Genomic DNA, 144,179 nt, shown 5'->3' on the forward strand with positions numbered 1-144,179 from the left:
AAATACTATGACGTGATAGCATCCTCATAAAAGGATTCACAGCTCGTTGCTCTTTCACACGGGAGGTGAATTCTACACCCTCCTCCCCAACCGCTGCCATGGGGGGGGGGGGTCATGCATGCAACAGATGATATCAGTTCCAGTAAAATGAACTGACAAAATCTTGAGCAAGGCCAACTACTCTGCTACACCTCTGCTGATTCAAACTGGGAGGGACGTGTCAGGGAGTGCACACAGTTAGCTTGACTCCGTGATGGTGCCAACCCTTAGAGATTAAGACTTTCCCTCACCACATGTCGTCCTGATGCATCCTGCAAGTCTTGCCAAGTCGCATCGTTTTTAAATGGGAGCATGACACCGAGGCTACTGGGGTCAGAGGTTACCTGCAGAGTTGACTGGTCAGAGGAGGGCAGTAGGCAGCTGGTCAGAGGAGGGCAGTAGGCAGCTGGCTGGAGTCTCCGAAAGATGCATGCAGTCTAAAGCCGCGGTCTGAAGATAAGCAGAAGAACATGAAACTGCCACAATTCACAGACGAGTTTGCTGTGCTGCGTCTCCTGCTGTATACCTACCTACACTCAGAAATCACCGCATAGTTTGGATAATGATTAACTCTGCAACCATAAGGGACAGTACAGAAGTGTGAATCGTTCTCAATAAACCCAGATTACGTTTTCGAGCGAATCCATAGCCTACCTGGGAGTGAATACACAACATCTAATCATTTGGCCTGTGTGACACTGAGTGCAATAGGCCTATATAGTATAACCTAGTTAACATCCTCCATTCATGTTGTTACATTGTTTCTGTGTGTGTGTGTGTGTGTGCGCGCGCGCGTGTGCTATGGCGCAATAGCTAACCTTCACATAGCTAACCTGTACATAGTAGTTTGTTTAGCTGTCGCTATGACCCCTGCCAAGTTTTAATATCAGCCCTATTATTTATTCATCCTCCCTTACTCCCAGCCATTTTGTTGTCGTTGTGTATCATTGTGCATTGTCTAACGTTTGCCCGTGTGAGCCAAACCAAACCGAGGCAAATCTCTTTTATATGCAAAACATATTTGTTGGCTAAATAAAATCTTGCCACACGGACTGGCTGGTGGAAATGTGGCCGGCGGTGAGAGGGTTAAAATGGGAGGCTGACGTCTCCAGCAGCGGCACACGGTGCAGGAGCGGCTTGCAACATCAGTAACAGCCCCGGTGCAGCGGCCCCAGCGTGCGCCACACCACGCAGCGTGCACCACAACACCGCTGCTGGAGACGCGGCAGGTCTCTGCCCAGGCAGCCGACACGATACGACGAGGGTGTGTGTTGTGTTTCGGTGGGGGTGGGGGTGGGGGGGGTGTTGCGTTTTATGACAGCTCGTCGTTGCAAGAGAAGGAATTTCTGACTCGTGCTCCTCCGCGCTGCTCTCTACCCCCCGAAGTGGGCGTTGCAGGCGGAACAGCACAGAAGGTGACATGCCCTTCATCGCCAGACGCAGACGAGTAGAAATAATGTGAACGGTGCGCCGATTTTCTCATAGGCAGCGGAGGCTTTACTCGGGTTTTTTTCCCCCCTCTTGTGATTGTTTTTTTTTCTCCTTTTTTTTCCAATGACGGCAGCTGTAGTGCGATAGTGCTGCTGCTGCCGCCGCCGCATGACCGATCGCCGAGCGGAGCCGACGGGAACATGCAGAGCGGCGGGTGAATGGTGAATGGGCGCAGGTGGATGGCCGACCTGTCGCCGCTAGCTAGCGGCCGCTTCCCTCTCCTTCAGCGCTTTGCCGCGGCCGGGAGGACAAGGAAAGAGTGAGGCCGAATAAGAGCCCGAAGGGAGGAGAGAAGAAGAAAAAAAACCCCCAAAAACAACAACAATCAAATAAACGACGGGAAAGCGAGCCATGCTTCCCGGGGTCGGCGTGTTTGGCACCAGCCTGACAGCGAGGGTGATCGTGCCGCTGCTGAAGAAGGAGGGCTTCGCGGTGAAGGCGCTGTGGGGCCGCACGCAGGAGGAGGCGGAGGAGCTGGCCAAAGAGATGAACGTCCCCTTCTACACCAACCGCATCGACGACGTGCTGCTGCACCAGGACGTGGACTTGGTGTGCATCAACCTGCCGCCGCCTCTGACGCGGCAGATCGCCGTGAAAACGCTGGGTGAGTTTTGCCGCCGCCGGGGCGGGACGCGGCGCCGCGTTGTTTGCCGTGTCGCGTTCTCGTTCCGCAAGGCCCGGCGACCCCGAACAGCGGCCAACTTTACCCACCTGCGGTGTGGGCAGATGTACACAGTCACGGCGTATGTGGCTTAGAATCAGGTATTGTCATCAAGGTGGGCAGGCTCTCCTCTCTTTCTCGTCCATAACATGTTTTATTTATAAAACTCAAATTTGGGAAAGGCCCATAGAGGCCATGGACAGGCTGCTGTGGGGGGAAGTTTGATAGCCAGGCCTGGCAGGAAGTTGTTTTGCAGCTGCGAACCGTCAAATGGAAGGGGGGGGGGGGTCCTTATCCTCTGGTGCCAGCCATTGCTGCTGATGTGCCCTCGAGCAAGACACAGAAGCCCCAACTGTCCCAGGGGTATGGCACTGTGGCCAGCTCTGTACTGTGAACCCTGGAGAAAAAGAAAAGTGTGTGTGTGTGTGTGTGTGTGTGTGTGTGTGTGTGAGACATATATGAATTCCAGTCACCTTGTGCCAATACAGTAGTTTAAATCATCCGGATTAAGTCCCGTGACAGCAGGTTTATGGATGTGAGAGAGTTCATTATTCATTGTGCCCACCCAGACTCCTCAGCCAGTCTGGGGACTGAACTGGTGGCCCTCAGTTATAGTATGTAGTCCGATAGAAACACTAAAAAATGTCCTCCCATTAGCGTTGTACCATTTATTACGTTTAGTGCATAAAGCCTTGCAAGTATATAGCAAGCTGTCATGCAGCCTTTTTATTTTCCCATGACATATCTTCCTCTTGCACTGGTAATGGTCTTGTCGGGACCCCTATTGTACTCTTTGTTGATTGCCCTTATCTAAAACTCAACACAAGAGGATTTCGCATCATGACAGGATCCACTTGCATGGTCCAGTTAGTGTTATTATTAATAACATCATGTGCATAGGAAAACACTAGGTAAGTGTTTTGCTAAAGCAGTGATATCTATACTGGAGAACTCCACAAGCCTGTCTAATGCCTGACCTATGTATTGTAATGCCTGACCTATGTATGACACGGGTCATCTAATGGAGTCAGGAAGGACTTTATGAGCCCAACACATCTAAGCTGAGTATAGGTCCGCTTCTGTGGAAGCAGCCAATTGAAAGAAATGTCTCCGTCAAGTCTCCGTTTGACCCCTGTCTGTGAAACTGACAAAGGTGGAAGCTGATGAGAATATGTCCCAGTGCAAGAAAAGAGCGACAGCGAGGTTGTTCCACTTTAAATCTAGAGCGATGGCTTTTTTTGGAGATGACAAGTGGAACCGACCTGTGGCGCTGCTTTTAATACAGTAGTGAAACAAGTAACCACGTGCAGCCCCCGTGCCTTACTCCAAAAACCTGATTTGCCAGATAGTTTGGCAGCAAATCTCTGCTGGCCAGTTACAGTAAAAGGCAGCAGACCAAAGACGCTTAGGAGGGGTGACTTCACCTTTTCACTAAAGAGACCCTATCAACATCGTTCAGGAGCAAGGAAGCACCCTGCACCACACACATCACGCTCCTACGTTGTTTTGCCTCCATCTGCTCACTAAAAACAACATCCTAGGAACATGAAGAGTTCAGGCCAGGGTTGTCCCATCCCATGCCTGAATGATATACTGTCTGCAAAAGAGTGAATTTGGATATTTAGGGCGTATCTCGATGATTAATAATCAGGTTTGTTATGACTGTTGACTGGAAATGCTTCTAACCCTGCCAAGTCTCTTGAGTCACCTGTCGTAGTTCAGCTGTTCATAGTTCAATAGCACAGAAAGTTGAATCAGTTCATCTGGACACAACGTTTATTGAGTGATACGTCTCATCACTCATCTAAGTGACCTCTTCAGTCTCAACTGACTGCAGGCATCCCCACCCTTATAAACAATACAGTGGCATAATGACCAAAACCAATGATCGGTTTCATATGCAAATTATTGTGACCTTTAACTAGAGTTTCAATGGCAGTCAGATACCAACAATTGTGTGTGTGTGTGAGCGCGCGCACGCATGCTTGAGAGACGTGTGTGTGTGTGTGTGTGTGTGTGTGTGTGTGTGTGTGTGTGTGTGTGTGTGTGTGTGTGTGTGTGTGTGTGTGTGTGTGTTCTTGAGAGACGGGGGGCTTGGGGTGGGGTGGGGGGTTTGACAAGTTTCAGTGGTAAAGAACAGGTTGTGCGACTAGCTTCCGCCAATTTGATTTTCGAGGTGTATTTTGCAGATTAATAATTTGTGTCTCGTTAGGCCGCTTTCACCAGTACATATGAACACAAGTTTCATTCACCCAGAAAAAAGAAATCCAGCTGCCACACCTGCATTGGAACAGGACAGTTGTCGTGTTACGTTTAGGCTCACCTTACACTGTTATCTATGATCTCTAGAAATGTTCCCAGTGCTCTTTTTTGCATGGAGCCAATACCTAACCAAGAAATGCAAAGTAATTTCACAATGCACGAGACGTGAGTATTTTTAAAATGTCAAAAGGTCACAATAACTGTTTCTATAAATTACAATAACACAACTATTTCTTCAATTGCATCATCACAGTGTTACTTCTTTTCCCCCAAAAAATCCAGTAAACTCTAAACTTTACAAAACTGTCTGTCAAGGGCTATTCTTCCGCTGGAGTACTTTGTAACGCCAAAAATCGTTTTGTAAAGGCCCAAATTTGCCGATGGGTCATATTCGTTGTGGCTCAGGTCTTACTCATGTGTTAATGGGTGTGCTACTGAGGAACTCACATTGACGTGGATGAAAAAGCACCCCATGACAACCCAAAAAAAGTAAACTTCTAACTTCTGCTTTAGCGTCTCAGTGTAATGATAAGGTGACCAAGCGCTCCATTCAGGTAACACTGTGGCATTGTTTGCTTCGGTAAATACTGTGGAGTGCCCAGCATTAACAAATACAAGAGGCAGGCTTGAGTACTACTGTAGCCATTGTTTGTTTATGACATGACTGCACAGATATCAGTACACACAGACAAACACACAAAGAGAGACACACATGCACACACACACATGCCATGTCACCCTATACTTGTGAGGACCCCTCATTGACTACATTCATTGCCTAGCCCTTAACCCTAAGCTTAACCCTTATCCTAACCTAATCCTAATTCTAACCTTAACCTTAAACAATGTTACAATGTTGCAATTTCATTTCGCAGATGCTTTTATCCAAAGTGACAAGAGTTAATACAACACAAGCAAGGATCTAGTCAGGAGGCAACAATGTAAGTAAGTTCCAAAAAACTAGGTTCAAGTCCGATAGGACATGGGCGTCAACAGGCAGTGCACAAAGGCAATGCATAGGGTGCATAGAATGATTTTTAAAAATGTTTTATTAATACCATCAGGTGTGGAGGTGTTCGAGAAAGAGCTGGGTCTTTAGCTTCTTCTTAAAGATGTAGAGGGACTCAGCGGATCGAATGGAGTTTGGTAACTCATTCCACCACCGGGGAACTACAGAAGAGAAGAGTCTGGCTAGTGAATTAGGGCCCCGTTGTGGCGGAAGTACAGACACCTTTCATTGGCAGAGTGTAGTGAGCGGGACTGAGTGTAGACCTGAATGAGGGAGTTCAGGTAGGCGGGAGCCATTTTGGTTGCTGTTTTGTAAGCGAGCATTAAAGTTTTGAATTTGGTGCAGGCAGCAACTGGGAGCCAGTGGAAGGATATGAACAGCAGAGTGGCATGTGCTGTTTTGGGTTGACTGAAGACCAGACGCGCCGCCATGTTCTGGATCATTTGCAGAGGTTTGAAAGTGCATGCAGGGAGACCTGCCAGTAAGGAGTTGCAGTAGTCAATGCGTGATATTACAAGAGCCTGTACCAGGAGTTGTGCTGCATGCTCAGACAGGTAGGGTCTAATTTTCCTGATGTTGTACAGGGCAAATTGGCACAACTGAGCAATCAAGGCCACATGAACCTTAAAGGTGATTTGGTCATCAATCATGACACCTAGGTTTTGGGTAGACTTTGTGGACATGAGTTGAATTGATCTGAGCTGGATATTGATCTGTTGTTGTAAGGATGGACTGGCTGGGATGAAAAGGATCTCAGTCTTAGATAGGTTAAGCTGAAGGTGGCATTCTTTCATGCATGCCGAGATATCGGCAAGGCATGACGTTATCAATGCCAAGACTGTGAGGTCATATGGTGGTAATGATTGGAAGAGCTGGGTATCATAAGCATAGCAATGATGTGAGAAACCATGGGAGTGGATGATTACACCAAGTGAGGTGGTGGATATTGAGAAGAGAAGGGAACCGAGCACTGACCCTTGAGGTACCCCCGTGGATAAGCCATGCGGTTTGGACACTTCTCCCCTCAAAGATACTCTAAAAGATCTCCCTGAGAGGTAGGACATGAACCAGCGGAGGGCAGATTTTTCTTTTTTTAATTTGATTTTGATATACTTTAATGATCCCCCGTAGGGAAATTACGCTCTGCATTTAACCATCCTAGCTGTGTAGCTAGGAGCAGTGGGCAGCCGCCGTGCAACACCCAGGGACCAACTCCACTTTGTCTTGCCATGCCTCGGTCAAGGGCACAGACGGGAGTATTAAACCTAACATGCATGTCTTTTTGATGGTGGGGGAAACCGGAGCACCCGGAGAAAACCCACCGCAGACATGGGGAGAACATGCAAACTTCACACAGAGGACAACCTGGGATGACCCCCAAGGTTGTACAACCCCGAGGTTTGAACCCAGGACCTTCTTGCTGTGAGGTGGCAGTGCTAACCACTGCGCCATTGTGCTGCCAATCCTGACATACCAAGCTCAGTGAGTGTAGAGAGGAAGAGTTGGTAGTTAACAGTGTCAAAGGCAGCTGACAGATCTAGCAGCAATAAAGCTGATGACTGACCAGCAGCTCTAGCCAAACACAGTGATTCTATTACTGACAGGAGTACAATCTCGGTAGAGTGACCCTGCTTAAAGCCAGACTGATTCGGATCATATATTGTTCTCAGAAAGGAATTCAATCTGTATGATCTTAAACTCAAGTCCTAACCCTAAAATAGACCCTTTTCCTCCTGGGAACCCATAAAATGTCCCCATAAGATAGGTGGTTTCAGGTTTATGTATCCTGATGGGGACATTTGGTCCCCATTGGAATAGAAAAGCCTGGTACCCACACACATATAAACTCATTCAGCCAAAGACATACAGACACACCGTCACAGCTTGTGTTTTTCATTGAAACCTCTAAATCTCTTTCCCTCCCTCTTCCCATTGGTTAGGAAACAAACCTCAATTAATGGACCCTCCTACCTCTTCCTGTCCATACTGAGGCATTTTGTCAATGATTCTGACAGCTCTTAAGTCCATATTTAGCTATGACTGAGGATTGCACAAGTTGACTGGGTATGAGACAGAATTGCTAATCATTTTACAGTGGAATAAACCTGCCACATGTCAGTGGCCATTCTGTCTCTCTTTCCTCTCTGCTCGTTTCCTCAAGGCCTCATTGTTTCAGAGCCGCCTATCCCTTCCTATGCACGCCTCTGCCCTTACCATCACTGGTGACAACTAATTGTTAGCCTTTGTTTTAACATGCTTGGGGGGTTCAGTGTATCGGGACAGATCACCAGAATCCAAATACTTCTTTTGATTCGCTGGGAGGAGAAAAAGAAATTGCATGTGACATTTGACCCCGGTTAAAGGGAGAAAGACACTTGTTTAAGGCCTTCTGCCTAACACGTTACCTGTTTGAGGAGCTGTCACATGGTCACCTAAATAACTAGGAAGGCGGGCTGTAGAGGAGTGCAACACTGACATTCCTCTTTATCAAGTCATGGAGCGATAGTTATCTGGTGATAGCCAGCCTCTTTTTTAACGCATGGGTCAAGTTGATAAGTCCTATCTCGGTCTCTCTCACCATGCAGGCTTAGGAATGTGGACTTAGGCAGGAGAGACTTTCCCCAATACTTCATCTGGCCGTACATTTGGTTTAGATTTTTTTTTTTTATATATCTTTTTCACGAGGTTAGTCCAATGCGCACGATTTCACAATTTGTTGGTATATGCTGTTGTTATATATTTATTTTTGATCAATTATTGGATTTAATCCTGTTCATTTGTTGTGTAAAAATGTTGCATTGCGGCCATCTCAGCCAAGCTGTTTTCCACATGTACCGGACCGGCAAATTAGCAGAACGTGTGGTTTGCTGATCATAGCGTAATCCAGTTGAGATTACGTGTTATTTGGTCTGTTTTAGTCAGGGGTTCATAAGTAATTTCATACCAAGCATCAACTAATGGACATGTGTTTGACTGTAAACAGGCAGAATTTTATATATATTTGGATTTGCGCAGAATACTTTTTTTGCATTGGAGAGATGTGAAGATGATCATGTGTTATTCAAACGACAGTTGATGCTGGATGACACTGATCTTGAGTATTGTGGCCAAGCTAACAGGAAGCTGCGGGAAAATTATTGACAAACGTCAGAGACAGTTTGCATGTTCGGCTTTTGCCCGAGTAGTTGGATTGTCAACTTGATCACATTGCAGCAAACAAGTCGTTCCTGCTCAGCGAGACAGCCACATCTCAGCTGTTTTTTTTCTTCTCTCTATCTAATTACTGTGGCATTCCAGAGGTCACACAGCCATGTTTTTTTTTCTACCTTCGGTCCGGGCAAGACCCGCCCACAAGCACCTGTGATTGGTCAAAGGTAAAGTCATTTAGGCATCTCATCTGAAGAGTTTAAGGTAAGGAGAAGGGTGAATGAAGACAACGATCTCACTGATAGACCAATCCCAACTGCGTGTCTTGTTCGGACCTGGGGCTGAAACACACACATGCATGCACACGCACACATACGCATACGCACACATACGCACACACACGGAGGCTTTCTCGGGGAATTTGGTGCACATGGAACTAAACTGCAAAAGAAGATTGTTGGATCAACTGCTCCTGCTCACACAGACACACTCACACACTTTCAAAGACAGACTCGCATGAGCCCCATGCATTTCTTGGCCCACAGCTTGTGAAAGTGTTTTTTTTCCCTTTCTTTTCTTAAACTGGAGAAGATTTGGGCTCCTTTGGTCCTTTTTGCAAGGTTCATTGGCATACATTAGCATTTCAGATGCATTCAAGGCCTGGAGACTTTACACTGTCTGGGTTGTGTCAGCCCTGCCTATGATATATGTAGGTGAAATAGAAATAAAGTGAGTTTGTCTTTAGAAATGAGGTGTTGCTATAGGATTAATTATCATGTTACAATGAGCAAAAGCAGTGGCTCTTTAATAGTTTCAGAGAGAGAGCCAGATAAGAAGACTATCTGGGTTTAAGCCACATGCAAACACATAACTAGTCATGCGTCATTCCCATGTCATATGGGAACTCATCGTAATGAGGCTTGTGAACCATTTTGGCGCCAAAATCATGTTTTACAAAAGCTAAGATTTGAAGGATTATGTCCTCTCTGTTTTTTGTTTTTTTTGTTCATTCCAATACCCAAATGGCCCCCTAACTCGGCCTTAAGAGTTGTTTGACAATGAGCTGAAAATGTGGCATGTATAGATTTGCTGCGTAGTAATTACCATACCCTAAATATAGTACCAGAACATATCAAATCATCAAAATATGGCCACCAAAGCTAAACGGATGGGAGTCACGTTTCATCTGGTTCTTACGCTAATCCAAGTAACTGTGTGAATACTGCATGCTAAAATAAGAAGCTGGCTGTGGAAAGATACCTTTCTCTCAGTTGTTGACAGTATTGTTGTGTGGCGTTTGAGACAGCAGGTTGGGTTTATGTGGGGCAGTTGCTGATGGGGAACATGAGAGCTCAGCTAAAATGTAATGTGAGCATGTGGTTCAGATGCACTTTCCCTCTTTTTTGCAGTGTGTATTTTGATTTTGTTTGTGGCAGAAGAGAAGACGTTACGAGAGGGAAGACATTCAAGCTCACCTTTGTTGGAATTAACACACACACACACATATACTCACACACACACACACATACTCACACCACCCATTTACTCAAGGACCCACAGTGTTTTTGCACTGATGAGTGAAAAAGTGCAAAGGGAGTGCAGTTGCAGTGTGTGTTGCAAGCAAAGAAATATTTAGACTCATAATAGTCACGTCTGCATTGACGTTTTTCAAAATGAGAGAGTTACCATCCTTTTTTATTTTTTTTTTTGTCCAGTGAAATGAAACAAGAAGTTCTGTTATTACTAAAACTGAAACAACGCATACAGGAATTGAAAGGCTTATGGTAAAGTACAATGTCAATTTTAACCAACATCACATGCAATAGTTTAAAGGGACAGTTCACCCCAAAGTCAAAAACACATTTTTTCCCTCTTACCTGCAGTGCTATTTATCCATCTAGATGGTTTTGGTGTGAGTTGCCAAGTTTTGGAGATATCGGCCATCGAGACGTATGCTTTCTCGAATACAATGGAACTGGATGGCACCCAGCTTGTGTTGCTCAAAGCACAAGAAAAAAATTGAAAAACTCAACAGCAATGTCTCTTTCCAGAAATCATGACCCGGTTGCTCAAAATAATCCACAGACCTTGTTGTGAGCAGTTTTATGTAGGAACTGTTTCCTCAGACCGAACTACACCTACATGAAACTGCTCACATGGTCTGTGGATTATCTTGAGTAACCGGGTCATGATTTCTGGAAAGACACATTGTTGTTGAGTTTTTGACCCACCTCAGTACGTAAACATTACAAAAACAAAACATAAATCCTTCTGCAGTGCATTACAAGTGTGCTGTACTCTACAAAAATAAGCTTTTTATATTGCAGCTCTAAGACGGGGCACTTCTTGAATGAGGCAAACATCACAAGGGGATCAGGGATCAGCGGAGGATAGAACCATGCTGATCCGCTCGGTGAGATGTGCAGTCCCGCACATCTAAGGGCATCACAGACTTTTTATTGCTCAATCTCGCATGGCTGAAAGCCACTCGTCCCTCTAAGAAGTTGGACGCCGGCCACACAGGGCCACATAACTAGGCATGCCGGAGTCTCGTTCGTTATCAGAATTAACCAGACAAATCGCTCCACCAACCAAGAATGGCCATGCACCACCACCCACAGAATCAAGAAAGAGCTATCAACCTGTCAATCCTTTCTGTGTCCGGGCTGGGTGGGATTTCCTGTGTTGAGTCAAATTAAGCTGTAGGCTACACTCCTGGCAGTGCCCTTCCACCAATTCCTTTAAATTTCAGCTTTGCAACCATACTCCCCCCGGAACCCTGAGACTTTGGTTTCCCAGACGCTGCCCGGCGGGTCATGGGAATAACGCCACCAGATCGCCGGCCGGCATCGTTTATGGTCGCAGCTATGATGGTATCTGATCAGAAAATCAACAATCAACGTTAGTAGGCTATAATTTTGTGTGATTATGTTCTGTCACTGCATTGATGCAGAATCGTCCACGTCTGCATTGCGATGCTTACAATCAAGAAATTTCCATTTCTCTAACTCAGAGAGGGATCAGTAAAACAAAGATGTACTTCATTTGATTCAAATACCTATTTTTCACTTCTCTACAGTCTAGCTAAAACTAATCCGATCTCTTAGTGGTATTTCATCTCTTGGAGCTCATGCATTGAGGTTTTGCAAGCTGCGGCTGTTGCTGTAAAGGCCATTTGGTAATCAACAAGTCAGTCTCTCTCTCTCTCTCTCTCTCTCTCTCTCTCTCTTTCGCCCCCCTCCCCTCCAGTGAGAACCTATCAGGTAACAGGGCAGTGTACACTGAGCCACCCAGCCAGACGCTTCCTCATGCATGTCGACTGGACTCGACTAGGCCATCTAAGAATAGCATCTAATGGTTGTCATCATACAGAGATAAGAGTTCAAAGCAAAGTAGTTCACTTTTGCCAGCAATTAGGATTTATAACATGAAATTTGACTGGGTATTAACAGGAATATATTGGCGCCGAATATTAAATACAGGCAAATTTCTCCATTGGAGATGGGGGGGGGGGGTGCACAAAATAACCCCAACGACATTTCCAATGCAAGTGAACTAAGGGAACAGAAATACCATGATATTTCCCCCACTACATTTTTGCTTGTCTTAGTCAGTTTTCAAGTGCTTGCACAGTGATCATCCAGGCCCATGCCTCAAGAGGTTAATCTCATTTATCTATATTGCTTCAGGAACGATGGCACACAACAGGATGTCACCCAGATTAGTTTGGTAATGTATTTTGTACACAGTGTCAGGGCAGTTCTGAAGTGAAGCAAAATAAGGATCAAATCCCAACTAAACTGTTGCACCTAAACAGTATGAGGCTTGTAAAAAATTACCCATTTACTTTTTCTTTCAGTTTAGCTGGAATATGAAGGCTAACATTAATGGTAAACAAGTATATGAAAACTGGCAGAACCATTCCTGTTAAATGACTCGCCCAACATCCACTGCTATTCATACTGATCTGCAAAGGTCAGTCATTATAAATTAATATGTCCTCTGGGTAGTGGCTCACGGCTGAGATGAGGTCTTATTTTTATATTCACAACCTGCTCAGCACTGCCCCTGTATGCATGACTAAAGAGAATACTTGAACATTTCCACGATGATTAATTTCCCGCTGTCTGTGAAGACCAACAGTGAGCAGGATGCGGTTGTTTGGATGATTCATTATTCTGGTGGATATGTTTATGTCAAGCATCTTCATTCAGTTTTCTCAAGATCCTGAGGTTGTGAGCGTTAGCACCGCAGTATTCTGCATAGTAATGGGATATTGATGAGTACAGGTGGGTGTTGAATGTATGTGGGTGCTAAACTGTCAGACACCTGCTTCGGAGGGCAACCCATTGCGCAGTGCTATTTATAACCTCACTGTAAAGGGCAAGCTGGCGTTGTCATGATTGTGTGTTTCCGACACTGACAACCTTATGCAACTAAACTTCCGTCTGGTGACGAAACACTTTTCAGCCCCTCTCGGGTTTTTTAACTTAAAGGGCAAATCGATCCAAATTTGCAGATCGCTTGATGCTGTGCCAAGCGACCTGCTGGAGGTGAAAAGTGGGATCACGACCAGCAAATGTCTGAGACGTGAGTGTTTCAGAGACTCATCTCAGTATTTACATTAAAGCTCTCCTGTCTGTGGGTTCTGTAGTTCAGAAATTAGTTTTTCCTTCCAGTAACTCGCAGGTCAGTCAAAATTTTAAATGAGTGTTCAAAATGCTTTTATAAATGTAAAATCTTTTTGCCAAACCCCTGAACTGTATTTTATCTAGTAGTGATTTGTAAGATGTCACTCTAGACTAAAAGGCTTTACTTAACTACTCGTTAAAGAAATCAGGGCGAGGCATCTGGGTAGCTTAGCGGTCTATTCCATTGCCTACCAACATGGGGATCGCGGGTTGAATCTCCGTGTTACCTTCGGCTTGGTTGGGCATCCCTACAGACACAATTGGCCATGTCTGTGGGTGGGAAGCCGGATGTGAGTATGTGTCCTGGTCGCTGCACTAGCGCCTCCTCTGGTTGGTTGGGCCGCTGTTCGAGGGGGAAGGGGAACTGGGGGGAATAGCGTGATCCTTCCATGTGCTACGTCCTGGCGAAACTCCTCACTGTCAGGTGAAAAGAAGCGAGTGACTCCTAATGTATTGGAGAAGGCATGTGATAGTCCTCAGCCCTCCCCGGATTGGCAGAGGGAGTGGAGCAGTGACCGGGATGGCTCGGAAGAGTGGGGTAATTAGCCGGATACAATTGGGGAGGAAAAAGGGGGGAAAATACAAAAAAAGGAAGGAAAAAAGAAAAGAAAATCAGGGCATTGCCTGAGTGGATGTGCTCAATAAAACTTTTGGGGCCAAGACTTTTTCCGACAATTTGGATTACAACTTTAAATGCCAGCAGTGTTTATCCAGTCGTATTCCCAGTGCTGGGTTTCACAAGACAGTTTCATTCAGTTTGATTGACCTTCTCTTCCCTCCCCTTCATTATGGCCTTGGGTTTGAGCTCTCCTTCTAGGCTTTTAGTCGACACAAGTCAGCCTTGGGTGAGCCCTTCCAAGACAGTCCCAAAGACAGAGAAGAATGGTGCCTTTCCCAGGCCCTCCCTCAAATGTCGGCGCTTGTTTTTTACGGCGAGTTTCCCACTCTCTGTCATGTGATTTTCTCTTGGATGTCCATTAACATGCTAATGACAGCCCGAGTGAGTGCATGTGCGTGCAAAAAGAAAAAAAGACTCTGTCTGCTTTTCTAAGGTTCTGTGAAATTGCCTTTGTCTGTCAGATGAATGGCTGGGCGGTAAGGTTCCCTCATTTTACCTTCACATTGCACTGAAAAGTGAGCGTTTCCCTCCTCAAGAGGGGAGAGAAGACCCCCCCCCCCAATTTCCTGCCGTCGCTCCTCGTGGAAACATGAACTATTTGGTGCTATTGAACTTGGATGGGGTCAGGGGCGGGCTTTGGATGAGGACCCGCATTGTGTTTTTGAATCAGGGGACAATGGCAAGGGCAGGCTTTCAAATTTTTTTTAGCAATTTAAAGAGAAACAATCCCAATTTTCAGCATTATTTATCTCTGTGTTTTGTGGGGATAACTCTCCATTAGCAGCCATAATGCTGAGCAGTCTTCTGTGTGTGCCTGAAAGGTCACCGAAATTGCGCGGAAAAGTGTTTGCCAGCAAAAGCACCAGCACACAATCCGTGAGAATGAAAACTAAATTCAGGTCAGTATTGTGGCTGCTAATGGAGCGTTACCCCTACAACATATATACAGAGATAGTGTTGATTGTTTCCCATCAAAACTGCTGTTTACAGTATCACAGCTTTCATGAAGCACAGTATGACTTGTAGATATCAGCAGGGGTTGCTGAAAGGGGCTGATGATAACAAAGTAAATGACTCATGCCCAAACCCTGCACTGCCAAGACTTAAAAACCCAGAAGCCAGGCAAGCTGACTTGTGTTTGTTGGCTGATATATTGAGTACTCGATGACAACGCCAGAGGAATACAGTGGCATACTGTATAATGTTTATACTCTTGCCTTTACTCTGATGTGGACTGGCCAAATGTGGAGTTTGATAACGTGTACTTACCTTGTGCCATTAACAAAGTATACTTACCTTGTGCCATGTATTTCCTCAGGTCATGTAGCATAGGTAGTTGCTATGGCTACTAATACCTTTTTATTCATGTTATGACATGTAGATTTATCAACTGTCGTACCAATCTCAGAACCCAGAGGCTTTCGCTCTGGGAACAAGGGGCAGTATTTCGCAGCTTCTGATGTAGTTTCTGGTTGCTCGCTTCTGTTTCCTATGATGACTTCCTCTTCCGTGCACCCGTCATTGTTTGCAGTTGGATTAGCAACTTGAGACGTGAGAATGGAGTTGGGAGTTGAGAGACGACGTCTACGACCGGATTGTTTCACAAGGAGTCGACACCGAGTCGAACATTTCTCCACACAATACACAAACATCATTCCTTATTGTAGGTGTTTTATGTTCAGACGACATTTCGGCCAATGCGTTCCGCCTCTTTCGCTCCCCACATGGACTGTCACCAACATGCAACCAAAGCACGTTCCTGTAGAGATCGCCTCCTGCTCAAACATGGTTGGTCAATACTACTCGGACTAAAATAGAAACCAGAATGCTTCTGATACCAAAATCTTGTCCCATGCCTACAGATCTCATATATATATATATATGTTAATAGAGATTACTGTCATACTATCAACTTTGCCATCACAAACTAGAGAAATGTAGAGACAGTTGTCCAAACACACCCACCTTCACTTCGTGAAGGTGCGTGTGCATGCGTGTGTGCATGTGTGTGGGCGGGTATTCTGCTGAGGTGTGTGCATAAGTGAGGTAACTGTGGCATGCCAAAACACAATAACCTACAAGATCAGTTAGATTGTTGGGAAATCGGTGGTGCAATATTGTCTTTACACAGAGAGGATGTTAAGTATATTCATATTCACTTGACTGAGGCCTTTGGTTGTGTTGATGTGAGTATTCTCATGGGACATAAAACAATCTTTTACACCCCCATGATACAGTACCGTAAAGACTGGTCATTTAATCTAGGGAGTTTTTATTCTATTTCTGTGAATTTTTGCTATTTCTATTGTTGTTCATAAGCCTACAACCTGTACCAACGTGATGGTCCAGCGAGGCAGGGGCTCACCAGTGGCTGTTGGCGGTGTCACAGGCTCGATCCGTCTTGTCTCTTTTTGTCCTCAGCTGATTTTTATACTGTGCATTCCCAAGGTGAATGGATTCTATGTGCCTGGCCCGCCTGTGTTTCCTAATTGGCCACACGGGACCAGAGGCAGGTGCACGTGTGAGACCGCGGACACGATGTTACAGTCAATAACACTTCTGATCAAGTGACAGCTGGCTCCAGGCTCCCTCTGGAACAGGCATCTTTTCATTGTGTGTGTGTGTGTGTGTGTGTGTGTGTGTGTGTGTGTGTGTGTGTGTGTGTGTGTGTGTGTGTGTGTGTTTGTGTGTGTGTTCTGGTCTTGTTTTTGTCCTGTACTAGGTGACATACAGTAGAGAGAGAGAGAGAGAGAGAGAGAGAGAGAGAGAGAGAGAGAGAGAGAGAGAGAGAGAGAGAGGTGATGAAGAAAAGGGAGAGAGGAAAAATTTAAATAGGTATTGATAAGATTTTAGCCCATTGATATGAAGATGAAACGGTATGCGTCCTATTCCACTCAGCCGCCAGGGCATGCTTTTTTAGTATTTTATTATGAAAAGTAAGTCTATTGAGTAAAAGCATGTTTGACAGGGTGGCATCGTGACTTTTTGTCATCGTCGTGGTGGCGAGTGCATAAAAGACAAAACATAATGTGGTAATCACCCCTGAAATTGAATAAGTCAATTTCAATATTTGAATGATGTAATAACCCTTAAATGGTGCAGCACAGTATGCTGCCTTGCAGAGAAAAGGCTGACTAAAAGAAGTGCAGCTTAATAGGAAGTGATATCTTGGTATACCGCAGTGTAGTGCTGCTCACTTCCTGCTGTGTTGTCTTTAAGGTGGAAAAAGCATGTGAATGTTTGTGTGAGTGAGAAAATGCATCTGTACTATCTAGTCTTCTCCTACGTGGTGTGAATTGATTAGCAAGCATAGGAAATAGGCCACAACATTTTTTCAAAATGTGCATGTGCATGGAAAATCCTCTGAAAGTTCTGCTGCTGTAGAGCTGCTGGTGCTGCATAGCAGGAAAAGAGATGTAGCCTTGTAGGTTTGCTGGAGCCCGGTGGCACCGCGGTCTTTTGGTTGTCTCCATGCTGCAGTCAGATATGTAGCCATACCCCCCATAAAATCATAATAACAAATTGTTCAGTATGCTAAAGATCATTTGCCATTGGATAATCAGTCACTTGACAGCATTCATGTAGCAGCTAAGACGTATTTCACCTCGTGGCTCTCAAGTCAAACCTTTGCCTGGGAACAACGTTGTGCTGGATGTGTCATAAGTTGTTATAAATGAGCGGATGAAGAATTTTTCTGCTGCTATTTGTTGTAAGGGCAGCACTGGACACCCGATCATAGTCATGATTGATGGCAGATTTTGTGACTTTGTCATATATTTATTTAGGCAGGCAGACAGCAAGCCACTGCATAAACTCAAGATGGATTCAAGGGTACTATGGAAATACATTTACAGGAGGGTGTCCGGGTAGCGTAGTGGTCTATTCCGTTGCCTACCAACACGGGGATCGCCTTTCGAATCCCTGTGTTGCCTCCGGCTTGGTTGGCCGTCCCTACAGACAGTCAAAATTTTAAATGAGTGTTCAAAATGCTTTTATAAATATAGAATATTTTTGCCAAACCTCTGAACTGTATTTTATCTAGTAGTGATTTGTAAGATGTCACTCTAGACTAAAAGGCTTTACTTAACTGCTCGTTAAAGAAAATCAGGGCGAGGCATCTGGGTAGCTTAGCAGTCTCTTTCGTTGCCTACCAACACGGGGATCGACGGTTTGAATCTCCGTGTTACCTCCGGCTTGGTTGGGCATCCCTACAGACACAATTGGCCATGTCTGTGGGTGGGAACCCGGATGTGGGTATGTGTCCTGGTTGCTGCACTAGCGCCTCCTCTGGTAGATCGGGGTGCCTGTTTGGGGGGGAGGGGGAACTGGGGGGAATAGCATGATTCGTGATTCTCCCATACGCTATGTCCCCCTGGTCAAACTCCACACTGTCAGGTGAAAAGAAGCGGCTGGCGACTCCACATGTATCGGAGGAGGCATGTGGTAGATCGCAACCCTCCCCGGATCGGCAGAGGGGGTAGAGCAGCGACCGGGGTGGCTCAGGAGAGTGGGGTAATTGGCCAGATACAATTTGGGAGAAAAGGGGGGGATACATTTACATTTTTCATTTTTATCTGAAGCAATTTACTAGAATCGGCAATTTGCAAATATATTTGTGTCAGTATTCAGGCATCTTCAAGCACTGAATAGTAATGATAGCCAAGAGTATGTTAGGTCAAATGTCATCGTCATAGCTTTCTCTGAGCTGTTATGACATGACAGGTAAGATTTTGACTTGACACTGCTATTAAAAAAAAACCGCAAAGATAAAGTTTGTTATGTTAAGTAGGGCTAAGTAGGGCTAAAGACCTGTCCTACCAGCGTCTAAACACCCAGATCTGAATCGCCGTTTCTCTGATTCTTACTGTCACTCGGAGGTCTGTCTCTGATAGACGGTACACAGCAATCCAGAAGGTGAGAAAGCCACAATGCTCCATTCATGCTGCATCTGTCTATTCCAGTGCAGAATGACGAGGCCAACCCGCCACTGTCATTTGACATAGATTAAGGGACAGTGCCGCCTCTGTTGATGTCTGTGCACACACACACACACACACACACACACACACACACACACACACACACACACACACACACCTGTTTTGGACACAGACACATTTTCTGTGTATCTGGAAGCTCCATTATGCGGATGTTCATAAAAACATTTTGCATTGGTTAAACAATTACAGTGTGCTGTAATTGTAATGTTAGTTAAATTTATGGGGGACTTTGCTCGTCTTACCTCTTATAGATGATATTTCTGTGTAAACATGCTCCTTTCTATTTTTCTGTGCGGTTGTGCATTAAAGGTGAAACACAATCTGTCCTACTTTGTATGCATATGTTTCAATGGTGGATGCATGAAGTCTTTGGACAACAACTTGTGGTTTAGCTTGCAGAGGCCTCACCCCCCCTCACTTGCTCTCTGCTTCCTCCGTTTCTTAAAACCTGCCGTTTGTTCTCCACATATCTCTCTAGCTCACTCATCCTTCATACCTTTGTAACGAAGTGAGCATTGCAGCTTGTTTCCATGCAAAGCTTAGTCACTGAGCAGGGCCGTGCCTACGCATAAATACTCAGCCACTGGGCCAGCCAGACACTTAGTCAGCCTGCCAGCCAGAGTCAGCCGGCCAGCCAGAGTCAGCAGGTCAGCAAGCTATGCTCCCGGCCAGTCAGCCAACCAGCACAAAAGTCGAGAAGACAATCACGTATGCCATTAGGAAAAAGGAAGAAAAAAATGCAATTTTTATAAAAGAGGGGGGAAAAGACTGCAACAAGCCAGTCAGGCGTGTGGACAAGCCATCCAAAGCAAGCGCTAAAGTCAGCTAGGCGCTCAAGTGAGACATTTCCCTGTCCTGAATTACATGCCAAAGAATTATTATTCACTCAATTTACAAATTACGGCAACATAGTAAAAAGTAAGATTTACAGGCAGTATACGTAGGCCAAATCAAAGCTTGATCTTAATGACAAGGCTCGAGTGTCCACTGTTACACAAGACCTGTAAGAAATTAAATAGTTCAGTGGGGAATTTTGGAAATATGCAAACAGGGGGTTTGCATACAGTAGTTAGAAAGGTCATCTGTTCTGCTCTTACTGGCCTGTATGCAAAGGCAAACAGAGCAAAAAATATGTCCATTACAATCAGTGGTGGTACTCCCAGAAAATGAATTGTTTAGAAATGGCAAGCTGTCTCAGGATGCTTCGGTGTATTTATCATGTACTCACAATGTTGTTGAGTTGAATTTAGGGCTTGGCAATGGTTCAATATTGTCATTTATCATCTTTCAGTTGAATTGTATCAGGGTGAAATTCGGATATTGTCATACCGAGATACGCAATTTTATCATCTGAATTAATAGCAACAAGACTCTTATTACCTATAATTTCTCAAAAACTGACATCTCAAATATTTGAGGGAGTATTATTTGAAAACTAGTTTGGGTTGAATTCTTAAACATGATATTTTTATATCTGTAAGCAGATATTGTGATATTTATCAATATCATGTAAAATTCCCTGTTTATCATGATAATAATATTTTCCGTGTTGCCCAGCACTATTTAAATGTACCTGACACTGTTTCTTTGCAAGCATTCTCCTTTACCTCTTCTGTTATTTTCCTTGTATATTCTGGAATAGGTGAGTAGATGCCACCGCCTTTTTCTCTGTTCGCCTTTCTGCTGCTTTATCATCGCAGGTGTGATTTACACATTCTGTCCCACTTACACATCAGAGGTGCCATTCATAAATGAATCATTGATATTGTTCTTATCTGCACCAGTGAGATATACGTTCCTTTCAAGCAACGAGGACACAACCAGCCTAAACCAAATGTCTTGCAACTAAATGGTTGCAACAGCGTGCCATCGTGTTTAAATCTATTATCAGGTGTTGTCAACTCCACGCCTCTTAATCCGTCCGAAATTTCTGTCTCCATATTCGCAGTTCGCATCTTTCCATCCCCAGAAGTGTGCAACCTGGGTGTCATTCTGGACGCCACCCTCTCATTCTAGTCAAACATCAAATCCATCACCAAATCTGCTTTCTTTCACAATAAAAACATCTCCAGACTCCAGCCGTCACTCTCAGACTCCGTGGCAGAGACCCTCTTCTGTGCCTTCGTCAGTTCCCGTCCGCGTTGTTGCAATGGGTCCCTGTCCAGGGTACCCAGCAAAGCCTTGTACAGGCTTCAGTATGAGCTGAACTCAGATGCCAGGGTTCTCAACCGCACCAAGCCCTAGCAGCACATCACCCCCACCCTCGTCCACCTTCACTGGCTCCCGGTCAAGTCCCGCATTTCCTGCAAAATCCTCCTCCTCACCTACAAATCCCTGCATGCCCTTGCCCCCCCAGTACCTATCAGACCTCCTCCAACTCTATATTCCAGGACACGGGCTTGCTTTCCATCCCCCACACCAGCCTGCAGAGTTCTGGGGGACAGAGCCTTCAGTGTGGCAGCCCCCCCACCCTGTGGAGTGCTCTCCCTGCAGAGATCGGCAACGCTGCTTCTTTGGATACTTTTAAATCTTTTGCACCCCCTCACTTCTGTCATCCCTGGCAATCTATTTTTATTTTTTGTTCTTACATTATTTGTTCTGTCTGCTCCACTGTGTAAAGCATCCATGTGTAAAACATATCTCCATGTCCCTTGAAAGGCACTCTATAAATTTATGTTGTTGCTGTTGTTGTTGTCGTCGTCATTAGTTGTAGTCACTCTTTCTTCACCAGAGCTCCCTACTCTTTTTTTCATCTGTCATTCGTTCCCATCTCATCATCCCGCCACTGCTTTCAGCCATCTATCCTCCTCTCCTCCCTTGACCCTGCATAAGCAGTTAACAGAGACGGGGGTCGTCGCCATGTCGACGGTCCAGCCTCAACCAAGCATCCGTGTCTCCCCCCCCCCACCCCCACATAATAGCGTAGCCACGTTAGCACACAGCTGTTCGTGCAAGGCCCCTATGCCCCGTGGTGTGTGCGATTCAACGGAGATGTCTCCATCCATTAGTTTATGCCTGATGTCACTCGGCTGCCAGTATGCCTCCAGACATTAATGATTATTAATGGGCGCTCACCCTCTTCATTGCAATGGAAGCTCATTTTTCTCTCTCTCTCTCTCTCTCTCTCTCTCGCTCTCTCGCTCTCTCGATTAACGCATATATAGATATGTCAACATCACTAACTGACGTTTGTTTCTTCCTTCTCATGGCTGAAAGGCATGCCTGGCATTAGATTTGTTCTCGGGTGCCGTAAACACTTTTCCCGCCTTGTCCCTGTAATCTGCTGTCAAACTGCAGTCGATAATATAAGGAGTCTCAGTCCTGATAAGGTCAGACGTAGCCTTGAAGTTTCGTTTACTTGAGATTGTACCGAAGTGACCTGTCAATTCCCCCCTCTTGCCACGTCCTCTTCTCTGCGTCTCATAGTTTATAATTAGATAATGAATCAGCTGAATGACGGTCATGTGCTTGCATAATAACCTGTTTGTGTGTGCGTATATTTGCGTGCCTGTTTGTGTGCAAGAAAGAACAAACAAGAGGTCCTTATATCTGGATGAGATGATTTAAAAAGTCGGGTGACTGTGTCTGTGTTGGACAGAAAAAACAAAATGCCCGAACACGCATGCACATGTGCACGTTTATGTCTCAGTAATAGGCAGGTCTTAAAGTGGTCCGTAACTAGTTTTGAGTGACTGGTAACGTTTGTCTCTGGATCTCACGGTCACACAGCATCAGCATTCAGAGCACCGCCCGGCCATTTCATCCATTCAGCCCTCGGCAGCTTCTCTTGAATGATGCCCTTCATGGCCCCGACAAAAGCCGTGAGTGACTTCTCCCCATGTTTTTCAAAGCACGACTTGTCTTGAATGATGGGCTCCTTTCCATAACCGTTACCTCTAATTGAGATGGACTGCGGCCCAGAAGAGCAGTCTTTTTCTCCTGGGGTTTTTTTTTTCTTCCCCTTTTTGGGAGTTTTTAAAAATAATCTTGACCTCAGCGGTGCAGAAAGTAAGTGAGATTCATAGGTAGACTTTGTGGTGTTTACAAGTTGCTGGTAGATGTGAGCCCAGGGTGTCCATCAGCGTGTGGAAAAAGACAATATATCGTTCTCAGATGAACCATAATAATTACCCCTGATATGTTCTGTATTTCAAAATACGTTTCTAATGAGCTGACTCTATCCATCCATCCATTATCCAAACCGCTTATCCTGCTCTCAGGGTCGCGGGGATGCTGGAGCCTATCCCAGCAGTCATTGGGCGGCAGACGGGGAGACACCCTGGACAGGCCGCCAGGCCATCACAGCCCCCCCCCCCACACACACACACACATTCACACCTAGGGACAATTTAGTATGGCTGATTCACCTGACCTACATGTCTTTGGACTGTGGGAGGAAACCGAGCACCCGGAGGAAACCCACGCAGACACAGGGAGAACATGCAAACTCCACACAAAGGACGACCTGGGATTACCCCTAAGGTTGGACTACCCTGGAATTCGAACCTAGAACCTTCTTTCTGTGAGGTGACCACAGTAACCACTGCGCCACCGTGCCACCGTATTAACTTCAGAGGTATAGCTGTAAATAGTCTGAGATTGAAAAGATGATTATCACAATTCGGCATCAGTTATATTTCTTTCTTGGATTTAGACTATCAAAACTAGTTGCATTGCAGAATGTGATGCTCGGCAGAACTGTAATGTTCCTGCACCACTTCATATCCATACATGCTAGAATTTGACCAATGCATCGTCAAGGCATGAATACTGTGTAATGACCGCCCTCAGCCACACTTATTTTTCATTACAAGTGTCTGTGATGTTCGACTCAGCCAAAACGTGTCAGTAATGTTGTGGCCAATTAAACACACAATGCCGGGCCCATAAAAACAATTCAGCCCCCCATCAGCGTAGCTGTGTTTGTGACATTTATTCCACTACACTAATTAAATGGGGGTGTTCATGGGCATAAGCATGGATAATTTATACCAACAATTGCCTCCCCTACACATTCATCGGTGCTGAAAGTGGGTTGACGTACCACTTAAATCACTTCAGTTTGCCAGACAAAGGTACAAACACAAGGAACACGAAGGTCTTAATGCATTTTGTAACTGACCCATAACCTTGCTAAGTTTAGTACCCTGTGAAATGCAAATGGAAGAGCACATCATACATCACCTCTTGGTAAGGATGCGGTCTATTGTGTCTGTTGCAGCCGTCCTTTTATCGCTCCTAGTTGTACGTGTTTAATACAGGGGCTGTAAGGGGAAGTGTGCTGATTAGGGCTCTGTGTGTGTGAGGGATTAGGAAGGAAGATGGGTTTGCAGCTTACTCAGCGGTTAACGAGACCCTTGAGGACTGAGTTGCCATGCAGCTGGAGGACCGACACCTTCTGTGGGGATCGGTGGCCTGGACATAAAAGGTGGAGTGGTGAAACGGACAAGAACCGCTTTGAAAGCTTAAAAGGCTACGTATAAGATGTGCAGCACCACGTGTCGTTCTTTTACAAGTGTGCTGTCGTGTCACCCTTTGCTTCAGCGCTTACAGATCTTGCCATAGTGTCATAAGGTGTGTAAGGTGTCAGTGCCAAGTCAAAATATGACCCATCAAGTGTGAACTCAGTGATCAGACTTTGTTGAAAAAATCGCGAACAGAAATGAAAAGTACCTGATGGAATGATGGTTTCCCTACTGGTTCTGTTTGCAGTATAGCCATACTTCTGCACTGGATGCTGTCGGGACTTATTGCCCATTGCTTTTGCTGTGTGGTCATGCTGACATAGTTGCCTGCTTGGCGCTGATGCTGCTGATAAACCGCACCCATTATAAAGGCCTTTCCTTGCTGTTTAACAGCCGTTTTCATGTGTTAGGGGAAGCATAAACTGGCTAACCAATGCTGAAGCCCCAGCCATTCGATTAGTTTGTCTCTGCAGAGGCACTTATTCATATTTAGGAATGTGAAACTCCTGCAAAGAGCTAAGGCCATCTTAGTGGGACTCCCCTTGTCGTTCATGTTTACCTCATTCAAATCTCAGTGTTGGAGAATGGATATGATCCTCGAACATAGACACAGGCAATGAAATTTTTTAAAAAAAATGCCGCTGATTTACGCAAGCATTTCTGTCAGCACTTTCTCTCATTTTGCTGCCGGCTCTTTTCTGTTATTAATTGCACGGAGGTCTGAACCATCCACCACTTCTCAGGACTTCTCAAGCCTTTATTTAATCTCAATGGCAGCGCTTTAATTCATCTATTGATGAATTAATGCATTGATGTTGAATAATAGTCTACTCATATTCTGACCACAAGTTATTCCACACGTTGGTCTGCAGAGCACTGAACGTGTGCTCCTCAGCAGACCACATCTAGGGCCCTGTGTATCAATCTTTACTATGGGCAAATTTGTGCATACACACCCATGGGATTTTTTAGCCCTGAAGTTTGTCTCAGAGACCAGTGTAGAACCCGGGTAACCCCTGAATTTAGACACCGATTGGCTAACACTGATGTCTTTGCAGGCCTGGGTGATTGCTCGTTGCAAGAGATAGACAACAGATGGTAGGAGGTAGGAATTACAAATAACCATCATGCTTTGCTGCTGACGGTCAGACAATCTTGAGGGCTAAAAAATTCCATGGGTGTGTGCGTACAAATTTGCCCGTAGTACCGATTGATACGTGAGGCCCCTGGCTACTGTGAAAGAGACAGGCCAGAGTATTACCTTTTAAAAATCCATTTCACTCATAAGAGGAGAGTGTAAATGCAGGGGTCTTAATGTTTTGCACACCAGTGTGTATCTCTAAAAGAAGAAAAGCATAGTCAACATGCACTTGCCGTGTTGATTGAGGAAAATAGCAGGTTTTTGGAATAAACCAGGTTGCTCCAGGCTCTTTCTGGTAGTGAATAGCTTGCCAATAATGTAACCTTTCCCTCTCCCTGCCATGGAGATAAGTTCATTGTTGCTTTTGTCTCAGCTTGAGGAAATGCAAACACTGCTCTGTCATTAGCAATGGGTCTGTCCTCAGCTGCTATCAAGGTTGCATTTGCATGCAAATTTCAGACCGAGGCGGCATGCCAATTGTGCAGTAACAGCAAATTAGTCAACGGGAGGCTCATTGTCTTTGATTCACATCCGGTAAAAAAAAAGCCTCCCTCGCAAGGTTTAGCTCCCTTGTCGCTGTCCCTCCCTCCCTTCTCTTCCTCGCTTTGTAATTGCTTTAAGCTAAATTTAATTTGTGATAATCGGCAGAAAGATGAGCCTGTTGCTCTGGGTGTCTGCTTCTTTCTGCTGTGTTGGCCCACCAAACCATTTGATGTGCCGACACCCACTGTCCTTTTTCCTTGCCTTTCGCCAGTATTTGATATTCTCTAATACAGCAAAGATTTCAGGCGTTATAAACTTGATTTGGTATTAATTCCCCCCGCCGATCGATGCAGATTCAGTTCGCCTTCAGGTGAATCGGAAATCTGCAAAATTGAAACAGAAACTGCCTGCAAGAATACTTTTTTTTTCTTTTTGAATAGGTTGAAAACCGCTGCTTCGTTCATTCAGTGTTTGAAGTTTTGAGTCAGGCTTGCTAGAAGAGAATATGAAGCGTGAACACACATAATTATACTGTATCTACGTCATATCTGTTCGGCCTGTAAAAGCATATCATTTCTTCATATGCAGAGGTGTAGTTTGGGATTAAGCACATCCTGTGATTCCTTTTATCACGTTTTAAGCAATGTGTTCCTAGCAGCACCTGTTTTAATGAGGGACACAGAAAAGTGTGTTCAAACCCGGCACCAATGTCCCAAGGTGCACTTTAATAAATCAACAACAACAGTACATTGTGGTGTGAAGGGTGCCTCCCAGTTTAAATTGCTGTTTGTGTCCTCCTCTTGACCCATGGCTCGGGGAGGAAAGCACACGTGACAGTGTTGTAGATGGCTATCCCTACAACTGGTTTTCCCTGGTTTGTCTATTTTGGGCATCCTCGAGCCGAAGGCCTGGTGTGTTGTCTTCTCTGTCACAATGTATCATTTCCAGTCCATCCTTAATCTGCCTGGTTTACTCACCCCAGCCGTTGCCAGCTGTTTGGAAAAGGAATTTCACTCAACTTTTTTCCTTTTTTTCTTTTTTTTTCTTTTTCCCGCTTTTTCTCCCCAAGTGTATCTGGCCAATTACCCCACTCTTCCAAGCTGTCCCAATCGCTGCTCCACCCCTTCTGCCAATCCGGGGAGAGCTGCAGACTACCACATGCCTCCTCCAAAACATGTGGAGTCACGAGCCGCTTCTTTTCACCTGACAGTGAGGAGTTTCACCAGGGGGACGTAATGCGTGGGAGGATCACGCTATTCCCCCCCAGTTCCCCCCTGAAAAGGCACCCTGACTGACCAGAGGAGGCGCTAATGCAGCGACCAGGACACATACCCACATCCGGCTTCCCACCAACAGACACGGCCAATTGTGTTTGTAGGGACACCCGACCAAGCCGGAGGTAACACAGGGATTCGAACCAGCGATCCCCGTGTTGGTAGGCAATGGAATAGCCTGCCACACTACCCGGACACCCCCATGATTTTCACTCATTTGTAGTTCTGAAACACTATTATTCCCAATGCCTTAAATGGTTCAGTATGCATTAATCAGTCCTTGTGTATATAGCTGAAGATTGTTGTGTTGTTATTCTATGTTAAGTACACTGAGAGCCACGAAACCGGAGTCAGATTCCATATGTGTGTGCAAACTCACATAGCCAACAAATCTGATTCTGATTCTGATTAGTCATCATTTGTTTTTTTGCCCATAGAAATCAAATGGGTGAATGTTCGTCAGTCGTCACCCTGTTAATTGTGCAGACACTCAAACTATACAATGAAGACTGATGGCTCTAGATGTTATTCCCTCTTCGCTAGCAATGCAGTTTCACCAGAAAGTTTGTATGTCGTTTCCCCATAACGTTTAAAAATTACATGCTTCAAGGAACGGAGTCAAATGTACGTTTATGCACTCTTGAGGCTGTTCTTGTGCATCGCTGGCTTCCCTTTTAGGGACAAGGTGAAACAGGGTGAACTAGGGTTGGCCAGTGTCCATTTTTCAGTGATGAATTGAAGAAAGAAAAAAACACGTTAGCAGGGACTGGGGGGAGCCATCTTTGCTACACCACCATGCAGATTCACAAATGTGGTTATGGCAGTCTTCCATTGTTTACAGTTGTCTGTATATGTCTTTCTAATAAAACAATCTAATCTAATCTTGTCTACATACAATTGTCTATGTAATTGCTGACATTTTATATTTCTTATCTTTTTTGGGGGGGTGGGGGATTTTTCCACCCTTTTTCTACCCAATTATATCTGTCCAATTACCCCACTCTTTTGAGCCGTCCCAGTCACTGCTCCACCCCCTCTGCCGATCCGGGGAGGGCTGCAGACTACCACATGCCTCCTCCAATACATGTGGAGTCCCCAGCCGCTTCTTTTCCCTTGACAGTGAGGAGTTTCGCCAGGGGGATGTAGCACATGGGAGGATCACGCTATTCCCCCCAGTTCCCCCTCCCCCTGAACAGGCGCCCCGACTGACCAGAGGAGGCGCTAGTGCAGCAACCAGGACACATACCCACATCTGGCTTCCCACCCACAGACACGGCAAGTTGTGTCTGTAGGGATGCCCAACCAAGTCGGAGGTAACATGGGGATTCGAACCGGCGATCCCTGTGTTGGTAGGCAACAGAACAGACCACTCTTATCTCTTTTATGTCTTATTTATTCTTTGTATGCACCGTTGGAGGTTGACGCAATGGCAATTTCGTTGTGCTTGCACAATGACAAAGTTCTTGAATCTGTGGTAAGCTGGCAGCACGCCAAGGCAAATGTTCTCTTGTTCACAGTTTCCTTTGTACGCAGTTCTTTTTCTGAGAGCATTGTAGGCTGTGAAGGTCCAGCTGTAGAAAATAGGGTGCTTTGAGGTCGACGACAGGTTCCTCCATACAACGGCTTGTAGATGGTTAAATTTTAGATGGGATTGCCCATTCAAAGTGTCTCCATCTCTGGCGGCGACTGTCTTGAGGCAAATCTCGCAGATCACTTCATCCGAATTTGCTGGCTCTCCCTGGTCATTCGGCCGGAAACCAAAATGCTGCCAAATTGCAGCAGTAACATTTTCTTTGGTCCTAACTGGCAAGGCGGCGGCCCCACACTTGCTGTCTTTTGCTCTACTGAGGTGAAAAGTTCCAATATACCTGCATGTCACACCCCAAAATGTGATTCTCTTCTTAGCAGGTGTGCAAAAAAACTTAGCCTTTAGTTTCTTAGATAGAAGTGGCACAGACATTTTGTCGGCACTGAAGTGGATACCGTCATTATTTTCAAATACCCCTGGATGCTGTGTTACTGTTGTACTGCCCAGCCCTAGGGTGAACTTGAAAAGTCAACAGAAAAGGGTGACTGCTGCTGAAACACATCATCATTTAGCGTCATTAAAATACAGAACTGAAAACGATGAGTAATGCCATCCTGTCACAAACAGACATGTGAACCAGACCTTCATTTCATCCCAGCCGAGTCCATAACCTCCTGTCCTTCCTTCCCCATTATTAACCTTCATATCTACAATCACATCTATTAATCTTCATATTTACAAGTCTCGTGGGTATAGGAGTGTGCTTTTGAGTGTGTTTGCACAAAATCAGTGATTTAACGCAATGTACACACAACACACACTTTTTGTGTTGTGTGTACATTGCCCTTATACGTTTTAATTTCCATGCCACACATGCATATCTAAATAGATACACACACAAACGTTCTTTCAGCCATCATTTGCTCCTTTTAAGGCTGGTTGCTGAGTCTGGTGCCATGGAGATTGGTGTCCATTGAATCATTATTTAGCCATGCAGCAATGTGTTGCCATGCAGAGTGGTGTAGCCAGGATTCATGCAGCAGCGATCTGAGAATAGCAGTCGGTGAGAGGGAGAGCTTTCCAGTTGGCCCTTTGGCAAAATGATTCAGCTTGGTCTTTCTACCTTTGTCTGTCTGTCTGTCTATTTTTGTCTGTCTGCCTCTATCTGTTTGTCTCATAGTCTATCTGTCCCTTCCTCTTAAGAGGTATAAGCAGCAGTTGTTGCTGCTAATCTTCCAGGATGTGAGGTTAAATGCTAACTGAGGATGAACATTCACTAAACTATGATCGGATTGTTCACTCTAGTCTGTCTTAACAGGCCTTTGGTCCCTAAAATGGTGTGGTATGATTTTGTTCATTAAGGTAAGATTATTTTTTGTGACAGGACGTCAGTGCTCCTCTTGTCAAAGACACCTGTGGGCATGCAGAGTGCTTTTCCAACATCCCGGAGGACTGAGGAAGCATTTTCCCTCCTTTTCAGGAATTAGGAGCAAGGTATAAGGACTGCTTTGCCAAACGTCAGTCTGTTCTTCTTCAAGATGAAATTGCCCGTGCCCATGTTTTTCTCTTGCCCCACCCGTTGAGCCAGCTAGCGCTGGATTCTTTGAAGTCTCTAGGTTGGGTCGGTTTGCATTATTGATGCTGGGGGACCGAGCTGCAGTGCTGGAGGCTTTTTCTGCTCCATTACAAGGCTCCCACTGGACCACAGCACTAGCTTTGAGCTGAGCCCCGCTTCACCCGAGCTATCACAGAGCTACTGTAGCTGTTCACTAACACCCGCCCCCAGTGCAAATGCTTACCGGCGCCGCTATCAAAGACCTGTGGATAACATGGGCTGCATTACAACTGCTGCTCCCCCGTAATAGTCACTCACCAGCAGTTGACCCCATTAATAGATAAATGTACACACCAAGACCTGCCCTAACCTTATTCCTAAACACATTTTCCAATGCAAAGAGGACAGTTATGGTATGATTTATTCAACCATGTAAGTCTTCCAACCTTGATCTTTTTCATGATGCCTGACGGGAATACGACTGCAAGAGAAACCTAGACCTTGGAAAACAAACCAGTTTTTGCCACATTTTGAGTTGGTGTAACACTGTCCCGCTTCAGTGCAACTACGATTATATGGCCCAGTCAGTTTTCACTGTAAACCTGCAGCAGCTGCACATTAAACAATTTGCTGTTCTTCAACTGCTCATGGAGCTGATATGAAGGCATATGTAGGTTTCATTGATCAGGATTGTGCACTTAGATTTAACTCCTAAAATCACTCTGCCAGGAAGCCTTGGTACATAATGTCCAGCCATAAGGCAGACTGCTGTATGTTATGCTGATGGGTACTGTCACGTGTCATGCGGTGTAGTTCGCCTGTGGAATCACCGTTCTCGGTGGGGGAGGGTGGGTAGCAAGTATCTCTGGGGACATTTTTTTTCCCCTTTTGGTGTTTGTCACTCATAGCACTCTGCACAGGCTGTGATGTCATTTACATATTCTCTCTCTCTCTCTCTCTCTCTCTCTCTCTCTCTCTCTCTCTCTCTCTCTCTCTCTCTCTCTCTCTCTCTCTAATGTGATCATGTGGGATGTTGCCCCTTTCCTGCACACTTTCTCTCTGTCTCTCTGGGATGTTTATCACTGCAGTGCCTCTGCATCTCTCTCTCTTTCACTCTTTCTCTCACTGAAGTTTCCCCGTTAGAGAGCCATTGTCACAGCAACAGCAACAGTACCAGCATACCAGAGCAGCCTCCTCCATTAATGCTCTGTCGTGTCAATCAACTCTGTTATTGGTCAACATACCTAGTGTCACTTCACTCTTCGACTATTGGCTACTGTCCTTTCTTTTCTTTTCTTTTTTCTCCCCAATTGTGTCTGTCCAATTACCCCACTCTGCCAACCCGTCCCGGTCTCTGCTCCACCCCCCTCTGCTGATCCGGGGAGGGCTGCAGACTACCACATGCTTCCTGTGCTACATGTGGAGTCGCCAGACGCTTCTTTTCACCTGACAGTGAGGAGTTTCACCAGGGGGACGTAGCGTGTGGGAGGATCACTTCATTCCCCCCAGTTTCCCCTCCCCCTTGAACAGGCGCCCTGACTGACCAGAGGAGGCACTAGTGCGGCAACCAGTACACATACCCACATCCGGCTTCCCACCCCCAGACATGGCCAATTGTGTCTGTAGGGACGCCTGACCAAGCCGGAGGTAACACGGGATTCGAACTGGTGATCCCTGTGTTGGTAGGTAACGGAATAGACCTCCACGCTACCCAGATGCCCCAAGCTGCTGTACTTTCAAATGTTATCTATGGCACACGTGCACACACACACACACACACACACTGGAGCTTTCTCAGAAGGCACCATTGTTGTCGTTGTAGATCTCGGCAGCTGTTGTTGGCTTTGTAAAGGTCACAGTGAGAGCCTGTCAGAGCGGCATCAGCACATCTCGCTCTGGCAGGGGAAAGACGCTGCATGAAAGTCTTATAGGTTTGATGGTTTCGGCTGGATTTATCGTTTATTTTGGCTTTGCAAGTCAGATTAGTCACATGAGCTGATCCACAAAGCAGATGGTCTAGTCTCAGCTTCGGAGGCTGATCCAAGAGGGCTACATAAGCATGATGTGAGGCTGCAAAACTGTAAGAGGTTATGAAAGTGATTAGCTTTGATGATGAAGCCTCATCCTCTTGTTATATCGGAAAGAAAAAAAATACAGAGCTGTGCTGAAGGCTTTTTGTCAGAGAAGGTGACTGCTTCTGGGAGTCTGGGGTCATGGTTGCTCATTCTTAATTGCCAGGACATGCTGTCATCCACGGTGTAACAAGATCATTTCACTGTGAATGAAGTTCACATGATATACAAATATTGCTCGCATGTGTTTTAGTGCGTAACATTGATTACAAGTTGGCAGGAAGGCAAGCCCTCCAAACTGGTCATTACTGGCTCGTCTCTTGAACTAGGTAGACTCTAAGTCAGAAATCTTTCAAGACAAAGTGATTTCCATGGCAAGAGCCAACACAATCTAGCACATTGTACACACTATGACTATTTCAGAAGTTGTTGTTTGGCAGTTTCTTTGAGTTCAGTCGCTCTCAGAAAGAGGTAGGCCATGCACCGTCATCAACTCTGGCTTCCTCCTGCAGTCCAGAGACATGCATCCATTATCCAAACCACTTATCCTGCTCTCAGGGTCATGGGGATGCTGGAGCCTATCCCAGCAGTCATTGGGTGGCAGGCGGGGAGACACCCTGGACAGGTCGCCAGTCCATCACAAGGCCCATACACACACACACACACACACACACACACACACACACACACACACACATTCACACCTAGGGACAATTTAGTACGACTGATTCACCTGACCTATATGTCTTTGGACTGTGAGACGAAACCGGAGCACCCGGAGGAAACCCACACAGACATGGGGAGAGCATGCAAACCCCACAGGATGACCAGAGGACGACTCCCAAGGTTGGTCTACCACGGGGCTCAAACCCAGGACCTCCTTGCTGTGAGGCGACCGCGCTAACCACTGCACCACCGTGCCGCCCCGAGACATGCATGTTTAAGTGAAATTAAACACTCTAAATTGCCCGTAGGTGTGAATGGTGTGTGAGTAACTGTGTGAGGGCTTTGTGGTAGACGAGCAACTTGTCCAGGGTGTCTTCCTTTCCTTTACCCAATGCATTCTGGGACAGACTCCAATTCCCCATGACCCTGAATTGGATTGAGTGAGTGTAGACAGTTGATGGATGGATACTTGTGATATGTTGTATACATGGGCAAAACAGTAACATAATGACTGTATGAGAGTGTGTTTCGTTGTCAAGCAATTTAGTACCTCGGGGCTACCTGGCAAGCTGTAGTACTCAGTTCTACAGCCAAGTCATTAAATCAGTCCAGAGTATTTAGCATTTACCCAGAAGGCTTGCACCCGAGGCTATGCAGATCTCCACTAGGCGTCTGGGTCTGCATGTGTCCGGCACGGCTGAGAGTAAGGAGAGGGGGGTGTGCTAATGTGGCTCGGCTTTTGTACTTGAGGATTTTTTTGCGGGGTGGTGAGCGGGGGCTCCCATTGCACTCCCTCAGAATTGGGTCAGGGGGATTAATTTCCCAGACTGGCTGGCCAATTGGAGTTAATGGCTGATTAGTATGGGAAGTTTCAGCTCAAAAAAAGTGAACCCACCCAACACACATACACACACACACACACACAAACACACACACAAGCCGAAACTGGAGGCAAGGTGATACGTCGGTTTTTACATGCTGGGGGTGTCTTTTGAGGATGCCTGTAAATGTGAGCCAGGACTGGGAAGTCGTTTTGACGCTTTTTTCACTCTCCCTCGAGCCTGGGACAACACTTAAAAAAATGTTTTAAAAAATAAACATTGCTTCTTTTTTTTTGCATTATGCATAGCAGTATTAAAGGAGTTAGTGATTTTCACCACATATACAGCATGCAGCTTTTAACTTTCCAAGCTAAATTGAATTATTTGTCATATGCGCTTGAATTTTTTCCCTTCAAGAGTAATCATAAAAAGTAGAGAGATTGCTCGATTTAGTTTTCTATCAAACAATAAGAAGATTTTTAGCCTCACATGACTGATGGGCCCGATTTACTTTACATTGCATACTTTGTATTGTGGCTATTGCACGTGTACGTTGTGAAGACAATTGTGAAACTACATATTGTTCAGCCCTACTCACTGTCAACACTGGCCATTGCTTTGTGTAGAGATTTTCTGTCTTGTTTTTACCTTTAGTCTCATGCAGCTACTAGTATTTAAACTATCTAATTATAAGCACTACAAATCATTTCACCAGTGTCATAGTGATATCCATCTCCATGTCACGTCTGTTAAAATATATAGCATCATCCTCTTAACGTAGGCCTGCCACAACTGGTCGCTTGACTTTATTTATTTTACTGCCGCCATAAACAAGTCAAAAGCAGATATTGGCGTTCTTGTTCAGGCGGGAGCATTTCTCTCATGGACATGTTGATTGCAAAGTGTTTGAGAAAGTCTGTCACCCCTGTCTGGACACCCAGAGTGTATGAAAGCCTGTGCAATTCTTCCCCGGTCCTTCACGTTGCGGTTCAGTCTTGACCCCTCATCCGCAGCTGTGGAGGCAATGGCAGAAAAAGCTGGGAGTGTAAACTGGGGTTGGAATGACCTTGAGCAAAATGGTGTCACAAGGTTTTGGTTGACCTGTCTCATGACTTAATACAGGGGCTGTCCAGAATGCTCTCTGGCGTCCTTCGGTTGTGTTGAAATCGAACAAAATCTCCCTCTCTCTGTGTGTGTCTCACACACACACACTCACTCTCTCACACTCACTCTCTCACACACTCTCTCTCTCACACACACACTCTCTCTCACACTCACTCACACACTCTCACACTCACTCTGTCTCACACACACTCACTCTCACACACTCACACTCTCTTTCTCTCACACTCACTCTCACTCACTCTCTTTCTCTCGCACACACTCACTCTCACACACTCTCACACTCACTCTGTCTCTCACACACTCTCACATACTCTCACTCACTCTCTCACACACTCTCTCACTCACACACACTCACTCACTCTCTCTCTCTCACACACACACACACACACACTCACTCTCTCTCACACTCACACACTCTCTCACACACACTCTCTCTCTCACACTCACACACTCACTCTTACACTCGCTCACACTCTCTCTCTCACACTCTCTCTCTCACACATTCGTACACTCACTCTCCCATACTCACACTCTCACACTCACACTGTCTCACACTCACACTGTCTCACTCTCACACTCCCTCTCTCACACACTCTCATTCTCTCTCTCGCACTCACACTCTCTCTCTCCCTCTCTCTCTCATTCTGTTTCCTTCCCCATCTAATAATAATGAAATGGCATTTAAAAAAGGAACGTCTTTCCCTTGGGCTCTTGCTCCATCTGCAGTGCATCTGACAGATAGTGAGGTTCCTTACACTATCTTGGCTCTCAGATGTGTTGGAATAAAGAAGTACACTTAATTAGGTCTTTTGCATCTGCTTCTTCTTCCCCTCCGTTTTCCTCTCTCCCTTACCGTCTACGCTTTTGTCTTTTCTCTCCGCCCTCTGGTGTACCACTGAATCCTGTCTGCAGCTTTCAAAGCGGTGCGATATATATCACCATAGAAGAAGACAATCGAAGCACTGCAACTGCTTACCTACCATCATCTAAGCCTTCCTGAAAGCAACACGCCGCATTTACTTTTTGCTTTTGTTTTTTGGTTTATGTTTCCGCATTTAGCAGTTGAGGTGGCGTCTCCGCCGTTGAAACCACACAAAGAATCGCACAAGTATAAATACCACAAATGGTATTGTACATCTCGGTGCGCCAGCAAACATGATTGAACCGGGTCCAACGTGCTGTCAGTATTAACCTGCCAAATCTCCTATTACAAGAATTCCCTTTGTTTTAAAATGGTCCCATGACTCTCAGGAGAAATTTTAGAATTTTCTGTGGTGGCTATTTTAGGAGTCGCCAGATTTGTGAGTACTGCATTGTCTCTGCGGGGATGTTTTCATGCTCAGGAGGATATTGTGTCTGAGAGTGTTGCTTAAACAATCCAATCTAATCTACCTAATTCTGACCTAAATGTTTCTCCCTCCCTCTATTGCTGCTCACACACAATCCCTCCCTCAGTCCATTCAACTCAATGGGTTTCACTTAACCCGATTCAGTTTAACGCTGCTGTTAAAGAGGAGTAATGTCACTGCAGTAAAATTATCGATCAAACAATGCAAAATGACACAGGGGTCAATATAAAATAACTCTCTCTCTCTATATCTCTTGCTTTCGCTCTCTCTATTTAGGTATTGGTAAGAATGTCATCTGTGACCGGACCGCCACACCTCTGGATGCCTTCCGAATGATGTCAGCTGCACAGTACTACCCTAAGTTGCTGAGCATCATGGGTAATGTGCTGCGTTTCCTGCCAGCCTTTGTTCGTATGAAGGAACTAGTGGAAGAGGGATACATTGGGGAGCTGCTGGTCTGTGAGGCCCAGGTATGAGTCGAAACAAGGATGTAGTCATAATACTATTGATTGTATTATTATTGGATTTGGAAACTATTGCCACAACCAATAATAATAATAGTGATTATAAATTGTATTTATGTAATTCCGTTCCAGAGCTCAAGGTCTCTTTCATTAAAAAAATGATCAAATAGAGAGTATCGGACAACAGGATGGCATAAAGCAATAAAAATAGGCATTTAAAGCACAGATTAGGGTGTCCGGGTGGCGTGGTAGTCTATTCCATTGCCTACCAACATGGGGATTACTGGTTTGAATCCCCGTGTTACCTCCAACTTGGTCGGCTGTCCCCACAGACACAATTGGCCATGTTTGGGGGTGGGAAGCCAGATGTGGGTATGTGTCCTGGTCGCTGCACTAGCGCCTCCTTTGGTCAGTCAGGGTGCCTGTTCAGGTGGGAGGAGGAATTGGGGGGAATAGCATGATCCTCCCACGTGCTGCATCCCCCTGGCGAAACTCCTCACTGTCAGGTGAAAAGAAGCGGCTCGTGACTCCATATGTATGAGAGCAGGCATGTGGTAGTCTGCAGCCCTCCCTGGATCGGCAGAGGGGGTGGAGCAACGATCCGGCGTGGAAGAGTAGGGTAATTGGCTGGATACAATTGGGGCGAAAAGGGGGGGAGGGAATGACACAGATGACAGAACACCTTGAATAAGAGAGGTCAATATCTGGGCTTTTATTTTTGGTTTAATAGCAGTGAGTATGGTAGCTGTCCTCGGGGGGGGGGGGGGGCTCATTTTTGAGTTTGGGGGTCACCTACAAAGTCCAAAAGTCTCACCAAAAATGTGTCGGTCTGTCCTTGGGATGGTGATAATAGGACCTGCCTCAGAGGAACGGGTAAATAGGGCAGAGAGAACGTGGGAAAAAGATCAGCTCTACTTTAAAGCCAGGTGTTGTAGAGCCTTGAAGATCAATAACAAGATCTTGATTGATTCCAGATTCGATGGGGTGGGGATGGGGGGGTGCAGGAGAGGTTTTTAAGAATTGGGATGATGTGCTGCCAGGACTTGGTGTGCGTTAGGACTCAGGCAGCTGAGTTTTTAACACATTTTAGCTTGGTGATGAAGGAAGATGAGAGCATAGAGTCCATCACAGTAGTCTAACCTGAGGGTGATGAAAGCCATATGAGTCACGTAGCGTCACGGCGAGAAAGTGGTGGTGTCATTTGGGCAATGTTTCATGTGAAAAATGCTTTCACTTATTTCTTATTCGTTATTCACAGTGATTCCCTGTTTTTGCTTTCCTCCACTATCTTTGGCTTCTATAGGCTGTTCTTTATCACGGCTCTCTGAAAAGAAATTACTTTGTTGTGAGCTTTTTGTCACAAGATTCAAGAATGTGGGAATGTGTTATAAATCTCAAGTTCTGTTTAGTTGATTTTCTTACGCAGTTAGGGACATTTTCTTGTGGCTAAAAAGAGCACACAAAGTACATACTCAGAGGATATGGCAGACTTGAGCAACTAGAATAGAGATTTGTGCTATTTAGATTTATGCTAAATCTCAAAACTTTGCATTGAGTGTTTTTCATTAATTCTCGTATCAGTAAAAAGTGGTACTTGTTGCATAATTTCATCCCTGTGAAGTGATGATAAAAATGATGTTGATGATAAATTAGGCACCAAAGGCACTAAATGATGATAAAATCAGGTCAGTCAACCTTCTTCTGCTCTGGCCCACAGGTCCACAGTGGAAGTCTACTGGGGAAGAAATACAACTGGAGCTGCGACGACCTGATGGGGGGCGGTGGCCTGCATTCGGTGGGCAGTTACATCATCGACCTGTTGACGTTTCTGACGGGCCAGCGGGCGGCGAAGGTCCACGGCTTCCTCAAGACCTTTGTCAAACAGACGGACCACATTCGGGGCATCCGCCAGATCACCAGCGATGACTTCTGCACCTTCCAGATGGTGCTGGAGGGAGGCGCGTGCTGCACAGTCACGCTCAACTTCAACGTTCCTGGAGAGTTTCGGCAGGAGGTGATCGTCGTCGGGACGGTGGGGAGGCTCACGGTCAGCGGTACTGACCTGTATGGGCAGAAGAACAGCGGGGGCGGGGGAACTGGTGGCGGTCCAGAGTTGCTCCTCAAAGACACCACGCCCCTCGAGAAGGCCTCCTTACCGGAGAAGGCCTTCAGCGACATCCCGTCTCCATATCTCACCGGAACGATCCGCATGATCCAAGCAGTACGGCAGGCATTTCAGGACCAGGACGACCGGCGGACATGGGACGGGAGACCGCTGACGATGGCCGCCACCTTCGAGGACTGCCTTTACGCGCTTTGTGTGGTGGACACCATAAAGAAATCTAACCAGTGCGGCGAGTGGCAGAACATTGTGGTGATGACAGAGGAACCGGAGATCAGCCCGGCCTACCTGATCAGTGAGGCCATGCGACGGAGCAGAATGTCCCTCTACTGTTAGTGTCCTCGTTGACCTCAACTGCCAGCCTCTTGCCTAGATGGCCGAACCCCTGTTCTACCACATAGACTGGGGCTGGAGAAGAAAAGGCCTCGGTATTGCTGCAAAAATTTTTTTTACAGTTAATCGCTTCAGTGCTTAAATGCAATACCGATTCCTTTCAACACCTCCATATCTGTATTGTTACAGAGAGGATATACCAATACGAAACACAGAGCTACGTTTTTTTCCCAATAATCAGCCCTGGCAATGAGAGGGCTTGTGGAATTTCCACAGCACACTGCCTGAGTAATGGAGGAATAGCAATGTGGTTTATATGTGAATCTTTATTTATGAGAAAGCCTTTGCCCTCTGACAGAGGACTGGTAAGTGTCCCGCCAAGGAAAATGCATTTGTATCAAACTGTCTCATACTCTATAGGAACTGGAGATGGGACTATTGTCCTATGAATATCCGAGCAGTTGTGTCTCCAGGAAGACTACGTTCACTCCTGGTAGAGACGGGTCAGGAATGAAACCGCTTCATTGGCCATTTGCTGGTCGGCTGGCTGAAGAATAGAAGGGATGGAGAGAATTCCTTTTTTCCAGTTTCTATTAATCAAAAGGTTTAAGAGAACCACAATGAATTTTTCTCTTCCAGAATTTGCTTCCAGTTCGTTCATTTTAAAAACGGAAACTATTGATTTGACAAGATGGTTTCTTTCTTTGCCACCCAAGAGGGTGTGTCCATGTCAAGATGCTTGCTGGACCGTAAAAGTAATGAAGCCCTCTTTTACTCACCGCTTTTCTTCTTCATGACTGGGTCTGGATGACACACCTTACACTGTGCGTCCGACTGAGGACAGCCACGAAAGAATGACTGTCTTCAAATAAAACCACGTTCCATTGTATTGTCGCTGTATCAGGACTATTTGCTAGTTTTACACGGTGAATGTTTCAAATCAGTGTGCTTGGTTGCTTTAGTCTCTGTCTGCTTTGTCTGCTTCTGTATGTGTGAAACTAGAGAGAGGGAAAAAAAATCAATAGTTTGGCTGGTGGGGCTTGCAGGGTGATGTTCCCTCCGGTTTAAGTATGCAATGTATCCAAGCCAGAGTTCCCAGTCAGTTAAGGGTGCATGTCGTGGTATGTGTATATGCAATTAGACTAGGCAGTGCACTAATATATAAGCCCTAGTATGCCACGGGGAATGCATGCATGGATGATACAATCATAATTTCATGTTATTCTTGCTCATTTCATACAGTGAGAAAGTCACTGTACTCTGTGTGGTCCATGACTGCATCCTGGTATTGAGTGTTAAGTCTAGGATATTAACGCAATCGTCCACTATGCTGTGCCTAACGGCTTAACCGTGTGGGATTTGTATCCACAGTATTTCAATTTGAATGGTTATCCATATGGCAAGATAATATCCCTTAGCAGGAAAGAGTTGACATGCATTTTAAAGCTTCTTACACATAACATTAAAGCTATATGGATGAATATCCATGTTATATGCAGATTGCGTATGCATAACATAACATCTGATACGCAAGGCCACTGTGCAGAGTAAAACATAAGACTTGAAACCAATGGCACACAAATGCAGTCAATAAATTGTGCTGCAGCGTGGGGTGGATTGTTGCACAGATGCAAAATGTCAAGCTTTCAGAAAACCAATGAAATTTGACTGTTAGAGTAAAAACGAGTAAAGCTAATTACTGAGGGGGAGACTGTTTTATATCCGAAGAGAAACAAAGGTTGAACTTCAGTAACGGATCGAGTGTGGATTTGCAAAGGGCATGAGGGCCAAGACAGTCAGCATAATCATCACCGCTCAGTAAGTAAATGTAAACCAAGGAGAACCAAATTGTGACTTTACTGATTCAAATAGTCATTTACAGTGAAATGCATAAACAAACATTTTGATTTATTTGTGAATGTTATTATGTGTTAAAGAATAGCAAGGTATTGATGTGTATTGATTAAAACGGCCTCAATCGGTGTTTGCAATTTTTTTTTTTTTTTTTACCAAATCAGGACAATTCATACGTTGTCGGATTATTTGCCAATCACAGTTTTCCGGGGCTCACTCGTAATTTCCCACCAGTCGTCATATTGTCTGATGTGACGACTGCACCCATCTGCCACCTGCAATACCGCAGCAAATTCTGATTGACTCAGGTCAATATCCCTCATTGAAAGTGAAGGAAGAATACTGTAGCACATCGACCTACAAGCCAAAAAATTGATTTTTTTTAAAGTCTTGTTTTTACAACCACTCAAATTAATTTCTCTTCCCTCTTGTTGTTTCAAGGTCTTAAAAGCTGTGCCGATATACAACATGTGTAAACTACTGATATTGTGTATATATGAAAGTACTATAAAACTTGATATGGGTTTGACTAAAATAATAAACGAGTACTGTATGTATTCTATTTGTAGAAACGGAGGAACTGGAACATGTTTTGTGAAAAAACACACTGTTGAGTATTAAGGTTATTTATTTGATTTTTTTTGTCATTGTTTTATGTACTGATCTGTACTGTATTTGGGGGAAAGATTAACAATAGACTGAGGCCTTGGAGCATTCAGCTCCTTACTGTATTCATCCCCAATCTGTGAAATCTTGAAACATAAGTGGCCCCCTTTTAAACAGAAAATTCTGCAAGCTTTACCTGTCCTGCATTCAGTCAACATGGATGCATTGTAGATAGCTTTTAAAAAATGATGGTAGGGCGTCCGGGTAGCATGGCGGTCAATTCCGTTGCCTACCAACACAGGGATTATCGGTTCGAATCCCCATGTTGCCTCCAACTTAGTCGGGTGTCCCTGCAGACACAATTGGCTATGTCTGTGGGTGGGAAGCTGGATGTGGGTGTGTGTCCTGGTCGCTGCACTAGCGCCTCCTCTGGTCGGTCGGGGCACCTGTTCAGGGGGGAGGGGGAACTGGAGAGGGAATAGCGTGATCCTCCCACGTGCTACGTCCCCCTAGCGAAACTCCTTACTGTCAGATGAAAAGAAGCGGCTGGCGACTCCACATGTATCAGAGGAGACGTGGTAGTCTGCAGCCCTCCCCGGATCGACAGAGGGGGTGGAGCAGTGACCAGTATGGCTCAGAATAGTGGGGTAATTGGCTGGGTACAATTGGGGAGAAAAAAAGGGGGAGGGGTGATGGCAGACACGTTCTAAACTGCTGTTGTCTGTGTAATCTCGGTCTCAGTCTGACATAACTTCATTGTCTTGCAGACTACGGCGTTACAATAACTACTGGACATGAATTCTGAGCTCATACAGTGCATCCAAGAGTGACCGCTTTACCGCCCATTACTTATGTTGTTATAAGTTCTCACATATCAAACTACGCTCTGCACACAGGTCAGGAGATTTTGTCATAGTGTCCAATTGCAAGACGTGCTGCGGTGCGGGCAGCTACATCTTCGCATAACAATGCACTGTACTTTTGTTATGAAGTTGCAAAAATATGATCCTTGCAAACTCTAAAAGCTCTGTCATGTTTCTTTCACTCGACACAGATAAGAAAACACTCATAAAGATTACATAGGTAATGACTATTACACCAGTAATAGTTCACAAGCGCCTTATCCGAACTGCATATAGACTTTCCTCTTGACCTGATAAGAGTTGTTAATATATCAATGTCTGAATGGAAACCTAGAACAAAACAAAAAAAAAACAACCTGAACTGGAATTTTCCCCTTCAGGACTGACTTTGTCTTTTAATGCAGTGTTTCAGTTTACATTTTTATCGGTTCTGTCTTGATAAGCTACCGAACATAGTGTCTGCGAAGACGCGCCAGTTGGGAGGCCGAACGTTTTCGTCTGCCATGACAGTAGAAAGTAGAGACTCGTTATAATAACGCCTGTGATTAACCTGGCTACGGGCTTGCTGAGGCGCTGGAGGTAACAGTGAAATCCATTAGCGGAGACATTTTCATATTCCCACAATCATGCAATTTTTACTTGAATGCCTGGTCTAAGCTACCTTTATGAGAGCATCCAAAAAATGTGGTAAGGTGGTGGTGTGTGTGTGGGGGGGGGGTATCCCAGGGGTATTGCGGAGTGGAAAGAGGGAAAAGAAAAGCATCCAAAGAGCCATAACAGAATATATATGTGTCATCCTTTCTACAATCATCGCCCCTTTTTCCTCTGTCAGGCCGAGGCTCTGTACTAGAGTACGCCTGTCTTCAATCTTTCTAAGTCAAATTTCAAATTTGGCAACAAAAAATAAATCTCTTTTGGCTCATTGGTGAATGTGAGGCTGGTTAGTGTGCAAGGTGGGAGACCAGAGCTCAAACATGTTCAGCATGGTGGACTAGACCATATTTAACGGAAATAAATTGTCTTGCTTTAACTACGTCCAAGCTGGAAGTGGTGGTTTTCTTCAAAGTTTTGATGAGTGAAAATCCGCAAAACCCACTCTCCTACCCAGTCCACATATAGAAAATACCGACACTAAATGCTGGGTAGTTAAGCAAACCATTCCAACGCATATTTTTAATTTATAGAACTGAAAGCGAATCGACGCGAACCCTGATATTAAATTTGCGATGGTGTTTTAAATATAACCCAACTGTGATGCTGCCAAAGAGATAATATCTGCGGCCCAGTTCTCCTCTTAAACCTTTACTGGCTTGGTCCAGCAGCTTAGCATGCCACCTTGAGGATCTGAAAGGGGATACCATTCTGCTGCACAAAGTACAATACAATCTGAAAGTGAATCTTTGCTCTTTTCAAGGGTTTTCCCAAGAAGTAGTTGGCACCAGGATCCAATTCCTCCTGCTGTTTGTTAGAAACTCGGCCCTGTGCAGGTGCAGCTGTACAAGTCCCACGATTTCATGTTTGTTGCAGGGCTGCTGCTTCTGTCTCCTATCGTCCCCAGGAGGAAGTCAGTGGAATATTCCACAGTATAGTAGTATTGTATAGTACAGTATACGGTATAGTAGTAGTGGTGGTGGTAGTAGTAGCGTGAGAACTTCAGTGATGGTATCTGCTGGAAAACACCCTACATTATTTGCTGGTCGTTTACATATATGCAGCTGAGATTTAAATGGAGCCCACCGTTGTCCAACTGGGACCCATGAAAACCATCCACCTCTATGGAGACACGATTAATCCCTGCTCCACCCCAAATTTACTTCCAGCCTAAAGTTAATCCTCGTGCTTTATTAAATATTTTGCTTGCACCTACAGCTGCTATATCATTGCCTTGGTATATATACTAATCATTGACCCACAACAGCTTGAATAGCAATAACATCGCTTCATAACATCATTTCTCAGCGTGGGACCTAAAGTGGGTCGCGGCTCCGCGTCTGCAGAGTTCACAAACACGAGTGTCAGTGTGTGTAAAATGTGTATTTTGATGAGCAACATGAGCTTAATCAGTCCTGCTCCTGTTGTTCTGTATATTTTAAGTGCTAGTTGTTGCATGGCTGTCTATGGATGTATTTAACCCCGGCCCCCATAGGATCTCTATAGAGACGAAGTAACTCAGGGGACACGTCCTCGGCCAGCTGCCCCTGCTTTGTGCTGTGTCTCAGAAAGGTCATGTCAGGTTGCCATCTTAAATAAGCAATATCCCAGATTGAAAGCCCTTGCATTTGCCCAGGTGTGTCACCAAATGTTTAAATGCAGGAGCATGCATAGAAATAATCACCACGATCATGATGGTGAATAAGTGAATCTAGTGTGTCCTTTGCAAAACAGCGAAATGAGGGTTGATATAGTGTGTTGCTGATGATGGTCATACAGGGACTTGCCAGATGATGTGCAAATATGAGGCAATACGACCCCTTCGTCGCATATTGACGATTGCGAAGCAATTTCAATATTAAGGGTTTTGTAAGGATGACAAGCTGAATTGATAAGGAATGAGTCACTGTGCAGAGATTAATGCTCGTCTCTCCTTGGCTATGAGAAACACGGTTGACCTCAAAAGAGTCGGTTATGTCACTGAATCAAATGACAAAATATTTGGCTTGGCCGATCCCACTGAATGATGAACTAATAGATTTATAAGTCAGGAAAATGTCATGAAATTCAAAAATTGTAGATTCCACAGTATGATCTCCTGTTTTTCTTTTCTATGTTCTTTTTGCTGTTAACTTTAAATATGACATTTCTGGCTGTTTTGTGTGTGTGTGTGTGTTTGTCAAAAATTTGTACAAGTCACACAACACGGATATTGTCCTAATACCCAGTCTGCGCTGAAATGAACTTTTGTTGCGTTACCATTGAACTGCAGCTACGCAAAAGAAAACTGGGGGGGGGGGGTGAAACTGACAGCAAGAGTGTACTTAACATAAATGAAACACAATAGGTGTACATACATCTCCCAAATACCAATGCTGTTCTTAGAGACTGTTTGTGATATAGAAATATGTCTGGATATGATATCACTCGTTTTTGTTTTTGTTTTTTTGTTTTTTTGGGCCACTGCTTATGCTTGCTGCCCTATTGCCTGTTCAGGGTGCAGCCAGCTCTCTGTTAAAAAAAAAACCTGCAGAAAAACAAAGACAGGGGAGGTGCTTTGGTGTAAAATTTGTTCTGCACTTTTAAACTCCTCTGTTTGCAAAAAAAAAAAAGGAAAAAAAGACGATATGAATTGCTTCTTCTTGCTCTGCCAGCATTCACAGACTGTTGAGGAAAGGTCCTCTGTTGGCAGGGAAGAGGAGAGAGAGAGAGAGAGAGAGAGAGAGAGAGAGAGAGAGAGAGAGAGAGAGAGAGAGAGAGAGAGAGAGGAGGGTTGTAGTAATGGTGGTGGTGTTACTGGTGGGTGGGGGGTGGTTGTTCATTCTAAGAAGGTGGTTCTTCTGCCCTCAAAGACTGTTACCTAGCAACCAAAATCCACATTGCCAAAACTAGGTCTTCTCTTGGACATTTTCCCCCCATTTTCACATACACGCACACAAACACACCCCTTGCTTTTTCTATACATATAACCCCCTCATCTAACACACACACACACACACACACACACACACACACACACACACATTTGCACATTCTCTTTGCATATCTCTGTCTTGTTTAAGCCTTCGGCTGGTGGGAGAACAGAAAGATCTCCCAGCGGGGCTTTTTACAAGCACTGTTGAGTAAGGTAGACTCTTTGATCTGCTTTTCACTGAGGTGCTGTTTCACACGGTGGTTCACTCTTTCCCTTCCCTTCCCTTCCCCCCCTCACCCCCTTTTTTGTCTCGGTTCCCATCTCACTCTATCTGTTCTTTTTTGTCTCTATTGTGAGCCAGGCTGAAGCCTGGAAGACAAGCTCACTGGTGCTTCTGCTTACTTTCCCTACAGCATTTCACCTTTTACCCTATTAGTTTCTCTTCTCTTCTCCTCCCCCCTCCTCTCTTCTCTCGTTTTGTCTTCTCTTCTACTCGTCTCTTCTCCTCTCCTCTCTTCTCTTGTCTTCTCATCTCATCTCTTCTCTTCTCTTCTCTTCTCTTCTCTTCTCTTCTCTTCTCTTCTCTTCTCTTCTCTTCTCTTCTCTTCTCTTCTCTTCTCAGGCCACCAGTGGTGTGCAATCTAATGTGGAGGTGTTGCATGCTACTGCTCATTTTGGACCTTGGAAGGTTTTTAGTTTAGCTTATCGCGCTGCAGTTTTGCATAACACATTGACTGACATCAGGACAGGAATGACCATGGCAACCGATGAATATAGCTTTGAATACAAGCTCACACACACACACACACACACACACACACACACACACACACACACACACACACACACAGAATACTTTACCGAAATCGTGTGTAAATGCTGGCATTTCTTGTATTTTGCTGTATTGCTCACTGAGTTGTTTTTATGCTGAAGGAAAAATGTGCATCTTGATGCCGTGTTGACGTGTAACTATATACAATATTTATTGTCATGTGTGTATAATGTGGATGCATGGACCTCTGTACATACTGCAACTTGATCTCCCAAATGCATATTTATCGGTCTCATTTTAGAGAATGTACTTCCTCTAGGAATAATTTATACATCTATATTTTCTATCTTATCAGTAAGGACAATATTTGGTTTTAGGAAGTGGGTTTTTGTTATGAATCTGTCCAGAGTTTTCTCATAGCTGTAAGTCGTGACGGTGCGTCTGGTTATTGGGGGCCCCCTCTTTCTTGGTCGACGATGTGAATCTTGTCTCTGTGTTTTATCGTGTCACCTCCCTACGCCTGTGCTCTGCATAGCTTGTGTGTGCGCCTTTACAAGTGCGTGTGTGTGTGCGCACTTGCATGTGTCTGCACGCTTGTGTGTGTGAGTGTGTGTGTGTGTGTGTGTGTGTGTGTGTATGTGTGTGTGTCTGCAACATGGTTTACAGCTTCAGCACTTCCCAATGCTGTGGTTTCTATGAAATAAAAAAATGTGTACACAAACTGACATTTTTTTTATTGTCTATCATCGTCCAGTAGAATTTTGCACTTTGTCTCCTTCACATGTGTCCTTTCAAATAATATTAGTGTATTTTATATATGGGACTATATTTTAAGCCTTGTTACGGCTCACCGATTCTTGAGAATTTGGATAAAACGGGTTTTAATTTTGAAAAGGACAAAATTTAAGCATTAAAGAATCTAAACTTATACGCTTATTGAATAAGGTCTCAGCAGTCAAGCAATATTTCGGTGCAACCTCCTGATTTTGTAATTTTTTTCATAAAATGTGTTTTTTCCTGTCATTAGTTTTTGTCAACACTGTCAGACAATAAAAAGCTAATTATTCCTATTTATTTAGTCTTATGTAGATTTGGAGCTTTTAAATCAGTGTGTCTACACCATAGGTATATGCTGTAAATTTTGAATATTCACTTTTGCTCATTTTTTATACATTTTCACGTGTACTCCTCTAAAAAAAAACATTACATCATGCAACTTTTATCATTAGCATTAAATATACAAAATAACAATTTTGGACAAAAGTTTTTTTTTATTTTAAATAGACAAATACTGATTTAATAAATCAACTGCATTTGAGGAACATATTGTAAGCATATTAATTCAAAACAAAGTTCCCTCTGACGGTGGGGACCTAATCACAACAAACAATCCCAGCCTTTGCACCATGCAAGTCACACGTTTCCTTGCTTAACACCTTTAACAATTTGGTACAACAAATAATTTGTCATGTACATTTTATCCTTCTGTAAATATTACAACTGAACAGCAAAATAAATACAGTGCAGCTGCAGAGCAAAAACGTCAGAAAACACCAGGGACTAAAAAAAAAAATCCATCCATTTCTGGGCTTTAACATCTTTGAAAACGTTCATAGTTTGCTAATGCCGGGATCAGGCTACGGTGATTTCAGCCCGATTTTGACACGATTTTGTCGTCGCCGACAAATTTCCACCGTCGGGCCCGATTATAAACGTCGGGGGCGACGAGTGGGCGTCTTTCCCCGGTGTGGTGTGACGTAAGTGAATAACAGCGATGCGGCGTCTGGGACACCCACGACACCCCGAGGGCAGTCTAGCGTGTCAGAATTGTTTGTATTCTCCTGCCCAGTCTGACGTCACCTACGACGTCTTCCTTGACACTGACCAATAGGATGACAGAGTGCTCTCTGGCGCATGCACGTAAGCGTGGCGAAAGAAAGCGGTGCTGCTGTTGCTGCTGTCAGGTGGAACGATGAAGCCGAGGAAAAGTGCGTTGAGCGGTGGCCACGATACCCCTGCCTTTTTGACGTTTCTTCGGGGGACGACCATGACAGAGTCAAAAAAGATCGGCTAAATGTTGAATGTGGAGGCACTTCAGCAACCCGGTGAGTAGCTGGTTAAGCTATGCTAGGTTATCATTCCCCAGTAGAACTAGCCGCAAGGCGTGCACAATTGTTTTTTTCTTTTTCCTTTCGGAACACAAGACCACCAGCATCACACAGTATTTCTGTAGCTAGGTGTCCGGGTGGCGTGGTCGTCTACGCCGAACCAGGGATTGCGAGTTCGAATCCCAGTGTTACTTCCGCCTAGGTCGGGCGTCCCTACTGACACAATTGGCCGTGTCTGCAGTTCGGAAGGCGGATGTGAGTATGTGTCCCGGTCGCTGCACTAGCGCCTCCTCTGGTCGGTCAAGGCGCCTGTTGGGGGGAGGGGGAACTGAGGGGAATAGCGTGATCCTCCCACGCGCTACGTCCCCCTGGCGAAACTCCTCACTGTCAGGTGAAAAGAAGCCGGCTGGTGACTCCACCTGTATCGGAGGAGGCATGTAGTCGTCTGCAGCCCTCCCCGGATCGGCAGAGGGGATGGAGCAACGACAAGGACGGCTCGGGAGAATGGGGTAATTTCCCAAGTACAATTGGGGAGAAAAGGAGGCCCCCCCCCCAAAAAAAGAATTTCTGTAGCCATGATTGACAATTTCTTGACCCTCCTCCCTGACGACCTATGAACTCGCGCGAGATCGTAGAAGGCAGCACAGAAAAGTTTACATGCACAATTATAGTGCTTTCATTGTAGTTCTGTATCATGAATGTATCATCTATCATCAGTTCTGTATCAGTATTTCCTGGACTGGTTCTGAAACAAGCACACATGTTTTGTTGTTTAGTTTACTCTTTGTTTTGTCTTCATACAGTTTGATGAGCTCTGCCAGTGTGCCATTGTGCTTTACAAGTCTTTTATTATAGTGAATTCCATCTGCTGCTTGGTCCTGAACTCTTGCTGTGGGGTGGGACAGGTGTGCTTGTGGAGACAGTGCAGGAGAACAATACAAGTTCTACAATATCCTGCAATTTGCTAGACTTGGCAATACTATGCGTTTGCACTTTGGACCTCAGACGTCAGCTTTACATTTTCAGGGTATTGTCATTGGCATGTCTTTCGAGCTGATGGTTTTGGTTCTGTGACATAAAATGGACGTAACGCATAGAGAGATAAATAACTGAGTTTTACTGTTGGTTCCTTTTTGATGAACTCCCTGTGGAGGTTGAATGTTGTGTCAAAATCATTCTCTTTACTTTATTTTCTTCCGTGTTATCGTGTCCTGTTTGTCAGTCGTCATTCGTGCAGCATTATGGTGGAAATCCTGAACCATCTGGGTTATTGTTTGAATGTAAGTGGGTTTTTCTGTCAGTAGTCCTTCCCCTTCGCAGTGTGTCGTATGTCAGCTTGAGCTGCTTTGTCTGGTGTATTAGGTGATACTTCTTTACAATCATACCTGATAGAGTCAAGTTCTTTGACTTTTGAGCAAACGTGTGCGGAGACTAATTTGTTTGCGTTTCGATTACATTCTTGAATGAGAGTTGTGGGAGAGTAGGGTTTTCTTGATGGAAGGGTTTTTGAGTTTGCTTCCCTGTGGCATCTGCTGTCTTTTTTCTTGGTGATTCTTGTGTTTTTTTACTTCTAGTTTGCTCTTGTCACCAACGCGTTATTATCTCTTGTTTATTTTTCAAGCTTTTCATCTCTGTCGAGTATCTTGCTCTTGTTTTCTTCTTTTACATTTCTCCTGTGAGCTGTCTCTTGTATAGTCTGATCCACTGGATCTGGGGGAGTTTCTGGGCCCTTTCTCTTTCGCTCCCTTGACTCATGCTGTCTATGTTTCCACAACTTTCTCTTACTCCTCTTTTCCCTTTCATTCAAATCACTGATAGTTTTTAGCTTCCCATCCTCTACTCTCTTCTTTCATCTTTGCCTTTCCTTGCTCAGGTATTCCTCCTTTAACTCTGGCTCACTATATATTTTCTCTCTACTTTTTTGGTATTCCCTGTTTCTTCTCCTTCGAAAGCTACTGCCTAGGCATAACTTCCTAAATTACGTAAAAGGGAAGTTGGAATTACTATGAAATTGTGCAAACTTATATCAATTTAATTATATTTAAAGCTCTGATGAAGGCCTGTAGCAATAGGCCGAAACATTAGCATGTTTTGATGGCCAAAATAAATTGGTGGAAATGAGGCATTGTCCCTGTCCTTTTTGAAATTGGTGAGTGCTACCCTACATCCTTGGATGTGGTTCTTTGAAGTATATGTTTTTTTGGGTTTAGCCCCACAGTAAGCGTTTGTTTTTGGGAAGGCGCGTCCAACTCCTCCATTCCTACATTAATTATATTTAATTTGGTGAAATTTTATAAAATGATTATGAAATTGTGTAACTAAATTCATTTATGTTTTAGTCATTGAGGATACACATAGTAAGGAAATATTGTAGAAATACTGTGGAGGATATAAAGGAGAAATGATGTATATAATAAATAAAGAGGTTAATGAAACATTACAAGCCATATTACTATTTATTGTGATCGTAAATTATATTCAAGCCTCCACTGAGGATAATTTTGATGTTTTTATCAACACCGTCAAACTATGTGTCACCACTGTCGGACAGAAAACCTGATGGTGTTGATGTCTGATGGTGGTGACAAAAAGAAACCCACATTTTTTCACATGACATGCATGACTTGTATACAGGAGCCATCTTGTTGTCCCTCTGTTGCTAGGCTGCCTCTGGCCTTGACTTAAAATGCATAAATTTATGTCATGATTTAAAATAACTTCCTATAAAAAAGAGACAATGTTGACACATCATGGTTGTGACAATAGCAACATCAATAAATATGTAAAACTTATTAATAAAAAAAACAACAAACTTACAGGAGCTTTGTGGAAACATTTTATCTTAAGAATCAATAGGATTATTTTTATATATAATGTATGATTACTTTTTATTAACCAAAAATCAAATACTTGGGGTGCCCTGGTGGCTCACCTCATAGGGTGTGTACCACATAAGGCTGAGTCCTTACCACAGCGGCCTGGGTTTGAATCCGGCCCGGGCCCTTTGCTACATGTCATCCCCCATCTCTCCCCTGCCTTTCCTGTCTCTCTCACTCGGCTATCACTATCAAATAAATCAAAGCAGAAAATGCCAAAATTATAATCTTTAAAAAAATAATCAAATGCTGGATTATAATGGTAACTAGGCAATCGGTTATTTATTAGATGTGTAAGAACCGTGGAAATAATGGTGTAAACGTAGCAGAATGAGAATTGTTCTATACAGTTAATACCACTAGATGGCAGTCTGTGTAATAGGCCAGTGGTTCTCAACCTTTTTTGGGTCCTGGACCCCCTGCGTATTTTTGATCTACCCTGAGGACCCCTCCACCTGATCTTGGGGGAGGGGGGTTGCAATTTGATAGAAACAGTAGAAACTGCATTTTAAATTGCATTATAGCATTTATTCACTCTTTGGGGCAAAAATAAGAGCTTTCAGTTGTAACTTAGATATAGTTAACAAAACAGAATTCTTATGCAGTAACTTTCAGATATATGTAACAAAACAGAATATGTATGCAGTAACTTTCAGATATATGTAACAACAGAATTTTTATGCAGTAACTTTTAACAATGCAAACGGGAGCGAGATCTCTTATTAAAATACAATAAATTACACTTTGTGAAACAGATGTAATTAGAGAAAAAAGTCCTGTTACCCTTTATAGTTTAGGTAGATAAAGGTCTCAGTCACATTTGAGTAAAATAATCCTATTTCTATAAATGTCATAGGATCTTTTTTTTAAAGATATTTTATTTTCACGGACCCCTTGCAATTACACCACGGACCACTAGGGGTCCGCGGACCCCCGGTTGAGAAACACTGTAATAGGCCACATTAGGCCACATTGCCTAAAAGGATTGAGACGCCATTAAATTCTGGAAACCAAAAAAATCTCTTGATAAAAAATTAATGGTGTATATTTGGATGTGATTTAGAGTCATAGGTGTGGTCTAAGGTTAAGCTCCACAATAGGAGGGGGGGTTAACTTACAGTATAAAATAGTGTGCTTTGGACAGGTTGCTTCAGTTGCTTCCGGGACCAGCTCAGTTTGTTGGTGTACTTTTTGTGTGCTAATACAATAAACCTACTTACATCAGACTTGAAGGCATTGAGTAATTGCATTGGACATTGAGTGATTGACTTTGAACAGTGTGCCAAGAAGAAAGTCTCCCACACTGAAATGGCGAGCCAGCCAGGAGAGGCGCGAGGAGCCTGTCACCTGGACAGTACCATTGCAGGTCAGACCAACGGTGCCCACCAAAAAAGGTAAGCAGAACCTTTTTTATAAATCTGCATTAATACTGATTGTGTTTTGAGCACAGTGTGACCCTGCCCAGACCAAGATGGAACATAGCCCCCTCTCTAAAGAACCTAAAATTGCTTAAAAAGAAAAGTTGCTAAAGTTGCTAAATAGTCTGATGTGATATCGTGTGCATGAGGGGAAGAGAGAGTCAAGGCCAGAACAAATTCATGTGTAGGCGGGTGTCCAAAGTAACGAGGAGTCTAAAAGAGAGGTGAAGAAGAGAGTGCAGGTAGGGTGGAATGGGTGGAGAAGAGTGTCAGGAGTGATTTGCGATAGGAAGGTACCAGCAAGAGTTAAAGGGAAGGTTTAAAAGATGGTTGTGAGACCAGCTATGTTATATGGTTTGGAGACAGTGGCACTGACAAAAAGACAAGAGGTGGAGCTGGAGGTGGCAGAGTTGAAGATGCTAAGATGTTCATTGGGAGTGACGAAAAAGGACAGGATTAGGAGCGAGTATATTAGAGGGACCGCTCAGGTTTGACGGTTTGGAGACAAAGCAAGAGAGGCAAGATTGAGATGGCTTGGACATGTGTGGAGGAGAGATGCTGGGTATATTGGGAGAAGGATGCTGAATATGGAGCTGCTAGGGAAGAGGAAAAGAGGAACTGATAAAAATACACAACTGATAAATCCCAGGCTAGTACTGACCATAGTCCCTAGAACAGTTAAGTGGGAGACAGGTAATTGGGGTGATATCACTAGGTGGAAGAGACCTGACGGCGCAGAAGACTTGACCCTAGACTTTCGTTCGAACAGAAATGATAAAACTGGTATCACTGTAGAAAATATAATAGTCTTGATCAGTACAAAGGAGTCAGATGACGAGCCAGAGATTCCTTCGTCACTAGCGAGCAGTGCAAGACAGTGGTACATGGGGGCATAGATGAGAAAAATGAAAAGGGAGGTGACAGATAAAGAAAAAATTACTCCAATGGGGTTCACATTAAAGCACCACCCAGAACATAAAAACAAATTGAAAAGTGCATGAAAAAAATGGAATGAGAGAATCACAAGACGACAACAATGGCCAAAACAGGACACCTTTGATCTTGCCTGCTGCGAAGATGTGGAAGCCAACATCAAATATTACAAAGCAAGAGATGTAAGCAACAAGTGTAAAGGTAAAAGGGCAAAGGAAAGAGAGGTGCTAGGATGGTTTAGGCGAGAGGGAGATGAGTACAGACAAACAATCAGAACAACAAGAAGCATAGTGAATGAAAAACAGGTGAAGGAAGAAAAGCAGCCAGTACAGGAGTGGTTAGGACCTATGCAGGACCCACCAACATATCCAAGGCATAGAAACCCACCTAAGCCAGGCCTGTATCCAGTTATGGGCTGGGAGCTATAGTGGCGCTTGTAAGTTTGTGAGCCGTTTAGAATTGTCTATGTTTCTGCATAAATATGACCTAAAACATCATCAGATTTTCACACAAGTCGTCAAAGTAGATAAAGAGAACCCAATTAAACAAATGAGACAAAAATATTATACTTGGTCATTTATTTATTGAGGCAAATGATCCAATATTACATATCTGAGTGGCAAAAGTACGTATGTGAACCTTTGCTTTCAGTGTCTGGTGTGACACCCCCCCCCCCCCCGTGCAGCAATAACTGCAACTACACAATTCTGGTAACTGCTGATCAGTCGTGTACATCGACTTGGAGGAATTTTAGCCCATTCCTCCGTACAGAACAGCTTCAACTCTGGGATGTTGGTGGGTTTCCTCACATGAACTGCTCACTTCAGGTCCTTCCACAACATTTCGATTGGATTAAGGTTAGGACTTTGACTTGGCCATTCCAAAACATTAACTTTATTCTTCTTTAACCATTCTTTGGTAGAATGACTTGTGTGCTTAGGGTCATTGTCTTGCTACATGACCCACGTTCTCTTGAGATTCAGTTCACGGACAGATGTCCTGACATTTTCCTTAAAAATTTGCTGGTATAATTCAGAATTCATTGTTCCATCAATGATGGCAAGCTGTCCTGGCCCAGATGCAGCAAAATGGGCACAAACCATGATACCACCACCACCATGTTTCACAGATGGGATAAGGTTCTTATGCTGGAATACAGTGTTTTCCTTTCTCCAAACATAACGCTTCCGATTTAAACCAAAAAGTTCTATTTTGGTCTCATCCGTCCACAAAACGTTTTTCCAGTAGCCTTCAGGGTTGTCCACGTTATCTTTAGCCAACTGCAGATGGGCAGCAATGTTCTTTTTTGAGAGCAGTGGCTTTCTCCTAGCAACCCTGCCATGCACACCATTGTTGTTTGGTGTTCTCCTGATGGTGGACTCATGAACATTAACATTGGCCAATGTGAGAGAGGCCTTTAGTTGCTTAGAAGTTACCCTGCGTTCCTTTGTGACCTGACTGACTATTACACGCCTTGCTCTTGGAGTGATCTTTGATGGTTGACCACTCCTGGGGAGGGTAACAATGGTCTTGAATTTCCTCCTTTTGTACACAATCTGTCTGACTGTGGATTGGTGGAGTCCAAACTCTTTAGAGATAGTTTTGTAACCTTTTCCAGCCTGATGAGCATCAACATCCCTTTTTCTGAGGTCCTCAGAAAGTGAAAGGAAAGTGAAAGGACAGTAGAAATAAAGGGGCAGGTGGAAATTGAACCAGTAAAGGGAACCATCAAGATGACTGTGAAGGCAGAGGACATATAATGAGGACTCATAAGGAGAGCAAAGGCAGAGTAAGGAGAATGGTCAAGTGATATATCCTATGCAGAGCTGGTGGAAGATGTGGTTATATGATACTGAAGTCAGGGAAAGCCATGAAGAATTGTCAGGATCACACAAAAGAAAAGATAGAGAAACCTGTGAAAACTGCTAAAAGAATACGCGAGAGCAAACAGAGACCACACCTATGATGAAGTGTTAAAAGAGTTAATAGGAACAGTAAAACAGAGCAGATTCCCAACCAGGTGCGTGCAATATGATACCTCCACTCCCAAGGACAGAGAGTACAGAAATAGTGAAAGTGAGGAAGAAGATCCACCTGGCACAGAACGGCCGATACAAGGGAAAGTATACAGCGAGAGTGAGTTGAAAGCCCAAGGCAGGAAAAAAAGAAGAGGACAAAAGGTTTAGGAGTATGGTAGAGCTGCCACAAGAGGAGAACACAGATGGAGAGGAAAGGGAAATAAGGAAGCTAGGGGAATGGAGACAACAGTGTAGATCAGAGGCTAGGTTGTCACGGGAAGCCACACCAAGGAGGACAGATGATGATTTGTTATTCAGGACAATAGGCCTGACACAGGAAAAAGTAGAGAGAAGCTTGCAAAACATGACCACTTAAGGAATTTGGTGGAGCAGTTGGGAGAACGAGAACAGCAGTGTAATAGTGGAGACATGTTGCTAAGGAGTGGTACGAGACTTGTGGCAGGTGGCTCCTGAAGACCGTACGATGAGTATGATGAAAATGAGGGATGTTAATCAATGTTCCCCCTGATTTCAAAAGGAGGTTGGACCCAGTATGTGCCATGGTCATTCCTGGGCATGGTAGGGTTGGCAGCAAGACTGCCAGACCTCACAGAAGGGGCAGGAAAGTGGATCACAGCCTTGGAAGAAAGCACGGGAGGAATGAGGCTGGCAATAGGGGACATCAAAGCTCTGCTGATGCATGTGGCAGGAAAATCCACAACTGAAGAGACATTTACTGCAGTGGGAATGTCAGGGGTGGTACAGGGGCATAGACTCGAGGTGTGATTTGACAGATACAGAAACAAGGTGTGGGCAGCACTTCAGCCACTGTATCCAGAAAAAAATTGATCCCTCAAAGTTGGAAGAAGTACTGAAAGAGGAGGACTGTGTGCAAAAATTTCTGCACACATTCCAATGCAGATGGAAGGAGACGGGTAGCACGTGGAATGCGAATGCGACCACACAGAACCTGATTAAATTAATGGTCAAGAAAAGCATGCCATGACCAGTGCAGAAACACATTGATGGAGTTGTGGGGCTAATGAAGATGGAGTGGCCAGTATTTCCTGAGCACATAGTGCATCATGTTGAGCGATACAGAAAAGAGAAGAGAGAGGCAGATGAACAAAGTAAATAACTGGCAAATAAGCTCAACCAGTCGTTGCTAGGGCAGTGTTTCCCAACCCAGTCCTATCCTGCAGATTTTCTTTGCAACCCTGAATAGGTACCTGTTTGTAGGTATTCAACCAATCAGCAATGAATTATGTCAGATGTTGCACACCTTGCATAATTAAGTGCTGTGAGATTATTGGTTGAGTAAGTACAAGCAGGGCTACCTATATAGGGTTACAATGAAAATCTGCAGGATAGGTATTCCTTGAGGACTGGGTTGGGAAACGCTGTGCTAGGGGACCTGTCTAAACAAAATAAAGACAAAGTAAAGGTACAGGCTCCAGTTGTAGTAACTGAACCGCAGGCGCCAGCTACAGCACAAGTGCCTCAGGCACCAATTCCAGCTAGTACAGTTGTAATGGCTCCATCAAATGCAGGGCCCCCACCAGTACCACCCATACATGTGTATGTCAACCAAGCAGGAGGTGGTTACTGACCACATCTGGGACGAGGGCAACCCATGAGAAGAGGTGGCATGGCTCGTGGAGGATGGAGGGCTCCACTGAGACAGCCACCCGGATACCCCAACCAAGGATCACAGCCATCTGGTGATCAGCCCAATGGGACAGTGTGTTGGGGATACAACTAAATTGGCCATTGCAGGAGTGCCTGTCCTACCAATCCATGGATAGGACCAGCTGTGGATTGGCAACACTAGGGGTGCCCAGAGAAGCCAGAGAGGGAAGCGATGTCCCCATTGCGCTCAACACAATCATAAGATGAACCCACCATACTAATCATCATTAATCAACAAGAGCATCAATTTATGGTGGACACGGGCAACCTATTCATGCTTTGGGAAGAAAGGCTCTGACCTCCCCCTCTCCAGTTCATCTGTTAAGACTGTCGACTCCTCTGAGAAACTAGAGATAATACCACCAACACAGCTTGTTCCAGTGCTAACTGTGGAGGGGGAGGGGCCCCATAGTTGCATCATTGCTTTATTCAGCTCAAACCCCAGTCCTGTTAGGCAGAGACATACTGTGTCCACTGAAAGTCAACATTATGTGCACACAGGATGGTCTCTACGTGGACTTCCCTGAAGATCCACCAGACAGCATGACACCTGTGCTGTCCCCACAAGAAGACACTAAATTATTGCAAACCATGGCATAGTGGTTGCATTTGACTCCTCAAGAATCACTGCTTAAACAGCAATGGAAGAGATGGGTACCATGGGTGTGTGCTCAGCTAGGTAAAGTCACAGAACCTCAGCTACCCTTGCACTGCACCCTAATGTTTGATGAACATCAAACGCACATGGACTATGAAACAGGCGGGGATGAATTGGTCAACAGGCAGCAGTATCATGTCATAAGCCAAGACATTTACATAGGCCCACAAGTAGTGGTATCTGCAGGGACTCTGCCACTTCTGATGCAACATTGGTTCCAAGTTCAGAATTCCACTCCTCACCTGACATTGTTGATAGCAGAGGGCCATGAATTACATGAGCTAGGACCAGTGGTTAGGGCAGCCTTGCAGGTTCAAGAATGGACATCAACAGCAAGCAAACATATCCATCTCTCTCCCGATAAACAGCTCATTAGGATATCGATTAAAGCATATGATCAGGGACTGGCAGAGAAGGTTCTACTAGAGGAAAGAACTCCAAAACAGATGCCTCTTACATCAGAGCAGGAAACTACTCCAGCAGGTACCAGAATTTGTGTGGTAAAAACATAAAACTGATGTAGGATGTGTTAAGTCAGCACAGCCAGTGCGTATTGCACTAAAACAGGGAATCAATGTATTGTATCAAAGGCAATATCCCCTCCCACAGCAGACAATAGAAGGTATTAGGCTCACGATTGAAGGCCTATTGCAAGCTGGTGTGTTGGTAAGACCCAGAAGCCCATGCAACACACCAATTTTTCCAATCAAAAAGCCACACTCTAATGATTATCAGTTGGCACACAATTTGAGAGCTATTAAACACCATTGTTGATGCAGAGATACCTATTGTCCCAGACCCACACACAATGCTTTCCAATATTCTAACAGACACATGATGGTACACAGTAATTGATTTATGCTCAGCCTTTTTCAGTGTTCCCATGCACCTTTACTCACAGTACCTCTTTGCATTTACATACCAAGGGGAACAATACACATACTAGAATGCCACAAGGTTATTGTGAGAGTCCTTCAGTGTTTAACAGGGTGTTAGCACAGGATTTGCAGCATTTAAAAATACCCAGCATGTTGATCCTTTATGTGGATGATTTGTTGATTTGCAGCCCCATAAAAGAACAGTGCGGGGCAGACTCTGTTGTGTTATTAACAGCTCTAGCAACAGGAGGACACAAGGTCAGTAAAGACAAATTGCAGTTCTGCCAACAAGAGGTTGAATAACTTGGCAAACAATTGAGTTGTAATAAAAGACTAATTGCACCCTCACAAGTTGAGTCTATCATTAAGGATCCTAAACCACAAATGGTGGGACAGATGCTTTCCTTCCTTGGGATGGCAGGGTATAGCAAGCCATGGATTTGTGACTATGCACTCAAAATGTCACCCTTGCATGCACTAATTAGGGCAGCGGGTCAAACAAATAATGCGGCGCAATTACAATGGACTTAGGAGGCAGAGGGGGCTTTCGACACGCTAAAAGGTGAAATGCAAGCTGCCCCAGTATGAGGTAACCCAGACTATGGCAAACCGTTTCATTTGTATGTGGCAGAGCAATCATGTTTTGCTAGTGCAGTTTTGATGCAAGACACTCCCACAGGGAAACAGCCATTGGCCTATTACAGCATTAAATTGGACACAGTGGAGCAAGGACTGCCACCCTGTTACCAGGGATTGGCAGCAGCTGCATTTGCATATCAAAAAGCCTCCACTTTGACAATGGGACATCCAATAACATTGTACATGTCCCATCAATTACATGCGTTGCTAGGAAGTCCGCGATTTGTTCTGAACCAAGCCAGAAAAACTGGCTATGAAGTAATCTTGTCAGCACCAGAAATTAACATCCAGCGCTGCACTATTATTAACCGGGCAACCAGAATGGTATTGCCTGTGGACGGCACCCCGCATGACTATATCCAAAACACCACTGCTTTTCTGAAAGCACGGATGATCTGCACAATCAGCCAATACCAGCAGAAATCACACTGTTTTTTGGTGGTTCATGTTACAGAGATGAGAAAAGAAGTCATGCAGGATATGCCATTGATTGTTTAAACAACGATGGCATTTCCTTTTCTACAGCACAGACAATAATGTTTGATCAGCCATGTTCTGCTCAATTAGCAGAAATTAAAGCCTTAACAGCTGCGTGTTAATTGGCAGCAGGCAGACGTGTCAACATTTACACAGACTCAGCATATACATATGATGTATGTCATGTGTATGGTACAATTTGGAAACAGGATTTCAAAGAGCAGATGGTACATCTATTACATACGGGGAAGCAATCTCACATTTGCTAGGTGCATTTATGCATTATTAATTATTATTATAGATGCATTTATACATTAATGGCAGTGGCCATTATCAAATGTCCCGCACATCAAAAAACAAACACCCTTGTGGCAAAGGGCAACAATTTGGCAGATGAGTGAGCATGCGAAGTAGCTGCAGGTGCTGGGCTCATGGCATACACAGCAAGGTCATGTAATGCCTAACTAGCAACCACCACTGGTAGCAGAACACATGGGCACTAGGACAGCGGGTATACCCTCACTCAGAAACCACTATGCGAATTGGACTGCATGTTAGCCAGAGGTACCAACATATCATTAACAATTAAGAATGTATGCACCAATGTCCCCAGTGGGTGTGGCCCTGCACCAAAGGTGTCTCCACCGATTTGGCCCTCAGCAAGCTTCGAGCACTTCTATCACAACCACGGAAAGAAATCAGTGGGAAATTTCACTGGCAATTGCTCTCACTTGTTGATAATTCAGCAATATGGCACAGTAATGGCAAAAGGTTTCAGCATGACACACTATTACGTCCCACATTACATTATGAACCAGACTGAGCCAATCCCAGATATGTACTAGCTTTGTGGGGAAAATAAACTCCGAGTTAAACTGCCACTTGCGTGGAATGGCCTCTGTGTGCATGTTACGTTGTCTCAGAATATTAATATATTACCAGTATCCAACATTGCTCCACTAAAAGGTAACGATCTTCTGCACAAACGTGATTACCAGGAAGACCCAAAGGTCTGGATAGATGGCATAGGCGTCCATTGGGGTGTACCAGATGAACACAAGGCCCAAAATCAGATAGCGGCAGGCTTTGTGTCCCTCTTCTTATTTGTAACCCCGAATAGAAATGTAGATTGGATAAATTATCTATATTATAGCCAACAACAATTTATTAACTACACTAAAGATGCATTGAAAGCCTTAGTGGAGCAAACTCATGTCACATCACAAATGGCATGGCAGTATAGGATGGCTTTAGACATGCTACTTGCAGAGAGAGGAGGGGTTTGCATTATGTTTGGTGAAGCTTGTTGTACAATTATCCCTAATTACACTGCTCCCAATGGCTCACTTACAAAGGCTATGGCCAAGCTTGAAACATGAGCAGCTGAATTAAAAGAGAATGCTGGTCATGGCATGTGGGATGTTGATTGGTTCGATGATATGTTTCGCAAGTGGGGAGCAATGTTTGCTAAAATGGGAGGGGGGTTCTTGTTAGTGGTACTAATGTTTGCCTCATACCTCTGTGATCCCATTGATTTTATCTATGGTCAGATGAATGACAACTGCTGTGACTGGACAAAATGCACACTGGGCAGGGATTCGTGTACTACCTGACATTGCACCAGCTGCACTCTTGTTTGATGTTTTTGAGAGATGGGAGAAAGACCCATGTGTAGCATTTTCACGTGAACAAGTAGAAAAACTATGGGCTATATTTGCTCAAACATGGGTCATTGAGGAAAATAAGAGTTGTTTGTACTCCTGCTGAGCCCATTATTCCTAATGTTATTAAATTACATACCATGTTTGTGAATGTTCTCATTCATCCAGGTCATGGTTATCCAAAGGAGTTAGAGGCGAAACGTCTTCACGGATATATACCAAGTCCAGTTGCACTTGATTCAACTCCTTTGGATAAATGACATACCAAATACCTACTGAAAAAGAGTTGGCATTCCAATCTTCGCTATATCTTGACCCTATGTGGATGACTATAGAGCCTGATGGTTTAAAAATTTGTAATGTTGTATCTGTTGCTTGCAAAGAACTTGATGTTATCAACCTCCAGGTAGCTGGCGACATCATGTGGCAAAATACACTGTCCAAATTGCAGCAGAAGGTGGAGAACCTACCACGCTGGACAGAGGAAGCCGAGTCACTGGCGTTGTATGTGCTTGTAACCTCTCCACAGTGACGGTCCTCAACGATGCATAAAGCATCTCGGTTGAAGTACAGAAGATCGTCACACCTCTTATGCATAGGTATTATAGTCTCATTGTACTAACATTGTGTACTGTGACTGGTCCCATAGAAAATGTATGCATTGATGTAACTTTGATTTAAATGTGATTTTAAATGTGATTTCAGCTTGTTTAGTCATTTATCATATAAAAACAGCGTTTAGCATTTTTTATGGAACAGAAGCATAAGTATTTTGACCTCATTATGCGTTTGTATTCATACTGTATCAATCTAAGAGTACAATGGTGAAACAGAATGAAAGTGTGTCCAGTTATAGACTTTAATGTGGCCGCCCTACGGATGGAAGGTTGGTAATAGTGGGCCGTGAGGGAATTTTCCTAGTAAAACAATACCCCAGTCTCGGAAATACTTGTCTCTGTGTGAGACTTAGTGGTACTAGGTTTTTCACCCCTACCTACAACTGAGTATATTAAAGGGATTCTGGTATTATAACAATTGGTCATTTTATGTGTAATTTGTTTTCATTATATACTTTTATTATAGGTAACTTTATAATAACTACACAAATGAAGCATTAGTTAAGTGTTAGTAACTACTAAATTCATCATTTGTAAAGCATTTGTAAAGGAAGAGATGCACCAATGGTTAGTGTGTTAATAGATGTTTATAAATACTTATTAATACTGAAATTATGATTAATTCATGCACAAATCTACATCTAAATAGTTTGTTAATCATGTACTTACACTTTCTAAAGGATCTTATGATCCTTTAGACTTTTGTGAGTCTCAAGGTACTGCTGGCATTTCAATCGCATTTGTAAATGCTTTGTAAGGCATAGATAGTCCTCACTTTAGATACGGTCATACAAAATACTTAACTAACAACTAGTAACTACCTGAAGGAATCATGAATTGCAGTATTAGTAAGTATTTATAAACATCTATTAACACACTCACTAACCATTGGTGCATGTCTTGCTTTACAAGTGCTTTACAGATGCTTTACAAATGATGAATTCAGTAGTTACTAATGCTTCATTTGTGTAGTTATTATAAAGTGTTACCTTATATACTGTTTCACTTTTCTGTGATTTCCTTACATGGATTATTGAGCATGCGTAAAGGCATGTGATGCGTTTAGATGACATAGGAATTCCCTGCTCAGCCCCACAAGAAAACAAATAATTGAATTCAGACACACTTCAATTTAACTATGAAAAACAAATTACTATGGTTTTGACAGGGCCAGCAGAGAAGGCCCTGATGGCCCTGACAACCCACCGCTGCCACAAAATCAGAAATCAGAATCAGAGATCAGAAACGTCGTTTCCCCCAGCCCACAGCAGTGCAATACAAAGACGGGAGGAACACATATCCAAAAACTACAAGAACACATATATCAAAACTAACACATATATCTGAACCAAACAACAAAAATCACTGTCCAGGAGAATGAACACCAGCCAGGATGACTGTCGGATCTACTGGTCTGCATGGACTAACAGTTAGCTTAGCTTGCCCCGCTTCCGCATCCTACCAGACCACCCTCGGTGTTTCCTCTTTGGGCGCAGCTCTGGTCAGGGCTGTGGTCCTGACAGGATGCAGCAGACCAAGCTCCTTCAGCCAATCCAACGCTAGCTGACCCAGCCAGACACCTTCAACACACCTCCCCATACTCCACACGGTGACACTAAAAACACAGTCAAGGCTAGGCGAGGCTGCTGCCAGATCACCCTCGGTGTTATCGGAACTGCTGGTCTGCATGGGCTAGCAGTTAGCTTAGCCTGCCCCGCTTCCGCGTCCTGTCAGACCGCCCTCGGTGTTACCTCTTCGGGCACAGCTCTGGGCTGGGCCGTGGTCCTTCGGCCCAAAGGGCACGGCAGAACAAGCTCTCCCAGCCAATCCAGTGCCAGCTCTCCCAGCCATCAAACGAAGAAAAACTTAGACGCAGATGTGGACAAAGACACTGCATGGACGGTACTGGGTGAGGCCGCTGCAAATGTGAATTCACGCCGCCATCTTCCCACACCAGTAGTGGGTGAGGCTGCTGCAAACGTGAATTTGCCCTGCCATCTTCCCACACCGGAAGCTGACGGCCTGTCCGGCGTGTCTCCCCACCTACCGCCCAATGACTGCTGGGATAGGCTCCAGCATCCCCACGACCCTGATAGCAGGATAAGCGGTTTGGATAATGGATGGATTGATATATATAGTAGCGAACTCAGGGGGCAACTGAGAACTGCCGCAGCCGGGACGCGAACCCGGGTCACCCGCACCACAGGCGACTATGTTAACCAGTCGACTAAAGGGTCCGACCTCTTAGCCAATCGGCTAGTGAGTCTAGTCATGTGATCGTTACACAACCCCCCTTCTTCAGGAAGCGCGTCCCCGTGCTTCAGCATACCAGATCCCTCACGCCTCTGGGCGCACGCTCTTCCGATGGCCTCACGGTCTCACTGTCCCACTTCATGACACCAATGTAGCGAATTCAGGGGGCAGCCGGGAATCAGCCGCAGCCAGGACGCCAACCCGGGTCTCCCGCACCACAGGAGACTACATTAACCAGTTGACTAATGGGTCGGACCCTTTAGTTGACTGGTTAGTGCAGTTGTCTGTGGTGCGTGCGACCCGGGTTCACTTCCCAGCTGCTTCCTGACCGTAAGGCTATCGGAAGCGCGTGCACCCAGAGGCGTGAGGGAGTTGATATACTGAAGCGCGGGGACGCGCTACCCGAAGGAGGGGGGTAGTGTAACGACCACGGATGACGAGACTCGCTAGTCCTTGGCCAACAGGTCAGAACCTTTAGTTGACTGGTTAATGCAGTCACCTGTGGTGCGGGAGACCCGGGTTCGGGTCCCGGGTGCGACGGTTCCCTACCTGCCCCCTGAATTCACTACTAATGTGTATGTATGTGTGTGTATATATATATATATATATATATATATATATATATATATATATATATGTTCCGCTTCCAGTGTGGGATTGTATATTATTATAAAATAAGAGTAAATATTATTGAAAATTCACTGCTTAATTAGTTTTAATGAGGTTTTTCACCCTGCTCTTTCATATGGCATATATATTATACAGTTGAAATTATTTTTTCCCCACATTATTTATGAAATTGAAATCTCTTGTCTGAGGACAACTTATTTTGTGGGTACTGGGCTATCCTATAATTTATCAAATTAAAAAAACATGAAAAAATGTTACATATGTACAAAACACCCTCAGAAGATCAACCCTGATTATTCTAAATAAGAAATGTTACTCATTTTCAACAACACTTACACTCACTGGCCACTTTATTAGGTACACCTTGCTAGTACCGGGTTGGACCCCCTTTTGCCTTCAGAACTGCCTTAATCCTTCGTGGCATAGATTCAACAAGGTACTGGAAACATTCCTCAGAGAGTTTGGTCCATATTGACTTGATAGCATCACGCAGTTGCTGCAGATTTGTCGGCTGCACATCCATGATGCGAATCTCCCGGTCCACCACATCCCAAAGGTGCTCTATTGGATTGAGGTCTGGTGACTGTGGAGGCCATTTGAGTACAGTGTACTCATTGTCATGTTCAAGAAACCAGTCTGAGATGATTCGAGCTTTATGACATGGCGCGTTATCCTGCTGGAAGTAGCCATCAGAAGGTGGGAACACTGTGGTCATAAAGGGATGGACATGGTCAGCAACAATACTCAGGTAGGCTGTGGCGTTGACACGATGCTCAATTGGTACTAAGGGGCCCAAAGTGTGCCAAGAAAATATCCCCCACACCATTACACCACCACCACCAGCCTGAACCGTTGATACAAGGCAGGATGGATCCATGCTTTCATGTTGTTGACGCCAAATTCTGACCCTACCATCCGAATGTCGCAGCAGAAATCGAGACTCATCAGACCAGGCAACGTTTTTCCAATCTTCTATTGTCCAATTTTGGTGAGCCTGTAGGAATTGTAGCCTCAGTTTCCTGTTCTTAGCTGACAGGAGTGGCACCCGGTGTGGTCTTCTGCTGCTGTAGCCCATCTGCCTCAAGGTTCGACGTGTTGTGCATTCAGAGATGCTCTTCTGCATACCTCGGTTGTAATGAGTGGTTATTTGAGTTACTGTTGCCTTTCTATCAGCTCGAACCAGTCTGGCCATTCTCCTCTGACCTCTGGCATCAACAAGGCATTTTCGCCCACAGAACTACCGCTCACTGGATATTTTCTCTTTTTCGGACCATTCTCTGTAAACCCTAGAGATGGTTGTGCGTGAAAATCCCAGTAGATCAGCAGTTTCTGAAATACTCAGACCAGCCCGTCTGGCACCAACAACCATGCCACATTCAAAGTCACTTAAATCACCTTTCTTCCCCATTCTGATGCTCGGTTTGAACTGCAGCAGATCGTCTTGACCATGTCTACATGCCTAAATGCATTGAGTTGCTGCCATGTGATTGGCTGATTAGAAATTTGCGTTAACGAGCATTTGGACAGGTGTGCCTAATAAAGTGGCCGGTGAGTGTATTTTAATGGGACATGTTTTCGCCGAAGTCGCAAGAATCGGTGGGCTTCATCATCCATCCAACAGACGGCTTCTGCTGCCCCCTCCTGGCGCTTGCAGAATCTGCACCTTCAAACCAAGGTTATGTTTCCATTGAAAAACTGATGCCAGTTCTGTTACTTTTGCTCAGTCTCGCTCTTGGATGCATTATCAGAGGGGTTAAGTATGTTTAGTGTTGCTAAATTATCTATCCTAAAAGGGTTCTCATTAAAGTAACCGCACGATCGATGGAATAATGCTGGCGTACCTGTGAACCATATATAACTGAACATTTTTATATGTGATTGGTGTGTGTTAGTATGGCTATACACATGTATGACGTGAAATGCATTCGATTTGTTTTGCATTAACCAGTTTTGTGCAATGCTAATTTTTAGCTGCACTGCCCACTTTGCTCTTTGTGGACGAGGGGTAGTGAAGAGATAATTCCTCTTGAGGAATCAGGGAGGGGGCATGTTTTCATATCACACTCGAATTAAAAGGCAGTTTCAGGTGGAATTTTTGGCAGGATAAAATCATCGATGCATCTTGTTGTCGTGTACAAGATGATATCGACAGAACTGCTCAGTTATCCTACCAGAACCTTCCTGGTAACAGTTACCTGTGGCAGTAAATCGAAATTCCTGCAGTGATTAAGTCCACTAGGTGGAGACATAGTTAAGTGTTAAAAAATGCCTCACATGGACGTTCGGGGAGACGCTGGTGATGGAAAGTAATCGTGCGTAAGACAGCTGCAGTTATCCAAAGGAATTGAATCAAGTGCAACTGGACATGGTTATATATCCGTAAAGATGTTTCGCCTCTCATCCAAGAGGCTTCATCAGTTCGTGCCTTTCTGACTAGACCAAGCTAGTCTGACTGGCTGGTGATGAAACTCAGATGATGAAGCCTCTGGTGAAGCCTCTTGGATGAGAGGCGAAACGTCTTCACGAATATATAACCAAGTCCAGTTGCACTTGATTCAGTTCCTTTTGGATAACTATGACCTGGATGAATGAGAACATTCACAGACAAGACAGCTGCAGGTTTTTTCTTTGACTACCTCGTGGTAATATTTAAAACCACCCAGTCTTAGTCTAGACCAGTAAAATTCATCCATGTGGCATAGAGAGTATTAGTCCTCCCCTCCCTGCTTAAAGGTGTGAAATCAGCCGTAGAGTTGGGCCGGAAAGAAAACCTGCATGGAAATGGATATCATGCCCCAATGCTTTTAAATAGCTGGGATGCATAATGACGTCATCAATGAATCATAGCTGTAAATGCGTGGATTAAATTTAAATGTGTGTGAGTTTTGTTGGGAATTGGAATAGAATCGCATAAGAACCGATAAAGTTGAAACACTGTATACAAAAGCTGTATACATCTTTATGTTGAGACACTGTGGTTTTGCTCATTCCTTCACAATGTAAATTGTCCATGAAAGAATCCTAAAAGCAAAATGACAAACAAAGATGACACATTGTGTATGAAAACTTGTAGGGATGGTTCCCCAGACAGAGATTAAGTCCCAGACTAAACTGATTTTTGTATGGAGAATCTCCATTCAAAATCCAGTTTAATCCAGAAGTAGGACTAAACTGTATCCGGGAAACCAGACCACAAAGTAAAAATAAAGAGACAACTTTGCATTCTGTCAGCTAGAAATTGCTTAAATGACAATATGCCTCACTCTGTGTTTGTTTCACACTATATCCATATTTGTAATTTGTTATATTGGGCTATAAAAAAAATTGACTTGACTTTGCTGATATTTCTGTCCACAAATATCACCAAGACAAATTGCTGTGCATTTATTACCCTGAAAACACAAAGTTATTCTGACGAAGGGATGGCAATGCATAATACTAATATGCTGATTCTTGTCCTCATTAAAAGCGTTTGACTAGCATGTCATAGATAACATGTAAAACAATTTGAGCTTTCTTATTTAAGCACTATTCACTAAGAATGAGGAACTGCAAGGAAAAATACTTGTGAGGGCAATCTAGACAATAACAATGATGGAGATGAGCGGGGAGACAGCTTAAACAAAGATTTTGAACTCCAAAACAACAGCAGTGGATAATGCAAAGTGGAGTGCAACCCCATATAAAAAAGTCCCAATGTCTTTAAATGAGAGGAGACCGATGTGGTGGCAGTCCTTATCTGTGTACATCAGAGCCCAGTGCTCCCAGTTCACACATACTGGTTCATTTATCTTTTGTTATCCATCCATCCATTATCCAGACCACTTATCCTGCTCTCAGGGTCGCGGGGATGCTGGAGTCTATCCCAGCAGTCATTGGGCGGCAGGTGGAGAAACACTCTGGACAGGCCACCAGGCCATCACAGAAATACAAATAAAACAACAAAACAAAACAAAAAACAAGAAACAGTGAATACCACTTTAACTTAAGACTTTGTTTCAAGAACTGCTTGCTTGCTATTTTTCACAATCAGTTCGACTTTTCTCAAGTTTAGTCCAAGCAGTGTCCCAGTTATGTTAGGGGGCTAGCTATCGCTAAATCAAGTATTTCTGGCCACAGACTACACTGGTCAGGTTTGTCAGTCAGTTTGTTGATAATGATAATAATCATTGTGTGTGTAAAAGTAACAGTAATAATGTTGGCTATATTAGCTATTGATAATGGCTAGATAACTAACTTAGCAGCTAGCTTACCTTGGCGCAGATGAAGGTATTTTTGTTGATTTTTGGATGGCTTAAACTGGCTTTGGGGACTGGCATGTTGCTTAATCCACTGATGATCTTTTGTTATGCCACTTCAAAATTCAGCTGCACTACATTATTGAACTTCCAAGATAAACAAGCTGAAATAAACATTTGAGAAAAGTAACATCCTGTGCGTTTTTCATAAATCTGAACTCATCACCCAAATCCTTCATCTTGTCTCCACCAATGGCCTAATCTACATGGTCTTCTCCGTGGATTGTCACCTTGTCGTGTTGGAGAAGATTACATGGTCCTGAGATCTTGAGAGCAATGCTGTCTGGAGCTATGCTGTTGGTAGGGTCACCCATGGCAGTAAGGTCAAAGGGGATGATGATGATGAATCTACATGGGGAAAAAGACAAACAACAAAGAACTAAAACCAAGACTCGGCTTTCTTCCTTAAAACAAGGCAGTTTCAATGTGCTGATTAAGCATGTTAGTGGTGTCCAGGAAACTGCCCACAGGACATGTAAGAGAAGAGGACAGCCCTGCGGATGGCTGTCGATGACTGTTATTTTGCTAGCCATTTCACAGCAAGGGTTGAGTCATGATAAAGATGGCAGATACAAAGGAGGAGTGTGTAAAATGGTGGGCCAAAATAAGACAAATCTGAAATCCTGAGACTGTTGGTATTAGAAGAAAACTGGCTTTTCATCACCAAATCAAGGCGTTACTGCCAAGAAATTTGTGGCAGAACATTGTGACACAGCCTATGGCGTCCGAACTGGGTGAGACATGTCCGCCCCAGTTTTGGAAACAGTTGAATTCGTTGCACCCCAGCAACGGTGGAGAAAAAACCCCCCAAATTTCAAACCTTTATTTTGACACGGGCGTAGGGTTTGTTTAAACAGCGGGGGGGGGGGGATTGAGTGGGGTCCCCCTCCCAGCAAATTTTGAGCGTCAAACACTTAATTTCCTGTATTCTGGTGAATCTCTATATGCACCAATTTGTGCTTTTTTTTCAATACCCCCCCCCTTTCTCTCCAATTGTACTTGACCAATTACCCCACTCTTCCGAGCCATCCCAGTCGCTGCTCCACCCACTCTGCTGAGCCGGGGAGGGCTACAGATTACCACGTCTCATCCGATACATGTGGAGTCGCCAGCCACTTCTTTTTACCTGACAGTGAGGAGTTTCGCCAGGGGGACGTAGTGCATTGGAGGATCACGCTATTCCCCCCCAGTTCCCCCTCCCCCCTGAACAGGCCCCCCGACCAACATTAAATTACATTACACTACAGCAGGGCCGGTTCTGCTTCTGCAGGGGTAGCAACGGGAGCAACCTCACCGGGCCCAGGTCTGGAGGGGGGCCCAGGAAAAAAAAAAAAAAAAACCTTTCTGCGCTGATACTGCTGTAAGTGCAGTGATTGTTAATTGTGTGTCTCAGCAGTGCAAAGAGGCCCTGTATGTTGCTCCTCCTGGCAGTTTCCCTATTGGCTGATAACGATTTATTTTCAAAAATGTATCAAAAGTTGTGTCGTCATCCCCCTCCCCCGTGAGTTAGTATAGCCTATGGTGAAGACGTGAAATTCGGTTCTACTAACCAAAAAAATGTCTGGAACCAAATCTGGTTGTAAGAAAAGAACATTACAGAAACGTAAGGTAGAAAATACAAAAAAGGAGGCAGAAAACGCAAAGAAGGTATACGGTGCTTAGCTTAACGTTCGGGCAGCAGAACACTTGGAGGATACTGTGGATAGCAATGACGTCCCAAGAAAGACTGTCTGCATTGGCTGTGTTGTCCATCGAGAACCATGTGGCAAGACAGGTGGATTACAATGACACAACTGCAACATTTGCAGCGGTCAAGACATGACGCGTAAAGTTTTAAGGTAAGATAATGAGGAGGACTTTACAATAGCCCGCTGTGGCATGGTTGCTTGTAATTGTGTCCTGTGGTTGGTATTATTTTGAATTGGTTGTTTCTTCTGGTAGCCTGTGCTCACCCCACACACAGCTGTGTGGTGTATGCGTGCGTGCGTAGGCCTAGGCTTTATGGGTGTTGGTGGTTGTCACGGTCATGCATGTCTGTGAGGTTTTTTTTGGGGGGGGGGCGGCGGCGCGGTGAGCAATGGTTGCTCCCCGGCCCAGAATAGCATAGGACCGGCCCTGCATTACAGTCATTTAGCCGACGCTTTTATCCACAGCGACTTACAATAAGTGCATTTAATGTAGGAAATTAGGAGAACTACTGGTCATCAGAGGTCATAAGTGCATCTTCTCTCTAAACAAGCATCTAAGAGCTAAAGTAAAAGCGCAAGAAAGAGATTTTTTTTTAATGAGTGTATACAATAAGCGCTAAGAGCAAGTGACAGGGTAGTAGTTCTTGAAGAGGTGAGTTTTCAACCTGCGCCGAAAGATGGGCAGCGACTCCGCTGTCCTGACGTCAGTGGGGAGTTCATTCCACCACTGTGGGGCCAGGACAGAAAAGAGCCGTGACCGGGTCGATCGGCAGCAGGGGCCTCTGAGCGACGGGGCAACCAGGCGTCCCGAGGCAGCAGAGCGAAGTGGTCGGGCGGGGGTATAGGGCTTGACCATGGCCTGGAGATAGGAAGGAGCTGTTCCTTTCACTGCCCTGTAGGCTAGCACCAGAGTCTTAAACTGGATGCGAGCAGCTACTGGGAGCCAGTGTAGGGACATGAGAAGGGGAGTTGTGTGGGAGAACTTAGGGCGGTTGAACACCAGACGGGCTGCAGCTTTCTGAACCATCTCCAGAGGTCTGATGGCTGACACCGGGGCACCAGCAAGGAGGGAGTTGCCGTAGTCCAGTCGGGAGATGACCAGAGCCTGGATGAGCACCTGTGCTGTCTCGTCGGTGAGGAGTGGGTGAATCCTCCTGATGTTATAGAGGAGAAATCTGCAGAAATCTGATATATATATCAACACGGATACAGGAAAAAAGATTTTAATGCATAGCAGTACGGGCCTGTTTCTCACTGGGGTGAATAGCGTGAGCCTCCCATGCGCTACGTCCTCCTCGTGAAACTCCTCACTTTCAGGTGAAAGGAAGTGGATGGCAACTCCACATGCATTGGAGGAGGTATGTGGTAGTCTGCAGCCCTCCCCGGCTCAGCAGAGGGGGTGGAGAAGCGATTGGGACGGCTCGGAAGAGTGGGGTAATTGGCCGGATACAACTGGGGAGAAAAGGGGAGAACCCCCCCCCCCCAAAAAAAATCTATTGGAGAATGACACATTGTTAAAGCCTGTAAATAATTCTGGAAAACAAAAACCTTAGATCCCAAAGGTTAAATCTACACACAAGGAATGACGGTCGAAATCACAAGAAATAACATCTTAATTTACAGGATTACTCTTACAGGTCCCATATTGAGCAAAACTGTTTTATTCTTGTGCTTGTGAAAGTAGATCAATACTCTTGTGTTAACAGTGCGAAACCGCACAGTACTGCTGAAAAGTCGCACGGGACTAGTCTATTACCGGGGGACCTCGTGTTGTTTGTAATAATTGTGGAGGTCATCCGATAATGTTAGTCCCGTGCGAATCGGAATCTCAGTAAATGCAGGAAATGCAGTTTGACGCTCAAAATTTCCTGAGGGGGGGCAGCCCCCCTGCTTAATGTGCCCCCCCCCCCAATGTTCAGACGAAACCTACGCCCATGGACACAGTTCGTCCGCTTATATGAGTCCATGTTAGACACACAGCACAACATGAAACCAGACTTCAGTTTTATTTCTTCTCTCAGACATGCTTCTCAGACATATTGCGTGTTGTAGCTGGGAGCTCAATCCAGGATCTAAATGCTTTAGGTTTTTTTCACTGTTGCACCTACATACAATCCAAAAATCACCCCAATACGAGCAATCCCATGGCAGCAATCCACTCAAGTAGATATTTTAGTTGGAGAAAGCATCTCTTTGGAGAGAAAGAGAGCAATTCTCACTTATCCTATCAGATTTATAGTACTGTTTTTATTCAAACAGTGTCATAAGGACACAATGGTGTGTGTAATGGCGGTGTTTGATAAGACCCATGCCCCGTGTATCGTGTTTAGCCTGATTTTATGGTTTCAAAGTCAAAACCTTTAATATTTTTAATATCATTCTGTTCTTATTTTGGGCATTTTAGGTGTGCCCACATCCAAGTCTTTCCCCACAACACACATGCGCGCCCGTAGCTTATTTGTAATGCAAAGTGTATTCGACAAACGAACATCATGAAAACGGTTAAAACAAACACACCATCATGACACAGCCAGGGGTCGTTTATCCAGCAGTCAAATGTGACACGTCTCCCCTTAAGTAACATGTAGCCATAAAACATGCACAATATAAGATAGTGCCAAAAAGATTAAGTGGGATAAAATGTACCTTATCATTTGAAAGGTGATCTAACCTTTCTGATCGCTTTATTTCAAACAAGGCGTACACCTATACAGACATGTTTTCATGATGCTGATCTTACTCTCTGTAGATCTGGGTGGACTGTCCATGTTTCGAGATATTTAACATGTGTTCAGGCCAGAGGACATGTGCTTTGCTCATGTGTTCTCTTGCTGTTTGGGTTGGCCTCGCCCTGCCACGCCCACAAATCCACTTATAAAGACCCACGCTCATTTAATTTGATCTTTTTTCCCTCCGCGCATAACAATGAACGCAAAATAGGACACCACCGGTGGAATATGAACTTTTTCTCCAAGAAATAGACACAAATCTGCAAAGATTTGGTGATATTTTAAATTTTTAAAAAAAAATCTTTATAACTGTGGGACGATCGCGCGGGGTTGCGCTAGCGGCTGATGACGTCACTTCACCCGGTCCGGTTGGGGCTTCAGACGAGGATCTGCAGCAGCAGGTTCACTCCAGGTCGGGCGGTGCAGCGGGTGCTCCAAACATAACTTTCACATTTCACTTAAACGATCCCTTTTCGTCACTGTGAGCAACGCTGAGAACAACTCGAATACTTTTTTATTTCTATTTATTGTTTTTTTTCTTCTCCCCGAGTCGAGTGAGACAGCAGCTGTTGCACTAACTCCTGCCCAGGGGCGCGGCGTCCCGTCTTGCTCCGGTCTTTACTGTCGTCGCTGTCAAAAGGATCAAACGGACCCCCATCCCTTCATCCATCCATCTGTTCATTCATCCATCTGTTCATTCATCCATCTAGCCATCCATCCGTCCATCCCACAGCGGCGAAGATGGCGGACGCGGCCGTGACCACCATCAAAGTGATGTGTCGTTTCCGGCCGCTGAACCGCTCAGAGGTGGCCCGGGGAGACAAGTACATCCCCAAGTTCCAGGGGGACGAGTGTGTGTCCATCGCGGTACGTCAGCATAAATGATCGTAGTGTGAATAAAACTTAAACTTATTCTTGAGTTGATTTAACGTCGTTATAGACACCCGGTGTAAACTGCAACCACTTCCCACTTAGGTGACTGGATGGCTTGCTGGGTGTTCACCTGCATGCCTGATCCTACTCACGTTGTTTAACAGAGTTGATTTATCACGTCTTCCGCCATCACCCCCCCCCCCCACAGACACACACACACACACACACACACACACTTTTTAGATTTGAGCCCCATTAGCCATTTGTTGGTAGAAGAGTGCAGGTACCGCGTTTTAGGGTGCTAAAGACATTATGAATAGGTTGTTTTTGATAGGGTTTTTTTGTTTTGTTTCATCATTATGCCAGTCGCCACTTTTTGTATGAGTTGTTGTTTGCAGACAAAGCAGCTTGTGTATATGGACTTGAACAGTTGATAACACGTAGACCTAATTCATGAATCTTTCTTTTATGCTAAACTTCTCTATTATTGTTTGTGACATTAAGTATTGTGTGTTGGAATGGCTGTAGGAAAATAACTGACACTGGTGACATTTCATACTGATGTCACCTCATGTCCAGAAAGGATGGCTACAGAACTGCACGGCTTGGTAAAATTGATGTCCAAATCAGCATTAACAAGTGTTCTATGGTGTGGTGCTGTTAGAAGAATTACGATAACAGATAGACTACTTCAGGACCCACTTCCTTGTCCTGAAGATTATCCTGTCAATAGGAAAAATTACTTATCCAATTCCATCTCTTTTTCAAGACCAGCGACTCTGCCTTACAACACCCTATGCAGTCCACAATACAGTCGTAACAGAGTTATATGCATGAAGAAGTACGAACGGTGTGGTGGCTTTATGGAGACCAAACGATGGGGTGTATCATTTCATTGGTGTAGACAAATTATGGTCAAACCTTTTCCTGTCCAAATTTAGTTGAATAATAGAACCCCAATTTAATTTGCTATAGCCACACCTCAGGGACTGAAGTGATGTTGACCTTTTCTTTTGGATTTTGCTTTCCTTTTCTCACCGTGGTCCAGTGTTGGTAGGGGTCTATTCTAACAGCAACTCTGACCTCATAATTAGTCGGTGTGGATGCCAGTATCATTAGATGGCTAATCCCACGGTTACCGTGACGCGAAATATTGTCGACACTGACTTTGATGGGTGGATTTTGTAGATTTGGCCTTTTCTGTGTGTCTGTAGATGGTTACTGTGCTTGCTCACACTCTGGCAGAGTAGACTGCAGTTACTTCAAATGGATGTCAAGCTGTTTTCAATTGGGGCTGAGAGTTGCCTTGTAGCTGCACTGTGGGGTTGTAATGAGCCAGACACTTGGAGACAAATTGACTGGTTTATCACTTTGTAACACTGGCTCACAGAACATTACAATAATGCCATCAACAATTTTACTGGCTGGCTGGCAGCAGGGATTGAAACAACATCCAAAACAGATTCTCTGGGTAATGGATGTCAGAAGTCCGTTCCTCTGTTGAAGAGAGCAGTTGATTGTTGCCGCCATAGCGGACACAGTTTTGGAATTAGGCCTATCCATCTACCACACTACCAGAATATGACTTCACATGGGTGAGAGGGCTACGTATTCAATTTTGCCATATTACTAGGAGGCATACGAACAGACTTACTTATATCTAATTTGGAAAATGTCATAGACTGACTCTTCTCCTGTTATACCATGGTTGAACAGTGCTACTCCCACATTTTGATGTGTTGGATTTGGTTCTCTTAGTAGTATTCTAAGTAAATTACTTGGACTAACCCCCTTATTCCTTATCCGGACCTGGGGCGACAGAGCCTACTCCATAACTGCCCCCTCCCTCTGGAACCCCTCCCCAAATACACCAGACTGCACCCATCTGTCCACATTGATCAAAACTCACCTTTTCAGAATTGCTTTAGATCTGTGATTAATGTTGTGTTGAAAGTTTGGGTGTGTTGCTTTTAAGTTTATTTTATGTTATTTAAAGCATCTTTGTGTACATTGAAAAGCGCTGTACAAATAAAATGTATTATTAGGGGTCCAGACAGCGAAGCCGCTGGAACTTATATCTGTTAGTGTTATTATTATTATTCCCTAAAAGTATCGGGGTCTTAGAAGTCGTAGCAGCCACAGTTCCAAAACTTGGCAGATAGGTTGGAACTCGCAACCACTTCTGACACACAAAAAACCCCGAATCTAAACATAGAAGCCACACCCATTTGGGCCTAGAAAGGTTTTCGTCCATTTTGAATTTTTTCCAAATCTGTTTTTTTTTTGCTACTCCTACAAATTTTGAGCAAGCCGGAAAAAGATTATCCCCCCCCCCGGATTTTTGATATCCCATACGGTTTCATTATACAAGTCAATCACATTTTATAAAAATCCATCCATCCATCCATTATCCAAACCGCTTATCCTGCTCTCAGGGTCGCGGGGATGCTGGAGCCTATCCCAGCAGTCCTTCGGCGGCAGGCGGTGAGACACCCTGGACAGGCTGCCAGACCATCACAGGACCTTATATATTATATATTTATAAAAATATATCATTTTAAAAATGTTGCAATAACTCATGAACGCACTGAGATATCAACCTGCAATTAGAGTTGAGGAGTTTTGACTAAGCTGGATTGTGTGGGAGTGCAGGAATGAGGAGACGGAGAGATCGAGTCGAGTCAATTCCGTTTACGCGCCACACCAAACGACACCGATACAACACAACCTCTCGTGGCAACCAACCGCTAGGCTGCTGCAAACATGGCTTCACCCCGGAAACTCTAAGCATTTCCTACGTCAGCACTCTGAACGTCTGCCTTAAAGGAGCAGCAGCTCCTGGTGAATCTACCCTCAATTGTGTATCGCCACAATTGTACTTAACCTCTAGGGGGCATCCCAAAGGCAAAAAGTTTATATCTCGTAATTGGCTGTATGGATTCGTACAGAATTTGGTTTGCACGATCTAGGGTTATGACTCAGTCGATGCATAAAATTCGCCAATTATTGCTTAAAGTGGGCGTGGCGTATTGCAACAAGTCTAAATTTGTAGGTTCACATGCCAAACTTAAAAAATGAAGAGAAAATAAAGAAAGAAAATCACTCATACGTTTCAGCTCATCCACTGATGTGTGACAACAGTTTGCCTCACTGCAACCTATGGTCAATTCAAAAGTCTGTCACTCTATATTTTGCAAAATACTTAAAATCAATTGACGTCTATATCTCCACAAGTCTTCATCCAAATGGTACTAAAATTGACTCAGATATTGTGCAGATGCTGGATATCACGTTTTAAATGGTGTGTCAGATATGTGATTTATGATGTTTGTTTTTCTTTCCCTTTTGTATCCGTCCCAAGTCGGAGAGTACTGCTGACGTCGTGTGTGGCTGCCGCTTCTCCCTCTCGTAGCCCCCCTTCCCATCCACCCCTGTATGTCTGTGTTGTTTTGTCTTCTTGTTTCACCCCGTTTATTGTAAAGCGACTTTGAGTATTAGAAAAGCGCTATATAAGATTTATTTATCATTATTATATGTCAAACGACGAGTCTGCAGTGACATTCAGCGTCTTAGAGCTTATTTACGCTCAACGTTAAATACGTATACGTATACGGACGGACCCTTCCGTCCGTACTCTGCGTTCATTTCGTCCATATTTCTGCACGTTTTCTGGGAGCTTGCGGATCCGTACAAACGGAGCAGTACCACCGGAAATAGAACAGGAAATCGTGGGGGCAGTGTTGCACAGTGTAGTCAATAGCTCATGCGCGACCAGCCGGCAACACAAAACGTAAAATGGCGGAACTTTTTGAGGAAAGGCTGTGCGAGTGCGAGTTAGTACGTAGTACTACACCGCCTCTTTTTTGCTTCTTTTTAACAGATACATGATCATGATCGCCTCCACCGTCGCCATGTTTGCGCTCTGCTTCTTCTTCGTGTGAATTTCCGGCAGCCTAGTTTCATTACCTCTGAACTCGGAAGTGAACTCTGAACTTAACTCTGAACTGCCCTCTAGTGGATGTATTGCTTAACAACCATGCCAACGTAAAACACGGATGGGAAGTATTGTGGGCAGTGACATTTAGAACATTTGAAACGGATGTATCTATTTATTTACGTAAAGGGAGCATAAATGAGCCTTTATAGTAATAAGTAATGTATGCACAACGTTCTATTTTGCCAAGTGTTTGATCAAACTTCATCATAGAGTGGCCGCTCTGATGGCCGAGCAGAATAACCCACCGTTCTTGCAATCCGCTCGTCATGTGGCTGGGAGGTTCGTATCCAAGACTCGCCGTAACCGGTCACGGCCAGAGCGTCCACGGGGTAAGGCCTTCATTAGGCCACCCTTACCCGAGCGATAGTGGGTGTACATTGGTGTAGTGTTCGGGGACTCGTCGTTCGCTAGCGACCCCTCTGGCCCATCCGGGCGCCTGCAACCAAGCAACCGAAAGCAATCCCCCTACGCCTCCTTCGCGGCCTGAGGGTAATGCAATCCATGCGAGGCTTCAGCGTGTAAAATAGCGAGAGCAGCCGACACGAGTTTGAAGGAAGCTGGTGTTGCGACTATCTCCTTCCTGTGGAAACGTGAGCCAGGGGAGTTATTTGACAAGATTCCCGGCGATATTTCATTGGGTTAATCGGGTGGGATAAGGGGAAAAACTAGAAATAAATGTATTTAAAAAAAGGGAAAAAACTTCATCATACTATTTGATTATACACCCAAAACGGTGTGTGTGTGTGTGTTTTCAGAATTTTATCACCAACACTTTAATTGTTGTGATTTTTTTAAAAGTTTAAACAGACAAAAATACCCCAGTCTGGCAACTGTGAGGTCATAGCCTCAAGTTGTAAGGTGTGTCGAAAACCTCGTCTCCCCAGTGGTGCAGTCAGTAAATCAGCTTCTCTGGGTGTTGCTGGTTCAAGTCCCAAGGCATCTAATTCAAATTTGCCAACCTTGTGGCAATTTATGCATGTGGCATGTTTTCACATTCTTCTGAAGGTCACTTAAGTCGAAGACTGCCTTTTGATAGATTTTAGATTTCCCGACGTTTTTAATTTTGTCTAAATCGTTTTTTGGCTACTCCTACAAATTTTGAGCAATTTTCACCAGATTTGGTACAGAGCATCTCTGCACCAAGCCGGAAAAAGTTACATTTTTGGACTTTTGATTTTCCATACAGTTTCGATTATACAAGTCAATAATCAATTTTTATCAAAGCTTATTTTCCAAATTTTCAATAACTCATGCGTGTTGAGGTATCAACCTGAAATGTGAGACACATGTTTAAGAATGTTCACTAAGCTTCTGTATTAAAGCCCATTGTGCTAAGTGCTAGGACCCTGCCCATTGCCATTTGCAGCTATATTTATTATTATTATTTATTCACATCCTGTCACTAATAGGCTTCTTGGTTGGTGATGCAAATTCCCACATTGCGGCTTTGATACTAAAACAACCACACTTCCATTTCATTTCATAAGAATAGTTTTAGAAGGTCTAATTCTGACTTGCTATGGGGGGGGGGGGGGGGAGAGTCTGCTCCTAATAGCAGTTCAGTCTTAACCCATCACCGCAGGAGCATTTTTCTTTTTTCTTAATGAAATTGCTTGAACATAAAAGGCTATCATTAAGGATCCAGATCAATCTGATGACATGCTTAATGAAGATGGGCCTAATTACAGGTCTTTCATTAAGTAATAATGAGGATCAGTGCCTAGTGTCTGGCACCGAACCATTTAAATGAATATGAAGAATGTATTTGTTACCATGCAAATTTAATTCAATATGAGTGTATGCTTGTTGATTGATTATTGGCGGCAGCCAGTCGGGGGATCACTCTGACATGAATCAGCCAATAGCAAGACAACCTCTTCCTCTCAGTATCTTGGCCCCACAGATGATTTTCTTATAAATACCAATTGAGCAGCTGTCAAAAAATGTTCACCTCCTGCTCACACAAAATATGAGCAAACTCAGCACTGAGACAAGTTTAACGATCAGGGATCCATCCCTCCGGCTCTTATTCTCTCATCATATTGGTCCCGATGAAGTAGGAGAGGAGAAGAGACTCACTAAAGTGCGTTCTAGTCTGCTCAGTGAAAGTTTTTAACTTAGTTACCTCTTGAACCTCTGACGGCAGAGGTCTTAGGACTTATGGCACAAAAAGTCTTAGCATTTTGCATTTTAAAGGACACATAGACATTGGCACAGTGGTTAGTGCAGTCGCCTCACAGCAAGAAGGTCCTGGGTTTGAGCCCTGGGGTCGTCCAACCTTGGTGGGTCATCCCGGGTAGCCCTCTGTGTGGAGTTTGCATGTTCTCCCCGTGTCTGCATGGGTTTCCTCCGGGGGCTCCGGTTTCCTCCCACAGTCCAAAGACATGTAAGTCAGTTGAATCGGCCATACTAAATTGTCCTTAGGTATGAATGTGTGTGTGTGTGTGTGTGTGTGTGTGTGTGTGTGTGTGTGTGTGTGTGGGCCCTGTGATGGCCTGGCGGCCTGTCCAGGGTGTCTCCCCGCCTGCCGCCCAATGACTGCTGGAATAGGCTCCAGCATCCCTGCGACCCTGAGAGCAGGATGAGCGGTTCAGATAATGGATGGATGGACATAGACATTATTTACTGACCAAGCTTTCAGTTTATTACATACTATATCACGTAATTGACTGAGTGGGCACTGTAAATATGGCCAAGCTGTCAACATCTATGCCCAACATGTTGTGGATCACTTCCATATATGCAGGAACTTAGTTGGGCCTATGTACTGTTGTAGTATAGCTGTAAGGAGGCTGCACAGCTATAATGCATTTCATATAAGCTCATTATAACTGTCTGTCTGTGTACTATGGGATGTATATTTTCCTACTGATTGCTATTAGTATAGGGATCTATAATTTGCCAGCCATTGGTTTGCTTTTGGACATTGTCTATCCTTCATCTTTGCAGGGTAAACCATATTACTTTGACCAGGTATTCCAGTCCAATACCACCCAGGAGCAGTTTTACAATGCTGTTGCTCTAAAGATAGTCAAAGGTAAGCTGTGGATGGCAGATGTGGTCTGACTGGCTGGACATATAATATGTAGTGTGGGAAACTGGTTGATATATTGTTGAAGAAATGCTGTAGTCCATTCGCAAAGCCTCCATGTGACAGATTTCTCTTTCTTGGTCATTCTATATGCAGATGTCCTGGAGGGCTACAATGGGACAATATTTGCCTATGGCCAGACATCCTCTGGCAAAACACATACGATGGAGGTAAGAAAAGCTACACCTCTGTTTTTCAGTACATAAAATCACAATGAATAAAACACCTGACATTCTTATGTTCTACTTTGCTATGTATACAAGCCACATGTATTTATGTTTGTCTCACATAGGGTAAACTCCATGACCCAGATATGATGGGGATCATTCCCAGAATAGTTCAAGACATCTTCAACTACATTTACTCCATGGATGAAAACCTGGAGTTTCACATCAAAGTACGCTATTGAGTAACTTTCTAAACTTAGACTCTAAGCTGAACTCCATCCATAATGTGGGTGAAACCTAACTGGAGGCTTCTGCTTTGCAGGTTTCATATTTTGAAGTCTATTTGGACAAAATCAGGGACCTTTTGGATGGTACGTAGTATGTATTGCTCGTTGCCATTCTTGTTCAGTCACTTCAAAACTGAACTGAGAGCTTGTTTCGTGCCATCAGTAGCGGTACACCGGGGGCAACAAGGAATATCATATTTGTATTTAACTCTTGTTTTTTAACTCTCTCTTCCATCACAGTATCAAAGACCAACCTGTCTGTGCATGAGGACAAAAACAGGGTCCCCTATGTCAAGGTGAGGCACACAGTGAATTAAGCCATGTTGGACTTGAAGAACTACAAAATATTTGACACAGACAGTTATTCTGTGGGGGCGTCTGGGTAGCGTAGTGGTCTATTCTGTCGCCTAATAACACAGGGATCGCCAGTTTGAATCCCTGTGTTACCTCCGACTTGGTTGGGCATCTCTACAGACACAATTGGCCGTTTCTGCAGGTGGGAAGCCGGATGTAGGTATGTGTCCTGGTTGCTGCACTAGCACCTCCTCTGGTCAGTCGGGGCGCCTGTTCAGGGGGGAGGGTAACTGCGGTGAATAGCGTGATCCTCCCATGCGCTACGTGCCCCTGAGGAAACTCCTCACTCTCAGGTGAAAAGCAAGCGATCAACATTTTATTTGTATAGCACTTTTAAAAACACAGAGTTACAAAGTGCTTTACACTCCATACACAAAAATACGAATAAATACATAACATAAATTGAATGAATATATATTATTATAAAAACATGGCATCGGGAGTAACAGACCAAGCTAAAAATGAGACAGAACAGAAGTCAGGGGTGGGAATCTATAAAAAGACTTGCCTGAAAAGATGGGTTTTTAAAAGCCCCTTAAAACAGTCCAAAGATTCAGTGAATCTAATGGATTGGGGGAGATTATTCCAGAGGCTTGGGGCCAAAACTGCGAAGGCACGGTCACCTTCTGTTTTGCAGTTGGAGTGGGGAATGGATAAAAGACTGAGGTTTGAGGATCGGAGTGGTCGGGAAGTGGAATGAGGAACGAGGAGATCAGAAATATAACTAGGGACAAGATCATGCAGTGCTTTAAATGTAATCAATAAGATGCTATAGATTATTCTGAATTTTACGGGAAGCCAATGGCGGGATGCAAGAATAGGGGTAATATGGGACCTATGGCTAGTTCTAGTTAGTAGTCTAGCAGCTACATTCTGAACAAACTAGACGATTTAAAGTAGCTTGGTTGAGGCCAGAGTAGAGGGAGTTACAGTAATCTAGACGGGAGGAAATGAAAGTGTGAATTAATGAAAATTAGTGAAATTAGAGAAAAGAAGCAGCTGGCGACTCCACGTGTATCAGGAGAGGCATGTGGTAGTCTGCAGCCCTCCCCGGATCGGCAGAGAGGGTGGACCAGCGATTGGGACGGCTTGGAAGTGTGGGATAATTGTCCGGATACAGTTGGGGAGAAAAAAAAGGGGGGGGTGGGGGAAGAGACAATTATTATGCAACTGCCATGCTAACACATAGGATTATAATCTTATGTGTTAGCATGGCAGTATTACAGTATTACATGGCAGTATTACAAGCACTGAGACGGCTGTAATTTGTAGAGGGGCAACGGGTCCATTTTGTTTACACTTAACTTATTTTGTGCACCCTGTTGAATATAGAAACTATTAAATGAATATTCATTTAACTTTCCAGTAGACCCAGGTCTCATGTTTTATCCCCAATTTTTTACAGCGTATTAGATAAATTGTGTAACCTGTGAGGTAATAAGTGCAAGCTCCTTAATAATATATCCCAGGCTTTGGAAGCGTCAAGCGCACCGCTCTGTAAGATAACCGTCCCTTTGTAAAGCCGTTCTGCTACGGCCTCAGCTGAAAACAGCACTTCCTTGTGATGTGTCTTTGTATCCCCAGGGGTGTACCGAGCGTTTCGTGTGCAGCCCCGACGAGGTCATGGACGCCATAGACGAAGGGAAAAACAACAGAATCGTGGCTGTCACAAGTGAGTTTCAACACTAAGGGCCTTCAGTCCTGCTGCCTCTCATGGGTTCAACCTCAGCAGGTCTCCTGACTTGAACCGCCTCAGTTACACATCATGCAGCTTTCTCCAGGGTTGAAAGCCGCTCCACTCCAATGAGACATTTTGCAATGTTCATTTCACTTCCACTTTGTTAAATCGGTTTCCTATGGTGATCATACTGCTGGTTGTTTCCATTTCTATTCCTTGAATTTTCAAGGGCTTTACAATAGTTTCTGTTGAGCACGTTGCATTTGCTGAGTCAAACACAGTTAAGCAGTCGTTGAAGTTTAAAAGATAACTGGAGTTTCAATAGTTAAGTCTTTTTAACTTATTCTCAGTAGTCCATTTTGTGTGATTTGAACTAGGCCTGGGCAATAATTCAATATCACATTTCTCATCTTTCAATGGTGTTGTACCGGGATGAATTTCAGACATTGTCATATCATGAGACACAAATTTGTTGTTGAATGAAAATGAGAATCTTATCACCTAAAATTGCTCACAAAATGAGGTCTGACATATTTGAAGTAGTATTTTTTAAAAACTAGTTTCGGTTTGATATAAGGCGGCACGGTGGCGTAGTGGTTAGCATGGTCGCCTCACAGCAAGAAGGTCCTGGGTTCGAACCCCAGGGTAGTCCAACCTTGGGGGTCGTCCTGGGTCATCCTCTGTGTGGAGTTTGCATGTTCTCCCCGTGTCTGCATAGGTTTCCTCCAGGGGCATCGGTTTCCTCCCATAGTCCAAAGACATGTTGGTCAGGTGAATCGGCTGCACAAAATTGTCCCTAGGGGTGGGTGTGTGTGTGTGTGTGTGTGTGTGGGCCCTGTGATGGTCTGGCGGCCTGTCCAGGGTGTGTCCCCACCTGCCACCCAGTAACTGCTGGGATAGGCTCCAGCATCCCCGCGACGCTGCTCAGGATAAGCAGCTTGGATAATGGATGGATGGATAGTTTAATATAATACTTAACATTACCAAACAGTTCAATGAGGTGAACCTCAGTTGGCCTCTTAAATATGCCATCATAGCATATACAAGCAGATACTGTGATTGTATTATTGATATTGGGCAAAGTTATTATTGTGATGTTTTCCATTTCACCCAGCACTAATTTGAATTGTGGTGTGTGTGTGTGTGTGTGTGTGTGTGTGTGTGTGCGCGCGCGTGCGCATCTTAGACATGAACGAGCACAGTTCGAGAAGTCACAGCATCTTTCAGATCAACATCAAGCAAGAACACACGCAGACCGAACAGAAGCTCACTGGCAAGCTCTACCTCGTTGATCTGGCAGGGAGTGAAAAAGTACACGGCTGACCTGACCCTCACCTCTTACTCTCTCCCCCTTTGGTTTCTGTAGCCGTTTTATTCTGCACCTTTGTAATTAATTCTGTTTTTAAGCTTCGTTCTTGCCCATTTGAACTTGGAACATTTCGATGTGATTTCAGTAATTGCTTTACACAACCAGTTATTTCAGTATTAACAGCTCTTTGGCCATGTAGATGCACAATTACCCTACTGCCTTTTTTATAGTATGTTCAATAGTATATCTCCATGCTAATCTCTGCTGCTGTAGCTGGGGACACTACAGTAATCTTACCAGCAATATAAACTGTTGATAAAATGAGTTTCTAACACAAAACTCCAGCAAAGCCATTAACATGCTTTCCCAACCTCCTCTAAAAAAGCTGCTTTGCTGTCATGTTGTTATCAGTTCATTATTTGTCTCTGAGTCTGTTCTTTTGTAATGTTCTGACTCTGTTTCAGTGTATCATGACCAGATTGTGAGTGTAGTATAATCCTAAATAATGGCATTGTTTCAAGTGATGTGATTCACCATCGGTGTTTTTGCTTGTCTAAAGGCCATCGTATTTCTGTGTGTGTGTGTGTGTGTGTGTGTGTGTGTGTGTGTGTGTGTGTGTGTGTGTGTGTGTGTGTGTTTTTACAGGTGGGTAAGACAGGAGCAGAGGGTACTGTGCTGGATGAAGCCAAGATGATCAACAAATCCCTGTCATCACTAGGAAATGTCATTTCAGCTCTTGCAGAAGGCTCGGTGAGACAGTGCACAGCTTTAGTGCGATGGAGGAAGGGGTGGCATGCTAAAATATGGGACAATGGGGTCCATAGGTTTCCGGAGTTAACTTGTACTTCAATCTTAAGTAAAGGTGATGCATGTAGGGAGAGCATACAGTTATCTCTCAGTATTTCTCAGTAGTTGTCAGCTGCCATGTAAATTAATGAGAATATACACTCACTGGCCACTTTATTAGGTACACCTTGCTAGTACCGGGTTGGACCCCCTTTTGCTTTCAGAACTGCCTTAATCCTTCGTGGCATAGATTCAACAAGGTACTGGAAACATTCCTCAGAGAGTTTGGTCCATATTGACATGATAGCATCATGCAGTTGCTGCAGATTTGTCGGCTGCACATCCATGATGCGAATCTCCCGGTCCACCACATCCCAAAGGTGCTCTATTGGATTGAGATATGGTGACTGTGGAGGCCATTTGAGTACAGTGAACTCATTGTCATGTTCAAGAAACCAGTCTGAGATGATTCGAGCTTTATGACATGGCGCGTTATCCTGCAGGAAGTAGCCATCAGAAGGTGGGAACACTGTGGTCATAAAAGGATGGACATGGTCAGCAACAATACTCAGGTAGGCTGTGGCGTTGACACGATGCTCAATTGGTACTAAGGGGCCCAAAGTGTGCCAAGAAAATATCCCCCACACCATTACACCACCACCACCAGCCTGAACCGTTGATACAAGGCAGGATGGATCCATGCTTTCATGTTGTTGACGCCAAATTCCAACCCTACCATCCGAATGTCGCAGCAGAAATCGAGACTCATCAGACCAGGCAACGTTTTTCCAATCTTCTATTGTCCAATTTTGGTGAGCCTGTGCGAATTGTAGCCTCAGTTTCCTGTTCTTAGCTGACAGGAGTGGCACCCGGTGTGGTCTTCTGCTGCTGTAGCCCGTCTGCCTCAAGGTTCGACGTGTTGTGCGTTCAGAGATGCTCTTCTGCATACCTCGGTTGTAATGCGTGGTTATTTGAGTTACTGTTGCCTTTCTATCAGCTCGAACCAGTCTGGCCATTCTCTGACCTCTGGCATCAACAAGGCATTTTCGCCCACAGAACTGCTGCTCACTGGATATTTTCTCTTTTTCGGACCATTCCCTGTAAACCCTAGAGATGGTTGTGCGTGAAAATCCCAGTAGATCAGCAGTTTCTGAAATACTCAGACCAGCCTGTCTGGCACCAACAACCATGCCACGTTCAAAGTCACTTAAATCACCTTTCTTCCCCATTCTGATGCTCGGTTTGAACTGCAGCAGATCGTCTTGACCATGTCTACATGCCTAAATGCATTGAGTTGCTACCATGTGATTGGCTGATTAGAAATTTGCGTTAACGAGCAGTTGGACAGGTGTGCCTAATAAAGTGGCCGGTGAGTGTAGATCGAACAGCAATAATACCACCACAAATTAGCATTACAGCTGAAAATGTAGCCTCGACATAATGAATAGGATATGGGCGTCATTATCAGGTTTTGAATGCATTCCTGGGATTCCACATTCAGCTCAACTATTCGGAAGCAGAATAAAAATTCTCTTGTATGGATTCAGATTTAGATTCAGAACAACTTTATTATCCCACACAGGGAAATTAATTTGGTCCAGTGCTGCATACATAAAGACATAGACACCATAAAGTCCACAAGAAAAACAATAGAATGTACAATAAAACCACAACATAATCATAAAAAAAAAATATATCACAGGGGCTAGTTTCAAAAGAACTGCTTTGCTACAAAGCACCGAAGATGGTCAGGTTTCTATTGGGCAGAAGTTAGCCTGCGTAAGGCCTAATAGTGGATCTAGTTATTCCTTTACATTATTTTTCTTTTTTTCCCCCCCTCTTTTTCTCCCCAATTGTATCTGGCCAATTACCCCACTCTTCCGGGCCTTCCTGGTCATTGTTCCACCCCCTCTGCCGATCCGGGGAGGGCTGCAGACTATCACATGCCTCCTCCGATACATGTGGAGTCGCCAGCTGCTTCTTTTCACCTGACAGTGAGGAGTTTCACCATGGGGATGTAGCATGTGGGAGGATCACGCTATTCCCCCCAGTTCCCCCCCCCCAAACAGGCACAGGCACCCTGACTGACCAGAGGAGGCGCTAGTGCAGCGACTAGGACACATACCCACATGCGGCTTCCCACCCGCAGCAAAGCCAATTGTGTCTGTAGGGACACCCGACCAGGCCGGAGGTAACATGGGGATTCGAACCAGCGATCCCTGTGTTATTCCTTTACATTATTAAGGAATGCATGTGTTATTAACTTGCAAATAAGTCACATGAGAAAACCCCCAAACTCAGGTGGGGCTGCAGCTACTGAGTGTTTTTGTCTTCAAATTATATATGAATTAATTCATGGATTGTTGGAATAATCTTCCTGCTTTTATTCCTTTTAACATGGCCGGCATTTCATTCCTGTTCTGCATCAGTGCCCTCAGGGCAGTGGCCGCAGAACACTGCCACCAAAAAAGGCTCTTTTGTGCAGGTGGTTGAGTTGTACCAAGGCTGCTTGCTCTTGCAGTGTGACCAGTACATCATGTGTTCAGAAACGTTTCTCGAGAGTTCCCTGGGCTGAAGACAGTCTTTGCATTCTATTTTTAGCTATAATTTCTCTCAATAACCACGTGTTTAACCAGAAACCAATCAAATTCAAGTGTGAAAACGATTTGTAAGTATGTAGAGGACTCCGATAGGGCACGGCGAATTCATTTGTATAGCACATTTCAGCATCAAGGGCTTTACATAAAACATAAAGGCATTAAGAAAAGCAACATAAGACAATAAAAATACATTTAAAAACAAACAAAAAGTTAGAGTAAAAGTTATAGTGCAGTGTAAGATGATAATCAAAAGCTTCAATTTTTTTTAATAACAGGAAGTGGCAAACAGGAAAGTCTTCAGCCTGGAGTTAGAATAACTAAAAGTTGGGGCATCTGGGTAGTGCAGCGGTCTATTCCATTGCCTACCAACAGGGGGATCCCAATTCAAATCCCCGTGTTGCCTCCGGCTTGGTCGGACATCCCTACAGACACAATTGGCCTTGTTTGTGGGTGGGACACCGGGTGTGGGTATTTGTCCTGGTCGCTGCACTAGCGCCTGCTCTGGTCGGTCGGGGCACCTGTTCAGGGGGGGAGACTGGGGGGAATAGTGTGATCCTCCCACATGCTAAGTCGCCCTTGTGAAACTCCTCACTGTCAGGTGAAAAGAAGCAGCTCGCAACTCCACATGTATTGGAGGAGGCATGTGGTAGTCTGCAGCCCTCCCAGGATCAGCAGAGGGGGTGGAGCAGCGACCAAGAAGGCTCGGAAGAATGGGGTAATTGGCCGGATGCAATTGGAGAGAAAAGGGGGGGGTAACTTAGTGTTGCAATTGCAAACTTCTGGGAGTTTGTTCCAGATATGTGGTGCATAAAAACTGAAAGTTGCCTCTCCATGATTAGTTTTGACTTTGGGTACAGAAAGCAGACCTGTCTCAGACGATATGAGAGGTTTGGATGGTTGATAGTGTAGCAGAAGATCAGAAATGTGTGTTGGCCCTAAACCATTCAGTGCTTTATAAACCAAGAGCAGAGTTTTAAAATCAGTTCTTTGATGCACAGGAAGCCAATGCAAAGACCTCCGAACTAGAGTGATGTAATCAAATACTTGTTCATGGCACCATATGGCTTGTAAAATTCTAGACTACTTTTCCCTCTGGCAGACCTACGTACCATACCGAGACAGTAAGATGACCAGAATCCTGCAGGACTCGCTGGGCGGGAACTGTCGAACCACAATGGTTATCTGCTGCTCGCCTTCCAACTTCAACGAAGCTGAGACCAAATCCACACTTCTTTTTGGACAGAGGTACCCCCCACCCCAATTTGCTGTACATTTGTTGTAATTGTGAGTATTGTATAGCAGCTGCAAGACAGGTCCCTCATGCCAACAGACAAAATGTGAATTATGAAACTGTAGCCTATCAACCTTATGTAAATCAAACTATTTTACTCTTGTATCAATGATATTTTCTCCCTCTTATTGTCTCTCTCCGTTTTTCTCTCTTATTTCTTGTCTTCCATCAGGGCAAAGACCATCAAGAACAATGTGTGTCTGAATGTTGAGCTGACAGCAGAGCAGTGGAAGAAGAAGTGGGAGAAGGAGAAAGACAAGAACAAGACCCTGAAGAGCACAGCCACATGGCTGGAGAATGAGCTCAACCGCTGGAGAAATGGTGAGGTGGAGGACAGCTTTTGCTTTTAAATGTCGTATTGTCATCTGTATGGGTAGTTCAAATAAGAGGGCCATATAGAAACTCTTTCTAGACTCTTTTTAGAGAGACTTCAGGGTTTCTACACTGGTGTATAAGGTATAGCAAGTGTAGAGAAAATTAATTGTGTAATTTTAATGTTAGGGTTCAAGTTCAAACTTTATTGTCATATGTATTTAGAATACAATGAGATTCTTGTGCTCTGGCTGTCTCTGCCTTAACACAAGGGACACAAGGACAAAGAACACAATGACAAGCCATCCCCCAAAAAACAAAAACAAAAAAACCATGTACACAGCAAATTCATACATTACATACACAATGTACAGTACACGATAACACAACAATGTAAGGTGTATATGGGTGCATCAGCTGCTCAGCAACATGACTGCTTGTGGAAAGAAACTATTATTGAGACGAGTGGTGTGTGAGTTGATGCTCCGCTAACATTTTTTAGACGGAACGAGCGAGAACAGAACAAAAGTGGGGTGGCTGGTGTCCTTAATGATTTGAACTTTACTTTTGCAGTGAGTGGTGTAAATATTATGAAGTTGTGGTAATTCTATGTCAGTGATTTTTGCTGCTGTCTTTACAGTCCTTTGCAAGTGAGGTTGTCAAACCACACTGTGATACAGCCTGTCAAGACACTCTCAATGGTACTGCCATAAAAGTTCATAAGAGTTTTGGTACTCATACCAAAATTCTTGAGACGCCTCAGAAAATACAATCTGCTGTGCCTTCTTGAGGATGCAGTTGGTATGAGAGACCGTGTGAGGGGGGTCTGTGATGTGTAAACTGAGAAATCTAAAACTGTACACAATTTCAACAGATGACCCATTGATGGAAATAGGAATGTGATTTTCTCTGACCTTTCTAAAGTCAACAATGATTTTTTTTTTGTCTTGTTGACATTTAGAGAGAGGTTATTATCATGCCACCTTCTGGTTAAATCTTGCACTTCTCTTCTGTAGGCCCTCCCATCACTGTAACTTATTAGTCCAATCACTGTGGTGTCATCTGCGAATTTAATGATGATGCTGTTGTTATATTTGGCAGCACAGTCGAGTGTAAACAAACTGTACAATACGGGACTGAGACAGCAGCCCTGAGGTACACCGGTCCTAAGAACTAATGTGGATGAGTATGTTTTACCTATTATCACAGTCTGGGGCCTGCCTGTCAGGAAATCTATCCATCCATCCAAGCCGCTTATCCAAATAGGGCCGTGGGATACTGGAGCCTCTCCCAGCAGTCACTGGGCAGCAGGCAGGGAGAGACACCCTGTCAGGAAATCAAATAGCCAATTACAGATAGAGCTGCCCAGACCAAGACCTCTGAGTTACAACACCAGTTTGGATGGTGTAATTGTATTAAAAGCAGAGCTGTAATCAATAAACAGCATGCTGACATGGTTATTTTTCTTTTCAAAGTGTACTAAAGCAGTACTAAAACAGTGAGATAGCGTCATCTACAGATTTGTTGGAACAGCAGGTAAAATGTAATGGGTCAAGGGAAACAGGAATGTTACATTTTATATATAATACTACCAGTCTTACCAGACGCTTCATAATAAAAGGTCAAAGCAACAGGTTGGTAATCATTAAAGCAAGAGACAGGTGTTTTCTTAGGCACAGGCACAATGGTGGTTTTCTTAAAATTCAGTGGAACCACACACAATGACAGGGATAAGTTAAAAATGTCAGTAAAAACCTGTGATAGCTGAGTGTAACATGCGTTAAGGACATGGGAAGAGATGGCATCTCAGCCAGCAGCTTTATGAGCCTTAACCCTTTTAAAAGTTTTACTCACATCAGCCTCTGTCACCTGTAGATTGACTTCATCAGGTGGGCACTGTGCTACTGTCACTGGTTGTGAGCTTCAACGCGGGCATAAAAGTTGTTAAGATCATCCTGGAGAGAGGCAGAGGTTGTTGATAGCCACACTGAGTTTAGATTTATAGTCCATAATCGCCTGCAGTCTCCTCCACATGCACCGCGAGTCACAGCCACTATAGTCAATTTCCAGTTTGTCCCTTTATTGTCTTTTAGCGGCTTTGATGGCTTTCCTTAAGTCATACCTAGATTTTTTTTTTTTTACCATTCCTTGTCCCGCAATTTAAAAGCAGTGGTGTGCTCCCTCAACCTAAAGCAAATGTCACTGTTAATCCAGGGCTTCTGGTTGGGATAGGAGCGAATACCATACTGGGATACAGTTATCCACACAGAATCTGAGATAGCCAGTGACTGATTCAGCATACTTATCCAAACTCGAGGCTGAATCCTTAAAGATTGACCAGTCTGTAGATTTAAAACATCCCTGAAGTTCGGGTTTGTGTTCTGCAGTCTAGCACCATATACTGTCCCCACAGTGGGCTGCACGCACTTTCTGCTTGTTGGCAGGAAGTAAGAGCACTGAGAGGTGGTCGGATTTTCCAAGCTGTGGTCGTGGGATAGACCTGTAAGCTGCCTTGACAATGGCATAGCCATGGTCGAGAGTCTTATTGCCTCTGGTTGGGCAGGTGACATGTTGGTAAAATTTTGGTAGCACAGATTTCAGGTTACAGTGGTTAAAGTCCCCCGCCACAATTGGAATGGCCTCAGCGTACAAGTTCTCTTGCCTGCTAATGGCGCCATACGGTTTGTCCAGTGCCGCTGCGGCAGTATCTTGCACATAACCTGCGCATAACTTCTTAAAGCATGGCTGCAACTAGTTTTTAGTTCCAAAGCACATGTTGACCATATATATATATATATATATACACCAACACCGCCAGTGTACAAAGGATGCTGTTAATGGAAAACGGCATTTTCCCCCTTCAATGCGGTCTCTCTCTCACTCTTTCTTATTCTTTGCCTTGTTAACGAGTGAAACCTTGTGAGCTAAAATCCAGCAGGAGCCTTCTTTTCTTTTCGGCGTACCGAGAGACCTGGCAGTGTCAACAGTAATGGATTGTCCCTGGTCTTTCTTTTAACAAAGTTTTATATATATAAAACTTTGTTAAAAGAAACACACAATGGTAGGGAAAGTGCTCAACAAATAAGGAGCAAAATAATCCAGTGAGTCAAGTAAATTCTTCTTGAGAAAGTACAAGCCTGTTTCATGCCGTAAGCAATCATCAGCTGCTTATGGCATGAAACAGGCTTGTACTGCCTCATAAAGAATTTACTTAACTCACTGGATTTTGTATATATATATATATATATAGCATTGTTTTTCCGAAACCGTCAATGGTGTTGTGAGTGCTCAATTAATGAGGAGCGGAATATCAACATGGATACAGGAAAAAAGGAAAAACTGCAATGTATTAAAATCTTTTTTCCTGTATCCATGTTTTATATATATATATATATATATATATATATATATATGTAACCCCAAGCACATTTAAACAAGACAAAATCCTAATGCTACCAGTGACTAAAGTGTTACAATACAAATCAATAGCGCAACCGGATCCTGAGTTCTCAGCGGTGGAATGGTGAGCTGGCTGAACCTCCTGTGTACTAGTAAGCTAGTGTCATTAATGACAATATTAGTGATAATTGATAATAGAAATAATTAACCAAGACAATAATAAATTTAGTAGCGCGGTGCCTCCACTGTGAAAATACTACACTTACCTAAGGCTAGTGAATGGTGTATCTTCCCAGAGTTAAATAAACATGTGGTTAATGCAGATCTTATAACCCTGCTGTGTACTGAATTACTGTACAAGCTTATTACCAGCACTCTATAAGTAACCTAGGCTTTGCATATGCGGAAAGTGAGCTGCCAATACACCCGAAATATAATTAATAATAATAGGATTTATTTGATAATAATGAGAGTGAGAGAGAGAGAGAGAGAGAGAGAGAGAGAGAGAGAGAGAGAGAGAGAGAGAGAGAGAGAGAGAGAGAGAGTACCACACGAGTGTAGTATTGTTGATTAAATAAACAATTGAAATTACAGAGGGTGTGACAACCAGTCACAATAAACAGGAAGAAAGTATCAAAAGAACACAAAAATACCCAGCTCTTTCCGTTGGGGCCCGTTGGTGCACATTAAAGCAGTTCTCTGAGCGGAGGGCAAGGCAGCCACCGCTACGATGCCCAGGCGACGAGATAAAAGTGTGTGTGTGTGTCAGTATAAATGAAATTTTCGGGTTACTCACAACCCATCGCTCCCTCGACCGGGAGGCTGTGTGCAGTCCAGAGGATGGAAGGCGTAGTGCTAGCCTAGCAGCTGGCAGGTGTCGGCTCCCCATTAGCGGCCTCCACCCACAAGATGGCCACAGGTTGCAATGTTCAGACAACCCTGGCGAAGATAATGGTCCTCCGGTGGGCTCTGCGCCGGAGAGCAGATGAAGCGAGTCCTCTTTGGACAGCAGACAAGTCCCAGGAATGGAGCAGCGTGGCTCCCCTAGTTAGATCACCATCCAGCGCAGCCCGATGACTTCTGGCTAGCCTCCACAACTCTAGTAGGCTAACACACTAGCACTGGATGCTAAATCCACTTAGCTAGCTAGCGGCGACACTGGCTATGGGGCATAAACAAAATAATCGGCATACAAAAACAACCCCACCAGCAAGCATATGACCGCGGGCCAATCGCAACACTCCTGACCTCAAATGCGGGCCTAGTACACGGGCTGTGTATAAAGTCTCCGCGAAACGGGTACTTAGATGGAGCAGCAGAAAAATGGCCTTCTCCCTTCGTCATACTCCTCGGACCACCTAACTGCTCCCTCTCCGTGAGGAGATCGACCGTTGCGAACCTCGTGATTTCGCGGGCATAACAACTCCACACCACATCATTGGCTAATAACAAAATTTAAATAAAAATACAAAGAGCAAATACATTCCATTGGTTTAAATGTTTAGAAACTTATAAGAACATAGGAAATGTTTAAGACACAAAGCATGCTGGTAAATGAAGTACCACAAAGTATGTACAGTAGATTTTAGAGGTCCTTACACTCTCCCCCACCAAATAAACAGCATGCCCCCATGCTGAGTCACACAGGCAGTAAGAGAAGAAAGAACCCAATAAACAAAAAAAACTCACCCACCAAATAAATAACATGCCCTGCCCATACCAGGTCACATACTTAATAAGGTGAATAAGGAAGAAAAAAAAAGAAATTACCAAAACAATAAACATAGTCTAGCACTAAGAAACTAGCTATGGGCGCAATGGCAGGAGCGCATGGCATAAGCACAGGTGTGGATGCACATGTGTTGCAACAGGAGTGTGGGCTACACCACCAGGCATGAGGCTACACTGGCGCTATGTGTGATGCAACTACATGGTTCGTACCCTGGACTCCTAACTCTCCATACACTAACCTATCAGTAGGTTTCCTCGTCCGTTGAGACCTTCATACTGCAGGTAAGGACTCTGAAGAAACTACATCAGAGTCATTTGGAAGGGGAGCATCAGAACTATAGTGCTGGTTAACAGGTTCTTCAACCTCCACTATACTGTGTGAGCTGACAGTAGGTTCCATCTCTGCAGGAACACTAACCCTCTTACTAGGTGAATGCACTGGACTAGAACCTCTACCCGCAATGGAGACAAGGCGCTGCGGAGTCTAACGCCATCACAGGCTGCACATCCTGGATGTTTACACACAGAGGAGCGTTTTGCACTGCATCCTCAGCATAACATCCAAACGCAGACTCGGAATCGCTATCTGAGAAACTGAACCATTCCTGAGTTACAGGAGTCGGAACCTCAGGTTCAACGACTCTACACTTATCCTTAGCTCTTCTACGCCTGACAGCTCTAGGGCTGGGAGCAGGAGTGGTGTCAGCCACAGGACCCAATCTTACCTCCTGTCCCAAAGGCAGGATGTGGTTATGGTGCATCACTTTGACTGGCCCATCGTCCACAGGTTTTAGGCGGTACACAGGAAGATCAGTCAGCCGCCCATCCACCACATAAGGACAGGAGCTCCACCGGTCTGCAAGCTTATGCTTCCCTTTCAAACCTAGATTCCGAATCAAAACCTGATCCCCAGGACTCAGACTATGACAATGGACTTTCTGGTCATAACGCTCCTTGTTGCTCTGGTTCATCCTATCCGCGGAAGCTTGCGCTAGCTGATAAGGAGTTTGCAACTCCTCTTTCATCTTTGCCACATATTTCATATGTGACGCAGACGACGTGCCATCAGACGAAACACCAAAACAAACGTCTGTAGGGAGCCGAGCTTCCCGACCAAACATCAAGAAATAGGGCGAGTACCCAGTAGCCTCATTAGGTGTACAATTATATGCATGCACCAGGTGTGCAATGTGCTGGCTCCATTTAGACTTCTCATGAGACTCCAGAGTACCTAACATATCCAACAGGGTCCTGTTGAATCTCTCAGGTTGAGGATCACCCTGTGGGTAGTAAGGAGACGTCCTAGACTTCTTTACACCCAACATGGACAACATCTCAGTCACTAGCTGACTTTCAAAATCTCTCCCCTGGTCAGAATGTACACGCGTAGGCAAGCCATAATGGATAAAATACCTCTCCCACAGAGTCTTTGCCACCGTGACAGCTGTCTGGTCCTTGGTGGGAGAAGCCTGGGCATAGCATGTGAAGTGGTCAGTGACCACTAGCACATTGCAGACATTCCGAGAGTCAGGCTCAATCGAAAGAAAGTCGACGCAAACTAGATCCATGAGCCCAGAACTCTGGATGTGGGAGAGAGGAGCAGCTCTTTGAGGAAGAGTCTTCCGCTTGATGCAGCGTTCACAGGACTTGCAATACCATTCAACATCAAGTTTCATGTGAGGCCAATGAAACCTGTCCCTAACCAAGCTGTATGACTTGTCAAACCCCAGGTGATCAATGTCATCATGTAGCATCTTACAGACAAGACTGTGAAAATGCTTTGGCAGGAGCAGCTGCTTAACATGCTGGTCCCCCTTTCTAACTGTCCTATACAGCAACCCTCCTTCAATAGAAAACGTGTCCCACTCCCTTTTCAAGAGCCTAAAATCTGGGTGCGTAGTCTGGATACTGCCAGCAGGTTTCTTCAGACTAATGGCATGCCACACCTCTCCTATGAAAGGATCTGTCTTCTGAGCATCCTGAAGCTCAGCAGAACTGAGAGAGGGCATCTGATCAGTCGCTACCACAGCAACATTACAGAACACTTTCGGAATGGCTGACTCATGATTACCAATCTGCTTGACAACACAGGGGAACGAGGAACAACCTGCTCGCTGTAAGGACACCACCTGACAAATGGCTCGGACACCAGGCGCTGGAATTTCTTGCCACTCATCATCAGGGGACAGACTGATGTGAGGGCATCTCGACAGCGCGTCTGCATCAACGTTTCGCCGCCCCAGCCTATACTTCAAGCTGAAGCTGTAGGTGGACAAGGCTGACAACCAACGGTGACCAGTGGCATCCAGCTTAGCTGACTTAGTTATATAAGTCAGCGGGTTATTGTCAGTCCTGACCTCCAAAGTGGCCCCATAAAGATAGTCATGCAGCCAGTCAACAATAGCCCACTTCAAAGCTAAAAACTCGAGCTTATGAGCTGGATAACTCTTTTCTGAAGGGGAAAGACTACGGCTGATGAAAGCTACTGGGCGCAAACCGTCAACATGCTCCTGATACAGGACACAACCTAAACCATCCAAGCTTGCACCAACATGCAACACATATGACTTTTGGGGGTCACAAAGGCCAGCACCGGAGCCTGAGTAAGCCTTGTCTTCAACTCCTGAAAAGCAGACTCACACAGGTTGCTCCATCTGGGGCCAAATGGCTCAGAGGGCCGAAAAGAAGGTTTTGAGTCTGGAGACTGGGAACTCACTGGTTTCTTCTTGACACGCGACGGGCAGCCTTGCAGCAACTCATTCAACGGTCAACACAATGTGGAAAAACCTTTCACAAAGCGACGGTAATAACCACAAAAACCCAGAAACGACCACAGCTCAGTCACCGTCTGAGGTCGAGGCCAAGAAACAACAGCATCTTGGAAGAGTCAGTGGCTATACCGTCCTGTGAAACTATGTGCCCAACATAGTTCACCGATGTCCTGCCGAACTGACATTTGTCCAGAGATAGTTTCAGACCCTCATCTCTCAACCTGTCCAGAACCTTAAGGAGCCGTTCCTCATGCTGCTCTAATGTGTGTCCAAACACAATCAAGTCATCTAGGTACACCAGAACATCCAGGAAATTCATGACTCCGACAGTCCGCTCCATGACTCTCTGAAATGTGGTGGGGGCACCACAGATTCCCTGAGGCATCCTCTCAAACTGATAGAACCCCAAAGGACAGATGAAGGCGGTTTTCTCCTTATCAGCCTCACTCATGGGAATCTGGTAGTAACCAGATCTTAAGTCCAAAACAGAGAACCACTTACTGCCAGAGAGGCAATGGAGAACATCCTCAATTCTGGGAACCGTGTATTGGTCAGGGATGGTCCGCTTGTTAAGCGTTCTGTAGTCCACACACATCCTGACCTTTCCAGACTTCTTGCGCACAACTACAATAGGCGAGGCGTACGGACTCCTGGATTCTGAGATGATGCCGTTCTCCTGAAGCTCTTGCAAATGCTTTCGCACATCCTCTAAATCCACTGGAGCCAAGCGGCGAGACCTCTCTCGAAAAGGCCGTGCATCATTTAACCTAATATCATGCATGGTGCTTTTGGAACAGCCCACTTCCCACTCATGACAGGAAAACACATTTTTTCGCTGCATCATCTTCTCACAGAGGCACCGCTTGGCCTCCTCTGGCATAGAAGTGCCAAAGTCAAAAGAAGAAGGGCTGAGCACACCGACATCCTCGGAGCGGCTAGTGGACGGAACCTGCGGCACTACTTCAACTGGAAAGAGGTTAGCGAGGGGACTTCCTCTCTTCACCACTAATCCCTAGAGGATTTCTTACGGTTACTGTAATATGCCGACTAGACACAACAGAGACAGGATGAACTTCAGGCCTCACTTTTAGCTCAGGGACAGACGATTCCTCACTGGTAACAGCCTGGTCTACAAGCACAGAACACTCACTACAGGTACCATGTAATTTAGGCACGCCGGAAAGCTGCAACACCTGACCAGGCTGCAGGAATACAGGTTTAGGCTTTGTAAACCACATAGTGCCATGCTTGTCCACACAATCTTGCATGACACCAGTGTGTTGGAGGGACTCAAAAGCCTTTTTAATGACTGGGTGTATTCTCAGAGTGCTGAGAAACCGGTCTCCTGCCTGTTCCCTACAAGAAGCAAACAACTTTCTCACTACCTGAGTGTTTGTGCCAACCAAAATAGCTATCCCCTGTTTGGTCTGAGGGTCAGGACACAAAAGAGCTAGGGTGTCTACCACCTGAGGCACTCCAGTAACAGCCTCAGTAAACTCAAGCCTGAGAGACAAGTAGCCATCATATAGGTATTTGTGAGAGCTCACACCCCATATTTCAAGATTTTCCACTGGCTACAGTGGCAAATGTTTCAAATGTGCATCATAAAAGCTGCAATACAAGATAGTGACCTGGGAACCACTATCAAGAAGAGCTTTGGCATAAATCCCCTCTATCTGCACAGGCACCTCGGTAGAGGGCCCCACTAAGCCAGCTGGCAGGGGTGACTGGCTGACTTTAATTTGAGGTAAGCATTGGGTGGAACGGATTTTGTGTGATGGAGCTCAACGCCGTTCCGTCACTGAGTTCTGCTGAAGTTTCCCTGTGGCAGTGACCCTTTTGGTCAGCTTCTGATTCACCAGTATGAGGTTCTCAGAATGCGTACACTCTTGCTTGGTGTGACCATCCTCCCCACACTTATAGCAAAAGATGCCAGGCAAAGAAGATAAAGCAGCAGACGTGGGAAAGGTCGACGAAACAACCCTCGGGGAAACAGCCGAAACAGTGGTCTCTAAGCTCGGGCCCACTGCAGTCTGCGGGGCTGGCATTACAGCAGTCAGGGTAGCAGTACTCAAAACTCTACTTACTAAAGCTGTCAGTTCCTTGACTTCATTCCTTAGACTATCCACCTCAGATGGCACCGGATTCACAGCCACCTGGGGAACAGCAGCAGCAGCAGTCACAGGTGCACGAGGAACAGCGGCGGCAACAGACACAGGCAAACGAGGAACAGCAGTGGCAGCAACAGAAAGCTTAGTGTTTTCTCTCACACTTGCCCAATGCTCCTCTTCTCAGATTTCTCGCATCAGCTGAGAGAAAGTAGGTGGATCTTGTAAAGTATGCATCATTCACACACGTAAAGCCACCAAGTCAGTGGTAAGGGCACCCTTGAAGAGCTGCTCCATGCGTGCATGATTCAAGTCAGCAGGACCAATCCCTCCTCTCACAAGAACACGGTGGAGGGGTTTCTCCAAGCGATAGAGGTAAGCAGACAGTCTCTCTCCATCTTCCTGGAATGTATGGCGAAATGATGCCATAAGATCTGCCCGACTCTCAGTGGACCCATATACAATGTCAAGAGCAGCTAAATGCTCAGTAGCTGTGGAAGAGGGATTACTGACCTTCAAGAACCTCACGATGTCTGCAGCAGGCCCACACAAGCTTTCAACAATGCGTTGCCTCTTTGCAGCGTCTGCACACTGCCATTCAGTGATCATCTGAGTAGCCTGTTCCATCCAGGAATCATATTCCTCCTCACCAGGGGGAACAGGTCGCAAACTTGAAAACAACCTCAGCTTCCTATAACTAGGTGCGTCAGATGGGGCCTGATTACAGCAGTCAACCAGCTTGCCTATGACATTGACTAAATCCGTGCTCACATCAGGTGTAGGAGGCTGGGAGCCCATGACAACAGCCTTAACATCACCCATTGACTTACCCTCCTGCTCTAACAATGCCAACAGCTTGGCCTCAAATGCAGCCCCTTCAGGGACAGGGTTAGCATACGGCAAGCTACTCAGAGCATGAACAGACCAGGGACCCGCTTCACCTACAATTCCCACCTCAGGGGGTAAAGAAACAGGCTCTAAAGCAGCAGAAGTCTCCACTAGAATGAACATGTGCCTACCAGTCTTGTCGCTACGGCAACCACGTATCCGAGTGCGACCCAAAACTTTTGACTGTATCAAGTACACGGCTCACAATATCATTTCCGACATTCAGTGGCACTTTGCTAAGCAAAATAGCATGAGACACATCCACATTCTCCTCACAGCTCCACTCAACAACCTGACTGAGCTCCATGCTAACTGTCTTAACTCACAACAACAAACAACAATAAACAGTAAATTTTAGAGGTCCTTACATATACATATATATATATATATATATATATATATATATATATATATATATATAGTGGCCAACTTAATAGAGTACATATAGTACCTCTCCCTAGTTGTAGAGGCAAAAAGGACCTCTTCTTGACTCTAGGATAGCCTGCATTGTTCAGGGTATGTATTCAGTATGGCACAAGAAGTGTTTGTAGCGCTATCTATCCCTTTTAACTGTCAAGGACAATGCTCCTGAGTTCTTTATACAACTCGGTATCCAATAAACTATTGAAGTATGTTAACTTCGCTTCTTATGTGTTTAAAGTATGTTCTAAAGGCTCTAAATGTCTTACAGTGTCATCTGGTAACTCCAACTAAAAAGGTTGACTACCCCTTTAAGGCGCTTAAATATGTCATATGACCCCTTTAAGGCAATCTAACATGGTCTAGACACCTCAATGTGTCACCGAGTAACTTATATTAAAACGGTGGACTAGCCCTTTAAGGTTCTAAAATATGGTGTATTAGCCCTTTAAGGTTATATCGTATGGTATACACATCTCTGGGTGTCACTAGGTTACTTCCAGTAAAAAGGTGGACTAACCCTTTAAGGTTGTAAAAATAGGGTGGACAGCCCTTTTAAGGCTAACGTATGTCACTTACCATAGCCTAGACACCACAGGAATAAACACACATGAATAATCCACACTCACACAGGTACATAGAATTATATATACAAATGTATTATGAGTAACAATTATTAGAATGAATGAAAGTAATAAGCCTCAATGGCTAACAAGCATCTGCATTCATATACACACAAATGAATCAGACCAACACATTAGCATACAGCTCGACAACCCTATAACTAAGCCGGCAATAAAAATAAAAAGAAAGTCAACCCCCAGTTGCAGGCCTGTTTCTTTATCGGGTACGTTGGGGCCCTAACCAGCCCTCTTCGCTCCCCTTGGGAGCCCGCACATCCAGCTTGTACTCACAATGAATGCTCCTCTTCGTCTCGCGCTTCCCACCGAAGTGCAGCAGCAAACGTCAGGCCGGCAGCCCTCCTAGCTAACTGGCTAGTTAGCCGTTAGCACAATCTCACGGTCGAACCGTGCGCTCGCCTCGGCAGCACAACACGGCAACAGACGACTCCTTCTGCGTTCCTCGACGGTCGCATGAACACAACACTACACTGTAACTGATAACGTTACTTCGCTAAACTAGAAGACGGCCCGACTCACTTGGGGGAGAGCCCCTTACCGCATCCAGTCCATTCGCGCGTCTTGCTGTGCTAGCAACGAACACCGACTGGCTAGCTCGCTCCGCAACGTCGCTGGGTCCACATATGGGACTGACGAGTAGTCAGTTTGTCTCCCCAGTCCACACAAGCAGTTCCCGGGATGGGTCTCGGTCAGACACCCGCACACATCACTGTTCACTAAACTTCAATTACATTTCTCTCACCGCAACATAGCATATAACAACTCGACATCAAACTGCTCCGTTTTGCTCACACAAGGGACGAGTGACCTCCTTTCTCTCCCAGTTCAGTCTGCTCGCGCTGACGTTCCCCGCTGCCGTCTCAACCAATCACATTCAAAGTAAGTTATTCTCTCCACAGCCAACCAATCACAACAATGGTAAGTTTTCAACAATAAAAGTAAATGCATTTCACATTGATAAACAACTGTTTTGCAGAACAATATCAACAATATAATATATTTATATTCAAAAGGTTAACAAAATAACGAACATAGGCCAAACTCTTATCTAATAGTGCAATATAATATATCTAAGGCCTATAATTTAACCACAGGGTACATGTTGCATGGGGATGTTGGTCCATGCTTACACCTCAGTCTCATATCATTAGTGCAGATGGTATTACATTCATGGTGTTATCATCCTTTTCCGCCGATCTCAAAGGTTTTCAAGGGGTTATGATCTGAGCTCTGCGCAGGACTTGAACAAGGAGTTTTCATCCATAAAACTGCTATTGCCATTATTCTGGATCAATTCTAGACACTTCAGTTCCCTAAAATCCCAGGAGGGCAACTGCTTCTGAGAGGCAATAATCATACCAAGTTCAAACTCACTTGCATCTCGCATATTGTCCATTGTAGAGCACCCTCTATCATTTCACTGTTATAGGGTCCACTCAAAGGAAAGCTCTGGTATTTCTTAACCTAAACTCTATTTTCCTATTGTTAGGAGTCAAACAGAGTGATGGATGGCTGAATCTTTTAAGGTGATTCAGTATTAAGTAAGTTAGCATCAGCCAACTGCTGTGCACCAAGCTGCAATGTAATCCTTTTGCTCACCAAATAATGTCCACTAAAATAACGTCCTTCTTTTCTTTTCTTTTTTTGCTGCTAACAGGCTCAGAAAGGCCTATAAAGAGCCTTAGCCACAATATCAATCATGGAATTAGATGGATATCAATCCATTTCTGACCTGGAGCAGAAGTCTCACTCTGTAATCCTTTGAGAAGTAAGTTGTTGCAGGGAGACAGCAGTGGAAATGTGAGAAAGTTGGAGAGAAGTGTCTAAGAAAGTTTGTTGTGTTAGTAACAGCATAGCGTTGTCTGAAAGACAAATAACTCCAGACACACATCTCAGATAAGAATGAGATATGAATAAGATAAAAGTGTGTGTGTGTGTGTGTGTGTGTGTGCGTGTGTGTGCGTGTGCTTGTGTGTGTTGGCCCTGTGTGATGGCCTGGCAGCCTGTCCAGGGTGTTTCCCCGCCTGCCACCCAATGACTGCTGGGATAGGCTCCAGCATCCCCGCAACCCTGAGAGAGCAGGCTAAGCGATTCCATTAATAGATGGATGGATAGATGGATGGAATGGAATGGAACATCTCAGATATTCTGAGCCTGTTCATGCCAAAAAGGAGCTCTTTTAGTGGATGTTATGTGGCAAATGCTGTTACCTTGAAGGGTTATATTCCAGCTTGATGCACAGCAGTCGGCTGATGCAAGTTTGCTTAATACCGAATCAATTCAAAAGATTCTGCTACTCATCACTTGGTTTGACTCCTAATGATTGCAAAATAGAGCTTAGGTTAAGAAAAACCCAAGTTTTCCTTTAACAGTCACATTACCAGCGTATAGTTAATGAAGTTGAACATGGATCATATCCTTCCCGTCAAGCTTCTTTCTTCTTTCATATATTGAAAACATCTAGGTAGAAAATCTGGTTTTAGGTTCATCCATTTTCTGATTGCAGATGAACTAATGGTCCTAACTGATGGTCAACATTCATTTTGGTTTGCAAGTAGTTAGAGAGGGCCACTAAATCATTTAAGTCAAACATTACTCAAAGGCTCTTACTGTTGAGAGGTCAAATCTCAAGCTCATTAGAGCTGCATCACATTGGTTCTATCTTGGGATTCAATACGACATGGTGGTCTTATTTCATGAAACCAAAGAAAGAGCCCTTTCTTTGTATAGTAGTCCCCTTTGGCCTGTCATTAAAGAATATTGCCATTGTGCAACAGTTCAAAAGTTTATAAGGCTATATGGAGTTTGCTGTGTTATTGGTCTGTTGTTTGGCATGTTTCTTGCAATAGATGTATGTCTGTGTTTCCACCTGAAGAACAAGACCTATCACAAGCCTGTTTTATTGGAGGTGCTTCTGATTTTGTTACAAACACTACATTGGGCCTGGCTTGGGAGAATGACTAAGTCTCACAGGACATAGGATAAACAAACCTTTCTCTCATTCTCTCTCTCTCTCTCTCTCTCTCTCTCTCTCTCTCTCTCTCTCTCTCTCTCTCTCTCTCTCTCTCTCTCTCTCTCTCTCTCTCTCTCTCTCTCTCTCTCTCTCTCTCTCTCTCTCTCTCTCTCTCTCTCTCTCTCTCTCTCTCTCTCTCTCTCTCTCTCTCTCTCTCTCTCTCTCTCTCTCTTGCTATATCTCTCGCTCTATGATGACGTCCAGTTACCAGGGAAATAAGGATTTGCGGTATGAGTTTCCCAGTGTCTGATTCACTCCCTCGTGTTTGCTGCCCCCTGCAGGCGAGAATGTGCCAGTGGAGGAACAGTTTGACAAGGAGAAGGCCAAAGAGGAGGTCCAGGCCCTGGACAGTGGGCTCAACAATGACAAGGCCGCCCCCTCCCCTGCCCTTGCAGCCCTTCCTGGGGTCAAGCTCACCGACGCTGAGAAGCAGAAATGCGAAGCAGAGCTGACCAAGCTTTACAAAGAACTTGATGACAAGGTGAAAGGAGCTGCACTTTACGCACTTGTTTAGTCAAACAGGTTGTTCTTATTTTGACTTCCAATATCTTGCCTGTATCCTATCATTTCTGCAACCATTACTTTTATGGTATCCTGTCCCCTCCTTCTCATCCGCAAGTGCCATACAGATGCTATTCGAGTATTGCATTTACCCACAGTACCTTACAGTGTTACAAGTATGATGAATATTCCATGTGGCTGGTCCCAGTAGCAAATGAAGCCCAGTGTTCACATCGGACTCTGCCCCATAAGACAGATATATTCATGACCAGTACAGAAAAAGAAAATCCAAGTGAGCCCTTGGAAATTCAATGATACAATCTGCTTGGCCAATTTAATTCCTATTAGCACAAAATCATCAAGGCTGAGCTCTCTTTCTCTGTCATATTCTGTATTTCACAGCTTTCTGTCTGCCTGATCTCTTTCTCCCATATCACTATTTCATGATCGTCTATTTCTTCCCTCTCCTGTCTCTCCCCTCTACTACGCCTCCTTATTTCAGGATGACGAGATAAACCAGCAGAGTCAGTTGGCGGAGAAGCTAAATCAGCAGATGCTGGACCAGGAGGAGGTGAGTCCCACCCACCACCCCCTCCACTACCTCCACCGCCAAGCCCTCCAGTGCTTTTTGTTGGCGCAGGTCCAGTCTGACAGCTGTTAGCAGATTACTAGGGGCCCAGCAGGAGTTTGTCAGGGTGTTGACCTACACACACAAAGCACAGGGAAATAGGAAAACTCATACCATATTAAACACCTCTGGGTTTTAATTAGACGACTGTGGGTTTTGTGGAAGGTTATGGGGTTTGTTATCCCCTACTTTTGCCTTTGCTCTTTTAGTGGAAACAAATATATACAGTTTAGTCCGCTATTAAAAGGGCGCACAGTTTGTCTATTATTTGATGCAAAATAACAGGCTTTTTGCTCTTGTATTTTGAAAGTATCAACACATGCTCTCTGCTTTTTTCTCCTTTGTGAGATCAGATTTTCACTAAACACCACTTTCTTGTCTTCTCTGCTTCCCAACTTCTCCTGTAGCTTCTAGCCTCATCACGCCGGGACCATGACAACCTGCAGAAGGAGCTCAACCGGCTGCTGGCGGAAAATGAAGCCTCCAAGGATGAGGTGAAAGAGGTGCTCCAGGCCCTCGAGGAGCTTGCCGTCAACTATGACCAGAAGAGCCAGGAGGTGGAGGACAAGGCCAAGGAGTTCGAAGCCCTCAGTGAGGAGCTTAACCAGAAGTCGGTGAGGGTGTTAAAGGCTTGAGTTTCAGTAGGTCTGGTTAAATTGGAAAGTAATGATACGAAATGGTAGTGCAAAATTCTGATTTTACTACATAGTCTGTAAACATCTTCAACTATTGTAAATTATCTAATTCCCGGTGATTCTGCCACCATTAGAGTTCCTTGGCCTCCATCGATTCAGAACTCCAGAAACTGAAGGAGATGACCAACCACCAGAAGAAGAGGGTCACCGAGATGATGTCCACACTGTTGAAAGACCTGGCTGAAATAGGCATCGCCGTGGGCAGCAACGACATTAAGGTTTCTTACCTGGGCTGTATTATTAAGATAAGGCTCTTTGGGTTTCAAGACACTAGAGCGTATGTCCAGTTCACTTTGAACTGAACTCGACTCTTGCAGTATTAACCGCATTACACTTGTGTTGACCTTCACTTGAATAAGGTAGTTCGGTTAAGGTGTTTGCAATGATCAATTTATTGCCTCAGTGTCATTACAATCAAATTTTTGATTTGCATGCAAACACACTGTTGAAGACTATTGATAACACAATGTTGAAGACTGCCTTTTTTTTTTTTTTACTTACTGACACTCATGATGATGTGTGGTTATTGCAGTGGGGTTGAACTACTCCAAATTCCAGCTCCATTTGAAAGCAAAATAGTTGGCATTACTGTTTCTTCAGCCCCATTCCTGGTAGCCATGGTGGAGTTTGGGTTTTAACTATTCATAATGTAGTAAAGATCTTTATGACCTTATTCTTTTACATTTGTTAGCCAACCACAACATATGAGCACCCTATCCAAACTTGCTGCTAACTGCCTTCCTCTTCCACATGTGACTGCTACTCTAAAAATGTAAAATGCTGTATAATTTTTCTCAGTAAGGTCCTACCTGACAGTGACCAGTAAAATGAGTAACTGCAAAGGTGTTCCCAATTTGGATATTCACAGATTAGCTATTGTCTTGAATACATAAGCGATAGTATTAAAAAAGACATTTGCATGTCAGTCTGCAGGATTGTAACTATAAGGTGCGTGTGAACACTCGGTAATTCATTCCGCAAAAGACCATGTGCCGTAGGCCACAGTACTAAATGATGCTGAAAACATGGAAGTACATGTTTGGCTCCTAACACACATTCTTCCCCTCTTCTAGCAACAAGAGAGCACCGGCCTGATTGACGAGGAGTTCACTGTAGCTCGCCTCTATATCAGCAAGATGAAGTCGGAGGTTAAGAGCATGGTGAAGCGCAGTAAACAGCTGGAGAGCACTCAGGCCGAGAGCACCCATAAGGTGGAGGAAAATGAGAAGGAGCTCGCTGCCTGCCAGTTACTCGTCTCACAGGTGAAAAGAGATGTTCTTACACATTTATTTCCAGTAAACCTCTTCTTTTTTTTTTTTTTTACATTTTTTGAGCTGAAAACATGTTATGTAAATGTGTTTTTGTCTGTATGTTGCACTGCTGTGGGCCGGGGGAAACGGCATTTCATTTCACTTCATGTGCACAAGTACATGAGTGTTGCTAATGTTGCTAGGTTGGTAAAACTGATTAAACGTGATTAATTAAACATATTCAACAAAAAAATAATATGCATCCCACGGCCACTTTACAAGAGAAAATTGACGCTATTTTTGATGTCTAGGGGAAAACACACATTGCAATCAACCCTCTCCGAAATGTCTACTTACAATAGGGGTATCAATTACATTAGACCTGTAAAATATGAATGAGTAGAAAAGAGAGACGCCGGTGTCGGCCATCTAAACTCTCTGGGTAGCCTTTCGAGAAGCTGGGGTGAGGTATCCTACTACAACACTGCCACCTTCAGTCTAACCCACACCACCATCACTGTCTTCTACATCTACACCCCTTTTTTTTTAATCATTTTTCCAAATGTGAGTAGGGAGACACAGGCATTTATTCTTTAGCTTACAACTGCTTCTGCTTTTATGACAGATATTGCCACACTCCTGGTACGTTGGATCAATAATTAAAAGTGCAGATTGTGTAGCTGTCAATCAGAAAGCTTTTATTAATAAGATGAGGTGGTTTATGTTGCATTTGCATATAGTCATTCATGTACTCATTCAGCAGACACTTTTATCCAAAGTGACTGCGGGAGTCAGCAAGTAGCAGGTACATTTGAATGTTCCCAGAGCGCTATATGCTGATTATATCATAGTCAAGAATGCATGTCAAGTCGAGGCCATTTAATGGAGGTGCATCTTATCGCATTAAGAGGCTCAAGCTCAATAGTAACATCAGGCACCATTTCATATTCATTGCAAAGTAGCACCGAGACCTCTTAAAGGATTAAAGGTGGCCTTGAAGAGGAAAGCTTGTAGGTCTTGAAGAAAATTTTCGGTTCAGATGCTCAGTGGATAGTCCGTTTCTCATTCAAAGACTGGTGGAGTAGATTTCTTACAATGATAGATTTCCTGTTAACACATCCCAAACATCCCATACCAGATCTAGGGCAGCCGTCCTTGGTGTGTTTGAGCTTTTCTTGCATGTGACAATATCATTGTACTCTGTTGTTGCATTTGGTTTTTTGGTCATCTCACAGTCATGTATTTTCTTTCTCTTTCTCTCTCAATTTCTCTCTCTCTCTCTCTCTCTCTCTCTCTCTCTCTCTCTCTCTCTCTCTCTCTCTCTCTCTCTCTCTCTCTCTTGTTCTCTCTCTCTTTGTCCTTGCAGCATGAAGCTAAAATCAAGTCCCTGACAGAGAACCTCCAGAACTTGGAGCAGAAGAAGAGGCAGCTGGAGGAAAATGTGGATTCTCTTAATGAAGAGCTGGTTAAGATAAGTACTCAGGGTGAGCACAGCTAATAGTTACTGTACACTGCTATCTGAGTATTTTTCTTTTAACAAATAGTCTTGTAATTCTGTTTTATCTTGATAATATAGCTTCCAGTTCCTGATCCATTCAATTCAGTTCTAATCCAAGATGATAAATAATACAGTAATGTAGTTTGGTGATCAGGATGGCACAGCAGACTGATACATGTGGGGTTTATGTGTCCCACCAGAGGAATTAGTGGCACCTACATGTGATGGGATACTTGCACAACTAGGGGAAATAACCTGACCTTCCACACGTTATGTTCCCCGGCAGGAATGGCAACCTACGCTTGGAAACTCCACCTGTATATATCGTAGGACGCACATTTTAGTTTATACCCTTCAAAAATACAGAGGGGGTTGTGCAATGGCAGGACCTTGGGAGAACTGGGAATTTGACAAGCCAAACAGGGAGGGAAAGGAGAGGAACCCCATTATCTCCCACCTCAGAAAGTTTTCTTTTGATTTTGCAGATACGTCTACCCTCTAATTTTGAAGTGAATTGACTTTTCCCCCTCTCCTCTTCCAGAGAAAGTCAATGCCACGGAAATGGAGAATGAGATCCAATCTGCTAATGAAGTCAAGGTGTGGTCAAAATCTCCTCTAAAAACATTATTTTAACACGACGGGATATAATTAACTAGTTACCCATAGCTGGGTGGTGTGAGAAAAAGCATTTTTAAAAGTCCATCATTTTGTAGAAATATATTTAGATTAGAATTAGGAAATTACACCATATGTGGAATTATTAATTCAAAATTATGAACACTTCAAAATGAAAAATGGTCTTTATTTAAAGGAATCTTAAGATGCTAAGCGATGACATGACATTGCCACAGTCATGCATTACAGACAAGGTGAGGGAATAAAGAGTGGCTCAGGTGGCTGCTACAGAAAGTTAATGTATTTCATTTTATCTACATTGGATTTAGCATTGAATGTTTTGAATTTGGTTATTGCCCAACTCTTGTAAGCTTGGCAATAGACTTTCAAGTTCTTAATGTCGTGAAGTCACTTGACTAGTGTATGCTTGACTAGAGCTGACTAGTCGTATGTTTATTAGGAGGCTGTTGAGAAGCGAATCCAGTCCCACAGAGAGGGCCATCAGAAACAGATCAGCAGCCTGAGAGATGAGCTGGACAACAAGGAAAAACTCATCACTGAGCTGGAGGAGTAGGAGACCACACCGCCACACACACACACACACACACGCACACACACACACACACACACACACACACACACACACACACACACACACACACACACACACACACACACACACACACACACATACAAGTGCTTTGTTGGTAAATGAACCACAAATCTCCCTCTCATGTGTTCAGTCAGAACCAGAAGATCATGCTGGAGCAGGAGAGGCTGAGGGTGGAGCATGAGAAGCTTAAAACTACTGACCAGGAGAAGAGCCGTAAGCTACATGAGCTCACGTATGTGTTGATACCAATTTGCTGCCAGTACAAAACTTGGTCAGACTTGTCAAAAATTACTGGTGATGCTACATCTAATCTAAAGTAACCTTAATCCTGATAGTTTTTTTTTTTGCAATGTGCAACTACATCCTTTTTCTGAAGATAAAAATGGTTGCTTTCCCCCTGAATGGTCTCTGATTCATTATGAGGATATCTGTGTCCACAGGGTGTTGCAGGAAAGGAGTGATCAGGCCAGACAGGACCTGAAGGGTCTGGAGGAGACTGTGGTGAGCTGTTGGCGTGTGCTTGCTCACAGATCTGCATGTATTTAATGTTCACGTATGCATTTGTGTGTTGCCATTCCTTTCTGATAAGGTTCTTCATGTCTTTTGCAGTCCAGGGAGCTGCAGACCCTCCACAACCTAAGGAGGCTGTTTGTTCAGGACTTGAGAGCTAAGGTGAAGAAGGTAAAAATGCACCATTCTTAACTATCTTAAAGGGCAATTCTGTTTTTGTTTTTTTTTTTTGTTTTTTTTTTTACAATCTGGGTATTTTGTAGTTTTTGCCATCATGCATATTGGTTATTTCATTTTATTCACTGGCTCTGTTGTGGTGATTTTGGATATGGAACCACTGCTTGGCTCGGCTTTGCAATGTTGTCTTATGGCACAACAGAACGAAAGCGTCAGACATGCTTCAACAAGTCTAATTTAACCCTTATTTGGAAGCCACATATTTGAAAGTTAAAATGAAAGTGCAAGTTAAAAGTGACTACACAAAATGTCCAATATTATCAATAGTCTATCGCCTTTCTGAGTAACTTCTTGTTTTAACTTGCAAGAATGACCATCTTACTCAATATACTAGGTAGTAGTACACATTGATAAACTACCCAGCCAGCGCAACTGAAAAGTAATTGATAATGGGAAGTCATGTACATTGTGTAACTGAGGCACTAGGGTTTTGTGGTTGTTGTTGTTGTTGTTGTTGGGATAAGCGGCTTGGATAACGGATGGATGGATGTTGTTGAAAGGACAGGATTAAGGCTTGTGTTCATTTGCCCCATAAGATGCCATTGTAAAGCTGTGTCCAGCAGTGGTCAAGTCAAGTTTGTTTTATTTGTATAGCCCAATATCACAAATTACAAATTTGCCTCGGTGGGTTTTATAGCAACACAACATCCTGTAGGTGGTAGTACTGTACCCAAAATCTCCAAAATGAAGCTGGTGAATAGAATATCATGACCGATATACACAATGGCAAAAAGTATGAAAATAAAACCCAGATTGTAAAAAGCTGAATGATCCTTTACAAGGAAGGCCTGACAGCCTGGCACATCCAGTAAGAGATGCAGCCTTTTACACGTGCGAATGAGTACTACGGCCAACATATCTTGCTGACTGGACACTAATGGCATGTGATATTTTTAAGCTGTAATTAGCCAGTCAGTCATATTTTTGTAATATAATCCTGTTTGTGTGTCTGTTGGGTCAACCCCACATGAGCTGTTCTCATCCCGACCGCAGTCGTCACTTTGAAAGAAACAAACACCCCCCGTGGTTTCCCTTTTCCGCCAGCCGCCTCCCATTTCACTTGCACCACATTTACATTTTAATGAATCCTGGGAAGACCAGAAAAAAGAAAAAAAAAAGAACTGCACTAAGTAGGCCATCTGATTCTTCAAAGGTAGCTGCTGGTAAATAAGGGATCAAAATCCTTGGTAGGGAGTTCAGCTCCAGCCCCCAGGCCAGGGCTCACCAGATAAGCCTCGGCAAAGCAGGCTTCCCTCGATCACAGAGATAACGTCTGCTGGAGATGCAGCCATCCAAACTTTACTGCTTATCACTTTTAGTCACAAATGGTATCCTTAAGGTTTAAGAGTTTTGTTTTCCTTTTTGTCACCGATGTCAAGTAAATCTCTGTAAATACAGGTACATGTTTTCTTTTTTTTTCCAAAAAATGTGAATGTAATGTGTGGAATAAGATGAGGGAAAACTGATGAATGACTTGAGTGGTAAAACATGCATCGTTATTGGTGTTTATAAATAGGTGTTACCCGGTGTCCGGGTGGTATAGCGGTATATTCCGTTGCATACCAACACGGGGACCGCATGTTCGAATCCCCATGTTACCTCTGGCTTGGTCAGGCGTCCCTACAGACAATTGGCCATGTCTGTGGGTGGGCTACACTAGCGCCTCCTCTGGTCGGTTGGGGCGCCTGTTCGGGGGGACTGGGGGGAATAGTGTAATCCTCCCATGCGCTACGTCCCCGTGGTGAAACTCCTCACTGTCAGGTGAAAAGAAGTGGCTGGTGACTCCACATGTATCGGAGGAGGCATGTGGTAGTCTGCAGCCCTCCCCGGATTGGCAGAGGGGGTAGAGCAGCGACCAGGACAGCTCGGAAGAGTGGAGTTAAACAGAGGGTGTGTGTGTGTGTGTGTGTGTGTTGTGTCTGAACAGAGTGGTGAGACAGACGCAGATGACACAGAAGGCAGCACCACCCAAAAACAGAAAATCTCCTTCCTGGAGAACAACTTGGAGCAACTCACCAAAGTACACAAGCAGGTAACAGCAGGCAACCGGGATTCCTCCCCGTTCAGAGCAGCAGTCAGTCGGTCTGGTTTGGAAGTGAAATCCGAATGAGCGTTTTAACTGCACGAGGCTAAATTCTCCCCTCCTTAACTCTCTTTCTCTTTCCATCTGTCTGTGTCTCATCTCAGCTGGTGCGTGACAACGCTGACCTGCGTTGTGAGATACCTAAAGTGGAGAAACGCCTGCGGTCCACCGCAGAGCGGGTCAAAGCCTTGGAGACCGCTCTCAAGGAAGCCAAAGAAAATGCATCGCGGGACCGTAAGCGGTACCAGCAGGAGATGGACCGCATCAAGGATGCTGTCAAGCCCAAGAACATGGGCAGAAGAAACTCAGCTCAGATAGGTCCGTGGAGACTCCAAGACAAACATACACATTCACAAACCCCACATGTACAAACACAGTCAAATTGGGTTTTATTTAGGTCCTCAAGTCATCAATGAAAAAAAATTAGCATTTTTAAGTCACAATAGTCTACTAGATTGCCACACATTGTATAGTTTTAACCCCCTGTCAACATATATTTTGTAAAACTTGGTGCAAGATACTCATCCACAGGGCGTCCGGGTGTGGTGGCGGTCTATTCCGTTGCCTACCAACACGGGGGATGACCAGGACGACTCAGTAGAGTGGGGTAATTGGACGGGTACAATTCGGAAGAAAATAGGAGAAAAAAATACTCATCCATAGAGTGGGTTAACTGTAGTGTCTATAATGATCAGCATAAATCATATTGACCATTAACTAAAGTATTTGCAAACTGTCATTGAATTAAGATCTTGAACAAGTGGGCGTCCGGATAGCATTGCCTACCAACATGAGGATCGCCAGTTCGAATCCCCGTGTTACCTCCGACTTGGTCGGGCATCCCTACAGACACAATTGGCCGTGTCTGCGGGTGGGAAGCTGGATGTAGGTATGAGTCCTGGTCGCTGCACTAGCGCCTCCTCTGGTTGGTCGGGGCGCCTGTTAGGGGGGATGGAAAACTGGGGGGAATAGCATGATCCGTCCACATGCTACGTCCCCCTGGTGAAACGCCTCACTGTCAGGTGAAAAGAAATGGCTGGCGACTCCACATGTATCGGAGGAGGCATGTGGTAGTCTGCAGCCCTCCCCGGATCGGCAGAGGGGGTGGAGCAGCAACCAGGACACCTCAGAGAGCGGGGTGATTGGCCAGGTACAATTGGGGAGAAAAAGGGGGGGACATCCCCCCCCGCCCCCAATAAAAGGTCTTGAACAAGTATGTAAATCTGAAATGGCGCCTGTATAGGAACCCTGAATGCTGTGAGTGTTTGTATTTGTATTAGAATGAACTAACAAGTAGGCTCCTATTATCCCGCTTTATATCACCCATGGTATCCGTCTGTGTGTCTCTCAGCCAAGCCCATTCGGCCAGGCCAACTGCTGATGGCTGCTCCAACGCACCCGGGTATCAACCGGGCAAACATCATCCAGAACAACCAGCCCACAGGCATCAAAGGCGGTGGCAACAACTAGCAATAGAAGAGCAGGTACTCTTCTCTCTGAGTTTGTTTTAATGTTGTCAAGTTGCCGGTGATGCCTTGTTACAGCGACGCACATCTTACAGATGTGAATACAAACCATTTATTTGGAAAATGTCCAAAAGGTACGAACTGTCAGCATGACCAGTGTTTTACTAAACTTACAAATGGGAGTGATGTCGCCCTTTTTGTACTTCCATTCATCTTCAAACTCATGTCCATATATGATCATATTACTTTATAAACTGCGTGGTATGCCGAAGTGTCCCACTGACCGACTCACTGAGTCAAATTCCTAGTACGTGAAAAGTTACCTGGCAAATCAAACTGATTTTGATTCCTGATCTTATCTCTCCTCCCTCCACAGCCGCTGAAGGCAAGATGTGTTTATCAAGAGGAGAAAGCAGCAGAAGTTTGCTTTGCACTACTATCACCGGGATCGATTGTTTCAGTATCGGCGTTTGTATATACACACATGTCAAATTCTCTTTCATGCTTTGGCCTCCCATGGTTTGTGACTTTTATCACAAAAAAAGGGGATTAGCAAACAATAGAAAAATATTTCTGCCCTGGCAACTGACTAAAATGAACACACAAACTAACATGATGTTCTCTGTTTAAAGCACACAACTGAACATCTCTGGGCATGTTAATGTGGACAGGGCACGGGTGAATGAATGGAAGTGTCAGGAGAGCAAAACAAAGTCAGAGAAACTAACAAGACTAAAGATCCTGATGGACTCATTCTGGACATAAAGATAGACGACCGGTGTATTGTACAGTAAAGTGAACGTGCCGATCTTGTTTCTTGTAAAGCTGCCTTTAATATTTCTTTAAATTGTAAAATTTAAGCACAGCTGTCGGACAGTGCACTGTAGATTGACTGGTAGATTTAGTTTAGTTGACACTCAAAATAGAAAAAATAACCTTTGTATCTGATGGAAAAACTGACAAATGAGGCTGCATCATGTCAGATCAAGTACAAAATATTGTGTCAGTGCACCACATCACAGTATCAATAATGGCTGAACTGCACTCTGACCTAACCAGGATATCTGTATGAGTTGGGATGAAGCACCTGTCCAGTCCCAGAGATGTTAGTGCTGGGAGCAGGAACTGGGACAGACAGAAAAATGACAATAGAGCTAAGACCATGCAGGACAGTGGGAACTGATCATCTTTTCCAAGCAGGAAATTATCATATTCACTGGAGGTGGATATTAATATTATTTATTGCTGACTGGATTTAGGTGAGAACTGCTGTTCAGTTGTGATACGTTTTTGATGGTTTGCTTAATTTATTGTTTGTTTTTGTTGTATGTATTTTTTCAAGTGGTTAGTTGAACCTGTCATTCTTACCTTTTGCCATGACAAAATGAATAACCCAATGCATTGCCCTGTCTGTACCAACTCTGAAGTATCTGTCAGTGTCATTGTAGTAACTTCAGTGCTCGTGTAACAGACGCATATACAAGTGCAATATTGAGCAAGTGCAACATTGACCCATTATTGTGAAGATTAATTAACTGAAAAGCATAAATCATGAGGTGGAACCTCATTTTAAAATGAGTAAAACTTATTAAAACAGAAGAATTGCCGACACATTCAGAATTATTATTGAGTCTAGAATAAGGTTGCAGACCTGCTGGAGCCAGTTTGTCCAAGTTGCCACTGTACTGCATGAGTATACTTTCACACAACGCAACGGCGACCCAATGAAATACACTGCATCACCACAAGTGCTTTCTGTAGCCTTTGTCCTTAAGTTTTTAACCCTAGAACTGACTCGAATAAAGTACTGAAAGAGAAACCGTTTGACGATCCTTTATTTTGTGAGCAATGGATGAAGTAGGAATATGAGCCTGTGACGACCCACATCACTCCTGCACTTTAAACACTAGTGACGTCTCATCCCATATTCTGGTTCATGGCATCTATTGAATGTCAGAATCAAATCAAATGTCTTTATTTCGAACATGCAAAATAAAAGAAAAAAATCACTAAGCATGAATAAAACAAAACAACAACAACAACAACAACAGCAACAAAATGATAAAAATAAAACCAAAGAATTCAATAGAGGCTTCTCAGTAGAGAATCCAAAAAATATTATATGTTCAAAGAGGAGCAGGAGGAAGTTACTACTTATAATTTCCTGCCCCCTCTCGAATGCTCAATTAATAAACCTAAATAATAAACTTAGTTTTTCTTTTCTTTTGTGTGTGTGTGTGTGTGTGTGTGTGTGTGTGTGTGTGTGTGTGTGTGTGTGTGTGTGTGTGTGTGTGTGTGTGTGTGTGTGTGAGTGTGTGTGTGTGTGTGTGGATTTCCTCCCCTTTTTCTCCCCAATTGTACTTGGCCAATTACTCCACTCAGTAACAATGGTTTCCAAAAACAACAACAGCATCCACCATAGGTGTCATTGCCATGAGAGGAGCAAAACCTCCTCCTCATCCTTGTACCGCTTTAAAAAAAAATGTCCCCCCTCTGTTTGAATTGATTTAAATTTGTGCTTTCCTTGGGTTCTTTATCTAAACCATTCCACAAACTTACCCCACAATTCGAAATACACCTACTTTTGCAAACACAGTGTTTCTTAAAATTCAATGTTCCTCTTAGATTGAACCTCCTCTCTCTATCTGAAAAGTTGTTGTATGTTGCCAGGAAGTAGATTATATCTTGCTTTGTACAACATTTGTGCAATCTTAAATTCTACCAGGTCCATGAAATTCATAGTCCATGAATTTAAAAACAGTTTGTTAGTGTGTTCCCAATATCCAACATTGTTTACTATCCTTAGTGCTCTTGTTTGTAGTACACATAATAATTGTAGGTTGCTTTTGTAGGTGCTCCCCATACCTCCACATCGTAATTCAAAAATGGCAATACAAGTGAACAATACAGAATGTACAATGCTTTATGTTGCAGAATGTGCGTTGCCTTTCCCAGAACTCCAATGCTCCTTGCCATTTTTGTTCTCACAAATCTTATATGAGGTTTCCAGCAGATTCTATCGTCAAGTATCACACCCAGAAATGTATTTTCATATACTCTTTCCATGTTAATATTTCATTACTTCAAATATAAACTTAGTTTTGTTCAGATTTAATGATAATTTGTTTCTGTCAAACCAAATTTTTAACTTTTTAATTTCAGCTGTGATCAACTCCGAAAGCTCCTGTAAATTCTTTCCAGGACAAAAAAATGGTTGTGTCATCCGCAAATAAAATGAATTTCAATAGACTTGATACCTTACGTATGGCACTGATATACAGAACAAATAATTTAGGGCCTAATACTGACCCCTGTGGGACTCCACAAGTAATGCCGATGCATGTTGATTTGTAGTCACCTATCTGCACAAATTGTTTTCTGTTTCCCATATAACTTTTCAGCCAATTTAGCCCCACCCCTCTGATACCATACCTTATAATTTTATCAAGTAATATTTCATGTTCAATTGTATCAAGCACTTTTTTAAAAATCTATAAATACTCCCACTGCATACTTCTTGTTATCAATACAACTAGTTATTTCTTCTATTGGCTCCATTAATGCCATAGATATCGATGTGTTTGATATGAACCCATACTGACTGTCTGACAGCAATTTATGTTTTATTAATTATACAAATGATCCAACCTTGCAATACAGTTTTTCCAAAATCTTAGAGAACTAGGAAAGTAAGGGCACAGGCCTGTAATTGGTAAAGTGATGTCTATCCCCAGTTTTATACAGTGGGATAACTTAAGCAATTTTCATATTGCATGGAAATGTACCCGATTTGAAAGACAAGTTGCAAATGTAAGTCAGTGAGTTTACAATACCATCAATGACTTTCTTATCTACAGTCATATCAATTCCATTCCAGTCAGTCAACATTTGGTTCTTACTCTTGTTAACAATATCAGTGATTTCCTTTCCTTCTACAGGTCTCAGAAAGATTGAGCTTTGAATTCTATCTCTATAATCCTCAATAGCTTCCACCTCTTTTGGCTGTGGGTCATCGATTTCTTCGGCCAGTTTTGGTCCCACACATAAAAAATGTGTTAAACCCAGTTACCACATCATTTATATTGTTTATAGTTTTATCATTGTCCATGAAACACTGAGGGTAACTCGTGTTTGTTGATCCATTTCTAATGATGCTATTTAATACTTTCCATCTGCCCTTGATATTGTCTTTGTTTTCCTCTAATACTTGGTTATAATGTTCCTTCTTGGAATGCCTCGGCCTCTCACTCAACCAGCATACAGGGTGTGCTTTTAAATGACTGCTAACACCCAGTGGGGCTGGATGTGAATAAAATGTGACCAGGAAGGGCAAATACAATGCAGCTATGCAAACTTGCTGTTTTATTGTCTGCATGAGGAAAATCCACTGCAATAATCACTTCATGTCTGAATCATCTAAATACAAAATTTCTCATGGTGCAGCTGACAAAGCTCCCTGCTGTGATGATTTGTAGGTTAGGGGCATAGCTAGGCAAATATATAAACAATGTACATGTTAATTACATGTTTATCCACCTCCTCTTCTTTCGGCTTGTTCCCTGTTTCTCAAGGGGTCACCACAGCGGATTTTACAGTTTCCATTGTTTCCCTGTGAGGGCACAGCACCAATGGTGGCCGTTGTTAACCTGGGCCTTGATCAATCCAGTATGGAGCCTCGACAGATCTGGTATGGTCTTGTCAATCCACATACTGATTTGGCAAAATTTTAGTCGGGTGCCCTTCCTGACACAACCACTAACCCTATGGACGGGGGCACAGATAAAGCGTTGGATGCCATCCCAGTATTCATGGACTTGCATCCATGTCTGTCGCCTGACATGTGTATCTTATGACTCACAACTATTTAGATGAAAATCAGAGAGGGGGCGGGGGGGGAATGCTTGGCTGCAGACATTGTGGTCACATTGAATGGCTCCAGAAAACAGAGGCCCATACTGGTGTTTTTACTTTTTTTATACTACAAATAGAGCATATTTTACAATTACTCCACACTATTTTTCAAAGCATACCATTGTGTTTTACAATTTATTTTAAATTGTTTTTTTTTCATTCCTTACAGACAGCATTGGTTTCCCGTCATTTCAGTAGGGTATGGAAGTCCCCTTGAGAGTTGCTTGAGATAGGTAATCCATCACAGTGAACACTGACGCAGTATCAGTCATTAACAATAACAGAACTTTAAAGGCGGCTGTGTTTCCTGTAATGGATGAAGAAAAGCACGTGTCCCTGCAGGCTGATTTGCGTTTCGCACTGAAATGCATGGAAATCAAGGACTGTGTGAATGCAAAACGAAAACGATGCTTTGGGAAGTGATGGGGGTGGGGGGTAATAGAGTATCTGCGATGTGGCCTGCGAGGATTTGAACCATACGGCATTTGACCACAGGGGGGCGTGCCGGCGGTGGGGTTGAAGGTGCAGCCGGGCGGGGTGGTCTTGTGGGAGACGAGGCGGGGGAATCGGGAGCGGACAAACTCGCTGGTTCTGCCCTCGGTTGCGGGCTGCGTGAGGAGCACTCGGCGTCTGAATTGGTGGTGGCGGGTGGGTGGGGGGGGAGGGAGGAAGTTCCGTCGCAGCTGCTTAAGCCGGTCTCCCCTCGCTCAGAGAGAGATGCGAACCGGTGTTTAAGGTTTGTATTTGTTGTCCGTGTCGTTTTTGTCTACCCCACCCACCCATTCCTCCTCCTCCTCCTCCTCGACGTGTGATTGCAGGAAAGGCAAACTGGTGTCCTCTCGGAGCCTCGGCTGCCGAGCGCAGGAGCAGTTTCGCAGAGCGGGGCAGAGCGGGGCAGAGCGGGGCAGAGCGGGGCAGAGCGGGGCAGAGCGGGGCAGAGCGAGCGGGCGGGCGGGCGGCTCCTCGTCTGTGTGCTGCCGCCGAGACCGTTGTGGCCGCATGAACCTGCGACGCTCCGCCGCGGGGAAGAGGCTGTAAAGGGGCTGTTTTCACCAGGTCGTCCGCCAGGTCTGAAACGATCCTAAATAATACCTTCTTGTTTTTGTTGTTGTTGTTACTGGGTGACGCCGATTTGGGATTTTCGTAGCCGATTAAACAGTGTGCGTGACAGGATCGGGTCTTCTTCTTTTTTCTCTGTGGTTAACGGGGCTAATTATCGGGGCCGTGCACCCACAGGTTGGTTCAGCTTCTATTTCTGCTTGTGTGTTGCCAGTGCCTCCCCCATTCTGTGAGGCTGTGCTCCGGTATGGGTTTGTCGGTACTGTGCCACAGACGCGGTCCCGTCTCTCGCTTTTGGCAGCACTTGGTAATGTCGAGGTCTTTTGATACACAAATGATTAGGGCTGTGGGTTGAAGTCTTTTGTTGTATTTCAGCACCCTGTTCGGGATCTCAGCCGAGGGGACCCTGCCCCCCACCTACGTACATATAGATCCCGCCCGCGGGGCAGACCCTAACCCGGGCTTTCTTTGAGAGGCTCCCCAGGGCAATCTCCCTTGTTTTCAAGCTTTGAGCTGCATAATTTCAATGGGACAGGGTTTTCCCTATCCACCAGTACGCGTTGCCTTATCGATCCAGTCAAGCAAACATCTGCACAGATGAGGTGAACCTCAGCAGCAGCAGCAGTAGTACACGTTGAAATGGATGCTTGGCGACATGTGTTTTGAATGAAGCAGCCGGACAAAGGCGCTGGGAACATCACGGTATTTCTCTGCTGATCCGTGCCAGGGCAGCAGATGTGTGGGAAGAGAAGCACAGGTGGTGATCTTTACACGATCATACTCTTTTATTTTCCGTCAGAGGCAATTTCACCAGCGAAACTAGGGAGCACAAACCAACCTCTGCATGACATACCTGCATGCACACAACGAGATAAGAGAAGTAGCAAGATAAGGTTAGATACTATCTAAAGTAAAAATCTAATATGAAAGGTTAAAATATGAACGCGAGTGCAGATCAATGTATGAGCAATGGAGGGGCGACAGGATTTGTGGTGTGCTGCAAGAAGGCTGTGATAGTTAATGGTGTGGGACGGTGACTAGATTAATGAGACTACCTTTGAATATTATACTGCACTGATTGTTCATGATTAGCTGTCATACTTGTATGGAATTCAGCCTTGTTTCTTTTTCCTTTTCTTTTCTTACTTTGTTGCACTGAATTTGATATTGAAGGGCATTAGGGGCCCAAACAACCTCTACAGTGAGGAAGAGGAAGAAGAAGGTGCAGGATTCAGCTGTTATCTTTTTAAAACAACTTTAAATGCCCCAGACGGATAGCAAAACTGACAATTTTAAGTTCCCGCCACGCTGATCTGTTCGAGAGCAGTCTGTATATATAAGCACCACACTTCAATTTTCACGGAGCAACAAGCTGTTTTGAGTACTCCTGTGAGACTTGACTTTGTTCTGGCCACATGCAGCGAAGGGAATTAATGTGCAATGAAATTTCTGCCAGACTTCTGCAGAAATAAAAGGCATTGTACAGGTTAAGGGAATTGAGGAAAGGGGGGGGGCTTGTAAAAACAGAGTCAAGCTGTAACTCTAACCTGTATTATGTCTGAGAAGTCAGTCTTCATTTACGGTTTACAGTAGTTTGGTCAAAGTGGGGTGACTCAGTTGTGGGGCTCTGCCAAGGTAGATGATGTAATGCTTGATCCCTAGCCACACAACTGCTCCTTTCTGGTTTTTGAGGTTGCTCTCGGTCTCGCTGATTTGCTAGGATGTAGATTTGTGTCGGCCGTAAGATGATATAACCTCCAAGTAGTTGAGACAGTTCCAAGTTTGGCTTTGAATAATATTGATATTCAAATCATTTCATGTTGGCTAATTGGGATTTAATCAATATCTATGTAGTGAGCAGTGATGTAATACTTTATCCAAAACCGCCATTTTAGCAATCAGTGCTTTTGACATCAACCGCATCTTATAGTGACATGCAGCTCTTGAATATACCGGTGCAATTATTTTGGAACAGTAATCTGAAGGCCGAGTGCCTCCTTCACTTCCGGACCCCGACGGTGTGAATAAGGCAGTCACCACTTGTAGACCCAACAGATAGCCCATATCTGTTTAACCGGCTACTCTGGAGTCGCCTTTCTTGGCATTCTCACGCTCCTATCACAACGCGGCACATCGTGGTACCATGATGTCACCTACTAGTGACTCTGCCCTTTATCTGAGCCCATACACTAGCCACCAGCCACTAAACAGGCCTGGCATAGTGACAGTCCATTTTAACAGATGTGTTTGACTTCGTAAAACACCATCATTGTAAATTCATTGTGATTGTACCGACATGTAAGGAGGTTGCGCGCCGGCCGCCGTCATGCTACACCATTGATATTGTAAAGTTATCACACGTGTGACAGAAGCTTTGGCAGACACCAGTGTCCTCCTGGCTTCGCACCTCTGGCACTTAAGGTGACGGCGCGAACTGCTGTGGAGGGTGGATGGTTGATTTGTGTTAGTGTGTGTGTGTTGGGGGTGTGATACAAGGATGCGTGACTGAGTCCCAACAATCACTCACTCACTCACTCACTCACTCACTCACACACGCCTCCTATCTTTGAGTGATAAATCGTAGTCTGTTCTTTTACTGTCCTCTCAGACTTGCAAACAGCCATTCACAAAGACGTGTGTGTGTGTGTGTGTGTGTGTGTGTGTGTGTGTGTGTGTGTGTGTGTGTGTGTGTGTGAGTGAGTGAGTGTGTGTGTTGACATCATGACTGAAGGCTTCTGTTGGGACAGGCCCAGAATACGATCAGGCGCAGATGCACACACACATGCACACCACTCTCTAAAAGCCCCGGCGTTACATAACCGTGTATGCGTGCTATGGCGAAGGATCATTACCTAAGACAATTTTCGAGGTACCCCAACACTACTTTGTCTCATTGTTCCCCAAGGGCTGTCTCTCCTACACTGGCCCAGACTGCTCTTACCACCACGAATCTATTCTGGGTCTGTAGCTGTCAGTCTGGCTCTTGAGGTTAAATGTGGGTGTACATATTCTTTTACATGAGGAGGGAGCCCCTTATAGAAATGTGCGGCGGCATGTTCTCACGCCTCACTAAAAGCACCTGCTTTTACTGCCTTTGCTTCCAGGATGTCAGTCCCTGCTGGCTGCTATTTTGGGGACGGAGGGGGTAAAAAAATGAGAATTTGATATGCAAGCATCGCGGCACGGCAGCATCTCCTCAGCAGCGGGGGAGCCCTGCACCTTGGAAGCGGCAGTATTTTTAGGTTAGCTGTCAGGGGGCTTCACTCTGACAGACAGATCAGTGACAGGCCATCACCACATCCCAAAAACAAGCTGGGCAGGAAAGGGGAGGGCTCAGCTGTCCTCGCACATGCTACATACTGTTCATGCTAAATGTTCACATTGAAAAGGGAGTTTACATCCCCCAGCTCCAGCCTCTACAGGTTTCTGACAATACGGTGTTGCTGTATTAATGAGTAATGGTGTAAAATGTCTGTGTGGGATCCTGAGAAGCAAAGATAACTTTAGTTTAAGACGTGGTCTCCTTCGGAAATGAAACTTCAGGGAGTCCATTGTTTGCTCTGTTATCATTGGACTCTATTTCGGATCAGCATGTGGGGTCATGTCACTTGCGGCTCTGTAAAAGGTGGCTCAGGTTGCTGAGGTGGATATCCTATGCAGTCATATCGGTTACCGCAGCAATCTGTGTTGAATGACTGTTGAGGCTTTTGGCAGTGAGAGGGAGGAGTTGCTCCAGGCTGTTGCTTACTGTACTTACTAATGCAGTATGTCTGACTACCGTTCGTGTCATAATGTGCACTAGGCTGTGTCTGACTGTACTAGCAGTTTGTTGTGCTGATGAGTAATAAGGTGGAATTTAAAAGACTGCGTTTCATTCAATGTAGTGAGTCTCATGGCTTTTGGGGTGGGGTGGGGTTGGCGGGTCTTGTTTGTGTGGTCTGGTATATTTTGCTGTTTCTTGAGTTTGTGCCGTTTAGAATAGGATTTCTAACAGAAGATTTGCCCTGTCTCTCCCATCTCATGCAGCCTAGCGGTTCTACGGTCAGACATGAGGATCCCTCCAGGCCCGGGCTGCTAAGGTCAGAGTGCAAACAGTCATTCTAAGCAGTCATGGCTGACAGAGAGGGGCTGCCCATTGCCCCTGGCCAGGTCTACATCGAGGTGGAGTATGACTATGAGTACAAGGCAAAGGACAAGATGGTGACCATCCGCCAAGGAGAATGCTACATGCTGGTGAGGAAGACCAATGAGGACTGGTGGCAGGTTAGGAAAGAGGAGGGCACTAAACCTTTCTACGTGCCGGCTCAGTATGTCAGGGAGGTGCGCCGGGCCCTTATGCCCCCACAGAAGCCCCCTACAAAGGCCAAACCCACTGTTCTGGATATCTGCCGGGTGTCTAATGAGAACCTCAATAGGCCCCAACAGGAAATGACCAGCTTTGGGCGCCCGTCACCCTCCTCCACTCCGTCACCGTCCTCAGACCGCGTCACGCCACCTGTTCTGCCCAAGGATGCCAACCAGAATCTGGGCAGCCCGCACCACTGCAAGGTAGTTGCGGAGCTGGTCCTCCTCCACAACAATAACAACCATCACCACGCCATCAACTCCACATTGCCGAGGACACGAGCAGATTCACCCCCACTCAAAGTGGGTAACAACCACAGCAAGAGCCCCGATGGTGAGAAGACCCCACCTTCAGGAGAAGGGTCAAACAAGCTGCGGAACGACTCAGAGTCTGGGGACGACTTGAGCAGCAGTTCAACAGAACAAATGCAGGTAGGAAGTTCTTACTAGTTTAGCTCCTGTGAAAATGCAGAGCCTGCAGTACCCACTGTAGTTTAGCCATATGTTCGTGGATTGAGGTTTTGTACAATCACTATTCATATCTGAAAGGGAAAAGTATGTTTTGCTGTACTTAAATACAAGAAAGAATGGAGTGGCAAGTTATTCATGAGCATCACTGGTTTCTCTCTGTTCTTAGTCCTTCTCAATTCACTTTTCCCTTTCTTTCCTTTTCTTTTTTCCTTTCCTCTCTCCCTCGACTCTTGTCACATTTGGGGTTTTTTTTCACCAGTATATACCCGCTTCAGCCATTTCTCCTGAGAAAAATCCCCCATCAGACTCTGTCATATTGGTGATGAGAGATTGTCTTCTTCTGACATTGTCTCCCACAAAGCAGCATTCATTCATCAACCCGTCCCCCCATACACACCTCATCCCAGCAGAAAATGGCTTGTGTTACTCCAGCCCAATGCCTCAGACACTTCCTTGCCTCATTTGACACATTTGATTAGAGAAGCAACAGTTGCAGCTTGCGGGTGCTTATTAAATCCTCTGCTGTTGCCCTTGAAGGGGAATTTGCCTGGCTTGTACAGATGTGTTTTTGGGCAGAGTGGCTGTTCCTTCTCTGTAGCAGATGGGTCATTGAAGGCTAAATGGTGTGTTCACCACACTGCTGTTTAATGGATCACTCTGTAACTGAGAGTCTTCAGGTGTGTTTTAACATGAAGCGATGGTTTCTGGAAAGTTTGTATTTAGGATTGAGGCATAGTTTGAGTTTATTAGTGTTCACGCTCACAGTTAACTCAACAGAAGCAGAATTTACTTTAATAAAATAGAAATATATCTATAAATAATTGTACATCATAAAAAATATAAAACTATACATATATCTATATACGTACATGCACCCATGTGTTCATACCCATACATACACATTTACAAATACAACCATACAGTTACATACAACCATGCATACATTTTAAAACACCATAAAAACAATATGCAACACGTACTACTACTACTACTACTTTTTTGTCTGTTTGTTGTATAACACAAACAGACCACAAAAAAAACAGACCCCAAAGACACCAGATATCCATCTTCTGTTCCATTCAGTTCTGTATTGTACAGTCTGACTGCTGTAGGCAGGGTTGCTGCTTTCAGCCTGTTGCTCTACCCTGGAGGTGTGTAACATTGTTGCTGTTCTGTAGCAGTCTGTTTGTATTGTGCGCTGTTGTCTGTGGGAGCAAGTCATGGCGTGGATGTTGTACATATGTCATGTCTTTGGCCAGCTGAATGGGCTGCCTGTTCCCTTCTGCTCTGAAGAGATGGGAGTTGCGGTAGTGGGTTGCAGCCTCTGGAGATGATCCTGAAGGCCCTTTTTTTGCACCCTTCCAGCAGTGCAGCCTGGCTTTTATTGCACTCCACCAGAAGGACACTGCCAGACATGGCCTGACCACAGCAGTGTAGATGGCAACAAGGTCCTTGCAGGGTAGGCTGTGTCTGGCTAGAACAGTCAGAAAGCGGAGCCGTTTAGATGCTTTCCACCCTACTTGTTCATTGTGAGTGTCCCCGCTGAGGTTAGAGTCCAGGTGAAAGCCTAGGTACTTGATGCTGGTCACAACCAGGACTTTCTGCCCCCCAAGAAACGGAGAGGCAGTTTGTGGTGGGTTTCTGAAGAAGCAGATTCTCAGTTCCACTGGTTTTACTCCACTGAGCTGCATTTATCCAGCTGCTTGACTTCCATCGCCATTGAAGTGTCACCAGGAATATTTAAGGGAATGGCCCAAGACAGTCCTATGTCATGAGCATATCCAATGTCCAATGTGTTGTCAAAGACTGTCTTTTGAGTGGACATTTGTTTGAAAGCTACTTGCTGATTTTGCTATTTTAACTTCCAAATGTCCTCTCATCTTAAAAAAATGTGATTGAAGGCACCCCTTTGTTCTGATATGTCATGAAACAGTAAGGTCTGTCTCGGTGGTTACCAAATGCCATCTAGAGTTTTACCCAACCTTCACATAGGATCATTCTAGTATGCAGGCCTCACCCCAGTTCCCTGTTCTTCCACTGTTAGGCAAAGTTAAAATGAATTCCTCCCCTCCCTCCGTCTTTACATTTCCCATATTGAGGACTCAGCCCCTCTCCCAGCTCCCTAGCATCTCTTTCTTCAACCTATTTTATCCCTCCATGTCTGCAGCGGAGGTAGATCAAAGTGTGAAAAGTAGGAGAGCTTCAGAAAGGATGGATGTGAGCAGGATTCCTTCATGTCGCTGAAGCTCTGGTGGCGGAGAGAGAGCCATTTTTGGGGCGGCTGTATCCAGGCAGGGTCAGCTTGTTTGAAGGCTCCAACTGCATGTTCTTTGTTCCACAGGCAGTGGCAGCCTCCTCCAACACCACCAAGCTGAACAAAGAGAGAGGGGCTTGAATAGAAACTAGGTCATATCTGCCGAGGATCAGTCTGTAGCCCCCAGTCGCCCCGCCGTGGGGACCTGTGTGTGTGTGTGTGTGTGTGTGTGTGTGTGTGTATGTGAGTGTGAATATCACTGTGCCACATGAACTTAAAGGAAAGTGAGAATAGAAGCTCTTACCACATTTTACAATTTTAGACCCCGGATTCAAGTCTTGGCCAAACTTTGCAGGGTTTCAATTGAAATATCTCAGAAAAGAAGACCCCCATTTGCCAGTTCTGTACTGCTGCCTGCTTTCACCAAGCATTTTGGAATTAATTTCATGCCTGTCACATTGCATGGGCCAAAGTACACACATTTCAGTCTCGGATATTTACATTTGTATGGGTGCTCATTTGGAGTGTTTTAGACACCCTACAGTAGGGTCGGTGGAGCGGATGACGGGCAGACAGCAGACGTGATTCAGCCAAACTGCTGCTGAACTGCAGTGCCGCGTCGCAGGGGTAGGTGGACCTCCGCTCTCTGTCTCTTTGTGCTTTGTGGTCTCGTGTTTGTTTTTTCCTTTCTGGCCAATTGCCAGGCAAGTGATAGGATGGTGCAGAACACCGGTTCTCTCGGCTCCACTACTTCCGCTGCTTCCTGTCATTGCTTGGGTGCACGCAAAGTCTGTGTGTGTGAGTGTGCGTGTGTGTGTGTGGGAGAGAGAATTAGGGTTTAGGCATGCTTGGTGTCTTCAACACCATTATTTGTCAAACTTTCCACGCCCCACCCATGCCAGTATAAGGGTACTCTCTGTAGGGGAGCGAATGAGCCAGATGATGGAGGGATGGAGGTGCGAGAGGGATTTGTCACTGACAACAAGTCTGTGCCGGAGTGCCAGCTGGTCACCTCTAATTGATTTGACTTGATAAAGAGTGATGGTTGACGCCGTTGCGTCTCCATGCTTTCCCTCTGTGTAATTCACTTATCCCGGGAGCAATAGCGACAAGAGAGGCTGTCAGTCCATGTTTTTCCCCTCTGACAAAATAAGGGTTCGCCGGGTTTGTTGGCACAGCCACCCCTTTGAATCCTATTTAGTTACAAAGCCCCCATGCCCTCCTCCCCACTCCTCTAAATGCACAACTCCTATGCTCTTAAGGGATTGGCAAAATAAACCTCTTTTCCTCTCTTCTCAAGATACTGGCATCAGGTCGGATCGGTGTTTATTTTCTCAAACGAGCGTGGCAAACTGTATAAGCCTGTTTTTCAGTTATCGTTTCACTCCACGAATTGGGTTTCTCTATAGTCACGCTATTTTTAAAACAATGCTTCTAGACTATTTGACTTTGACACTAACTATGAGACCAAACAAATCTAGAATCGGCACGACGTTGAAGTATTCCTAACAAGGAGGACCTTTTTCCCCCCATTTAGCTTATTCTCAAATAATTATACCTCTTAAGTTTTTTGCAAACAGTCTGCAGATGCTATACATGTTTACAACAGCTTATTTGATTGGAGAAAAAAAAATCTCCTTTTCTTTCCAAAGCACAGTGAATCAATGTGTGGATAAATACTAGCCAAGCCCTGGGACTGTGTGAGAGCTCATATTGTTTTCTCTCTCTCTGTCTCTCTCTGCCCCCATGCACACACGCCCTCTCTCTCTCTCTCTCTCTCTCTCTCTCTCTCTCTCTCTCTCTCTCTCTCTCTCTCTCTCTCTCTCTCTCTCTCTCTCTCTCTCTCTCTCTCTCTCTCTGCCCCATGCACACACGCCTCTCTCGCTCTCTCTCTCTCTCTCTCTCTCTCTCTCTCTGCCCCATGCACACACGCCCTCTCTCTCTCTCTCTCTGCCCCATGCACACACGCCCTCTCTCTCTCTCTCTCTCTCTCTCTCTCTCTCTCTCTCTCTCTCTCTCTCTCTCTCTCTCTCTCTCTCTCTCTCTCTCTCTCTCTGCCCCATGCACACACGCCCTCTCTCTCTCTCTCTCTCTCTCTGCCCCATGCACACACGCCCTCTCTCTCTCTCTCTCGCTCTCTCACTCGCTGTCTCTCTCTCTCTGCCCCATGCACACACGCCCTCTCTCTCTCTCTCTCTCTCTCTCTCTCTCTCTCTCTCTCTCTCTCTCTCTCTCTCTCTGCCCCATGCACACACGCCTCTCTCGCTCTCTCACTCGCTCTCTCTCTCTCTGCCCCCATGCACACATGCCTCTCTCTCTGTCTGCCCCCATGCACACACGCCCCTCTCTCTCTCTCTCTCTCTCTCTCTCTCTCTCTCTCTCTCTGCCCCATGCACACACGCCCTCTCTCTCTCTCTCTCTCTCTCTCTGCCCCATGCACACACGCCCTCTCTCTCTCTCTCTCTCTCTCTCTCTCTCTCTCTCTCTCTCTCTCTCTCTCTCTCTCTCTCTCTCGCTCTCTCACTCGCTGTCTCTCTCTCTCTCTGCCCCCATGCACACACGCCCTCTCTCTCTCTCTCTCTCTCTCTCTCTCTCTCTCTCTCTCTCTCTCTCTCTCTCTCTCTCTCTCTCTCTCTGCCCCATGCACACACGCCTCTCTCACTCTCTCTCTCTCTCTCTGCCCCCATGCACACATGCCTCTCTCTCTGTCTGCCCCCATGCACACACGCCCCCCCCCTCTCTCTCTCCCCACATGGTGTGTCGCAGAGTGGAAGTTGAGATGGCCCTGGATGTGTTTATATCTGTGGCTTTGGTCTGTGGTGCCAGTGGGCTGCCCTGCCCTTGCTTACTGTCTGACAATAATGACGCTTGACCTTCAGTCGCTGTCAGAAGCAATTCAACTCCGAGCAAGGTGTGAGCCACTGCTAGACCTCCTTCCCCCTCCGCCAAATCCGACAAATTTTTTTTCTGTTGAGTTACTTAATTAAATATAGAAACTCGCAGTGTGTCACGTGTGGTACTCACTGTAACTGTATCTCGAAATCAACGCATCGCTGAGATTAGAAGCCATATCAGTTACTCCCCTGAAATAAACCGTGTAGTAGTATCACATGTTTTACTATGACAGAAATTCCCTGGGAGACCTGCTGTAAAGACGATTATACATGCTGTGACATAACTGGCTTGGAAGCGTTTCTACTCTAATTCTATGGGGGAAAAAACAGCTGAGTTGAGGCCGTCGTCTTCGTTGCTTAGTGCCTCAGCATCTCTGTGGCCTTGGCTTATCAGCAGGCTGGCTATAGCGGCGACTTGCGGGTGTAGAGCGGCTGGGACACGGTGAGAGGGCCCCGGGCTGTGCCAGAGCTGTTGTACCCCCGTAGGATGACAGGCAATGCAGGCAGACTACGACCGGGGGACAGAAGGCCAGACAGACATGTTTTCATGTTTGGGTGAATCTGGGAGATTAGAGGAAGTCTATGAGCCGTAAACCATCCAATGGCTGGCGCGTTATGATGAGCGACTTGAAAGAGCAACATGACAAGGTCACTATTAAACATGGAGGAGAACATTAAAACTGAATGCCTTGCTGACTGAGCGTCTGTCCTGTGACCTGAATGTCAATCAGTTGTTAATTGCACACTGTAGTTGTTTTTATTTATTCATTTATTTTAAACTTTCCCCCCTTTTTGTCCCCAATTGTACTTTGCCAATTACCCTGTTTTTCGAGCCGTCCCAGTCGCTGCTCCGCCCCCTCTGCCGATCCACGGAGGGCTGCAGACTACCACATGCCAGCTGCTTCTTTTCACCTGACAGTGAGTTCCACCAGGGGGATGTAGTGCATGGGAGGATCACGCTATTCCCCTCCCAGTCCCCCCCCCCCGAACAGGCGCCCTGATCTACCAGAGGAGGCGCTAGTGCAGTGACCAGGACACATACCCACATCCGGCTTCACACCTGCAGACATGGCCAATTGTGTCTGTCGGGATGCCCGACCAAGCCGGAGGTAACACGGGGATGCGAACCGGCGATCCCCATGTTGGTAGGCAGCGGAATAGACCGCTATGCCACCCGGACGCCCGCTGTAGTTGTTTTTATGCATAGGAGGACATATGTGTGTGCTCTTTCACTTGGTTTTCCCCAAGTTGTATGTTTACTGACTTGTGCAATGGAACAAAGGTTGTGAGTGTGTATTCAAGGCTCAGCAGTGTATTGAAACAGCCTGAAAGGTATAACACTGGGTGGACAGATAGCTGGACACCTGTGGCGTTGGCCTGACAATGTATTCATCTGGACAATTCAGGGCTTCAGTTCCAGCTATTTTGGTGGAATGAATCGGATCATTAATGGCCAATGACGTGAGTATCTTTCCCACACGCAGCAGAAAGTGTTTATTGTTCATAGTGAGTACAGCATTGGTGAGTACTGTCTGTTGTCCTTCAGAAAGGTTTTTTTTTTGTCTCCCGTTGGTGCTTGGGGGTGTCCTGTGGAGCACTTCAGTTTACTGTACCAAAACAACCTTTTCTTAAACATCAGATAAAAGGGAACGGTACCACTATAACCTTCTAATTACACGTTTTGTTGAATGCATTCTTCCCCGCCGAGTCTAAAATTTGTACAAATGGGATACCGCACTTTACAGCGGCAGTGCAGGATTCAAGTTGAAAACTTCGGAGTAAGTATAAGGAAGGATTGTGTTGTTATATAATAACCGAGTAAATGTCGCTGAATATGAGCACGGGGAGCACTCTAAGTAGAATGCAACCTCCTCAAAGGCTGTGGAGCCCTGTAATCTAGGGCTGTGCTGAGTCTTATTCCTGATCCAGCTGAAAAGGAGGCCCCTGCTTGTTTTCCACTACATACTTGACATTCCTGCTATACTGCCCCCCCCTTCCCAACACACACAGAAATACACACACACACAGACACAGACACACACACACACACACACTCATACAGTCGAGACCAGGCTGTGATTTGACTGGACGGCTAATTCAATGAGGGTCTGCCATTCCCTCAAAGCACTGAAGCGCTCCCTAATCTAATATTAAACCTGCACAAATAGTGCATCATGAGTCTTCTGATCTTTGACGGCACATGTGAGTGTCTGCTTGCCTGCAGTGCACTATCTGCTCTCTATTCTGATTTTCTTTTCTGAGCCTCCATCAGTGCTAGTCTCTGCTTTCGTTTCTCCATTTTATACATTTGTTTCTCCCTTTTTTTCGCCTTTTGTTGTTGTCACAGTTCCCTGTGTCCACGTGTCTCTCGCTTCCACCATTTGGGGGAGTGATGTTGTCAGGTGTTGTCTAAGTGAAGGGCAGTGGAGAGGAAACCCCCCCCCTCCCAGTCAACTAAGCTTAGTCCAACCTGTGAGGCCCTTTCACCCCCCCCCCCCCCGATCAGCACCTCTTTGGTGCAACAAGAGGATTACTGCACCGAGCCCCCCGGGGCTGAGCGCTCAACACAGCCGCGCCGGCTGAGGTTGACAAACGGGTCCCCAGGTTGAGGGAAATCCCGTCTTGTTTGCTGATGTCCAGGATTTCTCTTTCAGTGCCCCTGGCTGTGAGAAAAGGGTGTAAAGGAGAAAGAGAGTACCTTAGCGTCGTGCCTTGGTCTTACTCGTTGTTGGAGAGGGTCTGCGTGCTATCCTGAATTCGTGGAACGTCTCTAGTGGGTTTAAAGAATGAAAGCCGGAGGTGAAGCAAAACACAATTGACACACAGGAGACTATGTAGTGTTTGAAGCATTCTCTGTCTCTCTCTCTCTCTCTCTCTCTCTCTCTCTCTCTCTCTCTCTCTCTCTCTCTCTCTCTCGATATCGTTCTTTCTTTGTCACCCTGGTTTGTTTCCTCTCTCCTCTCCCCTTTGGCGTCCACAGTGCTGCCCTCTGCGTTTCAGCTTTGGATGCTGCGTGACATGTACTCACCTAGCGGATGATGGGGGTGCATCAGCTATTTAATTTACAGCCCCCCCCTCTCACTCTTTGTCTCACTTTATTGCTCTCTGTCGTTTATTCAATCCCCTCCCCTGTCATTTACTTTCCCTTTCTCCCTCATATCCCCCTCCTGGCTTTTCCCCTGCGGGTTTTGCCGACTAGTGTAGTTCGGTGGACTGGGACAGCATGTACCCAGAGGAGAAGGTAAGCGTGTGTGTCATTCCCTTGCCCTCCCTCTTTCCTTTCCTTCACCATCCCTCCCTCTTTCCTTCACCTTTTTCTCTCTCGCATCTCTTTATTTTCCTGTGAGAGCCATCCGGGTCGGACTTGTTTGACCCAGTGTGTTAGCTGCACAACCCGCTGGTTTACAGTCCTTCAGTCCAGACCCTGATGGCACTGGACTCATCAGTGCTGTTGACGTGTTTGACTTTTGCTGTGACATTTCAGAGTTGAATGAACGAGGCTGACAGGCCCGAAATTTTCTTTTTTTCTTTCTTTTTTTTAAATGTGATTATGAATCCGTGTGTGCGGTTGACACGTGGGCGTTTCTGGGTGTTGGTTTTATTTAGCAAATAACTGACCCCAGCAGCGCTATCCACAGAGGTCGGTGTTTGTACCAGAGAGGATGCGCGGGGCAGCGGGCTCTCAGTGCACGGTTGCACGGTTACATAACAGATGCTGGCTGTGTTTAGATGGAGCCCTTTTGAACAGCCCAGCCAGTAGCCATTTTCTCTAGTGGCCTCCCACTTTGGATGGGTGGACAGGTCAAGCTATGCTTACACTCGAGCCACTGAGGAGGCTGATCGCAATCTGGAAAACTTGTTTCTCCACGCCAACCCACACAGCTCCGTCTGTGTTATGACATGTGTAAGGCTATTAGCATGTAGACAGTGAAGTCATTTTGATATCATGTTTCAACCAGAAAAGTTATTTTTTTCCTCCTTTGGGGCCCTGGCTGTGTGAAGTGGCGCTCTCTGCTCTGTGTCATGTTTCTAATTTCTTGCATTGCCTCTGAATCCACCTGGGTGATCAACGGAGTCAGTGTAGCGCTAAAGCGGAGTGCAGGCGCTCACCACAGTAACATAGCTTTGTGATTTTTCACTTTTTTTTAAAAAAATGTTTCCCCTTTCTCTGTTTTGACTTCTTGCCATCCTATGCTGGCGCATTTCTGCCATCATAGTCACTCTGTGAATTGTTTTTTTACGAGTTTACATTGGAGCAGGCTTCTGAATAAAGAGATGACGATTCCTCTTGGACCTGTTCTCTTTTCTCCCCCATATTGTAATGTAATTTTAGTCTGTATCAATATTCAGAATGAACTTCAGCCAAGTATTTGAGTAGGATGATTCATGGTGCCACATGGAAAGTCATGAAGAGATTTCAGGATTTTCCATTCGTTGTTAATCTTCTCAGGGTGGTGCAGTGGTTAGCGTTGTCGTGTCACAGCAAGAAGGATCTGGGTTTGATTCCCGGCCGACCGGCTGGCTAGAGTTCTTTCTGTGTGGAGCTTGTATGTTCTCTCCATGTGTGCGTGAGTTTCCACCGGGAGCTCCGGTTTCCTTCCACAGTCCAAAGACATGCAAGTCAGGTGACTCGGAGATACTGAATTGTCCCTATGTGTGCATGAATGTGTCTGTCTGTGTGTCTGCCCTGCGGTGGACTGGCAACCTGTACAGGGTGTTTCCTCAGCCCAGTGAGCCTATCCCAGCACTCGTTGGGCCTTCCGCTCAATGAGTGCTGGGATAGGCTCCAGCACCCCGAGACCCTAATTGGGATAAGCGGCTTGGAAAATGTATGAATGAATGAATGAATGTTGGTCTTCTTTGGAAATAACTCGACACGTAATTCAAGGGTGGAAAAAACGACTTCATGGTAGTCTGTGTCTTGTATTGTCTTTTGTTTTGGGTGTCACACCCCTATCTCCATTCATCCATTTTGGCTTTGCTTTAGAAGAAAGAAGAAGAAAGCCACTTTTGTCATTGTAGGTTACAATGAAATGTGTCTTCTGCATTTAACCCATCCTATTGTATAGGAGTCAGTGGGCAGCTGTAGCGCCTGGGGACCAACTCCAGTTCTTCTTTCCATTGCCTTGCTCAGGGTCACAGACTGGAGTATTAACCCTAACATGCATGTCTTTTTGATGGTGGGAGGAAACCAGAGCACCCAGAGGAAACCTACAAAGACACAGGGAGAACATGCAAACACCACACAGAAAGGACCTGGGATGGCCTGGGGTTCGAACCCAGGACCTTCTTTCTGTGAGGCAACAGTGCTAACCACTGGGCCACCATGCCGCACTCTGTTAGGTCTTTTTGTGTTTTGTCACCGTCTTTCTGAATTATCCCCTTGTATCAGTCAAAGGATATCGTTTAGTTGAACAGCACAGAACGTAACGGTTGATCAAAGGCAGCATATGTAAACCATTGGTTGTTTTTCTGCTCAAATCATTCTGTTTCTCTGGAGAGGTACCGCCGCTGTCAGTTGCCAGTGTGTAGGAGGACCCGTTGGCTTGTGGAAGCATTAGAGCGTGGACGTCATCAACCATCCAGGGGCACTTATTGTCTCCGTCACATGCCAGCGCTAATGCTAATTATCTAGTGTGGCTGCCAAGGAGACAAAGGATCAACCGTGCATTGGACATTGGCGAAATATGAACCACTAGATAACGTCTTGCCAGAGGTCATTTACTGTGAATGGGAAAACAAAAATTTGTCTAGCATCATTTATCAGCTTCGAATAGCAGTGGTTGGTTGTATGTTGAGGGGCACATTTGAAGGTGCAGAAAGTGTACTAGGCAGCAATTAGAAGTATTTTGGTTCGCTTTCTTTGCTGTTGAATGTATTGAACTTCCTTTAATGGATCAAGGAAGTTAAAAGTAAGGCTGGACAATAAATCAATATTATTGTTAATTGTCTGTCAGTGGCCATGCACTGAGATGAAATTCAGATATTGTCATGTTGTGATACACAATTTTTGTTGTCTTAACTAATGATAATGGAAGCTGTTATTGGAAAATTATTACAAAATGAGGTCTGGAGGATTGTTTAAAAACTAGTTATGAATTAATGTCACACTTTCCACTACCAAACAATCCATGTGATGAACTTCAGTCGGATTCTTAAATATGGTATTTTTGGATATGAAAGAAGATATAATACATTGATATCCCTATATGATATGTCAGATGCCCTATGTCTATCCTGATAATAATATTTTCCATATTGCCCAGCACGAGAGAGGGACTTTTCCTGTTGTGATATGTTGGGTCGTACATTTGTGGGATGTGTTCTGCTGCACCTAAGCGGCTCTGTGTCAGCCCTGGGGAAAGCTATTGTTGAATAGACTTTCCAGAGTTATGCTCATCCTTTTTGTCATCGGAACTTTCTACCAGCCGCTGTCAGTGAAGAGATGCGCCCCCCCCCTTCCAAAAAAAAAAAACAAGCAAAAAAACAAAGAGCATACAGTGACAGAGGGTGGTTTCCATAGATCAGTCTAGATCCTTCTGCCAGCTTTTTATGTTCTCCACTCAAAGAATCATTTGAAATGCCAAATGCTAACGATCCAATTTTAACACAGTTTAAAACCACATCCTGGATAATTGTACCCCAAGGGGCTTGCGGCACGGAATGGGGTCCACAATCCAAGCTCTTCTTGCTTTTTTGGAAATAAACTGTCCATAGATATAACCGTATGTTTACTCAAAGCTGGACAGAAATAGCTTGCCCATAACACAAAGCAATATTGGGAGGCAAGGTTGATATTTATCCTTGCAGCTTTCTGGTGCAACGAAGAGACTTCCAAGGCCACAAGCTGACCATGTCCTTGCATTTGATTGGCAGAGACACACTTACCAGTGTCATCAATGAAATGGATATCCCTGTAGTAACTAATGTCTTGCTGTTCCCTTCATGCACCAGCAACTTCGAGATACCATTGGCTGGTTTGATCACCTTCCTGTTTTGTTGATTGACAGCTTGTTGATTATTCTGTCAGGTAGGGATTACAGACTTTTAGCCATAAGGCATAGGCTACCAAGCCTCATATGTAGAGGCAGTGAGTGGGAACAGTCATGCTAAGAAATATGGTTTATTATCATTTTGGCTCAAGGAATTATTTTTGCTGGAAACTCTAAAATATTTACAGATTTTTCTCTTTTTTGTGATGTTTCGTCTGTGTCTGTGAGACAAATCAGGATGTTTTTGTATTTCTTCTGCATTTAAACCCTCAAGACTTTGTGGAGCTGTAAACAAGGCAGGATCCTTTGAAAAGCAGATTAGTGGCTTCTCTCTGCCCCTTTCCTTTCACACTGGCTCTTTATTATTTTCCCCTCATTCCAAGTGGACCTTTGGTGGGTCTCTGTGATCTCTATTGAATTGAAGCGAAAAGTATGAGTGTGCACGCCTGCCTGCCCGGCCTCATGTTTGTGAGTCTTTGCGTGTTTGTCCCTAAACCTGGGCTGACTGGCACTCTCATTATTATCCAGAGCCCACCGTGGACAAGATTCTCCAGAACTTCACTTAAAATGCTGCCCATGTTCCTCAGAGCTGAGGTTCCTATTAGAGGAGTCAACTCTTGTAATGTCAGGAGCACAGATCAACCTGATTTCACATTTCATCGCAGTCCATCTTGGGCCTATCTGTTCCTAAGCAGTGTCTTCAACTGTGAGACAGAATAATCAGACGCTGGAAAAGTATTGGACTCCACGAGACCAGATACTTGACGCAAGCACAGATCATCATCGTGTAGGCAACATTTCAGGTACCATACACCTGACAGCACAGAAGGGGTTATGTGAATTAATGTGGTGGAGTCAGTCCAACAATAACAGGGCGTATATGTGCGTAAAAATCTAGATCAGATCCTCATACAGCTTTTAGGAATTGCAGGCCTGATTCAGAACAACTGATCAGTTCTCATCAATCTAGAGTTCAGACTTAAATAAAAAGTGGCCTTTGTACAAACTTCAATATCTTATCAACTGTCAAAATGAGGTTTGATAACGACCATCAGCAAAATCTGAGCTGACTGTCAGAATTCAATAGTAACCCTTTTCCACACCTTTTTTGGGGCAAAAAAATACGCTTTTCTGCCAATCATGAATTCACTGATTGGACCAAACGAAAACAGAGCGATGGTCGCGCATTATTCAAAAGTGACTGTTGCAGATTTTTGCTGACTGCAAATTGTGTCATCACAGCCAGTTTTACTGGGATATTATTAATGAGAAAATCCTTCCAATTGCACTTTTAAGAGGTTCGCTGGTATCAGATCAGCGCTTCTTTTTCTGTAATAGGCCTCGTCATACATAACCTACTTAACTGAAAAACAGACGTGCCGTGGTAATTCCAGTTGGATGAAATGCTCTGACAGAGTATTAGGAAATTGAGTAGATTACCCATATTAATGCAACACGATTAAATAATTAATAAGCACGATTAAAACAATTGTTAAAGTCTCTTTCACTCTTCCTGCTGGCTTGTTGCAATTCCCTTTTTTTTTTTTTTGTCTGCCTCGGGAGGCTAGCAGAAATTGCTATCTGCTAATAGACCTTACATAGACTAAATCAGTTCTGGTAAGGTAATATTAAATAGCAGATCTCACATGACCCCAGCCCTGCTAACCATCTGTTCAGAAAGATCTAAAGAAAGAACAATACTGCTTTTTTGCGCGGTCCCAACAAACTCGGAAGTGTGTGTACAATCCTTTAATTTTATTTGCCCATTAGAAGTGAGTAGGGGCAGTGATCAAAAGAGCCCGCTTGGCTACCCTGACTGAGAATTAGGGTCGCAGGAGTGTCTGTTCGCTCGCCGGAATAAACTCTTTATGCCAGGGGTCATGAAGACGGTCACTTGTCTGAGTAATGCAATGCAATTTCAGTTCACTTTATGAGCAGACACTGTCACTTTCTGTATGAGCTTTTTTGTCTGCTGTTTAGGTGCCCCCACCAGATAAAGTAGTGCATTATGCAATGGTAGACAAATCTGTGCATGTGTGTGTGTGTTTTCTTGCTGATGTGTCCACTTACAACACCGTTTCATGTGGATTAGACCAGTAAACTGGACATGGTCAGAGCACGGTAATCATCTAAAAAGTGTTATTGGCTTTACTGGGAAGGGTCTCTCCCCCCAATAACAACTGTAGCACAGGGGCTTACAGGTCAGGCAATGCCTAGACAGACGCCTCTGTGTGTGTGGACACACACACACACACACACACACACACACACACACGCACACACTTATCCAATCTTCTTACATATCAGGATTAATGGGTTGTGTTATGCTCTGTAAATTCCTGGGTTACCCCCACCCAACCCCGTCTCATCCCAACATGTTCCACCATTTCTAATCTTGGTGAACAATGTGTTTATGTGCTCTGTGCTCCTGGGCTTGCCCCTGATTTGAGAGGAAAATAAAAGATAAAACCCGTCCTCGTCCGAGCCTTCTGTACTCTGGATCCCCTCAAGCTGTCAGCTAAATGTTTATTTTAAGATGAGTGAGAGGCCATTAGTTTTGGAGAGCTACTCAATTCTGCCTCTTTTTGCCTCATTTCACATTCTGTCTGTCTGTCTGTCTGTCTGTCTGTCTGTCTGTCTCTCTCATGATCCCTCCCTCTTTCCTTGTGTTTCTTCACTCATACCCCTGACATTAATTGAAAGGCGGGTACTTTCTTTTTCTCAACATCGGCCGGGATATGTGGCGGCTGTGTGACCCAGGCCAGGACCCCCTCCTGGAAGCCAATAGAAAGACTTCTTGTCAATCTGCCAGCCAATCCCCAGGCCTCCAAACCCCCAGTGATCTGAATTGAGTGGATGTTTGCAACCATGGCGACATATTCAAATCAGACATTACCAATTCCAGCGTCTGTTTGTTTGTGGTGCTCTCGCTATGTTTGGTGTGCTCCCTTTGTGATATCTAAGAGCAATGTCAAAAAGGGGGGAAAAAAACCCCTCGTCATGATCCTCAAACTGGATTTGAATGAGATTACTTTGAAAAAAAAAGGCAATAAGAGGAACCTTATTGAAGGTTGTACCATTTAATATTGAGCTCAATGTCTGTCTGTCAGGTGTGGCCCTTTTTTCCTTTTCCTTTTTCTTTTTTTTTTTTAACTCAGTCAGCTCAGTCTGTATATTGGCTTTCAAGCATGTGGGCCTGTATTGCATAAACCAATCCGTGCTTCAGCCAAGACACAATTATGGGATCCTGAACTAGAAATCCTGGCTTAGTCCCAGATCCCTGTGTTGAACAGTATTGCTAGGCGACACGGAAAATATTATTTTCATGATAATCACGTAGAACTTTACATGGTATCAACATACAATATCCACATATGCAAAATTACCCTGTTAAAAGATCCAACTGAAGTTTATCACTTTGAGTGTTTCTAATGTAAAACTAGTTTTCACATAATACTCCCTTCAATATTCCAAATCTCATTTTGTGAGCAGTTTTAATAATGATAATAATAATAATAATAATATATTTTATTTGTATAGTGTTTTTCAAGGTACACAAAGATGCTTGACATAAGATAAAAAAAACACAAAAGTAATACACCAAAAACATGTAACACATAATATTAATCATACATTAAAAGCAATTCTTAAAAGGTGAGTTTTGATCAATGATTTGAACGTGGACAGCTCGGTGCAGTCTCTGATGTATTTGGGAAGGGAGTCCCAGAGGGATGAAGCAGCAATGGAGAAAGCTCTGTTGCCCCAGGTCCGGTACTTGGTTCTGTGTGGTGAAGACAGGAGGTTGGCATAGGAGGAGCAAAGGCTGCAGGAAGAAGTATAGTAGTTGAGCAGGTTGGTGAGATAGGAGGTCCCCCCTGGTTATGGAGGGCTTTGTGAGTGAGGAGAAGAACTTCGAATTGGATGTGCTGTGGTACAGCGAACCAATGGAGGTTCTGGAGGACAGGAGTGATGTGGTCACAGGAGCAGGAGTGGGTGAGCAGGCAAGCAGCAGAGTTCTGGATGTACTGGAGTTTGTTTAGGACTTTGGATGATGAGCCATAGAGGAATGCTGTTGCAGTAGTCAATTTTGGATGTGATGAAGGTATGGATCAAAGTTTCGGAAGCAGAGAAGGCTAGTGATGGGCGGAGACAAGCTATGTTTTTAGGGATGGGCGGAGACAAGCTATGTTTTTAGGTGGAAAAAGGCAGTTCTGGTGATTTGATTGACATGGTGTTGAAAGGAGAGATTGCTGTGAAATGATTCCGAGGTTGTGGATGTATGGAGAGGGAGACAGAGTGGAGTTATTGATGGTGACGCAGAAGTTGTGAGTGGTTCTGGTAAAGATTTGGGACTGATGACAATCATGTCATATTTGATGAAGTTGGCTTACATCCATGATTTAATTTCAGTGAGGCAGTTTGTCAGATTGGAGTAAGTTGTAGTGGGGATGGATTGAGTGGGATGTAGAGCTGGATGTCACTGGCATAGCAGTGGAAGTGTAGACCATGACGACGTACGATGTTACCAAGAGGGAGCGTGTAAAAGATGAACAGGAGAGGACCAAGCACTGAACCCTGGGGGATGCCTTGGGACAGAGGAGCAGTGAAGGAGGTGCAGTTGTTGATGCTGCTGAACTGTTGTCTGTTTGTGAGATATGAGTTTAGTGAGGAGAGGACAGTACTGATGATGTTGAGGGAGGATTTAAGGCGGGAGAGAAGAATGGTGTGGTTGATGGTGTCGAAAGCTGCAGTGAGGTCAAGGAGGATGAGAATGCTGAGGTGGCCAAAGTCTGAGAAGAGGAGGAGGTTGTTGGTGACTTTAAGAATGGCTGTTCCTGTGCTGTGAGCGGAAACCAGATTGAGATGGTTCGAACAGGTCGTTGGAGATGAGGTGA

General features: G+C 44.6%; 3 protein-coding genes across 3 annotated transcripts in view; all 3 read left to right on the plus strand.

Annotated features, from left to right (window-relative positions):
• Positions 1-1,881: 1,881 nt before the first annotated feature.
• On the plus strand, positions 1,882-42,784 carry gfod1 (glucose-fructose oxidoreductase domain containing 1). Its single transcript, XM_056299597.1, has 3 exons — positions 1,882-2,134; positions 36,675-36,868; positions 38,580-42,784. Exons 1-3 carry the CDS (start codon positions 1,882-1,884, stop codon positions 39,318-39,320), a joined length of 1,188 nt encoding a protein of 395 aa, XP_056155572.1. The 3' UTR covers positions 39,321-42,784.
• A 32,504-nt stretch (positions 42,785-75,288) lies between these two features.
• On the plus strand, positions 75,289-116,363 carry LOC130129586 (kinesin-1 heavy chain-like). The gene is made up of 25 exons (XM_056299178.1): positions 75,289-75,414; positions 82,367-82,454; positions 82,605-82,678; positions 82,801-82,905; positions 82,998-83,046; positions 83,203-83,258; positions 84,901-84,988; positions 86,181-86,305; positions 86,949-87,053; positions 90,789-90,934; positions 91,153-91,301; positions 106,545-106,744; positions 107,267-107,335; positions 107,800-108,006; positions 108,162-108,305; positions 109,161-109,349; positions 110,704-110,821; positions 111,377-111,432; positions 111,911-112,020; positions 112,194-112,295; positions 112,504-112,564; positions 112,673-112,744; positions 114,738-114,842; positions 114,998-115,211; positions 116,245-116,363. Exons 1-25 carry the CDS (start codon positions 75,289-75,291, stop codon positions 116,361-116,363), a joined length of 2,877 nt encoding a protein of 958 aa, XP_056155153.1.
• A 5,855-nt stretch (positions 116,364-122,218) lies between these two features.
• arhgap12b (Rho GTPase activating protein 12b) overlaps positions 122,219-144,179 on the plus strand; it is a 59,851-nt gene continuing 37,890 nt past the window's right edge. Inside the window, exons 1-2 of the mRNA XM_056299021.1 lie at positions 122,219-122,338; positions 126,356-127,105. Of these exons, the coding sequence (XP_056154996.1) occupies positions 126,440-127,105 (666 nt within the window). The 5' untranslated portion in view covers positions 122,219-122,338; positions 126,356-126,439. The remainder of the gene's footprint in view (positions 122,339-126,355; positions 127,106-144,179) is intronic.

This window comes from Lampris incognitus, chromosome 19 (genome assembly GCF_029633865.1).
Source record: "Lampris incognitus isolate fLamInc1 chromosome 19, fLamInc1.hap2, whole genome shotgun sequence".
Classification (NCBI taxonomy): domain Eukaryota; kingdom Metazoa; phylum Chordata; class Actinopteri; order Lampriformes; family Lampridae; genus Lampris; species Lampris incognitus.

Excerpts from the sequence above, each read along its gene's own strand:
- gfod1 (XM_056299597.1), top strand. The coding sequence starts at position 1,882 with ATGCTTCCCGGGGTCGGCGTGTTTGGCACCAGCCTGACAGCGAGGGTG. Across the intron at positions 2,135-36,674 it reads GATCGCCGTGAAAACGCTGG|GTATTGGTAAGAATGTCATC; the intron begins GTGAGTTTTGCC and ends CTCTCTATTTAG. Across the intron at positions 36,869-38,579 it reads TGCTGGTCTGTGAGGCCCAG|GTCCACAGTGGAAGTCTACT; the intron begins GTATGAGTCGAA and ends TCTGGCCCACAG.
- LOC130129586 (XM_056299178.1), top strand. The coding sequence starts at position 75,289 with ATGGCGGACGCGGCCGTGACCACCATCAAAGTGATGTGTCGTTTCCGG. Across the intron at positions 83,047-83,202 it reads AATCAGGGACCTTTTGGATG|TATCAAAGACCAACCTGTCT; the intron begins GTACGTAGTATG and ends CTTCCATCACAG. Across the intron at positions 108,007-108,161 it reads AGGAGCTTAACCAGAAGTCG|AGTTCCTTGGCCTCCATCGA; the intron begins GTGAGGGTGTTA and ends TGCCACCATTAG.